The sequence below is a fragment of the Symphodus melops genome, assembly GCF_947650265.1.
Source record: "Symphodus melops genome assembly, chromosome: 1".
Classification (NCBI taxonomy): Eukaryota; Metazoa; Chordata; class Actinopteri; order Labriformes; family Labridae; genus Symphodus; species Symphodus melops.
The window spans coordinates 29,028,779-29,171,316 of record NC_136691.1 but is presented as its reverse complement, the minus strand read 5'-3'; the positions used below and the strand labels follow the sequence as shown (position 1 = coordinate 29,171,316).

The 142,538-nt window shown below is 46.1% G+C and overlaps 3 protein-coding genes across 6 annotated transcripts in view; 2 read left to right on the top strand and 1 right to left on the bottom strand.

Moving 5' to 3' along the window:
• cux2b (cut-like homeobox 2b) overlaps positions 1-67,115 on the top strand; it is an 84,967-nt gene extending 17,852 nt beyond the window's left edge. Inside the window, exons 2-22 of the mRNA XM_079361072.1 lie at positions 13,603-13,713; positions 17,164-17,211; positions 39,678-39,756; positions 50,647-50,787; positions 51,050-51,212; positions 54,169-54,245; positions 55,281-55,347; positions 57,514-57,562; positions 58,227-58,331; positions 59,043-59,234; positions 59,704-59,762; positions 59,858-59,906; positions 60,062-60,161; positions 60,612-61,238; positions 61,852-61,953; positions 62,127-62,965; positions 64,326-64,491; positions 64,605-64,910; positions 64,997-65,185; positions 65,275-65,551; positions 65,644-67,115. Of these exons, the coding sequence (XP_079217198.1) occupies positions 13,603-13,713; positions 17,164-17,211; positions 39,678-39,756; positions 50,647-50,787; positions 51,050-51,212; positions 54,169-54,245; positions 55,281-55,347; positions 57,514-57,562; positions 58,227-58,331; positions 59,043-59,234; positions 59,704-59,762; positions 59,858-59,906; positions 60,062-60,161; positions 60,612-61,238; positions 61,852-61,953; positions 62,127-62,965; positions 64,326-64,491; positions 64,605-64,910; positions 64,997-65,185; positions 65,275-65,551; positions 65,644-66,433 (4,536 nt within the window). The 3' untranslated portion in view covers positions 66,434-67,115. The remainder of the gene's footprint in view (positions 1-13,602; positions 13,714-17,163; positions 17,212-39,677; positions 39,757-50,646; positions 50,788-51,049; positions 51,213-54,168; positions 54,246-55,280; positions 55,348-57,513; positions 57,563-58,226; positions 58,332-59,042; positions 59,235-59,703; positions 59,763-59,857; positions 59,907-60,061; positions 60,162-60,611; positions 61,239-61,851; positions 61,954-62,126; positions 62,966-64,325; positions 64,492-64,604; positions 64,911-64,996; positions 65,186-65,274; positions 65,552-65,643) is intronic.
• A 3,038-nt stretch (positions 67,116-70,153) lies between these two features.
• mtmr3 (myotubularin related protein 3) lies at positions 70,154-93,575 on the top strand. Of its 4 annotated transcripts, none has more exons than XM_079361002.1 (21): positions 70,154-70,340; positions 72,296-72,367; positions 73,258-73,314; positions 74,223-74,312; positions 75,257-75,373; positions 76,691-76,773; positions 77,570-77,736; positions 77,830-77,926; positions 78,144-78,257; positions 80,152-80,345; positions 80,506-80,637; positions 80,745-80,856; positions 82,083-82,278; positions 82,361-82,546; positions 82,788-82,958; positions 84,004-84,149; positions 84,658-86,173; positions 86,262-86,372; positions 86,489-86,577; positions 87,344-87,370; positions 89,531-93,575. In XM_079361002.1, exons 3-21 carry the CDS (start codon positions 73,312-73,314, stop codon positions 89,700-89,702), a joined length of 3,723 nt encoding a protein of 1,240 aa, XP_079217128.1. In that variant the 5' UTR covers positions 70,154-70,340; positions 72,296-72,367; positions 73,258-73,311; the 3' UTR covers positions 89,703-93,575. The 4 variants fall into 4 exon arrangements, with proteins under 4 accessions (XP_079217128.1, XP_079217126.1, XP_079217129.1 ...); XM_079361000.1 differs by having other exon boundaries at positions 86,438-86,577; XM_079361003.1 differs by lacking the exon at positions 87,344-87,370.
• citb (citron rho-interacting serine/threonine kinase b) lies at positions 93,378-142,264 on the bottom strand. The gene is made up of 41 exons (XM_079361060.1): positions 141,903-142,264; positions 136,813-136,937; positions 133,156-133,299; positions 132,828-132,947; positions 126,422-126,592; positions 125,685-125,738; positions 125,525-125,578; positions 124,667-124,807; positions 122,282-122,407; positions 120,625-120,720; positions 120,283-120,399; positions 119,989-120,098; positions 119,088-119,262; positions 117,551-117,748; positions 117,405-117,458; positions 115,032-115,229; positions 112,443-112,636; positions 111,796-111,931; positions 111,601-111,705; positions 111,297-111,437; positions 110,872-110,979; positions 108,471-108,696; positions 108,181-108,339; positions 107,981-108,004; positions 104,823-104,993; positions 104,251-104,431; positions 103,712-103,800; positions 103,495-103,599; positions 103,217-103,386; positions 102,810-102,854; positions 100,443-100,523; positions 100,216-100,351; positions 99,112-99,251; positions 98,930-99,022; positions 98,668-98,776; positions 97,892-98,020; positions 97,645-97,725; positions 97,482-97,560; positions 97,223-97,396; positions 96,688-96,976; positions 93,378-96,159 (listed from the first exon to the last, which is right to left on the bottom strand). Exons 1-41 carry the CDS (start codon positions 141,967-141,969, stop codon positions 96,136-96,138), a joined length of 5,139 nt encoding a protein of 1,712 aa, XP_079217186.1. The 5' UTR covers positions 141,970-142,264; the 3' UTR covers positions 93,378-96,135.
• Between the last annotated feature and the right edge of the window lie 274 nt (positions 142,265-142,538).

The window sequence follows — 142,538 nt, the reverse complement described above, 5'->3', positions numbered from 1 at the left end:
TTTACCCCGGCATGACCCACATCGGCCTCCGTGCCCGGAAGCATCCCTCTCACACCGCCATCCATCTCTGAGCGTGTCTTTAACGACCACAACAAGAAGAAACCACCAGGTTTCACCAGGTCTGGGTTTTAATTGGAGGACTCATCTGGCTTCCGGTTCCCAGAGTACTCATCGAGAGCAGACGACACGTGTTATTCAGATCCTTACGTCTTATTGGTCCGATGACTCGATGGAGATGATGGTCTCCTTGTTGTGAGTTTAGTTCAGAACCTTAAAAGAGATCAAAGTCAACTTTCGTCTCGGGTTAACGGCCTCTAACACACTCCCATCATAGTCAGGTTAAACTTGTGACTGCTCGGCTGGAGCACCACTCCGCACATGGCGGTGCTAGCGCGGCTAACGTTAGCCATACTTAGCAAGCTAATTTGACATACTCTTGTGTTTAAATGTGTTAAATTTTCTTTAAATTAATAAAATATGCAATCAATCAATCAATCAAACTTCCTCTTCATACGAGCATGTCTTTGGACTGTGGGAGGAAGCCACACATGCACACAGCTACAGTGTCAGTAACAATGCTCACAGTGAGCATCTGCGTAATTGCATCGTCACATTTTGAATATCAGGATTTGCTTTAAAAACTGAACAGGGTCATGATTCGGGGAATCCGGAGCCCCCTGCCCTCAGGTGATGTGAATGACAGCTGGAGAGAAAATCACAGTAAACACACAGATTTCTCCAACATGAAACACAGGCCTTCCTCTTCAATTCTTCCGACTGTTCTGCAGATTTTGACAGCTCCCCGGAGAAAAGGCCCTTTAAATGATCAAGTGAAGCTGTAGTTGGTTTCCTTGTTGTTCTCATCTCTTATGTGTGTGTGTGTGTGTGGGGGGGGGGGGGGGCAGGGCAGGCTTTGGGGAGGAATTGGTATGTTAAATTAGCTATGGGAGGTCTGCTGAGTTTTTTTTTTATAGAAAGGGGGGAGTTCAGTCAGACGAGAATTGCTGCGTTGGGCGTTTGAGGCAGCTGTGTGAAGTCATTTTCCGGGAGTGCAAGCGGGAGAGAGGTGCGGATTAGGCAGCGCCTCTGAGCCGGAACAAGTCTGTCTGGGAAGGGATGAAGGCTACAAACCATAGATCTAATTCCCGCTCACACTGCTCGACAGCAGAGACACTCGCACACAGCCAGTGCGAATTAGGCCCATTTGCTCGCCTCAGTCTGCAGCGAGCGAACACAGAAGCAGACGGGGAGAAGTTGACACACTCCTCACATCCTGCCCTCTCCACTGACTCCCCGTGTTGTTTCCAACACACCTCCAGAAGCTGTCTCCAGCTCAGGCGTGCTCTCTTTATTGTTTCTCGTGCTGCAGGTCTTTATTATCGCTGACATTAACATGAACACTGTGCAAAAACAGGATTCCACTGTAATCCTTGGAGGGGTGAGAAAAAAAGGGGCCATTCCACTGGCAGTGCAGAAAGTGTTTGCACCTGTGGCCCCATTGATTGCGTGTGTGTGAAACACCAACGCTCTGAACTTCATGTCTTTTTAATGTGTGTAATGCTTCGCCTCAGGTCATGCGATTGCCCCGAGGTGAAGGAAGGTTCACGAGGCCCGTTTGCAGACGTGGATTAGCTGAGTCTCCTGATTTCTTTCCCCATCACATCTCCCCCCCCCCTCTACGCCTCAACATGCACCAAAACAAACCTGCCGCTGCCCGGTCGGCAAACAAAAACCTGACCCCAGCACAGTGAATGCTTCAGATCAATGTGGCTGACCCAGATTCACTGTTCCCCCGCCTCTTTGTGATTGGTCGCAGTTTGTTGTGGGTCAGCCGGGGTTTTGGAGAGGCACGAGGAGAAGTTTCTGCACGCTGGATCCACCACGTTACAGTAAGGCCTGCAGGCTCGGTGGCACTTTTCTCTGCGGTGTGAAAAGAATTTCTGGTTTTCTCCTCCATTCCAGCAGTCATGAAACTTATTTCAGAGAACCTCAGAAAATCAATCCCTCTTTTTTAGAAAGATTGCTTTAGTTATGAGAGCTGGTTTTAGAGCTCTGTTCGTTGTGAGGAAAGATGGAGATGTTGGTGCAGCGGCCCCCCTGTTCTCTCTCCCTGTTGTGCTTGTCTCTCCCATCACAGTGCCCCTGCACCCTGCGTGCCCTGTAATGAGTTGTATTACATGCTCTGTGGTGGGCACGTCTTGTGTTAGGAGGCTGTATTCAATCTTTGTTCTCTGAATGGAGGGGAAGGCTCTTTGTGTGTCTTTGAGAGGCACTGAATTGAAACGGTGTGCACCGAGTGAAGCTGATGAGAAGAGAGCGAGTCCTGAGAGGAACATGTGGATACCTCGCAGGCAGTCAAACACTGCGTGCCGTGTGTGTGTGTGTGTGTGTGTGTGTGTGTGTGTACACTTGTGTGCGTCTGGAAGCCGTCTTTATGCGTTCGCTTTGAAAAGGCGCATTTCAAGGAAACCAACATAACTGAGGATGTACCGGTAGGTTGAATAAGCTGAAGTTCTTGGTTTACCTCATTTCCAACGGCCTGCCAAGAGGTAGTGTAAATAATATGAATGAAAATCTACTCCAGTCTGCTCGTTAATCACACCGCGCCGCTCCTTGTGACCCCTTTATGAGGACTGCAGGGGTCTCGCTATGGGCTAAGTGATTTTATGAAGCAGCATCATCGGGCTCAGGTCTCATTCCTTTTTGTTGTTGGGATGTATTTTCTTCTTAGATGGCAACAAAGTGTATTTGCACTTAAAACATATTCTGTAATCTTCTGTTATTTTACATACAAATTGCATCCTGGGCGATGCATTCATCATTGCTCATATCCAGCCCACTCTCTTAAATGAAAAATGTATCTGAGATGAATAATGGATCCTTCCATAGTATAATTTTGTGTTTCTTGAATATAGTCGAGTTCCTCCTCAGCCTTCTGCTCTACATTTTCTCCCCTGTTGGCTGAATGAAGTTTTAGAGGAGAGAAATATGAAGAAAAATTACTTATTTCCTGTGGTTATTATTTACCTGAGAATATTTACAAAGATATGGAATTGGTAAAGAAAAACAAAAGATGTAGCGCTGTTGTTGTGAATCTGACTCAGTCATGATTGTTGACTAAACACAGAGACTGTATGAAACATGGACGCAGTCTATGTGACATCATCCATCTGTTTATGAAGCAGTTGGTGGCAGCCATGAAAACGAAAAGGCTACATGTCTTTATTTATGTCTGAAATTCAAATAACGTCTGACACATTTAACCCTTTGTTGTCAGAGGTTCTCCCTCCCCTCACAGGTTTACTGTTCAGCTTGTTTGGGGACGATAGCAGCGCTCCTAACAATTGATGCGTTATGGTGGCAGCCATGTTGAAACCTTGTTTCAGGCTTAACTTTAGGATGACCCCCCCCCAGGCTGTTCATGATGTCATAACGGGTGTATTTATTATTATTTTGGGTGTTAATGGGACAAGCGGGTCCCATTACATGAACTGCAGATTTTTGGCGTCCTGCATTAGCTTAATTTTGCGGTACGACAATTAGCCGCTTGTTTTTAGCTTGCTGGCGTTGTAGCCATCCAGCTCACACAGGTGCCGGTGACAAGTCAGTGTTGAGGAGTCCCTCGGGGGGGGGGGGCTCAGGGTGGGCAGCTGTGTGTGAAGCTGGGAGAATTGAGGTTGAGTATCTGAGCCCTCTGTCTTTATCTCTAATTACATGGTGAGGCTTTGGGAGATTGGGGAGAACTGTAAACCCCCCCCCCCCGCATATAACTCCTGCGCCCCCCCCTGCTTGTATCACAGCAGGGTCTTGGGGTGTGAAGCAGAACCAGGTCTGGTGGGGTTTTAATCCCACCACAGACTTCTTGCTCCCTGGGGAGCTGCTGGTTTTCTCTCCTCTCCGTAGCAGCTCCACAGTCTGCCACATTCCACGCCGCCGCTGGGGGAGAAGCACGCCGTGGCTGCGGCAGCCCACTCTGTCGTGCTCTACTTGCTCCTGTCGGTTTTTTCTCCTCCCCAAAGTTTCCCAGCCAGTCCTCTGAGACACCCTGACACCGAGTTGCAGATGGGAGGCATTGGACCGAGGCAGCTGGTGTCACAATGTGGATTGGAATTCACAGTTGGGATGAAATATGAAACAAATATGTCATTATACATATGTTTTCCACAGTTTGTTCATCCAGCTGTTTCCTTTCTGCCCCCCCCCCCCCCCCCCCCCCCCCCCCCCTGCTCCCCCTCGATTTGGCAAGTAAACCCGGGTAGGTTTGACTGAGAAGAATCTCTTTTTCTCAGCGCAGGTCCAATCACTGTTCAGCGTTTTCTTCTGTAGTCGTCGGCTCACTCGGCTGGATCACTCGCAAGAGCTCCGTTTTCTTGATTTGAATATTTACACTGTTGTTTTGAAGATATGAGGCAACGCTATCAAAGCAGAGTGCAGAACATACTTTGCTACAAATGAGAGAGGCAGAATTATTCACAGTCAGTTAAGTGTCCTTTGATTCCTTTGCAAGTTTAATCTGCAGAAATCGATAAAAGGATGCATGTTGGGCTTGGGAGTCAACAGCAGCCGTGTTTGATGGGTAAACGGACAACCGAATGGATGATGTGGGGGAGCATTCATCTTTCTTTAGGCAAATTGGGATGCGAGGTCCTGACTAATTGATTGATCGCATGACTTGCTGATACAATCAAAGCCTGGCCTGATTTATGGCGATAAATCGATTGATTAATAAGGCTTTCTGTGCTGCCTCTGCTCCGTGACGCTCGTGAGAAGTAGGGGGGAAGACACCTCCAAGTCACACATCCGTCTTGCAGCCGTCAGCCTTGTTGGTTTAGTGTGGTAATAAGAAAGGCCTGGATCTCCCAGCTGACATTTACAAAGAGCCGGCCGGCTGTGACCCGCTCCCTAGATTAACCTCCACTTGTTCTCATAAGCACCGCTGATATTAAAAGATGGCGAGCCGCAGTCGGGTTGGGAAAAAAAATGAAGTGTGACTTTTTCAGTTCACCGTTTGCATACATCATTAAAGAGAACAACAAAAATCAATTGCACATTCCAGAATAAATAAAAACAAATATCTTGTGCAGCGTAGTGCCGGAGCCTCTTGTTGACTCTTTCCAGATTACATTTAGCTGGGTGTTTAAATGCTGATTTACAGCAAGATGGAGTCCATTCCCTGCACTCGCCTGCCTGTCTGCCTGCATGTTCAGAATATGAAATGGAAGTTAAACACTGTGAATCTCCAGTGTGGGGAGGAGGGCTTGGACGTGTGGGCAGTGTAGCATCAAATAGATTGTGTTTCCTCCCGTGTAAACGCCTAATGTGTGCCGAGCGCTCTGACACAGATGAATGTAAGGAATTTGCTGTAAAGACTTTACGGCCCTTTTGAGAGACATGGCTGGGAACTGGTAGTGTGGAACCTGCTCCACGCCCCCCTGCACACACACACACACGCACACACACGTTTGCACAAGTGCTTACACATGCACACATGTCAAGGCACACAGCCCTCGGAGGAGAGCAGCTACATCAAACTGCTCAGGCTGCTGCGGACATCGGGGATTCTTTTTATTTGCTTTGGGTCCGAAGTGGCGGCCCTGATGATGTGGTGAGAATCATCTCGCAGCCCCTCCGCTACGGCAGAATATAATCCCGGCGATTCTCTTGACCAGCTTCGTCATTTAATATACGAGCGCTCCTTTGTGCTGCAGGAGCAGGAAAACTACGGAGTGATTCATGTATAAACTGCCCTTTCAAGTGGCTGCTCCCATTCTGCGGCAACTGAACTCGTGTGGCAGATCTGGGAGCCTTTGTGACGGCGCTCAAAGCTCTCGGCTGCTTGTTGTCTGCACTGGTTTTATTCCCACTCTCACCGCTCTATTTAGATTCATTTATTTTTGGTTCAAATGCTGTAAAATGAAAGTGTGATAGAGAGAAGGCGGGCGAGGAGTGCTCCCTCTCTCTAAGACAGGTGGCCCTGGTTTATGTCGCCAGGCCCCCAGGGGCCCCGCTAACTGAGTCTGAGCGAGAGGAGGGACGCGTCTCTCAGTTCTACACAGGTGGTGTGAAACGCAAACCCTCTCTCCACACCTGAAATATTCAGATTCTTCCAGCGGCGTCGCTTTGATCTCGCAGCAATCGACGAGGGAAAACGGAGCGAGTAGGGGGGAGAAAACAACAAAAACAAGAGGAAGAGCAGCACACCTGAGAGGGAACAGATTGACATTTCTTAAGAGAGAATAAACAATCGCAGGTTAGCTGTGTTGCATGGCTCCGGCTCATCGTTGCAGGTGAAAGTGGGCCATCGTGGAGATTGCTGCTTCTTTGGAGAAGCCGACTGACCTCAATGGTGGAGCTTCAGAGACCCTCGGCGCGCTCCTCTCCCTGAAAGACACAACAAAAACAAACCCTGTCCCCAATTGTTCCTGTTCATCTCGGCTCACTTTTCAAATAACCATCCAAGGTATTGTGTAAAACCTGCCTGTCAAACTCCCGTCTCCGTGCGAGCTGATCATTTGGCCGACTGAGGTTATCGTGTCTTCTCGCAGCTTTGAACCCACCAGTCTGCTAATGAATCATGGGACTGTGTAATTAGTCACCCTGCGTGGAGCGCACGATGACAATAGACACCCTGATTGTAAGCACAGAGTTTGAAAAGAGCAGAACAATGGCCGGCCGTAATGATGATAAATAAGGTGTTGTAATTGGTCCTAGTTTGAAGCATTCAGTCATAGATGGTAATTTGAATTTTCTAATTGGAGAACATTTAATGTGATTCACTGGATTGAGAGCGGATAGGTGGCTGACAGTTTGAAAGGGCTTTATTAAGATGTTTGCACCGCGCTTCTTGTTACTATTTAAAAAAAAAAAAAAAAGAATTGAAAGAGATTCTCCCTCCTCCTGCCAACACGTGGAAGCGGCACATCGGTGAAAAGTAAGGAACATGTATGCGTGTGTCCAAGTGAGCGTGTTGGAATTAAAGAGGGAGAAGTGTTGACAAGTAGGCTGTGCTCTGGTGCATCAGGCGCCAAAAACTCTCTAAATGAGGCAGGGTATGACGAATAATGGCTGACAACACCAGTCACACCTTTTTCTGATGGTGCTCACGCTTCTCCTTCCTTTCCCTTTGTAAGGTTTAGCATGCTGCTTGGAGACGCTCTGACTGACTGGGGATTAATTATTTGGGATGATTTATCAGCGAGTCCAGAGTTTAGAGAGGTGTCAAATTTAAATGTGATTTTCCCCCCCTGGCAAGTCCTCAAGATCTTCGCTCTATGTTCCTGCGCTGCTTGGTCAGTGTCGGTGGGCTGGACATGATGTGCCCATGATCTGTAGAGGAACAGGAAGTGGATAGACTTCAGCTTGTTTATTTCTTCTCGTCTAGTCTTCTGATGACTCAGGTGTAGGTCACACCTACACATTCACACACTGATGGTAGAGGTCGCTGTGGAAACACGCTGACGTGATGAACGCCGACGTCACAGCAGCAGGAGCGGTTTGGGATAAAATGTCGACCAACCACAGCGCTCAGACTTCCTCATGAGCTGAGACAGAAGTAGAAAGAACAGCAGCTCCTTCATCGTCTGTTTGAGTATCAACCAAGTAACAACCATTACGACCTCAGCTCACCTGAGAAATCCCTTCTTTAAAGGTCTTCTCCTGTCTCGGCCGCCATAACAGACGCCACATGTTTATCGTCGCTGTGGAAACACCAGCTGTTCAAAGATCAGGGGAGTGGCAGCGAGAATCACTCCCATGATTCCCCGCAGGACGTTTGTTTTGACTGACACTGCGTCTGTCCGTATTCTTCCACCTCCTGACTGATATTTTAATAAGGACTCTGTTGTTTTTCATGACTTTATTTAAAGATGATTCTTTTGGGCCTTTTGTCTTAATTCATTGGACCGCTGCAGAGAAACAGGAAGTGTTGGCAGAAGACGGTTAGCTGTCTAAGCAGAAGGAGTAGACACTCAGGGAAACAACAAGTCTGTTTCCAGCTGGCTTACAAAGTTACACATTATATTTTAATTACTTAACACAAAAAAATAAGAATAGAAATGGCAGCTTTTGGTGTAAAGGGGTTTAAGTGCTCAGGTTCACCATGCTGAGCTTCATGCTGTCTGTAGCATCTGCCTGTGAGGTATACGTGTCATTCTTTAAATCTGACTCTGGGCAAGAAAAGCAAAGGTTAGTGCCGGGTTCTGGATTACCTTAGGAAGAGTATGGACGCCATGTTTAACCATCGTTTGAATACCTGCGATGAGAGGTCGTTCAGTGACTCCCTCACCAAACTCGGAGGTGTTTGCGTTGAACACAGAAGGTGTGATGGTTGTGTGAATCTGAGCGGCTCACGTGAGGCTGAGGGAGAGTAGAAGTGATGGAGGTAAACAGATGGAGGGAGATGCCAGGTGAGAGCAGCCCCCCCCCCCCGGCGCTTCACCGTCAACAGCCGCATGCTCAGTTCATGTTCCTGCCGCCAGGTCAGAAGCTCCTCCTGCCCTGATTTCCGTCTGGCCAAAACACGCACACACACACACACACACACACACACACACACACGCACGCACACACACACACACACACACACACAGTCTGTCTTGTGCCCTTAGCTGATATTCAGCCCGAGAAGGCCAGATAAGAGTTCATGTTGGATCTTTCATATGGACAGGCGCCAAAGTGCTCTCTTCCCCTGCTCCCCATCCAAACGGCTCCCTCCTCCCTGATTGGCTGAAGGGATTGCCAGTAATAATGTTGAAGCCAGACTAGACTGCAGTGATTGGGGCCATTGATTGTGGTGATTTGATTTATTGATCAGTCCCCCCTTCTCAAATGTGGCGTCTGAGAAGCGGGGCTAATCTGAGGCAGCTCTGGACAGTCTTGCGCGGCGCGCAGAATGAGAGGCGACAAGGAATGTATGAAAGGAAACTACACTTATCTTAATCACACTGGTTTTGCCTTTCTGCCGCCGGCATGTGTGGATTTAGACGCACGTGTGTATCTACGTGCACGCGTGTGCCCGAGCGCACTCCTGTGTGAGACCTTGCGTGTGTTTTTGTGTTGGTGTGCGTATAGGATGGGGGTTGTGAGGCAGTACAGTCACCAGGCAGAACAGAGTGGATCTATAAATTGATGGAATTCAAAGCCTCCAGCATCGATTACCATTATAACAAACAGCAGCACACAGAATGTCTGATTATTTTTAGACAAAGATTCTGTGCTCTCAGCAGCAATTCTGCTGATGCTGTCACACTTTCAGACATCTGCCTATGATTGCAATTAGATGGGATACAAAAAGAAAAATAATACCCCATCTGCATTTTCCCCTCTCTCCTCCTCCTCCCTATTTTCTCCTCTTTAATTTGTGCTGTCCAAGCCCACTGCACACAATAGTGATTTTGACTCTACCTCATTGCAGTACCTTGGTCGTTTTTTTTTTTTTTTTTTTTCCCAGTTGTCAACATTTTCCACCACGGGTTGTCTTTGTGAGAGGCCAGAAAATAGCTTACCACTACAGATGTAATCAAGACGAAGCGGGTTTTAATGAATCAATGTCAGAATCTTCTCCGACACAAAACATAAGTGAGCTCTGCGTCGGAGCTGAAACATCGGCTCATGGACTGATTGGTACAAAACGCTCCGCTGCTTTGATTTTAGTCCAGAGCTGTTTTTGTTGCTTTGATTGTTCGACTTTCTTTCCGCTGCTGATGCTTCGGTGGACGTCACTTGCTTCCCATCATTCAAACACAAAAACCAGTGGACGGCTGTCTTTAATCTTTATATGTATTCATATTTCTACTGCTACACAGCCGTCGCCCTCCACTTTTCTTACCTTGAATGATCTGAAGAGAACCCCCCCCCCCCCTCCTGGCTGCAGCGTGGCTGAGTGTCAGATCATGTGAGGGCGTTCACGTTGGGTCAGTGGCGGAGCGTACATGTGAGTCACGGTGTAACTGCCGCTCTGTGCCTTTTAAATCCATCAAACTTCCTGCTCAGTTTTGTTTTATGTTGTAGTCACAAGTCACCATGTTGGCTCACATCAAGCCTCGAGCACACCAGGAATGTTGCCGTGCGCTAAAGTTCCTCTCTTGTTTTTTTTTCTTGCCCCGGTGACAGGTCCAACCTCCTCCGGGGAAACTCATCAATTATGACTGGATGTTTGACTGGCAGAGGCTTAATGGCAGGAGCTGTGTATTGATCCTGCTGCCACACTCTGAAAATTCAGTTCCAATAATCTTTTTAAAAACTGTCGAATGATCCCCCTCCCCCCCTCCCTCCCTCTGTCTCTGCACATTTCGAGGAGTGGTCATGCACACGACAAACATCTTCATGCTTGTTAAAATGATTTCATGAAGAATTAGAATCAAAGCATCGGACACAAATAACTGATTTCCTTCCGAGTCGGAAGCAAAAGAAGAAATCTTCTGTTGTGTCTTCAGTCTCCTGAGAAACTCCATGTTGTGGAGTTCCTCCCATCATCCATCTGAGCAAGACAAGCAAAGTAACAAACAGGCTGTTCTGCTTCGCTTCCTTCCAGGAAGACAGAGAGTAGGTTTCATTTGATGGGCTGTTGCCCAGGCTCCCCTCCTCTTTAATGGTCTGACAAACTGTAGGGGTGCTTTCAAAATAACTGTGCCATTATGATAGCACTGTTTGACTTGCATACAGGCAGGAGTATTCACCACTCTCATCAGAGGAGCTGCAATAAAAAGTGAACACCAAGGCAGACTGTTATATCTTAAGTACTTATAAAATCCACTCAAAGTCACTTCTCCAGGAATTTTCTCTCTGCAAGATTAGCCGGTCTGAGGCCATTTGAATGTGCGAGAGGTTGGCCGGCTTCTGAAAGCACACGCTCTAATCTGTGGGAAGGCTCATCCCAGATGGACCGTGAGGGCTAACAGGAATTTATCAAGTTCTGCCGTCTTATCCTTTACAGCCGAAGCCTTTTTCAGTGACACAACGATTAACCGGGAAGGAAATATTCCCCCGACCAACACCATGTTTTATAACGTTTATAAAAACACAGAATAGTTTTCAGTTAGGATTGAAAGGAGAAAGAAATCCGTCTCGAACCTTTGAGCAGTTTTTTAGAAAAGAGGGACGACTCTTTCCTCAGTAAACGACGTGCTTCACCTGCTGACGAGTCACTGACGGGGGAAGTTGTCAGAAGGAAACAACGTGCTTTTACAGGTCATGTCTTCGTCTGGGAGTGTTGGCTCAGCGGTAGAGTCGGTCATCAGTCAGTCCGGGAAGGTCAGGGGTTTGATTCCCAGCTTTGTGTCCTTGTCCTCGTCTGCGGCCTGTGATGGATTAGTTTAAACTACTCGACTCCTCAGGCCTCGTGTCCAACTAGCATTTTTTTGGGGGGGGGCAGAAAAGCGCTGGCTGTGCGCTCTGTAGCGCTCGCATGAAGCATTTCTCCTCTGAGAAGAAAAGTGCTGCACGTCTATTTATTTCATCGTGTTTGTTTCAGACATGGAGCGAGGAGAATGATCTGTGCAGAATGTCATACTGCACATTTGGGAAAGATCGCAGGCTGCTCTCTGCTGCACGCGCTCACTCCGTCACTGTGTGCATGCGTCGGTGTGAAAGAGCTCGGAGAGGTCAGAAGACGAGAGAAGAAGTAAAGAAACTCAGGTCCCATCATCGTGCCGCACTGTGTGCAGGGATCGCTCTCAGTGTGCCTGGAGGCCTCTCTGCCCAGCAGCTGTTTAAACCCAGCTGTAACAGGAGACTCGCGTTTGCTTTCTGTGTGAGAGCAGAACTTAAAAACATGTTCTCATTTAAATCAGGCCGTTTTAAAGACGACAAGCTTGAACGTTTAGCTCCATGAATTTAAACTCTTGTCATGTATCTGGGAGGTTTTAGGCGCTAAGACAAACTCGACGAGAAAAAACAACACATAAGAGAAAGTAAGTTAGAAACGTTTAACGTCCTGTGTTTGACCTGTCGGCTTCCCACACCTCGAGTTTAAAACAGTGAGCTCACGTTATCATTTCACAGCTCGCTGATTGATCCTTTAAAATCAGGAAGTGCTTTAAATATTAGTCAACTTGAAGTTCCTTTCATCGAAGTTTGTGAGGATTTATTTAACTTACTTATAAAGGGACCATGTAGAATATTAAACATGTTTTATATTACAATATTAAACATACATGTTGCCATTTGATGTATTGCACCAGAGTTAGCTTAGCGCTAGCTTACATCCCTCATGATTAGGAGTGTTAAAGAAATGCTACCACTGTCGTTTATGAAATACACGCCCAGCTCTCTACCACATAGACTGTACTTTAAGTGCTACTTTAGTGAATCCTCATGAAAAAACTTGAACCGGCAGCCCTTCAATTAACAGCCGACTTCTCTGACCGACATGCTGCCACCTTCCCACGAGGCTGTCACTGTGAAAGTTTCACCCCTCCGATTTCTCTCTCTCTTTTTTTTCCTTCTTCCTCCTGCGATGATTTATTAAATTGCCTTTAAGTAAGACTGCAGATTAATTAAAACACAGTCAATTTAATTTCCCGGCGTCATATATAAATTCGCAGTGGTAATTGAATCCCCTACTCCACTTTTTTTTATTGTAAGCCAGCAGTTACAAAAGAAGAAGCTCATCAATTACTGAGAGCGGCAGTCAAAGCGAAGACGAGGTGAACGTCCAGTTGTCTGTTCCAGCTCCGCTCAGTGCAGGAGAGGACTGTTTGAATCTGTTTTCCTTTTTTCCTCCCTGTTTGCTGAAAGAGCCGGGAATTGGATGACTGATCGATAATATTGGATTTGCGGATGGCATGTGGTGCAGCTGAGTCCAGCATGAATGCATGGTTCTGATGAAGGGCCTGCTGCACAGACAGCTTTGAATAGTGGATCAGACATGTTGCAGGGGTGGAGCTCTCGTTGCAGATCACATAGACACGTAAAGACGCGGCGTGCAGAGACATTAATGGAGCAGCCATCAGGGATGTTGTTTTAGCAGGAAGGGTAATTTGGTTAAAGCTGTGGCGGCTGCTGTCCGTGTATTGAAAATCTGTGCAGGATCGGCATAAAGATTGGTGCAGGCGATGGGAGAGAGATTGAAAAGAGGCTGAAAATAGATCTGACCTGCGGTAATTACGACAGCAAGCGGAGCGTTTGTACGTTTGAATCAGGTCTCGGCCGGGCTTAAAAATCCGCCTTTCATTTCAGGAAGAAGCTCTATTTGTTTGCAAGGGTGTTTGTCAGGTTATTGGGTCTTTACACGTGACTCACACACACACACACACACACACACTCTCTCTCTCTCTCACCCCTTCTATCTCGCCCTTACTCCCCCACTGGTGCTCTATAGCCGTTGCAAGCATATTGATTATTTCAAATACTGATTATCTAAAAGGCCTTCTGCTACTGTAGCCATTGGATTTATTTTGGCTTAATTATTTATGGGCCAGGGCTAGCTGTAAGTATTGCTGCTGTGAGATCATGAAGGATTACATTGTTAATATTCAGCAGTGTATTTTTATTTATGTACACTCTTAAGCTTTACTGGATGAGCGTTGGCAGGCTCGCTAAAGTGCCGTCTCTCTGTGCTCTTCCTCCTCTCATCGTCTCTCTCTCTCTCTCTCGTGTTTGTAGAGGGAGCTAAACTCTGTGGCGTCTGAGCTGGCTGGTCGACAAGAGGAGAGCGAACATTCCCACAAGCATCTGGTTGAGCTGAGCAGGGAGTTCAAGAGAAATGTCCCCGAGGTGAGTCTAGCTCCAACGCCACCACCCTCCTTTTTTTCACGACTCTGTCGTGATCTTCATCTCCACTTCAGCCTGTTTCTCTGCCCCTGCTTGAGCCCCCCCTCCCCCTCCCCCTCCCTCCCCCTCCCCCTCCCATACCTTTTTGTCAGATCTGCATTAGCTCATATAAACAGTGCATCAAACTAGTGAGAAGTCAGGGGGAGCCCCCCTCCTCTTCCTGTGGCTCAGTTAATATTGAAATGCTGAGGCCTTGCAGTAACGTTAGCCTCTGGCTGAGAGTGATGAGAGGCCAGGGGGCTCATTTACAAAAGGTAAGCACAACTTTGCTGCTTACTTTCAGCTGCATCACTGAAGCGCCAGCTCATGAAAAACCTATCCTGCTGTCAAAAATTGGCATCTGATATCGACTTCCTGCACATTTCTGGGATAAAACAGGAAAGGTGTCTCTCCAAACATGTGCGAAACACAACTCTGATGCTCAGTTTTAATGAAGAGTTGCCTCCACTCCACCGACCTTCCAACACGACTTTTACAAACATGCTTTGTGAGCTGCTACTGCTAAACATTTTATTGATGGAAAAAATTAGATCTTTTAACATTTCAAAAGAAAGCTAAGCTTTCCTTTGCTGGGATGCGGCGCAGCCTGTAAAGCTACCAGTTGTGATTTTATTCAAGTGAAATCCAACTTTAGTCTTCAGATACAACATCGCCACTGCATCAAAATAGCAACAAAAACTTTAAAGGCACAATGTCATTTCAGCCACCAGGGGGCTCTAAATCAAAACAGGTGACGTAAAGGCTGGCGGCGAATCATGGGAGTGATTCTTTCTGTCTTTTAACTACGTATACGTGAACGCACGACATCAGCCTCGCATATCCTGCGTGGGTTCTGCATGTCTAAAGAAAATCTGCATTAACAATGTGAGTACTCGGGTCAGTGTGGAGTCGCGTGGTGAAATGTTAACGTCAACAATGGCAGGAAGTATTGAAGAGGAGTTAGCAGATGAAGTCAGCAACTACTCACACTACGATGTGTCCTCGCCAACAAACATGCGTGCCAAGATCATCTCTACTTCGGTGTTTTACGCCGATCCTCCAGTCACGGTCGGGTGGTGGAAAAACAGGGAGGAGGACCCAAGTGCAGATAAACCAAAATTTATCAAACAAAAGGCAAAAACTTACTCGAAAAACAAAAATCTAAAAACCACAAGGAGAAAAACAAAGTAAATCCAGTGAACGCACAAACATCCATCTAGGAGCACAGACCAAGAGACAATGATCCGACAACATGAGGGACAGAGAGTAAATTGACATGAGGTCATCAGACGCAGGTGAGACTAAGGAGACAGGTGAGGACAATCAGGGTCATCAGACAGGAGGGAAACACAAGTACAAAGTAAAACTCAACACTGACAACACAACCAAAACCAGACATACAAAATAAAACGACTTAAAGGGATACTTCACCCATTTACGAGAAAAATGTGTTTTTCTTTGCTTGAAAGTTTTCTTCATGTGATGCAGTATGATGCTTTTTGCATCACATGAAGAAAACTTTCAAGAAAAGAAAAACATATTTTTCTCGTCTCAGGGCAAAATGAGGGCTGGATTCACGACCATTCAACACTACTACCATGTTTCTAATGATACACAGCTTCATGCAAATGGGTGAAGTATCCCTTTAAAACAGGAAATAAACTAACAGGCAACATAGGAGGACACAGGGAAACACACTAAAGACTATGAAACATTAAAACACACAAGCTAAACAATCAACACGAGGACACAAACAGAACACTGAGGACAGAATGAAAACTAAAACAAGATGAAACAGAAGCGAACCATGACAGGAAACACGCATTGAAGGCAAGGATGTGAACTTTGAGCAGCCATTGTGAATCAAAGAGCGCTCACGAATGTTTGTAAAGTCTGTCCTTACCGGAGAACACACATCGGTGAAGCCTCTTTAAAAGTTTGCATGTATTAAGATGGAATGTGTGAGGAAGGTAAGAGTCCTGACACAGACTGAGTGATGGAGGACGCACAGACCAAACTGTGCACATGGTGAAGAGCGGTCTTTGTTACTTACTGCAGTTTGAATAAAAAGTCCTGGATTTATCTTATCCCTTACAAAAATGACAGATTGTGATAAAATAAGTAGACGTGCAAACGGTGCGACTTACAGCATTATCTCTTTGTCCTCCTTTTTCCTGAGCACTCAAAGTTTCCACTCAACTCCACAAAGAACTACTTGTACTTGTACTGGGAACAATGACACTTCCTTTTGGATTTCATTTTTTTTTGCGGATCGAGCTGGAAATCAGGGAGAGAGAGAGAGAGAGAGAGAGAGAGAGAGAGAGACAGAGGGCTATGGCAGGTGGGAAAAGATGGATTTGAACCCAGGTCTTGGAGGACTTTAGCCTCCGTACGTGGGGCGTGCACACTAACTACGTCGTTACGAGCGTGTGTTACAAACTTTTTGGCACTTTTGACATCCATGCACACCTTGCCCTGTTCATAAAGAGCTCCTTCCATCATGACTCCAGCAGCCATCATACTTTAAAGAGAAAGAGACGTGCAGGTGAGGTGAGGTAAAACATCAGGCACGCTCGTCACTCTTGTGTTCTTCACTTCCTGTTTACAAAGTGCCAGGAGGACTTTTTCCACCTTTCTTCTGTTTTGCACAAACGTCCCTGAAGGTAGATTGAATAATCTGTAAATGATGCAGACGTGATTTTATCATCCTGTTTTAAACCATCGTCATCCATTGACATGTAAGCTTGAAGTCAGAGAGAATATAGAGTTAATAAATGAGCCCTGAGGCTATTTGCTGTGGCTGTGCTGCCTGCCTGTCTGGGCCTCAGTATGGAGTGTAGTGCTGTAATCTTGTCAGTATAATACAGGCGTTTAAGACAGGATCAGGCTGTCACCACTGGCAGCACAATCCCCTTACCTGAGGCTGTGGGAGCTCACGCAGTCTGCAGCTCCGAGCTTTAATGCAAGCTACTGGAAAGCCCCACTTTTCAAACATGCCTACTCAAACCCTTCAGGTTTAACCGCTAATACCCACAGCCACAAACACAACACCTTACACACACACACAGACAGTGTAAGAGTTGCTATGGAGACAATTACCAACATTGTACTTCCTGCCATCATACACATAAATCCACTTGACTTAATATACTGACATTAGAGATTTTCCCTCTCTCGACATGAAGGTTGTGGGTTCGATCCCCAGCTCCTGCAGCCACATGTCCGCTGTGGATTAGTGAGAACTGATGGACTCTTCCATCAGTGTGTTAATGTGTAGCTGTGACCTGCTTGTGCAGTCAGAGGAGTAGAAAAGCAGTTCACCATTGTTTCCATGGAGCCTCAGCTGGGCCAGCGTCTAAACAGGTGGAGATCTAAATAGCTGAGGCTGACTTTCCTTGTGTTGTCTGTACACAGGAAGTCCGGGAGATGGTGGCACCTGTTCTCAAGAGTTTCCAGGCCCAGGTGAGTCCCTTTTCTTTCTCTTTTTCTTTTTCCAGACGCATGCACACAGAGTGCATGCGGACTGCATCAAACCAAGCCAAGTAGCTGCATCCGTGTGATTGATGATTTCCTACACGCTTTTCTCAAACGCATGAAAATTCAGTGGAGACATGAGACACTCGAGCTGGATATTCCTCGAGCATTGACCGCTGCAGATCCCTGTTCCTGCAGAATGAATGATTAGATAGATAGGGCGAGAAATCCATGGCGTTCTTTTTCTCTTACTGCTCATCTGCTGCTTATTGACTGATGCCTTTTCTGTCAAAGTGAAGTAGCATCCATCTGCCATTAGATGATCAGATATCTGGCTTCTCATATTTTCTCGGCTGAGACAAGCCCTCATTTCCTGTTGTGATGGTGCATTCACCATGCCCCCCTCTGACGTCGCCATATTGAAAAAGTCATCTGATACCTAGCAAGACTCTGCTCCAGCCATTAAACCAAGGTCATAAATCACATTTGTGAGCCGCGTTATGGTCCGCAAAGCCCAGCCTTATGGAAATGATACCACAAATATGTTTTCAGTCTCTCTCTCTCGCCTGCAAAGTCCCGCTCAGCCCTAACCTGAGAGCCCCATCATTGGTAAACATGAGAACACTCAGCATGGATTGTTCAGTTCTCTTGGAAGTGATTATTGGCAGATTCTTTTTAATGCTTTATAATTGACTATGCCCAAGCAGCCGTGTTCCCTGGCAGGAGCTATCACATTCTTCAATACTGAACCAGGCAATGCTCATGGTTGATTTGTGTGCTAATTCAATTACTGCGCTGTAAAGTCGCACAAATATCAAAAGCACCCTTCCACATCTTTATTGTGCAAACAGGAACCCACAGGATTAATTTAAGAAGCATTGATGTCTGCCATCTGGGAGTCTAGAGATGTTTCATAGTAGATAAAATAGATGGCTGATAATGAGCGATGATTTTTTTTTTTTCCTCTTCTTGTTAGCTGCAGGCCTCTCTGGGTACCTCTCGGTCTCTCATGTGTAACTTCCACGGGCTTCATGTTCTGCACATCCAGAAGTAAGCCAGCTCGCGTTGGGAAAAAAAAAAAAGTCTCGGCTATTTTTTGATGTGGAGGTGCAGCGAGTGACTCCGCACACCATCATAATATAATCCTCTGGTGTTTTCTGATACACTTTGACCTTATTGGGAATGTCAAACAGCTTGCGGAGGCTTGTGAACTTTACCCAGCGGTAGTCTTCACGACCTCGGCGTAAAGCTGTGGGACCTCGACCTGCTGCTGCAGGGGGAGGCTGTGAGAGGAAGGTGGAGTTGGATGTGCTTGTTTGGCTGTGTGGTTTGGGAGAGAGTTAAGCTCCCCTGCAGCTGCACTGTACAGGTGGTGAAATATAGAAACGTCCTGGTGTCTGCGCATGTGTGTGTGTGTGTGTGTGTGTGTGTGTGTTGCATATATATGAGAAAGAACTGGGTCCTTTCTTCCAGCCCCCCCCTCCACCCTCTTCCACCAGATTCAGAGGCCCAGAGGAGTGCCTCCTGGTATTTGGACCCTCATCATGCCACTTCTAAAGGAGAAGTCGGCTCCTTTGAAGTGTTTGCGACATGACAGGTTCTCTTTCTTTTCTTTTTCATTTCAATGTTCCCCACCCACTTTCTCTCTCTTCTCCCGTCCAATCTCGCCTTCTAATTATCGCTAACCAGGCGACTGATTAGAAACACGTTGCCGACCTAGTTTTTTTCCGAGGAGCTGGAGGAGGAGAAAGGGTTAATCCCAGAGCTGGTGGCTGTCATTGGTCGCTTCCCTCCTTCTTCTCCTCTTTTTCGTTCTGCTCTCCTCTTTCTTTCCCTGGAAGTTTGCTAATGAGGTCCCGTCAGAGCTGAGGAGAGGTGTTAATTTGGCCTTGTGAAGTAGGAAGGAGATTAAGGACAGTGAGGAGCTGAGTTTACGGCTTAAAATACACCGCTGTCCTTATTAATCCACAGGGCCCTGGGAGACCGGCGTTTTTGGTTTTATAATGAACACTGTCTTATAATGAAGGTAATTTTAATAAAAATTTACGGTGGAGAAAAGGAGACGGTACATGTCTCCGTGGTCTCAGGCACACCTTTGGGGGGCTGAGGGATATGACAGTTATTTCTCAAATAACCGATCGCAGGAGAGGCGGCCTCTTGGACCACACTGTTCACACACAACTCCGACAGCTCTCGCCGTCTTCTCTCAACGCTCAGAAAACATCGTTCACCAACTCTCACCAAGACTATGTGGGCTTCTCAACGCAATTTACACCTGTCTCTCACTTCCAGAGTGTAGACTCCCCCCAGGAAACGCCTTTCTGAGGTGCAATAAAAATAAAAAAACCCACAAAGTACATCTTGAATGTTTGTTTTCTTCTTCTTCTTCTTCTTCTTCTTTATGGGAGGAAGATTCCTCGCTGCTCTCTCAGAATGTGAGCCCTAAATTAACCCGTCCTTCTCCCTCTCTCTCTCCTCCCCTCTTCGTGTCATTCGGTGCACTCAGAAAAAGAAAACAGCAGTATGGGTCCCTAATTACTGAAACTTGCTTTACAATGATAATCCGTAGAGTAATTTAGCGTGCACAATGAGAGTTGCGGTGCTTTCGCAGATGGAGATTCTGATAAATAGTTTGTAACGTGTAATTAGCAGCTCTGCCGGTTACATACCATTAACCCCTCAAGCGCAGGAATCATTATCGGCCCTCATTATCAAGCAGCAAGGTACGATCGAGCTGACTAGACATCAAAAACATCAAACAGCTATTAAAGCGCTGCAAACTGGGGGCCGGTGGACACCTGTTTATGAGTCTAAGTGTGCCATTTCTTCCCCCGAGGTTGGGAAGGGATGATGAGGGGGAGGACAATGTTTTTATGTATGTTGTTGTTGCTGCTTGTTTTCTATGAAAGCACAGGAGGAATCTGGACTAAACAGCAGCTTTTCAACTCTGTAATACTGAGTCAAGACTTCAAAGACTTTAACGTGGCTGCTGATAATTTCTCAAAAAAAAAAAAAAAAAAAAAAGCAAAGTGTGTGAGCCCATTCTTTTCTCAGGGTATTCATTCCCCTTTTTAAAGAGAGCTGCGGCCCCTCCTCCCAGCTCAGGCCAAAGTGATGGTTCACAGTTTACACTAAACCCTACTTTAAAACATGGAGAGATTGAGGTCTTGGATACACGTATGATTGACGTATGATGATGATCTGAACTTGGATGTCTGAACTAGCCTACATTTTGTTGAAGAAATGACGATTTCACTCAATGGAGTGAATCAGTGAAAAGCACTTTTTCAAAAATGTATTTTGGGGCTTTTTTATGGCTTCATTTTAGAGAGAGGAGAAATCAGAGAGATTGGGGAACAACGTTCAGGAAAGAAGGAGGAATATGATGCACAGGTCTGCCTTTCGGGCCTTCTGGTTTTTAAATACAGCTGAAAATAACTGACATTAATCCAGGGCAACAAAAAGTGTGAAATGTGACAAAGCAATCTGATCAGGTGATAATCCTACACCCTTCACCGACAGAGCCAGTTTAAAATAACACCAGTGACAGCACACAGTAATATTACTGCTTGTAGATACCTGGTTCTATTGAATCACCAAGTAATGTCACATATTCTCCTCCTTGTCAGTGTAAAGAAGTGTCAGAGCTCCTCTTCATCATGTGTGTGAAGTGTGTTGTTGTAAATCCACTCTGATCCTGTATTTGATCATGTCTATAAACTCTATTTCAGCCCTGCTCACAACAGGCTGTTTCTGACTCGCAGCTCAAAGCATCCTGGGATGCTTAGCCATGCTAACGGAGCTAGCAGAGCCACTTGTTAACATATCTGTGCAGTGTTGGTTTGTTAAAATAGAAACATAAATAAACAAAGTGACCAGCGGAGGTTTAGCGGAACAATTCTTGCCCAACACTTTTATGCAAACAGATTAGCTCAGTTTAGCTTGAAAGCTAGTTAGCTAGCTAACACTAAATGTGCTAATAACCTTGTCATGCTGCAGTGTAGTTTATATATTCAACAATGCACAGGACAGTACATCACTTGTAATAACAGAATAAAGAGGATAGCAACGACTAAAGTTACGTTTAAGAAGCAGAGGGATCATTTGCAATGGATTGTGGGATGTGTAGTTCCTTGACTCTGGGTGAAAAACTGTGCTTACATTCTCGTACCTTTTGCCTGTCTTGTTTGATGTGTTTTATTTTACTGCGCCGCCGCAGCAAATCAGCTGTTTTAAAAAATTATGAGATTAGATGGTTGTCATGGTTACAGGCTATAATCAAATAATGCTATGTGGATTTTGTAGAATGTCTGTGGAGGAAATTTCAATTCAAAACCAGGTTTGAAATGTATTGCAGACCAAATGTCAGCGCTGACCCCGCCAACTTCACTCCCCACGTCTGACAATGTTCAAGATCTTTAAATGACGAAATCTAAAAGATTGTTGTAACATAACTTCTGATCATTTGAGAGCGTTGATTTGAACATGAGATAATAATAAAAAGCTCTCAGCTGTTTGGGGTCTCCAGGAGCTTTAAATGTTAGTAGCGAGTAATCTCCATCCTGAAGTAGAAACAACGAACTAGACTACGTTTGAGCTACAGCCCATCGCTGATTGATCCATAACTCACTGTTGATGATAAACCGTGTAAACCCACTCGTAGGAGAGAAATAATATACAGACGTTGTTGTGGTTGTTCGGTTTGTCACATCTGCTTACCTCTCGTGTATCAGACACATCTGCGTTGTCTTCCGAGGCGTGTGAAGCGTCTCACATGTGATTTGACCAGAGTAACGTGGAGCGGAGAGTTTCAGGGTTTTCACAGCGCTTGCCCTCAGCCTTGAGCTCGCCCGCCATGCAGCGAGGTAGACAAACACCGTCTTTGATCATCCATCGAGAGACGACCAGCTCTTCCTCCTTTTGATTAATTCCTGAAGGAAATGATAATTTCTCTTGAATGTATGAATATGTTATGAATAGTGGAATGAATCAAAGAGTAAAGGATAATAATTAATTACAGCGCTATGATAAAAGGCTGTGGGTGTTATGACGCAAGCTTCCTCCGTGTCATTATGAGAGGCTCCGTAATTACCTTTCTGCACGAGCCAGCGCTCCTGGCGGTGCTGGCGGTGAGAGTGGCGCTCACTGAGTGAGTCTAACGGTCATAAAGCTTTTCCCTGCCTAATTGTCTGAGGGGCTCTATGGCACTTTCATAGATGAGGGACCGCGCCGTTAGGAGAAATGCTCGGCGACGGTACAGCTTTTCCAGCTCAATGAAGACAGATCTTCATCATGGGCTAAACCTTGTGGTTATTAGGTACAGATTGCTTGAATGGATGGCTAACTTGGGAAGGTGAGGTTAGAGCAGGCGAGCAGCAGAGTCGCACGCTTTGAGGCGAAAGCTGCTTACAGGCTTCGTGCAATTTGCCAATCGAGAGAGTGCTGATTTCTGTGTGTATGCTACATTACAGGCCTCACAGTTACCTCTGAATCTGCCCTTTGTGTTATTATTCATGTCCTACCTTACGTAAGATGCATTTACGATACCCTCCTACTCCTCTCACTCCCACTCTTGCATCCTCCCCCTGGCTACGACCAGACTGCTCCACAGTGGGCTGACGAGGTACTCTAATGCCTGTCTCCTGCTCGCCTGTCTCAGGCTCATTGAGCAGCAGGCCGGGCCCAGGATCTCCAGGCCATTACCTATTCACAGCACGTGCAGGCCTCCAGCCTATTGTTGGGAACATAATGGGCTCCAGGGCCATGTAAACCAGCGGCTCTCTGCTCCTGGTTTATCACTTGTGTCGTCTTCATACTAAAGCGAGGGCAGTATGGTGGATGGGGGAGGCAGGAGGGTGAGACGGAGCAGGGGGTCCGGTAACTCGGCGTTATCCCTTCCTGGCGTCTTTCGCGTCCTCTGCACCTCCAGAGGATGCTGGTCCTCGCCTGTTCTCTACCTCGCAGCTTTAACCTGAATCCGGTGACGATTTCACTCTTTATTACTTTAAAGTTTACCGTATTGATTAGTGAGCGTCACAGACAGACAAGCTCAGATGTGGATAAACTACCGTTAGCGGTCCATGTTAGCCTCGTCTTATCTAAAGCCAGCTTCCTCACGTTGACGTTTGAATTTATGGAACACTTTTCAAGTCTTACTTTGAAGCAACTCTGCTTCTTTATAAACGCTCAAACAACATCCCAGATACGTTTAACATCTCTGAATGATTCAGCAGGCCGTTAAAAATCTGCTCTAAAAACGGCTCAGATAAATATAGTTGTTGTGCTCAGTCTGAAAACAGTCCAACAGGTCGGAGTCATTATAGGTCCGCTCCATTATGGCAGAAATCATGATGATGATTATTTGACAGGATTCCTCTTTGATTTCTGCATCACGTGTTTATCAAACGTGAGAAGACAAAAACCTAACTAGAAATTCAAACTCAGTTAATTTCCCAGCCCTTTAATCATCTGCTACGACAAATTCCAATTTAAAGGAGCAGTATGTAACTGTGACACCTAGTGTTTGAAATGGGTACTGCAGTCCTAATTCAAACATTACAGAGAGCTGTTGCCCCCCTGAGCTGAAGTCGGCCTCAAACAAAGTGAAGTAGGCTTGAAGAAATGTTGTCTCTTTGTATGATTGTTCTTCAGATGTGCTAAATATGTGACGCAGGCATCCTCGTCTGTGTCGCCTCCGTCAGCTGGTCTGGAGGTCGAACTTCCTGACGCTTCCTGTGGCTACAACACTTACGCCATACGTCTGGATTCATTCAGTAACTGGCTGCATATAAAGTCCCAGTAGTTGCATGGCAGTGTTTCAGCTGCTCTGAGCCATATCTCAGCTCCAGATCGAGCCTTCTGAAGAAGTTTAATATATGTGACTGCCCTTGTTTGTTTCCTGTGTGCTGACGGATGGTTGTGATCCTGCTTCGTGTTTTTATGCTGAGATGCCTCAACCTTTCCATCAGCCTTCCCCGTGTCACTCTCATCCCTCCTCTGCTCTGCTGTGATCTGATGGTGTGTGTGTGCGTGCACGCGTGTGTGTGTGTGTGTGCATGTGTGTGTGGCGTGTTTGTTTTCCTGTCCTGACTGATGCCCTGTCGGAGCGTCCCAGTTGGGTGTATTCATCATTATGGATGCGTGTTTAGAGCCAGGGATGCACACCAGGTAAAGAAGGGGGGCTGGGGGTGGGGTGGGGGGGTTCGGGGGGGGGGGGGGGGCCGGGGTGTTATAAATAGGCACTTGGCTCTCTAGCCATGTGGAATTGATGAGTTTCAGCACATTCGGCTCTGCAGTGCCAGGTTTAATTTCTACCGTCCTGACAGCACAAACCTCAGAGCCCGGAGACGTCACGCCTGACTGCCGCTGCTGTGCAAATGTTAGCCATGTTTGAGGATGGACGCACGCACAGTGCCGACTGCACCGCTCCTATTGGGTGTCTGCCTGGGTGTACAACCACTCCTCTAAGCCCCTGTCACCTTAAGAGACAGGCAATCACATTCCCCTCCTGACCCCTCGCCAAACACACACTCACCAGCAGCAGACAGTAACTAATCTCAGAGGCCGTCTTGAAGACCTAGCTCTGCTCGCTCTAACATGGTCAACTACTTGTTATGAGACAGGTGAGAGGCTCCCTCCCTCCTCCGCTCCCTCCAGGCTCTCTAAGTCAGAGAGCAGCATCACTAGCTGTAGCAGCAGTGCTGTCTCTGAGACGCTCTGACTCCTGGCTCCCTCTCAGCTGCTGGCAAGAGCACAGTCAAATTAGCCAATAAAAATGTGTGAAATCGGTGGCTCAGTGCCGGCGAAGACACGCCAGGAGGAATAAACATCAGCGCTTGTACAACCAGGAAAAGCTCATGCAAGGAAGGAAAAAGGCGTAACGGGACAACTGCTCCGCCAATTCTACGGCGCGATTCTCTGATTTCAGGCGCCGAATGGGAGCCGCACAGACGCAGAGTCGCAGAGCAAAGTTGTCTCCTCGCTCCGTTGAACGTGAAGAGCCGGCCTCAGATCAAGCCGGTGGCAGCACAAGTCGAAAGAACACGAGCTTCTGTCAGAGGATACATGTGCTGAAGTGATCTAATCCCCTCTGTTCGGCGCTGGTGTTTCCCCCCTGCTGAAGCCTGGGAATACCAGTCTGCAGCTCGCATGACGCTCCACTGTGAAGTTTAATTTCAGCAGAATCTAAACACGCTAATTAAATATCATAACTTTCAGAAGAAGCTCTGGTAAAGGCACCTGAAATTTTAATTTAGACTTCAAAAGAGCGACGGCTTTAAAGCAAATCTATTGTTTTTCATTTAGACTTGCAATTTTCTTTTCTCTGCTGTGCTGCAGTACGTAGTTATGATTGATCTGCTAATTAAAATATGCAGAGAAGGAAAAATATTAACCGCTCCTTTTTCACTCTTTTTTTTTTTTTGTTTTTTGTTTTTAGAAAACAGCCGACACATTTTCCTTCTCTTTCCAGCTCAGATAATTAAATTTTGCACATTGATGTTCTTTACACAGTATTCATCGGCCTCATTATTTTTCCATTTTCATCTTTTTGTAGGGAGATCGATAGATTGATAAAATGATGGAGCCTATCTTAAATAATGCAAGCAGAGAGAAGTAACTCTCACTTTGCTGCTGGCTAAGTGTTTGAACTTTTCTCTCACATTGGAATAAATATCCCATGAAGGTAGATCTCCAACTAGTGCATGCTTTTGTACACCAATTTTTTTTTTTTTGCTGTCCCTCTGCAGAAAAACATGTCTCCACTCCTCGTCGGCCCGTGGTATCTGGAGTGATACTCGTCATCGCTAACACCCCGAATGATAAAGAAACGGGCAATCCAGGAAAGACAGCGTAAAGTAGGCCAATTACCTTGGGAACATTTTTGCTGGGAGAGATAGCAGCTCCAAATGTCACACGCAGGAACATTAGGACCGATTGTTTATAATATGACCTGACAGTTTGGGTCTCTGTAATATGGGATTAACTACAATGCTAATTAACATGTGGCTCTATTAAAGCGAGCGGCTGCAAGCGAAGCAACTCTCTCACCACGGAGAGCAGCGTGTGTATCACAGAGTCCACTTTAAAGTGTGTTTCTTTAAATCACTGCCCTTAAACATCCAAGCCCACAGATCAGAGTGTTCTTTGTCACAAACAGATATATGTTTTAAAGTCCCACTGCAAGGCTCCGTGTTTTATCCCCGACATAAAGTGGCCACGGTGGCCTCAGGAAAGTGTTAAATGTATCCGCAATTAAAGCAAAGTTACTTTGCATCTACTTGTGATTTGTCCTACAGTCCCTGTAATTGGGTCTCTGTGGATTTAGTGGGAGAGCTGCAGCTCTTTGTGCTGGCGTGAAGTGCCCGGCCTGAAGTCGAGAAAGAAAGAAGAAACTGCTGGGTGTGGTACAGACCAGAGATGCTAGCATCCCCCAGGATCCGTCCTCATGAAGAGGCCCATCCATGTCGGAGACTTCCACGCCGTTACAGTCACTACGATTCATTTTTGTAGTTTGTATCATTTCTGGTCAACGTCTTCCGAGCACCTCATTTCTCATTTGGTACAAGATTTCACGTTTAGGAGATTTTAGCTCTGTATTCAGCTCGTTTGGCATGTTGTGGATCTGTTAGCTAACTAACGCCACCCGCTCTGAAATGAAGCCATGCTATCGCTAGCTTCAGGTGCTAGCATGTTACTCGCAGTAGTCTGGCACTTTTTGTCGGACCTCTGCTCATGTTCTAAGGTCCTTTTTGTGTTTTAGTCGACTGGCAGAGTTCATCTGGTTGGCTCATAGGAGCGTCCGAGCTACCCCCCCCCCCCCCCCCCCCCCCCCCCCCTTCAAGTCGGCCCCCTTAAAACAGCTGACGACGTCTCATTATTATGTCTGGTCACAGTGAGGAGAGAGGCTTCCAGGACTCCTCACTTTGTGAAGCGCTGGTTTAAACGAGCTGCACCTTTGTGCTCTATAATAATAGAAGCATGTCTTTAATGTCATTATGTGATTGTACAACGAAATCAAAACCAACATGATGAAAAATAATGAATAAAAAAATGCGTCTTTCACCATCAGGCATCAGAACTTTATTTTAACATGTAACTGCAGACGGAAATTATTCAGACCACAAATGAAACATTTTTGGAACATCGTAAATACTGTCGTCTTGAGCTTGGATGAATTCATCCTGACACAGTCTAAAGGATTTGTCCATAAATATAAAATCAGTCTGCAGGTTCATTTCATTTTCGGGCTCTTTGTAGATATTGTTAGTGATTGATATAAATATTTCAATTTGTCTCATGGCTTCTTTCAAAATAGCCAACCTTGGAGGACTACTTTGGACGTGTGTGTGTGTGTGGGTGTGTGTGTGTGTGTGTGTGTGTGTGGGCATGGTTACTTGTGTGTGTTTGTGTGCATGCGTCTTCTTCTGCTGAGACGTATGAAGGACAGCCGAAGGTGCGGTGAGATCCGGTGATGGGCTTGTTTTATTACATCTCATATTGAGACCAATCTCTGTCCATTCACCTGAAGGACAGCCTGCTATTCCCTAACTAAATTAGCCAGCCGCTGTGGTGTGAGAGGGGCCGACACACACACACACACACACACACACACACACACACACACACACACACACACACACACACACACACAGACACACACACAGACACACACACACACACACACACACACACACAGAGACACACACAGACGCACCACACACAGACAAACACACACACACACACACACACACACACACACACACACACACACAGGCAAACACACACACACACACGCACACATACACACACACAGATACACACACACACACACACACACACACACACACAGAGACACACACAGACGCACCACACACAGACAAACACACACACACACACACACCTACACACACACACACACACACAGGCAAACACACACACACACACACACACACACAGAGACACACAGATACACACACAGAGACACACACACACACAGATACACACACACACACACACACACACACACACACACACACACACACACAGAGACACACACACACAGATACACACACACACACACAGACACACACACACACACACACAGGTCCACACAGTCACGCAATAATGTTTAAATGTTGATTTTTTTCCTCTCCTAGCTCTCATGCTAGAAATCACACTTAACATGCATAATCGCACATACAGACACACACAGACACACCACACACACAGACACACACACAGACACACACAGACACACACACAGAGCCATCTCACACACAGACACACACACACACACTTTTTCTTTTTGTTGGCTGCAGATGTGGGGATGTTGTGTGTTTGTGCCCCTGTCAGGATGGCCTGCAGACCCCGTTGTCGTGCGATCATGTCACACACTTCACAACATGTGTGTGCGTGCTTCTTCACGATGCGTCCACTGTTAATGCAGCGATGTGTGTGTGTGTGTGTGTTTTAGGCCAGAATCCACCGTGTGCACGTTCGCTTCATGCTCTCTTCTCCCTAATGAAACGTCTTTTGTACAGTCTGTTTTTCTTTTTGTTCACTCATGGCGGATGTTCTAATGAGGCAGAGCCTGAAATAGCAGTGGGGCTAGCGCTGCAGAACTATGACATCCCATGTGAAAACCTGCCCAAATCACAGTGGCTGCAGCCGTGCGTCAGGTTTCTTTATTTATAACCCGCATGGAATTGTCCTACACTTGGAGCATATGGAGCGTTATATAACGCTCACTATCCAATAGATAACCACTAAAGTCAGCTCCTACATACATACATACATATATACATATATATATATATATATAAAGCTGAAGAGCTGCTTAGATTGATTGAGTTAGTGCACTCCTCAATGTCTGCTACACGAAAATAAAACACAAGAAACACTTGTTTTGGATGACAAAAAACCTTTCCTGGAATTCTGTCGTAAAAATCGAGGTCATTCAAGTACAAAATAAAACACTCGACACCGATGCCAACGTGTTTTATTGGCTCAGGTTTTGAAATATGTCATGTAAATGCAGCATGTGGCAACAGTAAGAGGGGCTTATTATTTAAGGGTACACAACTTCATTTTATGTACAAATATATGTTTTTATGTTGTGCAACTTTGCAGCTCATGTCAGGAGTTTTTACCGAGTTATGAAACAGCCTCATTATGACCTTTGAAAGCATAGGGACCGACAGTTTTTGTATATTTATGTGAGAAACAGGAACGGGCAGTTTTATTGCATGTTGAATACATATGAAATGAAACATAAAAAATAAAATCAGGAGGTTTCACTTTGTTCACAGGGGGCGCCGAAATCAACATAAACTGAAAGTTCCTCAAGCAGCTTTAATTGACGGTCCAATCAGTGAGCTGTGTTGAAGCTTCTCTGACAACAATGCAGCAGCCAGTATGTCCTCCTTCTAACTTTAGATTCTGCTCCTGAATGCTCTGGATCTGATTGGACCAGAAAAGGTAGGCGGGGCTTTGAAGGCCGTTTTGGACGCCCCTGGGTTTGCCAGATATGAGAGCAGTTATCAGGTCAACAGGTGTTTATAATTTGCACTGCAGTACACATTTTAAACACTAGGGGTCAGAGTTACATATTGCTCCTTTAAACTAAAGCTGCATTGTATCAATAAGGACAAAATAAACATGTGTAAAGAAATTCAAATGTGGCTTTGAGTGTTATTTTGCTGGATTATGGACAAACAGTCAAATGTTGTTTGGTATTTAAAAATCATTGGCTCTGTCTGTCGTGGGGATCTCATCTGATTAGCCCTCATCCAATCACATTGAAATGCCAGCTCGCGCCTGTCACACTGTGCATGAGTGCTCCGGCAGGAAAGCGAGCCATTACAATCATGACATCAAAATGCCTGGCAGCAGAGGTCAATCAGTATACATTAACCAAACAGATCTCATTTGTTTTACAGCTTTTAGTGGCATGTTGGCTCGGGCCTACACACGCTTTAGGCTGGCATCCAGCGGGCACGGAGGGCCTCCCGGCAGAGCGGGAGCAAGACGGGGGCTTGGCCAGCTCTCTAACAGAGGGATATAAAGGAGACAGAGAGCGTGGTGTTAATGTGTCCCCCTTACCCCTCGCTTTAACCCCCTCCTCCTGCTTTCCTCTGACAAATGAAGATACTGACAAGATGTGAAAAGGAAGGCTCAGATTGCTGCATGAAAGATTTTTTTTTTGAAGGTAAACTCCTGCTGTCTCGTCTCCTTTTCCCTCTTTTTCCTCTTCTTTTTTTTTTTTACGGCCGGTTCACTGATGATATTTTGTCACACTAACACACACACACACACACACACACACACACAGAGACACACACACACACAGTCCAAAGATCACTCTCAGCCTTCACCTGCTCCTAATTATAGCAGAAAAAAGGCACATTTGGATGGCACTCTGCGGTGATCTGTCATCAACAGGCCGTCTGCAGACCGGCTGGGAGTGATATCTCTCTGTAAAATATGTATGACATCAAAAAGCCTTAAAGGTTATTACAAATTAATAATGACTAGTGGGCTGAGAGCAGTAAAAAATAGCCTTCCCTTGGTGTCCTGTTTAAATGTTTAATTTAACACGCTCCGATATATAAATGTGGACTGCCTCCCAGCAGTATGTGCGAGGCCCCCGGGCCTCGGCAGACTGTCAGCGGTCTGGAACATACAAACTGTATCAAGATCGACATTCAGATTAGACTGATTCATGCAGATGTGAGCGATCATCCGTCTGCTGCTGTCAACTATTATCTGGAGGAGGCGCTACACTTCTCTCTGTGCGTCTCCGACAACATACAGAATAATAAAAAATAAAAAAAACACTAAAGACAGCAGTTTTACTCGGATCAAGCGCAAATTCTCGGTAGACTGCGAGACACAGAAAAGCTCTTTGTGAGCGTCTCTGTGAAGCAAGTCGAATCATTGGCCCTGAACCCCCCTCACAGTAATGTCTGAAGACACTGTACAAAATTGCCTTATTTATGCCTGTAATGTAAGCTGTCTGTTCTGGTGTCGCTCCTTCTCTGTGGAACCGACGACTGTGGCAGCCGAGTCTGAAGTGAATTTGCCGGGCGACTACCTGGGAAACATCAACAGTCATTAATTATGTAAAACTCTTCTCACAGTGGGAGCAGGGAAAGCTGCACACAACGGCAGCGCCCGCTCCTATTAGACTCAATGTACTCCGCAATGAGCCCCCACTGCCTGAGGGCGTGGAGGGATTATCAGCCTGCCGCCACGACCCCCCATCGAAAGACACACGCTGCACGGGGCGCACACACATTTACACACACACACACTCAATGTGACGTTCTATTAAGTTGTGCACCAATCTACGCTTAGAGCAGAGGAGCAGAAAAACAGGAATCTCTGCGCTGTCTCTCCTCTCTAGTCACCCCATCATTCACTTCTCTCCGTCAACGCTGCTCTTCGCTCTTTTTTATCTTTCCCTGACAATTGTCTGCTTTCCTGCTTTTTCACTGCAATGAATGAAATCGGCACATCTGACAGGACAAATGATATGCCGTGTTTGTCAGGAGTGCCGGTGAGAGGGGCCATTTTCACTGTTGATGGTGCTGCCACCAAGGCTGCCTATAGTCTCTGCTGCTTTGGAAGCAGAGCTGTCCCGTCCTGCCCGATCCTCCTTCAAGCTCTGCAACAGATTCATCAAACAAATGACGGAGCTAATTTGAGCACCGTGTGTTTCCAATTCATCTCCTGTTAGCGGCCCGACGCAGGATTGTTTGGCAGACTTCAAGTCAACTCTGCGGCGTTCAGGTCCTCCGTCAGCTGCGCTCCTCTAGCTGCGGTTCAAGGCTCGTTCATCAGCGCTGCTCTTCTTAGCGGATGCGGCTCTGGCATGATGTTCCTCCATGCTGAAACAAAGGCAGCGCTGACACCTGTAATTAATTAGGCTATTATGCATTCCGCAATGATAATTGCCTCACTGGAAAGTCACCAGCCTTCTAAGAGGGAGAGAGAGGAGAGGTGGAAGGAGAGCACGATCCATCATCGTGGAGCGCTCTCTCTCTCTCTCTCTCTCTCCCCCCTCGTGTCACGCTGCCTCACCTTGACTGGTGTAGGAAGGGCCGGAGAAACACCGTCAACATGTGTCTGAGGGCCAGATATGCAGCTGTGCTTCCCCCTTGCCAGGGCTACTCCTCCAGCGCCCGGCCTGCCTGCCAGGGTCCATCTACTCCGGGGCTTCGGCTCACATTGGCACAGTTCCCCGTGACACCCCATCTGTTGTAGCTTTGTTCACTAGGGCCGTACAGCACCAGGATAATGGGGGCACTTTGTTTTTATAATTAGCCCTTACCTGCACTTCTCTTCTCTCCTCTTAGCACTTCTCTCAGCTCTGAAATCTAGTCCAGGTGCACTCATTACTACTTTACACAGCCCTCCCTTCTGCACATCTACCGGTGCCTTCATCTTAGCCTCGCACGCCCCCACTCCCTCCCATCACGCCGTGATAAATACACTTTCAGCAGACACATTCTACTCAAGGTTTAGGTCATTTGCTGCATCAAACATTTGAAAGCACAGGCTCAAAGAAGATGACAACTCCTGTCTTTTGATCTACAAAGACATTCAGAAGAGATTTGTTTTCTTCCCTCCGTTTGTCTCTCACCGCCTCTTGACTTCGACTTTGCCGTGACTTTGAGATGTAAGTGCAGAGGCTGTTGCTTTTGAGTTTTCGTGGAGAGGGCGGGTAGCACAGGCGTTCTGCCGCCTGTTGATGGCGAGGGGCGCCCAGAAGGCCCCTGCTGCGTGCTGGAGACAGAAGGCCCTTTGATCTGGGTTTAATGTTGTGCCATGTTCTTCCTCTCGTGCTGCTTCGTGTGCTGCGTCCACAGGGATTACGTCAGCTCCACCTTGATCTATAGAAATCTTCACTCCTCGCAGCATGGATCATTATTGATATCATCCCACACGGGATACCTCCGAGCTCTCGCTTCATATTCACCTGTAGCATGTTACATCATGTCCTCTTTTTGGTTCAATCAGTGGCGTGGTCTGTTCATCAGTCACAGGTCATCTGGAGGATGAATTAAAGTCACAGCTTCACCTGTGACCAGGATGAAAGAAGCAGTCTTCTTGAACAACTTCTGAACATCTTTACATGACGTTGATGACCCTGATGATGCCCAAGACAACAAACAAAGGGTCTTAAAATCCTGTTAGTTGAAAAGTCTTGCAGGTGTGCACGCTTCTTTGAGGTTGAATGTTTGTAGTTTTGTTGATCCTGTCGTCTGCTTGACACTGTGCAACAAGAGCTCAGAACTGATCCTACCCGGGTTCAAATCCCCACATGTCAATCCCAACTCTCTTTCTCTCACTGATGTCCGTGAGTGTCCACTTATCCTATTCCTCCAATAAAGGCACAAAAAGCCCAAAAATAAATCTTGAAAAAAAAACAAAAAAACAACAACAACTTGAGACTTGTTAGTTGAGAGTAAATCACAACAATAGCGGTTCCTTTTTCAGATTCACATTTCTGAACATAGTTTGTGGTTTTTATTTAAATTGAATGACTTCTGGATACATTTTTAACAAGTAAAAAAATGGCATTTTAAATGTCCCATTTTCGGCCCTTTTTGGGGTTCATATATACATTTATAACGTACGTTAACAATCGCTAATGTTAGTTTTCATGTACTGCAACATCTCCAGCCTGTGTTTGCCACGCTCTGAATCGCCCACAATCAGGGTTCCAACGTGGGGATCGTCTGATGTGATTGGTTGGCAGTTCTGCTGTGTTGTAATTGGTCAGTTGCTCAGCACGCACGTCACATGGGCGTGCAGCGTGCACCGTGTGCTTGGATCAGCGATATCACGCCGAGCGCTACATGAAGCTACTGCTAGCATAATGTAGCAGTAGCATGTAGGAGAAGCCGTGTTTCCGCTCATAGATGTGTCTAATCGTGCACGAGACTCCTCTGAAGAGCGTTTAAAAGCAGAATATGGGACCTTTAAATGGACATTTTTTGTTTGTGTTTTTGGAAAGCGAGCCCCGTCTCATCGTCTCGAGCCCCCCACAGGTGGACCAGATTTGTAGTTAAACAGAAACTCTCCTGAACCAGACGAATGGCTGCTTCTCCCACTGAACTCTTCTTCACTCATAATAATTAAAACGAGTTTATTTTGTTAAGTTCAGCAGAGAAGGACGAGCTTCCTTTAAGATGGATTGCTCCTGCTTCGTGTCTTTAACTACTGACATTCACCGAAGGCCGGGCATGTCCAATAAGGCTTCCATGAGACAAATGGTCCCCCCACTGCGTTTGTGCTTTTGGCAGGATGTAGTCACCCGAGCAGCAGATACAGGATGCAAGAAGAATATCGGTCAGCTTTGGTGATTTGTTTGGCTGAGACAGCAGCTCTGCAGCGGCAGAGTGGCAGTGGCGTCAGTCCGTTGTAAGCGCCGCGTGTTGACTGACAGGCACCACTGATTGGAATTGACGTGGCGACGAGATGTGTGTCAGTGCTCTGACTGCTCATCTCGCCGGGCATCCAGAGACGGCCATGGCCACCGGCGTGCTGCTACCACCGCTCTGAGACGGGTGTCACCGTGATTAAATCTGCCCTCAAACACAGTCAGAGTGTTGTCTGCGTCGGTGTGAGTGCAAGTTGACGTGTGTTTGTGCATGCTCCCCAAGTTCAAGTGTGTGTGTGTGTAGGCGTGTGTGTGTGTGTGTGTGTGTGTGTACACGGTTCTTTCCAGACTGTATTGCAAAAGTGTTTACCTCTGCCCCTCTCCTCCACCCACTCATCAGTCACTCCACACCAACTCATCTCACTCGTCCCGCCTGTCCCTCTGAACCTACACTCAACACAAAACAAACGCCAGCAGTGACAGCTGCAAAAGTGCTGGGTGGCACCTCTTCCCCCTCCTGTGGAAAGGACATTTTGTTTTGTTTTACATTCACCTTTTGGAGCATACGAATCCCAAACAAAGGAAACTACTCTGAGATAAATGTTGGAATGCAGCCGTCCTCCTGGGAGTGATTTTAAAATAGTGAAACAACATCAGGTGTGCAGATTCATCTTTAAATAAAAAAAATCATATCAGACAAGTTTGGATTCAGTCACAACTATGGTGCTTTCACACTTTGTAGGAGGAGCTGCATGTGTGAGTGCAAACAGCCACAGTTTGTATTATTGTTCGCAGCGTGTCTGAGTGATGTGAGAACGCTGCAGGATATTCTCTGGAGAATTCACCTGGAGCCAACAGGAGCGGGCGCTGAGGTTTATTCCCTGTGCTCCGTCTACACGCCAGCACGCCGCGCTCTAATGAACCTGCTGCATGCTGTTTCCTGCTCTCTTCTTCTTTAGTCCAGACATTCTCTCCAACTACACGGAGCATCGATAGAAAGACTAGAGACATATTCTCATGATAGTATCGAGTCGCTTAATCTGCTTATTCTGTGTTGTTACCTCAGGTGACCCCCCCCCTCCCCCCCCGACAGGGACAGTCTCCTGCTGTGAGGTCAGGAGAGTATCTGCAGCAGTCCTCCTGAAATCATCCAGATGTTGCCAGGAGTGCAGATGTGAAAACAGCTTTAGGTGACCTACATGCAGAACTAAAGATTTGATCAAACAAAAAGGGGGAAAAAAGAATAAGAAGAATATCTCTACAAAATAAGACGGGAACAAGAACGGAAAAATACACACCAAACACAACAAACTGAAACAGGAAACCATAAAGAAACAAGCAGCATGTCATGACCTGTTCTTGTTCAGTTTATATTTAATTTCACTGTTAAGATCATATTTTGTCTTTTATTTTGTATTTCTCCCCCATGTTGCTTTAATCTCTGTTACAGTTTTGTTTCCTGTTTTATTTTGTAGTGTTTCCTGTCGTCCTGTGTGTGTGCTTGCTGTTGCGCTCTGGAGTGTGTCTTCAGTGTTTCCTGTTTTATTCAGTAGTCCTTTTCTTGTCATACTTCCTGTCTGGGTCGAACTCGTTTAAAAGCAGCTCATTAAAACTCATCAGGAAGTATCGCCTTATTTTGAAAGCTTTAAGTACAACTTCACAGGATGTTCTAAGTTTATTTTATGCTGATATAACTAGAGACTTAAATAACGACATAAATCACGTAAATGTACGACTTCGTTCTCTTAAAATTTTCTGGAACGTGTTTTTCTTTTTTCTCTTACGACTTTAATCTCGTGAATTTGCGATGTTCTTGTAAATGTACGATTTTATTCTCGTACGTATTTTACTCATCTCTTGAAATCTCTGGTTTTTCTCCCCTAATATTCCTTCAGAGAAATGTGAACTATACGTTTATATTTGATAAAGGAGCGTGGACGGCCGCGCCTCACTGTCACAGAGGACTGAGCGTTTGTCAGGACGCCGGTGAATTTTCCAGGAAGGTGTTGTGACAAGGAGTGTTGTGGTGTTGGGCTTCCCACTGTTTTGTTCTAATAAGCATGGAGCGGGATCGGGGTTGTTGTGACATCCTGTCAGCCTGTGGGCTGGACCGGCGCTCAGTAAGCAGCGCAGTAGGACGGACTCCCTATGATTGTGCACTGACCTTTGCATCATGGGGAAGATGACAGGTAATTTAGAGGCCTCAGGGACTGTGGAACCATACATTTGCTGTCCCCAAACCACCCACACCACCAGCCACATTCACCTTGAGATCCACACACACACACACACATATGCAAAATACAGAGAGTGAAGTCTGTGTGTGTGTGTACACACAGGCACAGATGCAGTCACACCGTGTCACGCGAACAGTGCAAGATCTGCTTTCACACACGCCCAACATCTCCCTCCTCATCATCGCACACTCTAATCACCTGCATCATCACATCCCTTCCCCAAACAACCAAATCACAGGGGGTGGCAAACTGGTAAGGCAGTGGGGGAAAACCATGATTTAGAGTGATAATTACATAATCACCAGTTGTGATAATTGTAATTGATGACTGCATAATTGCTAATTGCACTTTTTATGGGAACCTCTCTTTTCCGTTGTCTCCTCGTCTCTCTCTCTCTCTGTGTGTGTGTGTGTGTGTGTGTGTCGCTCAGAAGCCCTTCACTCAGCTCCGCCTCCTTCCTTCTCCACGTGTTCTCTCCTCCTTCATTTATGTCTCTCTGCCCGTCGTATGTTCGCTCCTCGTCTCACACACAAACACAGAAACGCAGTGGGTACTGTAAGAAGTCTCAAAGGCTTCTCAGTAAGTATTTCCCAGCAGCCGTGTCCCAGAGGCCGTGTGCTGCCCACTCTGTGGCTGCATGAAGAGTTATGGAGGAGCGCTAACAGGTTTCCTTTGTCTCTCCCTCTCTCTGGCTTCTCTGCCCCAGGCTTTACTCCAGCTTGTAAAATCAACCTGTGGCCAAGCCCATTCCCATGGTAGCCATATCCTTTATCACAAAACGGGCGAAAACAAAGAATGCTGTGAGTCCAAGTCAGGGGCTGGAGCCTGTTCTTGAATCCAAAAGAAGGGAAAAGATCTGCCGGCTGTATTTCTTCCTCGAGCCGTTCTCACCTTCCCTATATCCTCACATCTTTCAGTATGAGACTTGCAGCTTTGAAACCCAGTGCTTGGCTGGAGGTAGATTAGCATGGAGATGAAGACGACTCCCTGATCGGCTCCATATTATGCACGACACCTCAAAGTGCTTTGATAGCATGGGTGGGTTGTGGGGGGTATCTATACGGAGAGTGGGCACTGACGTGAAAAGGCATCAGGCAGGCGTGTGATTGATGTCTCTCCTAGCGTGTGCAGGCAGGTTAATGGTGTGATTGTGGAGGTAATCTCAGTGTTCTCTCGTTAAAGGATGATGGAGGGTCTAGAGACCCCCAGAGTCCCTGGAACAAATAGCCTGAGCTGCTGCCTTCCCAGGATCCCTGGCTTTTTACACATGCAGAGGGCAGCCTCACTTCATGTTTATGTTTGGGAAGAAGCCCCGCCCCCCCGCCGCTGTAGGGGCCATGTAGTTTAAATGTAAGCTCAGGTTGATGAGAGTTGGTCTGGATGTCACTCTGCTTTAGGAGCTTTGCTTGATCTTAAGCCTGAGAGCTCAGGTTTGTTATTGGCTCGCGGTGAAACTCGGGTTCATGACATAGCTTGAGTTCGTCGTGACACACACACACACACACACACACACACACACACACACACACGTGCAACAGTGTGTGTGACGCAAAGCGCATCTGAACCGACACTATTTATGATCTCGTAAAAAAAAAAAAAGGTGTCCATCGTGCTTCACACATTTTCACTGTTTGTGAATGAGCGTTAACATCAGGCCGCAAAGGAGGGGCGAGGGGAGGCTGGTTTAAACAGAGGTTAGTGTGTGTTTGTTGGGGGAGGTGGGGGGGGGGGGGTGAATTGGGGTAGAGCTGAGAGAGACAACAGCATAGTGTAGCAGGGAGCAGGCGGAGAGCTGCAGACTATTGGATCTGTATTGATTGCGCTCCAGCCTTTTCCATTTCCATGAACTCCTCTGAGCTGCTCTGAGTGGGAGTGATGGGGGGATTTGCTTGATCTTTATGATATTTCTTTAAACATGATGCTGTCGTTATGCCTCCCGAGGGAGGAGGCCAGCCATTTCCAGTATATCAAAGGCCCTCCGTTCCTCGCTGTTTGCACACACCTTATTTATAACCCTACTAAACAGCCCCAGCACACAACCACCACCATATTCGAGTGTTTCCACCCGGATGTTTCCCTTCAAGTACGGCCGGACCAATAGGAGCAGCCTTGACCCCCAGCACACTGAGCCCATCCAACAGAGGCTGTTATCAACAGTGACAGAAACGACACAGACAATAGATGACAATAATTTGGATTCCGTCTGCTCTCTGAGCGGGGGATCATCAGGAGGAGCCTGATCTGATTTACTGTTGCAGAGCAGAGGACGTGGACAGGCAGCTTCAGCATGTCCTCTGACTGCTGCAAACAGACCCGTGGTCCAGAGTAACCCACATACCCACTCGGGCAGGTGCCCTCGCCATGGGGCCAGGTGGTGGCTAATTCGCTTTCTTTGTCCCTCCTAATGAATCGTTAATTGGTTTGCATCACCCGCAGAGCCGAGGCTAGCAGGTGCTGCGTGCTGCTGGTGATGGAGGCCGCTGTCACAGGCGTGCCTTCACACAAACACCCTCACCTACATTTAACGGGCCAAATGTCACCTCGCAACATTCGGGGAGGATATCTGCACAGTGGATGACATTTTGTCCTGGCAGTCACAGCTTCAGCTACCCAAGAGCGCACGTGTGAGTTATTGGAGGGATGTTTTGAGGCTGACCTCTGCTCTGCTTTCTATTGATTCTCTGCAAGTCGTTGAAGATTCTCAGCTTTTCCTGCTCTCTGTTAAACCAGTTAATGGGCGATATGTAAATGTGCCGTGCTGTGTGTGGACACGCGTGACAGGCTCATATCAGTGGATGTTTACCTTCATGTCGTCCTCTTCTTCCCCGCAGGTGGTTGCTCTGAACAAGCGCAGTAAGGAGGCCGAGTCTGCATTCCTGGGAATCTACAAACAGCTTATCGAGGCCCCAGGTGAGTCTCCCACTAACACCAGAGACGTGTCTCACAGACAGAGCAGCAGCGCAGGCACATTACGTCTTCATGGCGTCCCTCCCCTGAGACAGCTTCTCCGTCAAACCTCGATCCCTGGACCATCACTTTACACATACACCCAGACATCAGGCATGCACATGAAGCAGCATTCACCGCCGTAGAGTCATTTCTTTGCCGTGGAGAGATATGGAGCAACAGCACATGGATGCAATATGCATAAAACCCTATACCCTGTGGCTCTTATCTATTTTTCAAAGTCTGCGCTCTCAGAGTGGTTTCCAAAACTCTGCGTGAGGCCACTTCAAAATCCAGTATTGGTCCTTGAGTGTAGCCTGGCTGAGGAGAGAACACATCCTTGAGGAGCTCAGCTGTTGATTGTGGAGAGCCAATTAAAATCCCAACTGAAGTCTGGCTTCGTGTGGAACGCAGGCCTGATGAGGCCAATGGGGGGAGAGAGAGAGAGAGAGAGAGAGAGAGAGAGAGAGGGTCGAGAGAGGGGGGGGGGGGGGGGAGATGAGAGCAAGTTAGAGGAAAGACACGTTGTGACTTTATTCAGTTGTTATTTCAATGTCAGGGCACATGTACTGTATTGCTCTTTGTTGCAGGAGACGGCAGCAAAATGCAGCCCAATCTCAGCGTAGATCAGAAGAACACTTGTGGCAGGAGGAGAGAATGCTGTTTACAGATTCAATGAATACGAGATAAAAGTCTGAGTCAGAGAAAAAGCGATGGCAGCAACTGACTTTTAAAGGTCTCTATTTTCCCTTGAAGTCCTCTGCTTGATATTGTAGCACTACACACACACACATCGACACACACACTCACACATGCACACACACACTTTGATTGGAGCTACTTTCTTGATAAGAAATATTATTCTTTGAAGATGTATTCAGTTAGATTTTCTGACCTATACCTTTTAAACCGAGGCCTCAGGCACGTCTCCTGGGATTCTTTCTGTTATGAAACTCACTGAAGAAGAGAACAGACTCTGAATGTTTGAGATGTAAAAAACGAAGCCTGTGTCCCAACATCAACTGGAAACCAGTCTTCATCTAGATCATGAGACAATACATGTTTGTTTTTCCATGACGAAGGCGAGACACTGCCGACTGAGACGAGCCATTTTTCATATTTAAGATCACTACATCACAAGGCAATCGCTAATTAGTCGCTAATTAATATGTCTGCATATATTTCCGGATGTTGTGCATCCCTTCAAACGAACAGAATGAGTGAAAACTACTGTTTCATTCATAATATAGCAATTTAAAAAAAGAGGTCTCGTGGCTCAAATTACCCATACGAGGCGCCCCCCCCTCCCCCCACCTTCTCCCTGCCCGTCACTTCTTCACATCCATGTGGATTGTTCTTTATTAAAACACAATTCAACAAGTACAATCACTTTTTATTATGATTATTATTCATATTATTGCTAAACAGCTGTTTTGTTAAAATAAATAAATAAGATGAGAAAGCCTTAAAGTGCTCATGGAAGAGAACATTAACATGACAGAAATCCTTGGTCCAGAGTTTCTTCATGTCCTTGCTGGCAGTAACGTCAGTCAGTAATGATTCCATCCATCCATCTCACACCTCCACTCTGACTCTATGTTGCACCTGTGGAGGTTGCAGGGGAGCACAGACTGCTGGGACCTCCTCGCTGTGCCACCAGCTCTGTACTTCTCATCATCTTCATCTTTCTCTTTGAGAGTAGATGTTTTGGTCTACAAGGCTCACTTTACCCCAGAGCTACCGTTTAGATTTGATCAGTCTTCACAGCTAAAATGGCGTCCTTTTATGCTAGGTTTCTGACCTCATGTTGTAGCTCATAGAAGCCACAATATATAGTATAAAATAAACTTAGATTCTCACGAAACTTATGATAGACTAAATTCACTTTCAAGAGTGAAAAATATATTTTGGACCACTTTACCCACGTGGTTCTTACCTTCATAGACTCCATGAAATGATGCCTTCCTCCTAAATATTGGATCACATGATCTTTTTGTTTTTGCCGTTTCCTAGCAACATGGGGGGGCTCAACTTACCCTTTGGCTCAACTTACCCCAGTCTCCCCTACGTTATTTTACTACAATATTAGTGGTGACTGTGAGACTTTATCATCAACGTCCATTTGCCGCCATTGTGCGTCTAATCCGTCTGTCAGAATTCACGGGAATGATTCTCTCTGAAATCCGTCGTTCATATTCGCCGTTTTGAATCACGTCCAATCACTGAATGGTATCCACTCCTGAACTCCCCTGTGCGTTGTCATTGGCTGGAGGAAGCACACCAGCTCCGCCCACAAATGTCCCGAGTCAACCAAAACAAAGCAGAAGAGAGTCCATGTAGGTGAGAGTCCGTCTCATTGGATCAGGTCAGAGCGGCCCGCACAGCGGTTGGATCAGTTACTCAATGACTCATTAATGACTCGTTTGAATGGAAAATGAACGAACACTGTGTAGTCAATAGATAAGTGATGCTTTATTTTTTGTCACGATAAAAAATAAATCGAGGTTTCTTAAAAAAGAAGAAGAAACTGAGATTTGGTGGAAGGAAAAGAAGCTTCCTGTTTCCGACGCTGTCGCTTGTCCTGAACAGGAGAGACTCCTTCTGGAGTATCTCGTTACCGTTTGATGATTTCCTGATGCTGCGATGATGCAGCACGTGGAAGGTGTCTTGATCTTCTTCTGGCTTAGACAAGCCTCCGCACCTGTCGCCATGTGCCTTGCTGCCTCACCCCCAAAAGAGTCCCGGATCCCGGATCTCTTCGGGTACTTTCACCCCTGGAGCTTTGAGAGAAGTAGTTCTGAAACAGGAGGCGTTTACCTCCATGGACAGACAACATGCACGGCCTGCTCCGACCTCCACCTCAGTGGCGAGGAAAAACAGGAACGCCACTTTTAACCCTGACCGTCGTTAGTTCACAACAAGACGCACAATGAGCTGCTTTTTAAAGCATTGATCTCAAACAGAACTCTGGTGCCAAAAAATGATAAACTAAGTGTCACACACACACACACACACACACGGACGTAAACACACACACACACACACACACACGGACGTAAACACACACACACACAGTCTTGAAATCTAATGGTTAATAGTCGACTGACAATGTTACAAGTCAGAACACAAACAAAAACAGGGTTCTGTCTTTGCAGTTTCTTTGCAGGTGTTTGTAATGGGTTTATGGCACTAACCCCCCCCCCCCCCCCCCACACACACACACACACACACACAGACACACACACACACACACACGCACACACACACTCAAACTTACACACAGTAGACTGATTTCATCTGAAGTGAGGACGGTCCACATCTCTGATGTTTGTCATGCTGGATCAGAAATGTTTCCTTTTCCCCCAAATTTCAGCCAAATCACATAAATGTTTGTGTCTTTTTTGGATAATATGAATATGACATAAGACGTATATACATTTTGGACTCAATGGTTGGATTGATGGTTGTATGACGGTGATCGATCCCCCCTCTCACACACACACACACACACACACACACATTCTCTCGCAGCAGAAGTAAACAGAAGCCGGAGCAAGGACAGTGTGTTTGTGTGTGGAGCCCTTGCAGTATCTGCCATCTGTGACGAGGGGCCCACAGTATCTCGGGCCTGTTTGTCACTGTACATGTTGCTGCGAGTGTCCAAGGTCACAACTTCCCCCTTTCCAGCACCTCCCCATGCCTGAATGGATGACTCCAGGTACACTGGAGGACAGTCATTTGGCCGTGGCCCCACTTCATTTCTCTCTGCCCCTCAAACACAGCAGTGAGCGTCCCCACCATTCCCCCAACAAATGCTACAGCTCATGTATTTTTAATCTTCTGACAGATGCAATTATTCTTTACACACCGTGCTCGTTAATCTTAATGCAGTTATTACTATTCATTGCAGGACTTTTTTTTTTTTTTTTGCTCTCTCTCTCTCTCTCTCTCTCTCTCTCTCTCGCCTATTATTTCATCATAGAGTACCTTTCCCTCGATGTGTGTGTGTATGGGCTAATTTGTGTGGCCAACACCATGGCCTCTGGTCCAATCAGACGAGGCCAACAGTAGAGTTAATGAATGCACAGGATGAACAAGGCAAAGAGGGGGAGGGGCACACGGCAGCAACAGCAGCAGCAGCAGCTCAATATGTGACCTGTTGTATCCTGCAATCATTAACATCTGGTCACATATCAGTTATCCCCCGCATGAGCTTGTTAGAATACAAATAACATATCTGTTAAGGAGTCCAGCATGTTAATGTGAAAGCTGTGTTCGTTCAGAGACAACGCTGTAACCTGACTGAACACAAACAACTTCTTCACGCAGCTCATTGAAGTATTTTTCTCTCTCTTCGCTTGTCTTTGGTGAAGCCCCTGAGCCAAAATGTCAATCCACTGGAGTCTTTCATTAGTGCTCTATATTTTGATTTGCTTGTGACATCTCCCCATGCTGTGCACTGTAACTCCTACCCAGTCAGAAGCTTGAAAGAGGCCCGTTAATAGTGTTTCCCTAACAATGTTTATATCACCTCCGCATGGTTTTGATCAGCGCACATAAACACGTCCTGATCACTGAAATCTGAAAAAACTCTGGCAGCTTCAACCCAAATGTATTGGTTTCCCAGAGATGCACCTTCACGTGTGCTCTCATTTTCTTCTCCTCCTCACCGTCTCGTTCTGCTCGTCTCTCCTACTGTGTGTGTGTGTGTGTGTGTGTGTGAGTGTGGCGTTTGAAAGTTGGCGTTTGTTGCCACCTCTGTGAGAGCAGCGAGGCCCTGTCGCCAGGGGCGTAGCCCTGAGACTGACGCTCCAGGTGTTTGCTCTTCCTTGCCTCCTCTCAGTACACACACTTATCCCTCAGGATCCACCCCGCTCCCCCTCTCTTTTAGAACACAGCTCCTTTTATCTGAGCGGGGAGCTCACTGAGAGTTTGTGAAGATACTGATCTGAATACACCCCTAAGTGTGTGTGTGTGTGTGTGTGTGTGTGTGTGTGTGTGTGTGTGTGCGCTTTGCCTACGGCATGTCTGAGGTGTGTGTTTGTCTCGCTGTATTTTTGTGTGCATGGTTGTGGTAATGTTTTGACAACAGTGCTAGCTAGTGGTGAGAAACGGTAGTGCAGGGCAGAGCACCCAGCTTTTTGTGACACATGAAGTCGCGTGTCTTTCTTTGTTACGAGCTGGTTTATAAGTGCCTTCACATCAGATCCCTCCCAGGGCTACGGCATGATCAGAACAGAGAGCAGCGACCTTCGTAATTCAAACGCATAAAGGATAGTTGTCCTTCTCCAACCCTTCATATACACAAACAAGCAGAAGCCAGAGAGGCCTGCCAGGCACAGCAGGCCGGCTTCATTGTCATTTTGCAGCTGAGTACCTACAGTCAGGACGAGAGCGGAGAAGGAGAGGCGCGCGCGTGTGTGTTTGTGGCAGTCTCCTGGAAAATAACGACATATGAAAGCTGATGGAAAATGAAAGCTCTCTGGGCGGGACGAAATTATGCACAAGTGATTAATAAGAGCAGTAATAAACAAAGGCCCAGGAGATGTTTGAGGTGCTTAATAATGCATTATGTTCATAAAAGAGCTGGGCCTCTCCAACTGATCCCTGTGGAGTACGAGACCCCAGAGGGAGCAGGCGAGAGTGTGCTCTTAAAAGACTGTGTGTGTGTGTGTGTGTGTGTGTGTGTGTGTGTGTGTGTGTGTGTGTGTGTGTGTGTGTGTGTGTGTGTGTGTGTGTGTGTGTGTGTGTGTGTGTGTGTGTGTGTGTGTGTGTGTGTGTGTGTGTGTGTGTGTGTGTGTGCAGGAATGTCTGCGTGTGTGTAGGTGCCTGAGAGCAGATTAGAGATGTAACCATGGGATTTAAAAATAGTAAGACAATAGACTGGGCCGTGTGACGAGGTTAATTCGATGTGATTTGTTTTACATGTCTCATAAATAAAACAGTTTTTGTGTCACTTGATATAAAGTTTGGTTTGCACGTCATTGCCGCTTGTTTTCTCTCTGCAGCTTCTCCTGTTAATTTAAATGCCATCTCGCCGTGGCTTCGCTCTTTGTTCTGAGCTTTAAAATCTGTTGGTATTGATGTCGTTCCTCCTCCGTCCTTCTGTCTGTCAGACAAAGACGTGGAACAGCAATGAAAACGAACAGGTTAAGAAGTTTCTCTTTCAGCTTTGTTTTCTTCACACACAAAAAAGCCGCTGCTTCCCGCAATCTTTTTTTTTTTTTTCTTCTTCATTCCACCTATCTCTTTATTTTAGTGTTTTCTCATTCCTTCTCCACATCAAGGTGAAGTGAGACTTCGGTTTGCTGTCTGAATATCAAATGCTCGTTGGTTTAAAACGCTCTACAAACACAAACGTCATGTTTGTGAACATGTTGCAAACACTCCTGGTTTTTTTTCTCAATCCTTCACAGGTAGACGTATAGAGGCAGCAGTTTATCCTACATAGCGTATGCCACTTTACATTGTGAAGTGAAGGTGAAAGTAAAGACTAAGTGTTCTCTCAACCTAGTTTGGGTGCTTGACAACAATATTACAGCAGTGTTACTGTTTGTTGCAGCAGCGGCGGCAGAGCGTGTTTATGGACCTTGAAGTCCACTCAGAGGAAAAAAAACAAGACTGTTTTGAATGAAAAGAAAAAACCTTGGAGCACAGCCTTGTAAATTAATTTGTTCGTGTTGTATGATGGGAACACAGCTGGCCTCATTAACATGCACACAACAAATAATTATAGCGTTTTTTTTTCTTTTTTCTCTCTCTTCAGCCAGCCAATGCTTGGCTAATGGGCTTGCTGGGTTAATTATGTCAGAGCGTAATTACACAGAGCCCAGGGAGACATAATGGTGCGCCCTGCTGCGCCCACACCGCCTAATGATGGTGTATCGCTGACAGGGCCAAGACGGACCGCCCCGACACACCTGCTTGTCTTGGCGCACACCATCCCCGTCCACCCCCCACCCACCTAAACACACATCCTGAACCTGTGCACCGTCCTCCCCGGTGCCACCTGCAGTCCGCTGAGCTGTCCGCTCTCTGACAGGCTCTGGCTCCGGGAGTGAAGCCTCACGCAGATTCACAAACGGCCTCCCGCCTTGAGATGTGCAATCGCACAGAAACCACTTCACATGACCATGAGGAAGAGGCTACAGGGTGGCACCCTCATTACTGCTCAACCAAAGTGATGAAACACGAGATCAATGCAGCTGAGAATGAAAACAATTCTTCACAACTTTTTACAACTTTCTTTTGGGCTGCACGAATGTCAGTGTTTACTATAAGTCGGATGAATGAATCGTATGTGGAGCACTTAAACGTGCTCCAAAACTCACCAAAATGTTCTCAAAATTCAAGCAGCAGTGAACTTTACAGGTGATCGTATTTTGTAGCGTTAGCGTCTTAAACTGGCTCCACAGCGCCGCCTACAACCAGCCCCGACACTGCGTTTAATCTGCAGGCATGAAAATTGGTGGGCAGAAAAACATACAGGAAGTCCACCATTTTTATTTGATTTTCAAAATAAGGCAATATTTTAACAAAATCAGATTTTTTGCCAACTTTGGGCCGAGTGTTGTCGACACCTCAAAGATGAACATTTTACAACCTGTTGTGGAGATTCAAAAGGTGTGTGCGTGGCAAGGTAGCAAACATCAACGTGGTTTCTCACCATAAAAATCATAACGCCGCTGTAGGCGATCACATGAACTACCTCTTCCTTTGTCATATTATTGCTCTTCAAACTCAGAGGAGACATTTGGACCATCGTGAGTGAACCTTCATTTTGAAACTTTTTAAAAAAATAAAAAGTCAAACTTTTTTTTTTTTGTCCGCCATTTGTCTGAATTCAGGGATTCAGTCAGACAACTATATTTTGATCTTTAAATTACTGAGAAAAAAAAAGAAGTCAAAACACACTCTCACACACACACACACACACACACACACACACACACACACACACACACACACACAGTTAAGAGGAAACGTTCCCCGCCCACCTGATTCTATTGAACGGCTGTTCAGGAGGAACGAGGGGATCCGAGTCGCACTGAGGAACTGATAGAGAGAGAGAGAGAGAGAGAGGTCGAGGGCGAGCTACAGAGGAAATGTAGCTAGGGACCTTTTTTTTGTTTTTTTGTTTGTTTTTTTTACAAAAAACAAATGAGCCGTGGAATCAGAGAAATAAGATCTGCAGGTTACAAATGAGCAGTTTCCTGTTTTGCACAGAGCCAGACTTCATCTCTTCCATATTTTTACTTCCTTTTATTCTTGTATTTATTGTTCATATTTTCCCTCCACTGCTCCAAACTATTTTAACAATTTAATACTAAACTCCTATTTTAAAGCAAATACATAGAAAGCATTTTTTTTTTTAAACTTATAAAGTAATTTTGTGTTGTGCAAAAAAATAATCCTTTTCTCCTTGTAAGTGTTTGAGTTTCAGCCAAGACGAGGAGGCGAACTAAATCCATTTGAGATTATTGTCATGGTGTGAACCCCCCAGCCCCCCCCCCCCCCCCCCCCCCCCCCCACTCCTCCGGTATTCCCTCCTAAAAACACATTTCAAAGACTGGAAAAGGACGAAGGAGCCCCACGATCCGGCTCACTGGTCCACACTGTCAGTTGAAGAGGTCGTTGGTGTCTCATTTAATTTTGTCCCTCTGTGTTTGCTGTAGCAGATTGTAATATTAGTTATAAACTGAAGACTTGTGTCAGTGTTGTCAGTCTGAATAACACTGTCTGGTTTTTACAACCGACTCTCGGTTTTTTGAGGCTTCAGATCTGCCTGTACAGAAAGAAGAGCACACCGCTGTAATGAGGCATAACGATCCTTTAATGACAGACCGCTTCTTCTTCTTCAGGGTGAAGTGAGACGCTCACGATCACTCGCCCTCGACGTCGTCCCTCTCTCCTCGGCGAGAGCTGGACCTCTGTGCTGTGAAACACAGGATCCCATTTTTTCCACGTCCACTGATTGCTCAGTTTCAACGAAGCAGCTGACCCCTGATGGACGACCTCAGAGCATCAACTACGACGACGATAGTGAGCGTGATGTGACTCACCTGATTCACATCAAGGTTCCTTATCGTGTCATACAGTCTTCTTGATGCGTTCAACCGCTCCAGGTTTTAGTGGGTGGATCAGAGCGCCTCTGAGAACGCCGTGAGTTGCTCCTGTTAGCTGCGTCAGTGAATGTTCTAAAGTGATCAGCAGTCTTTGTGGACGCTCCTGCAGTAACCGTAGATCCCCGGCCCTCTGAGAGAACCCCTGCTGCTCTACTTTGACGGGGGTTAATTTTGTATACAGACTTAAGTTCTATCCCTTCGCTTTAAATTTGACTTTACTTGACTCCCCTGCCACTGATTGATAATCCCGGCTTGTCCATGTGTGAGAGATGCCTTACTATAAGCTGTGTCCTTTGATCATTAAAAGTTGAAAGGATATATGGGAAAGAGGCTGATAAAGTGATTTCTGTGACAGTGGGTCGATGAAATAGCAGTGCTTTAAGTCATCCTGTTTGTCTTAGAAGAGCTGTGCTCCTAATAGTGATGTCCCTTGTGACTGATGCAATATCTCCACTGTTGCTGTAACAATGAATGCAGACAATGTTTGACTGTAAACGGTCCTGGGAAAAATAGCTCAATCAATTAAATGGCCCAAAATGTTTGTCTGATGAAAATGCAGATATGGCGAGCTGCAATGTGCGGCCAGGATTTCAACAAATTGCACATTGCAGAAGTTTTGGCTCTCTGAAGATCATTTGTTTTTGTGACCTGCTGGCTCGGAGTTTGCACTCTCTCGGTGGCATGTGGCAAAGTTTAAACGTCTGTGGCTCAAACTTCTTATGAAAAGTCACTTCAGTCGGCACCCGTACTGAAGAAGGGATCCAATTGGGTTCCTCACAGAAGTCTAAGATGAGTGGATGAAAGCTGTGGGAGAAAAGTTTGTGCAGCAAAGCAGCGATTTTCCTCCTCTTTTGGAGTTTTGAAGCGCCGCGATGTGTGTGTAAGGGCGTGTGTGTGTGTGTGTGTGTGTGTGCACGTGGCTCTACATCTTGCCTCCCCCCCTTGTCAAGGAGCTCCCCTGAGCTTCCCTCTCTGTGCTTTGGCACTAGAAGTCACCTCCTTTGGTGTTCGGCAGGCAGGTACACAACAGGAGCAGCTCTCTCTCTCTGAGCTGTTGAACTTTTCGGGAGGGGAAGAAAGGGAAGGGGAAGATTAAAAACAGCCCTGTGATGTGGAGTGCCGAGCTGCCTCCTGAGAATTCCTGGCATAATAATTTAAATGATCAAATGATACAGAGGAGACTTGTTAGCTGAGAAACAGCCTCCTAGTTGGCCCCATGGGCCCGGTGCTGCCGCGCATGCATTGCAAAACAGCTTCTCTGTTGTGCTAAAGAATCCCGCTTTTTTTTTTTTTTTTTTTACCCCCTTTTCAGGAGGAGACTTTTTCTACACTTTGCCTAGGTGTATACTTAGAACCTAAGACTTTGTCATATATTTATGGCAATCTTCTGGTCTTCTTTGTCATTCATCAGCACGTGAGAACACTCATTAGACATGATATCTGAACATGTGAAGGGTCGGAACAGCACTTGTGTCATTAGGGTCCAGCCTGTGAAATGTTCAAAGGCGTCTGAGTGGGGAAAGTCTCAGAGTCACTCTTTGGAAAGGAGTCTCAGTGGAATAGTGTTCCTCTGTTGAAACTGCGATGCAGAACTCTCTGTAATGTGCCGTACCGGCAGCACACTCAGTAAAACAGCTATTTTGCTTTTTTTGAAAACGAGCAGCGTATGGATGTCACATGAATATAAAGAGTTCTCTCTACCCAGACGTGTTTGTTTCTGTTCTCACAGATCCAGCTCCTGTGCTGGAGGCCTCACACACCCTGGAGGGACGGCTGCAGCAGCTTCAGAGTTCGGCCCCAGACAGCGAGACCCTGGTACGAGAGATTAGTGGGCACTGGAAGAAACACCTGGAGTGCCTAGAAAAGACAGGTGTGGCCAAACTCCTCGACATCCTGATCTCTCTTGAATAAGAATCCTGAAATGACGCTTCTGCTGTGCTGGTCTGAAAGTGCAACCAACTCGATAAAGACGTGAAACACAGTCCCCCTGATTTCAGTCTTTTAACAGGAAGTTCATAGCTGTATTTACCAGTGTTTATAATGTGTATAATGTGTCTGATGATGTTGGAGATCATGCCAGCCTTTTTCTTTCTGGAGGATTTATCATTTACAACTACCTGCCTTGTTTCCAGAGTCCTCAGAGGACGGTCCAGCAGGCTCAGGGGTAACAGACCAGACCCAAGAGTCGAGCCCTCCAGCCTCCCTGATGAGTCCCAACACCACACCGGCTTCTGGGGCCTCAGGCTCCCCAGGCTCACCGCAACAGAACTACCAGAACCGAGCTGATGGCCGAGGGTGAGAATCAGAGTTACAGTTGTTACAGATGTACTTTATTTTGAAAAAACCCCCAACGCTCCACTTTTTTTTTTTTTTTCAGTTACTCCTCCTCACCTTCAAGGCCTTACACTCCCTTGCACCCCCCAACCTATCTGACCTCCTTATCCCCCACCGGCCCTCTTGTGTCCTGCGATCATCCTCCCCCCTCACGCTGCCCCCATGACGTTTAAAAACCTTTGGGGACCGGGCTTTCTCCCGTACAGCTCCCCGTATTTGGAACTCCCTACCCCAGCCTATCCGTGACCTACCCTCCCTACCTGTTTGCCCAAGCCTACAACCTCCCCTACCCCTAACTCCTCTACCCCCTCCCCTCCCGGTGCTTTTCTGTAGTTTTCTCTGTTTCTCGTTCATTACTTGTTTATTTTATTTATTTTTTTCATCTTACTTTTGTTCTCTCTGTTAAGTGCTTTGAGCCTCTAAAAGCGCTATATAAATATAAAGTACTATTATTTATTATTATTATAATTTTAGATTTACAACCAAAGAGAGCATGCCTTCAAAGACTGTGACCGTTAGATGATCCAAACCTCCACATTATGTGATCTTGACATGTCAGTATATCAAGGTATGAAATTCACTGGTAATTATTCAAATAAGTTTATTTCAACAAAACAGTTACCAATAACAAATCAATTGTGAATATTGCCTTATTTATAAATGATTTAACTAATTTATTTCTGACAGCCTTTGGTCGAGGGGGACCCAGGCCGTCTCTCTGTACACACCTCTGCATCGTTAGCTCAGCGTCCATAGCAACAGTTAACTTCTTAAAATGAGCTGATTTAGCACTTTCTACTAGAGATGCACCCATCCCACTTTTTTGCAAATGTACTTCAAGTACTTACTTACATTTGGGTACTCACCGACACCAAGTACCATTATGAGTACTTATTAATGCCACTGAAATGGCAAGGTCATGACAGGCAGGCAGACAGACATACAGAAATAAACATAGGTACTTTCCCTGGGATCGAGTACAGGGGCAAACATGGTGTCTGTGATGTGATGACGGCTGGGAACCTCTAACTTTGGCTCCAAAACAACACACGCTTAGACAACTGACAAGATCTGGTGATCAAGAGCAATGAACTGGGTCAGAGCTTCTGTTATTTTTATAGCACGCGTGTTGACCATAGACTGTGTTGACTCGTGACATTTTCTCTCGTTTCTCCAGTGCTAGCTTCAGAGTTGGCTGTAGCTGTCTCACGCTGCTAGCTTTAACAAACTGTGAACTGAAATATCTCCACACCACTGAGGTCTCGCTTCTCACTGTCTACCTGCTCAACTTAATCGGGGCGCATGCCCGCCGTAAAGTGGTATCAGTGCCATTGTATCAGCGTAGTTTTACGACAATGAGTCCTGGTATCCGTATCGGATCATCCTTAGTTTCTACTCAAAACGTTCAGTTGATGGTTAAGTGAGACACGGGGAACAGGGCCCTGTTACTGCCCGAGTCCTCCTCTCTGCCCGAGTCTGCGTTACAGCCCAAGTCCTGTTACTGCTTGAGTCCTTGTTACTGCTCGAGTACAATATATACTGTATGTTAATAATACATCCATATGCATACAAGCAGGGATGTGTAGTTACATTGATGTTCATGAGATTGTAGGAAGACAGTTCAACATGTTTTATACATCTAAAATCGGACAGCCACAGAGAACAAATCAACAAAAACTAAACACAAAGCATGATATAAACACATTATAACTGTACTCAGGGGTGAGGTGCCAACATCAACACTAAAAAAAACAGTTATTAATTAATTTGAATTAAGTGAATTAAGATCAAGACAAACGTGCATATGAAACCATGTTTACAATCTTTGTGTTAATTTTTCCATCTGTAAACGAAGTGAGAAGGTCATTCTCTTCCAGATTAGACTCTTTCCATGGCTGATATTGACTCCTTCCTCTCTTGTTGTCATGGTGAACAGAACAGACTGACGTTTACTAAACGTCTCCCTGTGGCTTGATATGATTACAGTGAGTCTATGATCAGAGCAGCATCGCCTAGCAACGGTCTGTTCCACATGGCAACAGTGTTCTACCTAGGATTAGCAGACCGTTGCTATGGGTGAAGTAATTAATGTAACACTTGTGTTTAAAAGGACCAACACGTGAATGTCTTGCTTGTTTTAAAGTTAAGTTTAACTTTTAAAAATGGCGCCGGTGGTTCCTACGAAAATTCGCTCATGGGACTTTTGAATTGGATTTTGGATCATTGCAGAAAATAATCTCTGTGTCAAACACACGTTTCTGATGCGTAGCTGTTTTGTTCAGTGGGATAATCTTTACAGATGAACATCATTTATATGAAGTTTGAAGAGTTAATGCAGCCCAGAGAAGTAAAAAGCTAACGTTATGCGCTCGAGAACTACACCGCGGTCGGTTTGTAATGACGTCACGACCGTTATGCTTCATCGATCTAATCAGCGGATTTGACAAGCTAGCGAAACCGTAGCTTAATACGTTGTTTATTTACCTAATATTTACAAGAACACTGGAAAAACATGAGTAGAGGCTGTAAGGAGGATTAGGGAGAGAGTTCCCGGTGTGATGACGTTTAATGTTTGCGACAACCACTGTAGTTTCAGTTAGCTACTCGTTAGCAACCGCCGTTTAAAGTTTGCGTAAAAACTTTACAATTCACAAGTGGGGTCTTCGCTAACGTAGTTTATGTCGTCTAATAAAATGTCAACATCTCTTCAGCTTGTGTTAACCACAGACCTTATTTCAGGCGTCTAACCACAAACACATTCAAAATCCCCATTGACGCTTAGAGTTAGGAACCCATGGAGCGAACATGCTAACTCACTTCCTAGTTCTAGGACTCGAAACCAGCGCCATATAGTGAGACTATATGGTACTCAAAACTATACCAGTCTATAGTTTAATGTGGGGTTTCTTTTTTTCAGAGAGGAGGAGAGCGCCGGTGTAAATTCAGCCGACAGGCTGACAGAGGCTGAAGAGAAGATCAAGGTCCTGCATTCATGTAAGTTCATGAACGGTTCTTTTATTTAATTATCTATGTACCCTTACCAAAAGTCATTACAGCGTATTTTTAAAGGAGTAATATGTAACTCTGGCAGCTAGTGGTTAAAATCGGTAATGCAGTCTGAATTCAAACATTGCAGAAAACTGGCACCCCCTCCTTTCTAAACTGGATGCTCACACAGGTTACCATGTGGTGGACACTGTAGCTTCAGTGTTTAGCCAGCTCTGCATGTGGTGGCCACTGTAGCTTCAGTGTTTAGCCAGCTCTGCATGTGGTGGACACTGTAGCTTCAGTGTTTAGCCAGCTCTGCATGTGGTGGACACTGTAGCTTCAGTGTTTAGCCAGCTCTGCATGGGTCTGTAAAGCTTTCTGCGTTATAACCTCTCTCCATGTTTCATCTCCAACATTGATCCTAGTTTGAGCAGCTTTCTGCTGCTGGAGCTTATTAGAAACATGCAGAGGCTTTTTAGCTCGGGTACAATCACTTCTATCTGAAGCAGTTCCACTGCCCGCTTCCATCGCTGCAACACCTGTTGACCTGATAACTGCTCTCATATCTGGCAAACCCAGGGGCGTCCAAAACGGCCTTCAAAGCCCCGCCTCCAGAGCATTCAGGAGCAGAATCTAAAGTTAGAAGGAGGACATACTGGCTGCTGCATTGTTGTCAGAGAAGCTTCAACACAGCAGGTTTCCTTCATGATCACAGAGGGAGAGAGCGTCAGCAGCTCACTGATTGGACCTTTAATGCCTTATTTTTGGCATGTGTGACAGTAAAACATTGTTTTTTGTCATTTTTTCAACAATGAGCCTTCATTTATATTTTGTGAAATAAACGTTTGCCTCTAAAACATTTTATCAACAATGTTGATGATGTTCGGTGTGGAGCTGTAAGGTAAGAATTACTGTATATTTTTAAAGTTGATTTCTCAGTCTTCTTTTAGAAAGGATTCGGGGGGGGGGGGGCATACGGCACATCATATGAATATAATTCTTTATGTTAATATCGCATCTTTCCTGTCTGCCTCTCAACAGCTTTGAACACTGCACAGACAGAGCTGCTGGACCTGCGGTGTAAATACAACCAGGAGATTGCCAACAAGTAAGACTCCACCCTCTTTTGAACTTATTTAAGAGTTCCCCTTCTTTAGTCGTGTTGCTTACACGCCGCTGTCTTTGTGGCCTTCCTCACTGGTCCTCGTTGTGACGTGCAGAAGCTGCTCTTTATTATTTTACCTACATAAACTAATGTCCAGTGTGGAGCGGAGGAATGCCATTGCATAGGCTCAGAGTGAGAGTGACTCAGCCACTAATGCAGGTCGATGAGCGAGGTCTGTGTTTGCCTTCTCTGGCAGCTGGGCCTTGACAGCCCTCAAGAAGAATTGCTCCATTTAAAGATTGCTTCAGAAAACACTCTACCTTGTCCTGGTCTTTGAGCGCAATGTATCCACGGCACGCCTGAAATGAATCTGAGCCTGTATGAGGGATGTCGATAGACATTCAAAGTAAACACTCCTTTGTTTGGGTTGTGCTCCAGAGCACAGTCAGCCGCTGCTAATGGATTTCTCTCCCAGGCTTAATCCATGCCACAATTGAACTGATGTTTCCAGACCCACTGCCTTCCAGTTTGTTGGTCTGGACACATTTTCCGCTTTAGCCGTACCTTTCACGTGAAGTACAAGCACGAAAGACCATCTCTGTTATTGCTTTGTCGTACTGTCAGTGTGTTATCCTGTTCACATTCCTCTGGGCTTCCAGTTGAACCACTGACCCCAGATCTCCAGCTGCAGTTATCCCTCCATGACCCAGAGCCTGCGAACACCAGGACATCCTCTATTACTCTCACTGACTGTTTCCTCAGTGTTGATAAGAAAGACAATTTGTCTGCTTCAGCTGGAGTAGCTGAAGAAGGTAATCAATACAAAACATTTTCCGTACTGCACAAGTTCATTAAGCGTGGAGCTGACACCTGTTAGTGTTTGCTGTCAGCAGGGTGACATCTATCCTGGCCTTATTGATAGTACCAGGCCCCCTCTGAAACCAGCCCGGCACCACATGCACTGCTGATCATTCATGTTAATAATATGTGAAGCCCAAAACCGTCCCAATATAAAAGTTATTTGCCTCACTTTAGACATAACAGGAAGTGCTTTAAAACTTTGCATAACTCAATGATTCTATTGATCACAGCATATTTATCTACCTCTGCAGCCTGGTGGGACAATATAGTATTACTGGGTGCACTGTGCACACATCAGAAAATGAAGATTTGAAAAGGGTTTTCTCTTCGGTGAAAAAAGAAGTTCTGTGTCCCATAAACGTGATAAATCTATGAGCGAATTCAAATCAATCACGGCATCCTTGTTGCCTTTTGAAAATCAGGTCTCATGTGTGAAAAAAAACTAAGCATCAAACAAACTGCTGAGCTGGTGTTTAAATTAGACTCCTCTGATTGTTAGATGTATGGAGGCAAGTTTGAGTTCAGAGATAAGGAGTTGCAAATAAAGTGAATCCCTTCGCCACAGACTTAGTGCCGGACTACGACTACAAGGGACGAAAAAAAACATGTCATTAACGACATGAAGGAATGTTGTTTTAATTAAGATCTGACATTAATGCATACATTTTTTTTAAAATCACCATTAATCTAATGCTATTTTGTCCCTTTAGGCGCACCACAGATAGTCTTCCTCAGTGTCTCCCTGTAGTGACAGAAATGAAGGACTCTGTTCTGGGGAGCTCTGAGACTTCATCAGTTAAATGTGTGTGAAGTGTGTTGTTGTAAATCCACTCTGATCCTGTATTTGATCATGTCTATAAACCCCTCTATTTCAGCCCTGCTCAGAACAGGCTGTTTCTGTGTGTCTGTAGCTTTAAATATGTAAATGAGCTGTGTCTGACCACGCCCCCTCTCTGGAAGGGCTCGGGTGTACTCGCTGCTTTCTGGCTCCATGTCCTATTGTTTACGGTGAGAAGGCAGACTCAGAGGGCAGAACAAACACCTAGCTGTGGGAGTGTCACCCACCTGGGGGAGGGGCTACTGCCCTTTGTGATGTCATGAAGGGAACATCTCCAAACTGCCTGTTTGAGCACAGATTTTCTGAACAGTGGAGCAGGCAGAGAGACAGAGACTTCTGTCATAATTGGGGGGTTTGTGGACAGACCAGAGACATATTAGTGTTGCGAATAAGCAAACGTGTTTAAAACTGAAGTTGGTCTTTACGTTGGGTTCTATGGAAGAGCTAATCTGGTGGTTTTCTGTTTGCAGGGCAGAGGAGGTCAACGCCATCATGACAGATCTCGAGAAAGCAAACCAGGTGAGTTCTGTGTTCCTCTGCACTCCTCTGATGAGCTGCTCCTTCGTTAAGGTAATGATTCCTGTAATCAAGCCTCGACTTTAATTAGACACCCTCCGTCCTGTCCCCCCCACACCTTCCACTTCTACCTCACCTCCCCTGAGTGTGTGATTAGCGTGTGTAAACCTGAGCCCCCGTCGGTGGGCGCGCTATGGCAGCACGGCTCCACTCAGCAGAGAACAAGAGACTGCCGAGCCCTACCGATGTGCGAGCACTGAATGTGGGGGTCTTAGTTATCTCACTGCCTTGATTGCTTCCTATCCCGGTGATTCCTCTTTTCTTGTGCTCCTTTCTTCTCTCCTCTGCTTTCCTCTCTCCTGCTCTTTTTCTTATATCACTCTGCTGCTCTCTTGCAGCAGCTCCTGGATAAATGTTCTGAAAATGAATCATTAATTAGCAGGCCGGGTGTGACAGAGCAGGTAAACAGTTTGGGGAATAAAATGGGCTGATTTAACAGCCCCCTCAGCAGAATAATGCGGAGGCTGCACTCGCTCGCATGGGCCCCTTCTCAGGTTTTCACTTGGCTGTAATATTTCAGAGCAACTATGATTTATGTATATGCTCTCACCTTGATCATCTCATTAGCCGATTGATTGTAATGTTGTTATACCATGTGTGTGCGCAGAGAGCCGAGATAGCCCAGAGGGAAGTGGAGCGGCTAAAGGAGCAGTTAGCCGGTGGCCAGAGTCCCAACACGGGGAAATGCCGTCCAGCTGAGGGCGCTAGCAGGGTGAGAATAATGTGACATGGTTTCAGATGTGTGGCCACGTCAGACATTTTCTTGGATGGTTTCTGTTTCAAAATGTGATGACCTGGTTAAAGTAACCTGCCATGAAGTGTGTTAACTTTCTTATACTGAGCAGCCATGCATCTGTCTTTACTGCTAAAAAAAGATCAAACTTTCTCTGAAGCTTGATTTGACCTTTTATGGATCACTGCAGATACTAAAATATTAGCATGTGAATTCTCTGAAAGTATCTCATCACTCTTAATATTAGGGGCAGCTGTGTGTCTCTCAGCCTGAAGGTTGGGTGTTCGATCCCCAGCTGCTGCTGTCTAGAAAAGCGCTATATAAGCACAGGTCCATTTACCATAAGCGTTAGGATGCCTGAGCTCCTGCAACCACATGTCCGATGTTTCCTTGGACAAGAGACTTACCCCTCGCTGCTTAGTCTGTGGGGTGGAAATGTCTATAAATGCATCAGTTGCTTGTGATGGTTTCTTTACTGAGCAGCCTCTACCACCAGTGTGTGGATGTGTAGGTGTGACCTGCGGAGTGAAAGTGCTATGAATTGTCAGAATATAATATACAAGCTCAAGTCCAATCCCCGTAGATGGATGGATACATATCAACCAGACTTTTGGCTCCTTCAGAGTGTTAACTGCAGAAACACATGAGAGGGATTTGAACATGTTCTTCCTTCCTCCCTCGTCTTCCCAGGAGAGCGGCGAGAAGGGTGAGTTGTTACCCTCCAAGTTGGAAACGGCATTGCTGGCTAAAGACCGCGAAATCCTCCGTCTGCTTGAAAACATTCAGCGGCTGCAGTTCACACTACAGGAAGTTCAAGAGACCTCAGCCAATCAGATTCTAGAGCTGGAACGTCAGCTGGCATATAAAACTGAAGCTATTGAGGTGAGTGGCTGGTACATAAAAGAAATCCTCCTGAGACAGGGTTGTGTATAATGCCCCTCTTGAAAGCTCATTGGCTACCCCAAAATCCTTGACTATGATTGGCTATTTGCCCTGTCAGAGCTCATTGTTTCAGTGTGCAGATGTTTGTTTTAAATGACTTTGGACGTCCATATTTGTTTTGAGTCCTTGAAGAATGAAACCAAGAAGATGTTTCTGTTTCTGTTATCTTTTGATACCTAACAGTTGACGTGAACGATGCAGACAGAAGAGTGAAATAAATGCTGACCGATCATATGTGCATGTACAAACTTCAGGCCACCCCTGCACAAATCACTGCCCCCCCCCCCCCCCCCTCCCTCCGCCCCCAGTCCAAAAAGTCTGGACCCAGCCCTGTCTTCAGAGATCCTCATTAGTCATAATAGTCTTATTCAGATGAGGTAAACATGCTGCGCTCTCTTCTGCTCCCCAGAGATTAGAAACAAAGCTGCAATCCCAGATGGACTATGAAGAGATTAAAACTGAACTCAGGTGATTTTTTTTATTATTCTGATCTAAATGTGCGGTTTACTTAAATACAACTCAAATCCTAAAATGTAACTTACCTGTGTTGTTTCTGTATGCAGCATCCTGAAGGTAATGAAGCAGGCTTCAGCCAATGGCAGCTCCTCCCAGGTATTTATACTCCTGCGCCATCTTCTGAAACTCAAACTACACATGTGGTTCCTGTATCAGGCTAAAAAAAACCTCTGCACCTGTAACTGATTTAAATGAAAATCAACAGCGTAATGTGTGTGTATGTGTGTGTGTGTGTGTGTGTGTGTTCAAAGGATTCTGCAAAGGCTGCAGAGGCTCTTCTGCTGGATAAAGACGCCTTCCTGCCGTCTCACAAATACCTGGTGGACAAATCGCACCTTTTGCACAGCATCGGTGAGTTCAGTAGTTTTAAGGTCTTCTGAAAACTCTGATTCATAGTCGAGGACTCGGAGCTCATCGGTCAGGCATGAAGGTAGCCTTGAAGGTGGGCAAATGAGTTCATTCAAGAGATTTCAGACATCAGCCCTTCAATAAACGATTGGTTTGATTATTTAATGGATCAATAATTTGATCAATAAGTCGATCAAGCCATAAACCAATCAATCTAAACATCCAACAAATCGATCCTCCAACAAATCAATCATCCAGCAAATCGATCATCCAGCAAATCAATCATCCAACAAATCAATCATCCAGCAAATCGATCATCCAACAAATCGATCATCCAACAAATCAATCATCCAGCAAATCGATCATCCAACAAATCGATCATCCTACAAATCCATTATTCAACAAATTGATCGATACGCTCCCCGTCAGTGAGAATGTATTTTCTTCCATCAGATGATGACAAGTCTGAGGAGGCAGGTCGGGAGCGAGGCCGGCCACCAGGCTCCCATTCGTCCTCGTCTCAGGCAGATGGCCGTGCCTCTCCCAGCCCCGGCCCGACTCTGGATGGCTCCTGCTCCAACCACGATCTGCCCCGGCCCTTCTCCGTGTCCCCGTGCTCCGGGGAGCGGCTTTCAGGAGACCACGTCCTTCACAAGCAGCTGCTCTCACCACATTTTAAAAAGGAAGGCTTCATGGCCTTCCCCACTGCCCTCTATGCAGCCAAAGTTGCCCTCATGTCAGCCACCCAAGGGTCTGTGGGCACGTGCAGCATCGACGCCGGCTTGCCAAGTGACCAGTCAGAGAGCGGCAGCTCAACGGCGGGAGACGAGGACCAGCTCGACACTGCAGAGATCGCTTTCCAGGTGAAAGAGCAGCTGCTGAAGCATAACATTGGCCAGCGTGTGTTTGGCCACTACGTGCTGGGCCTCTCTCAGGGCTCCGTCAGCGAGATCCTGGCCAGACCCAAACCCTGGAGGAAGCTGACTGTGAAAGGCAAAGAGCCCTTTAATAAGATGAAACAGTTCCTCTCTGATGAGCAGAATATCTTGGCTCTGAGGACCATCCAGGTCCGCCAGAGAGGTGAGTGGATTCAGACACTTTAAACAAACACTAGAACATTTCAGGTGCTGCTGTGTCTCCTTGGTTTACAATCACTGCATAGTTAAAAAAAAAAAAAGAAGATGCATACCTGTGACCTCATTTCTCAGACTGCAGTTATTAACAGAACAGAGTTCAGCATCTTCAGCCCTTTCTCTTTGAAAATGGAAGATTTAGATGTACAGTTTAAAGGGGGGTTCGATTTGCCCAATCAGGAGCGAGGGTGTTTGAAAAAGCGTGTTAAGGGATTCGGGTGTACCGATCACTGTGATCATGCCGTCCTGTTTTGGTGGCTTTACTTCGGGACCTGTGTACATTTTAAACCTTCTAATCTACTTGGACCCCATCCTTGACTTCTTCGCGGCTTCCTTTGCGATGTTTGTAGTGTTACTTTTAAACTTTGTTTTCTCCCCAGATTCACAGCTTTTGAAAGTTGAGCTTCCCGTATACTGCAACCTCAGACAGCACGCGCTCAAAGGCAGCCATTGATCTACCAGTCAAAAGCAAAGCCTTGGAACTGCTCTCTGATCAACCATCCCACTCACTCCCTCCTCTCTGCTCTCTCTCTATCTCTCTCTGTTACCCTCTGTGGCAGGGAGCATCACTCCGCGCATCCGAACTCCTGAAACTGGGTCAGACGACGCCATTAGGAATATCCTTGAGCAGGCCAAGAAGGAGATCCAGTCCCAGAAGGGAGGTAAGGATGGATCAGCGAGTCATATCTAAAAGCCTTTTTGATAGATGTTCTTTGAATTCAATTTGAAATGTTGATAACTGCTTTTATTTCAATTTTGATCCGTTATTTTGCTTCTAAATGGGAAAGTGTTGTTTTTTTTTTACTGCATCTTTCTGTGGGTCTTTCTTGTTTAGGGGATGTCAAGTCGTCTCTGAACAGCTCGTCAGGCAGAAGCAGTAACGGAGCAGGCAGCAGCTCTGACGATACCATAAAGAGCATCCTCGAACAGGCCAGGAGGGAGATGGAGGCCCAACATCATGCCCTGATGGAGATGGAGGCCTGCGGGAGGCCTTCCACTGCCAACTCAGGAGCTCAGGTAGAGCATCTGGGCACCCCTGAGCGTTCTCGAGGCCTGCCTTTACCCATCTCCATCAAACAGGAGGAAGGAGGCTGCGTCACCGTCTGCATGGCCAACCCCATCAGCAGCCCCCAGACACCCCTAAGTGTCCTGTCCCCAGCCGCCTTCGTCCAGAACATCATACGCAAAGTCAAATCTGAGATCGGTGAAGCGGGCACTTACTTTGACCAGCACTGGTCTCAGGAGCGAGGCTCGATGGTGCACGGCATTGTAGGCAGCTTAAGGCCCTTTAATTCGGTCTCTCCCTCCTTGTCTTCCTCCTCTTCTGGGCCCTCTGCCTTGCCCCGGCCCTGGCCGCGCCTGGAGAACGGTGAATGTCTCCCCAACAGTGAGGAGGCCTCGGCAGCGGACGACGAGCTGGGGCTGGGCCGACCCGTCGAGGTGAAAGTGGAGTCAGACACGTCCGTGAGCGGGGAGTCTCCTGGCCCTGGTTCTGGACGGCTTTCATACTATCCAGCGTACATCCCCCGTGCCCTTAAACCCACTGTGCCACCACTGACTCCAGAGCAGTATGAGATGTACATGTACAGAGAGGTGGACACCATCGAGCTGACCCGGCAGGTGAAGGAGAAGCTGGCCAAGAATGGCATCTGTCAAAGGATCTTTGGGGAAAAGGTCAGATGTTGCTCTGTTTTACTGATAACACACACACGCTGTACATGTACATTTATTACTCTGAAGTTTCACATCCTCAGACAACATGTATCATTGACATGTGTGACATGACTAGACAAACTCTCTGCTCCTCCCTCTGATGTGAGGGCGCTGCAGTAGAAGCCTTATTTTCCTTCTCTAACTGTGAAACCTTCAAAACATCAGCTGTCGTCTTACTTTCCCGCTCTAATGAGACACTTGCTCCAAGCCGGACCCGTGTCCCCGTGTCCCTGTGTCCTCCATATTAAATGCTCTGACTGGGGTTGCCAGGTCTGTGACAAAACAAGCACAATGGCAGAAATCAAAAGAAGCCGAGGAAGCATCTGTCAAGAGTGTGTGTCTGTGTGTGTGTGTGTATGTGTGTGTGTGTCGGTATCTGTGTTTGTTTGTGTGTGTGTGTGTATGAGTCGGTGTGTGTGTGTGTGAGTTGGTGTGTGTGTATGTGAGTGTGTGTCGGTATCTGTGTTTGTTTGTGTGTGTGTGTATGAGTCGGTGTGTGTGTGTGTGAGTTGGTGTGTGTGTGTGTCTCGGTGTGTGTGTGTGTGTGTGTGTGTGTCTGTGCGCGCTTGGCTGTGGGACGTATTCCATGTGTACCTGTTTGAGGATTTGGTTCGATTTTTGGCATTAAAAAAGCAGTTAATTTATTTGATTGATATTTTTTATTAATTTACATCAAAAATGTAGAAAAAAAAAAAAAAGTCCATTCAACAAAAAACGACCTAACAGCACCTAAAGAGTCGCCCAATTCTCCGTGAAAACATCAAACCTGGCAACCCTGGTGGCTGTTAGCGTCTTTCCAGGCTGAATAATTAGTAGATAATGGGTGTGAAGGTGTTAATTTATAATTAAGATTTATTTCTTGAATGAAAAAAGATCTCTTTAAAAAAGTCAAGTACATGTCATTAAAAATACAAATTAATCCCAGCAACAACTTTGATTGAGGTTCCATCATGTGCTGACATGTTCGGACTGTCCTTGAGCTGAGTTCTGTCAGCGAGTTTTAAATAAACCTAACTTGAGGTGAAGTCGACTTCTGAAAAAGCTGAATAAACAGTAATCCTTTATTTTTCATCCCACGGATTATGTCCCCTCAGATTGTAGTAAACACATTCATGATTATCCTCGGATGCAACGTGATGCACATGGAGTCTGATAACGAGCTGCAGAAGCATCACATTTACATTTGTGATGTTTTGCTGCCCTCTAGTGGTGGTTAGCTGGAATTGGTCACTCCAGCCATATCTATGCAAACAGACACATGCTTGTGTGTTAGAGAGTGCAGGGGCTGTCACATGTTATTAACCTGTGTCTTACTGCACAGGTGCTCGGGCTTTCTCAGGGCAGCGTGAGCGACATGCTGTCTCGACCCAAACCATGGAGCAAGCTGACCCAGAAAGGCAGGGAGCCCTTCATCCGCATGCAGCTGTGGTTACTGGACCAGCTCGGCCAGAGTCTCAGTCAGCCCCCGAACCAGGTCCACGCTCAGGGTGAGACTGCAAACAACACACATAGTGACATTTTCTACATTCTAATCACAGTTTGTCTCTGCCCACATGTAAACACATGGTTTAATGATTATCTGATGCCTCCTCCCTTTCAGAAAAAAGCCCAGTGACGGCCCAGTCCTCACCCTCCCCACCTCCGAGCCCAGCCGAAAGCCACCCAAGTCCACTGGTTGAGCCCGTCAGCCTGTCCCTGGAGAGCAGCAAGGAGAACCAGCAGCCTGAGAGCCTCAGCCTGGGGTTACCTCCCCACCCAGAAGGAGGGAAATCCACGACCAGCCTCATGTCTCTGCATCAGCCCACAAACCCTCTGGGTATCCAGGAGCTGGTGGCCATGTCTTCAGAGCTGGACACATATGCCATCACCAAGAAGGTCAAGGAGGTGCTAACAGACAACAACCTAGGTGGGTTTGAGATCCTTCTTTGGGGTTATTGTTTCAGAAACACAGACAACACGAGCCCTTCATCACTGTGTGTTTGTGTCCTGCAGGCCAGCGTCTTTTCGGGGAGACCATCCTGGGTTTGACCCAAGGCTCCGTGTCCGACCTGCTCTCAAGGCCCAAACCTTGGCACAAACTCAGCCTTAAAGGCAGGGAGCCATTTGTTCGCATGCAGCTGTGGCTCAATGATCCTCATAATGTGGACAAGCTGAGGGCCATGAAAAAGATGGAGAAGAAAGGTGAGGCCATCAAAACCCATCAGATCTCCTTCCTTGAGAATATGTGTGTGCCGTCACCTTATGCTGGATCTCACTCTTATTTTTCCAAGCCTATCTGAAGAGGCGCTACGGGCTGCTGAGCACCGGCTCGGATAGCGACTCACCCAGCAACCGCTCAGAGTGCGTGAGTCCGGCCTTAGGCATGCTGGACTTGTGTCCCTACAGCCAGGTGAAGAAGCCTCGTGTGGTGCTGGGAGCTGAGGAGAAAGAAGCCCTGAGAAAGGCCTACCTCATGGAGCCCTACCCCTCCCAGAACACCATTGAGATATTAGCATCCCAGCTCAAACTCAAAACCAACACTGTCATCAACTGGTTCCACAACTACAGGCCAGTACAGCGCACATCTCTAACCTTTGCTCTTCTTTATTCCTCTAGGCTTGACCCTTGAAGTGATTTTCTAACTGAAGTGTTGTGTGCAGGTCCAGGATGCGACGGGAGGTGCTGATGGAGGGTCTGCCAGACAACGACACAGATGCTGAGCACCACAGCTACTCCCCGTCTATGACACGGAGCCCCAACTCTGATGGAGAGGAACGGAGGCCGCAGCATCCCTCAGGACACATCCACTTCAGCCTTCCTCTTAACGCCAACACTCCCCAGCCACATGTTAAACTGGAGGTGGCAGACAGGGAGGAGGAAGGGGAGGAGGCGAGGGAGGGCTCTGTAAAACAATCACGAGTTCAGTGTTTTTCCACGTCTTCACAGTTCCCCCAATTGAAAAGTGAGCATGAGGACAGTTTGGCTGTCCAAAACCTGAGGCCGGAGGAGGGGATGAGTGGCCAGACTAACGGGCTCTACCATGTGGCAGTCTCCATAGACGGTCCGCAGAAATCCAACCAGTCCAGGCATGACGGGGAAGACACCAGGAAGTCACCTGTTGACCCGGTCAGTTTCAAGGCTTCATCCGAGCCCTGTCGCAGCAGCCTGGAGGTTTCCCTCAACTCGCCCTCTGCTGCGTCCTCACCCGGCCTCATGATGTCAGTCTCCCCTGTCCCCTCCTCTTCTGCTCCCATCTCCCCCACTTTGCCCAACCGGCCATCAACGAGCACCAATCATAGCCTGGACCCAAATCCGCTTCCTGCTTTCCAAAGCCCGAAACTCAACAGAAGCTCTCAGAGACGCAATGAGAAAATGGCGAACCTCAATAACATCATCCACAGGCTTGAGAGGGCAGCCAATCGTGAAGAAACTCTGGAGTGGGAGTTTTAAGTCCCCCTTTTACTTGTATCTAGTCACGGCACACAGAAGAATCTCAAAAGGAAGCTTCCTGAAGACTTGGATCAGAGCCTGGCTTTTGAAGGCCTGACCTCTAAGAGAGCAGAGTCGTGGGAGATGGAAATGCAGAGCTAAACATGGGAAGAACTCCCTACAAGAACTAAGAGTAGAAAAAAGTTTATTAAAAAAAACAAAAAACTCCTAATCGATTTTTCTTTTGATAACGCATACTACTTTTAAATATAAAAATGTGTGGCAGCACTAGCTGTCGTTTTACCTTTTGGACTTGACGTAAGACTTTTGCAGCTATGGTGTCATCAAATGTACACTACAGTTCTGTAGATTGCCACTGGGTGAGATTATAAAAAGACCCCTGTCTTAAGCCATTAAAAGCACTATAACTATTTGAAAAGAGACATTGACCAAATTTGCTACTTTTTGAATAGCATTTTTTCAGATTTTGTCTGTAAGACTGGACAGTTGAAGTTGAGTAACATGAAATCCTATTACTGACTGAGGGATAGTCCTTTAAGACTCTAAATATTTAACATCTCGTCTGTACTTAGTTTCTTGGTGATATGTTTTGAAATATTTGTAACTCACACGTATAAAATGTGGTTGTACATGTTGTAGAAATGTCTGCAATAGCCTTCTCTAAACCTGATGTAGCATGGTACTCACCTGACCCTGTTATCCTCCGTAGTTAGTCACCTGTGATTTACTTGAGTGAAAACAAGAGAAAAAAAAAAGAAGAAGCTGAAAAGCGTTCAAAAAACCAGAAAAAAAAAAGGACATGTCAAATTGAATGAATAGAGTACTCTGAGTATTTTTGTTTCTTTGAATAATTCTTGAGGTTTACAGTTTAGGGCCCTTGTGCTTTTTGTAGTACGTGAAAGCTTCACTACACACGAGCACAGTTTACATGCTTTGTTTCGGACTTACCTCTCTGACCCTCTAAGGCACTGGTTCTCAGACTGTGACAGGCCACGACGCAGGACACCTGCTTTACCTCACCTTATGTTGATGCACATCATGCTTTGACCATTCGATCCATCCCGAGACATAAACATGACCCGCACTTATTTAAATTACCGAAGGGGAAGTGTGCTGCATCCTCGCCGACCACGAGAGAGCGATCATTCATGAACTGTCATTTACAAAGAATATGCTGCTGTTAAAACAGAAAGGGAGCTAATAATTTCTTTCTATTAGCGTGTTGTGATCCTCCTCAGATTGAGTGCACTTCCCCACCTGGGTCTCTTACTGTAAATAGAATAATGTGTACTTGATCAAACACGTTGACGATCTGCGGTCGAGCTGGGCAAATTGACTTCTGAATGTTGCTACGCTGCAGCGCTGTGTTTGGATCTCCCATGGGGCTAAAAGCTCACAACGTGTGAAAGCATGACAGTATGACCTGACATCAACACAAAAACATCCCTTCTGTAAGTATGCTACACTCAAGGATGCAAAAGGTTACAGGTATCCCCCTCATATTATCTTGACCACTTGTGTATTGTGTCCGTAGAAGTTTTTTTTGTCATGCTTGCAAAATGTTCTTTATGTGTTTTGCCTCTATTTTATACTCAAAACAATTGACTTAGATATTCGATACCTCGTGTATGAACTACTTACAGCACTTAGATTTTGATAATTGTGAGGACTCAAAAAATTTCAAGTATCAACATTATCCTAACTTAGTGTCCACAAGTCTTTGCCTTTACTGTATCGTTGAAGTTGGTAGTAAACACTTGCACATGTCTACATAGTTCAGAGGACTTGGATTGTATTATGTAGAGATATATATTACACAATTACTAAAAATAAAAAAAAGATATCTTACATTCTTGGAACAAAATGTGCTGATTATATTGACATAGAGTGTACAGATTTAATAAACCAAACCCGTCCAAGCCAGTGCTCTTCTGGCAAGCTTGCCCACGTTTTCGACCTTCTCTCAGGGTAGTCTTGCTTTCTAAAGCTTTACTGAAACAGTTGGTCTCATCCATCGTGGTGACTTTGATAAACAGAGTGTGGAGTCGAGAACGACTCCATGATAGATTCAATGGAGCTGTGGAAGTTGTGATTATATGGGAAGTACACTCTCCACAGATAGAGGTGGTTTGTTGGAGGGCAGGAGCTGTTTTGTAATTATTTACACAGATTGGTCCAAACACAAAGCGTCCATACGAACAGCCAGGATGAAGCTAATGGGTTGTGCATATTTCGAGATCAGTAGACTTTGTTCTCTAAAATACTTTTTTTTTTTTTTTTCTATCTTGGAGCCACAGAAGATTTTTCTCTGGTTTGGTCCCACCATTTTTGTGCATAATATACTGTAAGATTTGAAGTGGCATTTCTTATGTGGAAATTTCATTCTCTTTCATGGTAACATATGACTAATGAAGATGTGTATTTACCAACGCCATTATCTCCCCATGTCAAACCCATCTCATTGTTTTGCATGCAAATCCAATTTAGTCTTATGACAAGGGATAGACTGTGTTTTTTGTGTTGTTCTTGCACAGAGATATTGAATTAGCACTTAAAATCATTTTGAATTAGTGCATGGTGCAGCTGATCAATTTGGCTCTCACAAAGTCATGATGACTCCTGTCAAATCAGAACCTATAAGGACCCACTAAACGTGACTTTCAGGTAAAATTTTAATTACTTTGTGCCATATCATTATCCTCACAGAACAAATGCATTGTGGAAAAGTGTGTTTTTGATGGGTGTAGGGCTTTTCGTAACACAGTTCAGATAAAAAAGCAAAGCTTTTTATACTAGAATACCTACACATCCGAGGGTTTTATTTTATAATTGACATGTGTCACTAAATCATGAGGTAATTGGTTGGCAAAGCTAATGTTTGCTTGTGTTCAGAGTTGGAAATAGTCAGGAGAAATATCTCTGACTCAAAGGGTTTGTCACAAGGACAGCTTTTAATTTGAAAGTCAGCTAAGAGCCAATCAGGAGACTTTTCCTGCAATCTTATATTCCCAATGTCCGCCTCTTTAATGTCAAAGAATGAAAAAAGGTATGCCAAGCGTCTTGGAATTGAGTTTGCATATGTAAGCCATCATTCAATACATAATTGATTAAGATCCTATCGTGTTGTGTTTTTATTTCTTCATGGTGCATGTGGAAAATCACAGTTCAGATTCACGCACACAAACTCATTTAGTTAGTTTAGTTTATTATTTTAGTTGTCAGGGACCATGTACAAAAATAACAATATTCTCACATAGAAAAGATGCTTCGTACCAGATTATAGCAGTTTGCTAATTTCCATCTGCATGAGCACCAAATCACAAATGTACATCTTTAAAATCACACTATTAATTCAATTAATCGTACATTACAAGAACCAGTGTTCAATCACTGCAATGAAATGTGACACCATCTCATCCGTTAAAACAAAAAAAATAAAAATCCTCGGTTATAGGCTCAAATGTCTCTAATCCTTCTCTATTAGTGCTCATGATGGATTAATGTAACATGTTAGTACAAAGGAGTAAGTTATTTTAACCATCCCTTTTGTTAAGTATTGTCGCTATATTTATATAAAAAAGACTGATCTAATTGAGACATTTATCCATGTTCACTCATGTAAAATGATGAATTTCTATCTGGAAGCCCAGTGTTGACATGGTAGTACCACATGGTGCGCCTTGGCCCCTCCCCCCGCGCGGATCATTACTCTGACGTGATGACGTAACACACACGTAGCTTGTTGGGTTGGAGAAGTCGCGACGATGGCGACGACGACTCGCTGCTGGAAAGGGACGCAGTGAAGCTGGCCTCGGCTCGGATATGACTCATGTTTGTTTGGGCCAGGTTTATTTGCTGCTTGATAATTGCACCGGCTTCGGATGACTCTCCGTCTCTTCCTTGACTGGTGAGTCCGCCGGTCGCGGTCGTTGCTTGGGGTGTTTTGACGGAGGCCTCCGCTCTCCGGGTTCCGCCCTCCATCTCACAACAACAACAACAGAAGCTGCGCTAGCTCCATAAGCTAACCTGAGGTTAGCATACGAACTGCTCTGTGTCACAGCTACAAACTGCAAACTACTACTACGACTTTCCTGCAGCACAACAAACCTGTTATTAGCTTCTGAAGTCGGCTACGTACACCACAAAGAGCCCCTTTGGACGAGCTAAGCGTTAGCATGCTAGCATTACTTTACGGACGTTTTCTGCTAGCAGAGCTAATAAGCTGCTGAACATCGAGCTTATGTTATCGTTACGGCTTCCCAAAGAAATAGATCAAATACTGTCACCATTGTGACAAGCTAAAGAGTAACTTTCAACATCTGAAGTAGGGTCTCTGGTTAGCTCCTGCTAGCCCCTGTGTTGCTAGCAGAGGATTTTTGAGTTGTCGTATAATAAGTTATAAACTGGTTATCATTTCTGCACTCCAGATGCTTTTAAACTCAACTCACACATTTTTAACAGCCTACTTTTCATGTACACTTCTACTTTAGAACAATCTGTGATATGTAGTTTTTCTGAAGGCTTTAAAGATTGTTTTTTCTTTCAGCTGACCTTTAAGGCTTTTCTGTTAGTTAATCCTTTTTTCGCCGTCGCTTTTATTATCTCCAGCCGGAAGTCAACTTGTGCGACTTTACTGCTCTAATGCATCCCTCCGGTCACAGTTTATGGGTCAAACTTGTAAACAGTACGGTAAAAGATGTGACCTCTTTGCAGGCTGAAGTGCACGCTGGCCGGTCACGGGACAGCAGTAACGTTAAGGCTCTAAGGGGCTTAACCTGCCCAGTGTAGCTCAGACTGAGCCGTGAGCACAGGTCAGGAGTCCGCGGCTGCAAATAGAGCCGTGTGTGTGTGTGTGGGGCAGATAAACTTTATCGGGTCGCACCAGCCATGAGAGCTGGACCCCTCAGTGAGTGACGTAATAACCTTACCCTGGCTGCCAGTCCCACCCACCCACCCACCCGTGTTTTGTTGTTGACCTGAAGCATCTTAAGTATGAAGTAGATGAGTTGTGTTTTGGTCTGCTCGGACTCTCCCCAGGACACTTTCACACATACCTGAGAGTTTTGATTGAGCCATAATGTGATGCAGTCTGTGGGGAGTACAATTTCAGTCTGAGTGATATAACAATAAATCAATAAGAGAAAATGTTTTAAAACGGTTTGCAGCCTGTATGTTAGAGGATATATCTTCATAAGGGTCTGTTCGTCTCTCATCTTCTAAACTCCATTGTTTTGGTTATTGTGACTCGAGACTTGGTAGACAAGGAATGCAAGTCATATCTGCCATATCTGCCGGCTTGCCCAGCAGCCAGGAGGGAAGGTGATCAACCAGAGTTGCATTAAACACAAGTGTGACGCTTCTTCTTAAAAATACGTCCTTTAACTTCTAACGAGCTGAAGACTGTGAGTCAGTAAGAATCAAGTGTTTATTTGAAAAGGTAAACGTAAGATAAGCAGTTCACATGATCGACCTCTGAGTGTGTTCTGGCCTTAACATGTCCACCGAGCCTTTTTATTTGCTACTCTGGCTCAGGGGTAGAGTTGGTCATCTCTTAACCTGTGAAGGTTAGCGGTTCAATTCCCCGCTCCTGCAGCTGCTTCATCATCAGCAGCGATGAGTTAATACTGACGGCCTCCTTACACAGCATCAGTGTGTGAACGTGTGGGCGTGTCCGAGTAGTCCGAAGAGCATTTTACATACACGAGCCACTGTGACCAACAGCTGAGCTTTATTTGATCAGGAATCAAAAGAGCCTGTGTAGCATAAATGTCTCTGCTCTCAGCTCTGGGAACAAGTCTGCTGTTTGCAGAGTAGAGACAAGTCAAGGAGGGAAGAAACTCATGTTTGTCCCACTCTCCACAGATTTCCATGACTTACTCGTGAGAGTTTACAAACCGGATCATCAGGACTGCTCGTCGTTACCGATTGGCTGCGGTGAGTCTAAAATCTGATGTGTCAACTTTCTGTTTTTGGTTGAAATGTTTCGGACGTGTCTGTTTCTACGGCTGCTGCTTTCAGCTTGTGTCTCTTTTTTTTCATTTTAATGCAACAGGTTCAATTTTTGTTCTTTTCAACTTGTGGTGACGTGAGTCTTAAACACGCCTCCCTTGGACTCTGATTGGCTACGAAGCTATCACACCGACACAAAATGAAACAAGAGCAAAAATGATGTAACGATAACGTGATCAATTCAACACAGAAAACCCCGAAACACAAGAAATACCTGATTTATAAAGAGAGAGAGAGCAAGAGGGGCGAGAGAGAGACGGAGAAAGCAGTCGTAACGTAGGCCGCTTGATGACGATCTTGATCACGGTTATTGAACACCAATACTGGTCGATTTGACCTCGTCGGCATCGTCGCATCAATCCATCGAACACTTTGAAAAACAAGCGACAAACGGATACGTGGAAATAATGCACGTTAACAAAGACATGCAGCGTGTTTTTGAGTTCCTGGTGATGAAATGTTTGTCGTCAAAATACAACGACAGACACTTGGAAGCGTTTCGTGGTCGTGTCGTCTCGATGACCGGGGGAAGACATGGTTCATGAGATGTGATGAGTTGTCCAGCCCTGCGAGATGGAAACACTTTTCTGGGATGATCGTCTTTTTTTAAAATTGAACTGAAGCTTGTTTGTAATTATCGACCATTGCACTGTTTTTTTGTGATATTTTTTCGGAGGCTGTTTCTGATAGCTGTCGTGCACTGTGATGTCATAGTATCTCATTATAAAGAGCATTCTGTCGTTATTCTTTCAAAGACCAGGACTTGTTGAAGTCTTCCACCAAACTAACCAGCTTGTGTGTCTCTGCGTTCACAGACCGGTGGGAGGCGGAGCTCCTTGTTAGGTGACCCACACTCCTTCACAGGGGCCATGGTAAGAAGCTGCTGTGTGCTGCTGGCTGAACAATCTGAAATCCTCCATTGATTCCCTTTTTAATCAGCTCTGTTTATCAGGAAGCAGACACTTCCATCAGCCCACAGTGTGCGTTCAGTTTTCACTGCAGAAAATGGATGTGTCTCCCCCCCCCCCATGACAGACAGAGCCACTGAGCCGCATGTGCTGTGCTCGCTGTGGGCTCGCTGTCCCCTGGTTGGCCTCTGTACGCTGGCCCTGCAGCCATGACAACCGTGTGTGTGTGTGTGTGTGTGTGTGCGCGTCTCGTGCTGAGCCAGCATCCAACAGGCTGTGCAGTGCTGTCTATTATCTGCCGTCTCTTCGCCCCCACCTTAATCTTTCTTTGAATACAGTCCAGACTAAACCCTGATCCTGACCAAACACTCCCTTTCAGGCTCTGTCAGTCGAAGGCTGGACCTCTTTTTGTTTTTTTGTTTTTTTTTGAGTAAAAGTCCCTGACTCTGCTCGAACATCCATTCCTCACATTCCCCACTGATCGGCGTCCTCTGAGAGATGTGTTCATCTGGCAGAAGACTTTGACCTCAAACAGAAAGCGCTGACTGCTCCTGAACTCGTCTTAAAAAAGAAACCGTCATTAACATGTTCCATCTGAAACTTTTAATTCATCAGCGTCATCATTTATTTTGAGGCTCTTGTGTAAATCCACCGCTGTGACGTTTCTGCCGTCTGTTCCACCACAGCCTGTTGTGACACAGTGATTACAATAAAAGCCACTCACAGCTGCATTATTATATCTTTATAAACACTGGCCGTGATCAGGAGGGCGATGGAGTCAGTCCACGCGGAGCAGCTCGTGTGTCGAATGTGTGGAGGGAAGTCGTGTTTGTTAAATCCGCCTGCGGCTCACTATCGTGTCTCACTGGCAGGAGGAGGAGGGGCAGCAGGGCGTGGAGTGTATCCAGGCCAATCACAACTTCCCCAAGAAGTCGCCCGTCCTGGAGGAGGAAAACATGCAGGTGAGGAAGCACGCTGGCATCCTCTCACTTTTTCATTCTGTCTGTCATCAGTTACATAACCACACAAGTTCAGTCACATGTCACGCTAAGCTTCCTTTCATGACGCGCCTCAGAAGCGAATTCTTCAGTGATCATCTTAAAAAAGACAAACAGACTTCATCAGCAAAAACAAACGTTTGGTTTCGTCTGCAGCTCTGAGGAGAGAAAACGCCTGAAGCCCGACTTTATCGCAACATTTCTAAAGGAGTAAAATGATGAATTGATAAAACCATGACTGTGTCGATAACGGCACCACAAACAGCATCAATGACATATTAACTAACTTAACATGTACCTACTGTATGATCATCTTATATACTGGTGCAACCAACGTAGCAGTATGTAGTGCTGACACGCCCGCCGTCATTACTGCAGGAGCAGCACACACACACACACACACACTGCACGCGAGGTGCTGCTGTGCTGGGACACACAGCGACACAGACCAGTGAGCTCTCCCTCGTGCCTTCCAAACAAACAGCTTATTGTTCAGTAATTACAGCGTGCACAGCGCTCTCTTGATCGTAAGGCTCCTATTTTTAAGCTAACGAGTCGGCAGCGTGATGGAGACTCTCAGGCTGTCGGTGCGTCACATCTTTCCTCGACCGGCTCGTAGGAGGACAGACTCCACCGAGCGGAAAGAGGCGGGACTAAAAGAGCGACACGGTGTCAAACTGTCTCTCTGAGGACAGACTGTTCCTTATATTGTAGAATCATTTATTGGTTGAGGAGGTGGGGAGGGTTCACTCCCAGTCCCAGTTAACCCAGTCAGCTTGTTGTTTATGGGAAAGGTTGTTTTATAAAAAGGGGAATGCTTAGTTTATTTGTAACTCCTCACATGGACCACATGCTGAGCGTATGTTTCCTCCTGTTTGTTTGATGTGTCTCATCTTGGCGGTCGCTAGGTGCCCTTTCCTGAGCTGCACGGGGAGTTCACGGAGTATGTGGGGAGAGCAGAGGACGCCATCATCGCAACTTCCAACTACCGTCTACACATCAAGTTCAAAGAGTCTGTTGTCAATGTGAGTATTCCTGCGAGCCCACAGATGACCCGCTGGGTCTCTACCACAGAACACAGGGTGATACTCTCCTTTCAGACCACATGGAGCACGGAGGGAATGCCAAAGATGATCGGCCCTGCCGCATCGAGGACCTTAAAGTGAAATATGAAGAATTCACTTGACAAAATCTCCGAATGAATTAAAAATGGACGGAAGCTTCGATCAATATGTTTTTTTGTTGGGTTCCTATTTTACCTCAAATATGTCCAACAGTTGTCAAAGCCAGAGAAATCCTTCAATCTACAGTTGTAATAGGACGGGTCATGGGCCCGCCACGCCGAGTCATGTTTAGTGTTTCCGTGGAAACAGAGGATGTTACTTCAAGGGTCACTGCATATAAAGACGTGAATGTTCAGGGTGGCTCCGCGCGTCGCTCGCCGCTCGCCACTCATCACGTGTTGCTGGGGAAAGTGAGAGCTCAAAGAGAGCCTCCGGGTCTCGGCTCACACGGCTTCCCGAGCCAACATTCTCCTCACACACATATTTGGAGTTGATGAGGCGTCTGCATCACATGGCTGTGCTGTCAAAGCTCACAAATCAGGAGTGGGAGGTGCTGCGAGGGAGTGATAGTCTGCTAACAAACAGCGCAGGAATTTCAATGGCGGCACGGGCGAGATGAGGGATGTAGATTAGAGGGCAGCAGGATGTGTGAACGAGGGGAATGTGCTGCCATATCAGACACTGACAGAGACAGAGTGCGTCCCTTTGACTCTCCTTCTCTCTGTTTTCTCTGGATAGGCTTGTTGTTGTGAGGTGTCAGTAAGTACTGCATGGAGTGGAGTGGTGGACTCGCGACTGTCGTTGTTGTTGTTGTTGTTAGTGTGTGCCTGTCTGAAGTGAGGAGCACAGCCAGTCTTCAGATTTAACTTCTAACCCACCTACATCTCTGTCAGGCAGTGACCCTATGCATGATGCTGGATGCTGATGGAAGCTCATTAACAGTCTATGCAGTGTATGAAGTCAGCTCTGAAGCTGTAAGCATGTGACAGGTCTGAACTTTGGATGTCATTTGCCTTTAAAAGATAAGACGTTATTTCTGCATCAGCGAGCGCGTCCACTCTGCTCAAAGCTGATAAACAGCCCAGACAGTTTTAGCTCAATTTATACAACATCACACTCTAATGACGCTGCGGCTCAGGTGGTGGTTCTTACTGCCATGTTAACCTCCACTAATTCGCCCAATGAATGACGAGTATGGTGTGCGTGCATGAGTCTCCCACACGTCTTGTGCTGACTGCACGTCAAAGTTTGACTGGACGATCGCTCTCTCCTTCACAGGTTCCTCTTCAGCTCATCGAGTGTGCAGAGTGTCGCGACATGTTCCAGCTGCACGTCACCTGTAAGGACTGCAAAGTCATCAGGTAAGGCCGGGGGAATGGCGCTGCTTTCTTAAAGGTACAGGACACCTTGATTTGAGTTTTTCAGTCAGAGGAGGAGAGATTGAGGAAAGACGGATTCGTTGTGTCGATGTCTCGGATGGATAACACAATAACAAAAGGCTAGGAAGTGTTTGATCAGGTGGTCGGCTCGTGTTCAGGATGACTCCGATGAAGGACACGAGCCGGAACGCGTCGGCCTTGTTTGTTAATAAAGTCGATCTTCATGCGGTTTGTTGCTGGTCGCTCGTGAACTCTGCAGAACAGAAGGCCGTCATGATAGAGGGACGTCTGTGCGCTGTGGCGTACTCTGTACTGTAAATGATTGACAGGTGTGATGGCACAGACACGCCCCCTTGGTTTGCAAATCATTTGACTTAAATGACACGACGCTCGTGTTTCCGACTTTAGAGATGCTGAGCAGGCAATCCTCTAAGATCTCTTTTAATTGATATTGTTCTATAAAATAGATTTACGAGAATAACACAATGCTAACTGTGTTAGCCCGTTAAGGGCAATTTCCATAATGTGTTAGCATGGAGCTAACACCCAAAGATCTCCCTCAATCTGCTTTTTGTAAATAAACAACTTTCCACATATTTGAAAGTCCCGACCCATCTCTCATAGCTTCCTCTAAGAGTTCCTACAACGGTAATAATTTGTATCAAAGTTTAATGATCAGGCATTTCTTCTTCTTTTGCTCCCCTGTGTTTATCATTCCAGTGTGATAATAACTATCATTTGCAGCGTGTTTGTGGTGTAATGCTGACTTCTCTGCCAGGTGTCAGTTCTCCACCTTCGAGCAGTGTCAGGAGTGGCTGAAACGCTTGAACACAGTGGTGCGCCCCCCGACTCGTCTGGAGGACCTCTTCTCTTTTGCATTCCACGCCTGGTGCATGAACGTGTACGCCGGCGAGAAGGAACAGCACGGCGAGTTGTGCAGACCAGGTACCCGACTGTCTCTCACATGCTCACCTGAGCCGAGCGGGACATCGGCTTATCAGACATCTGTGCTCTGTGTGTGTGTGTGTGTGTGTGCAGGGGAACACGTGACCTCGTGGTTCAAGAACGAGGTGGAGAGGATGGGCTTCGACACTCAAAACGCCTGGAGGATATCTGACATCAACAGCAAGTTCAGGTAATAATGGCTTTCATTCAAGGTGTGGGTTTCTGTCACTCACGACTCGAAGGTCAGTGTGTCCTGCCGCGTGGCTTCATTAAAGGCCTATGTGTGTGTGTGTGTGTGTGTGTGTGTTGTGTCCTCTGCTGGTGCTGTAAAGAGACGTTTGTGTAACCATGTCAGATAACCTTCCCCCTCCTCTCGCCTGTGTTCCCGCTCCCTGCCCCTCTGCCAGGCTCTGCCCCAGCTATCCTCAGCAGCTCCTGGTGCCCGCCTGGATCACGGACAAGGAGCTGGAAAATGTGGCTGCCTTCCGCTCCTGGAAGAGGTTTCCTTCTGTGGTTTATAGGTGAGCTTGTTTCTCTGCAGATATTTAAACCTGCCCGTTACTACCCTCTCAAGAGCTTCTAAAGCCCCGTTTCCACCCAGCAGTCTGGTACAGATCGGTACGGTTTGGTTCGATTAAGTCCGATCCCGTTTGTGTTTCCACCGCCACCCGTGACCTATTTGGTAGGCGGTGTGTAAGCTGGATGATGATAGCCGCTATGTAAATAGCGTCATATGATAGCAGCTAACCGCTAACAGCTAACCGCTAACTTATAAATTCAACAAAGGAGAAAAACGCTACACAAACAAAACCAACGAAGAAGACATCCAGCAGTTCATCTCCTCTGTCACTGTCATGTGACTCTTTATTACAAGAACTCAATCCAGCTTTGTTTCAGAGAAGGCTGTGTAAGTAAGTAAGTAAAGTAAGTAAAGTAAAATTTATTTATATAGCACTTTTCGCAGGCAGGGGCCACAAAGTGCTTCACAAACAGGGTTAAAACATCACAAGCAATATACAGACAGCACAAAGATCATAGCAGCCCTAAAAGAGACTAATTAAAAGCCTGGACAAATAAAAACGTCTTCAGTTGACTCTTGAAAGTGTCAACTGAATCAATTGAGCGCAAAGAAGACGGAAGTTCATTCCAGAGGCTCGGAGCAACGACCTGGAAAGACCGGTCACCTCTAGTGCGAAAATGAGCTCGAGGGACCTTCATCAGGTTCTGATCCATAGACCTCAGCGCTCGCATAGGGGCGTAAGGCTGGATCAGCTCACTAAGGTAAGAGGGAGCCTGACCATGTAGGGCTCTGAAGGCCAGAACCAGGATTTTAAACCTGAACCTAAAGGACACTGGCAGCCAGTGAAGGTCTTTCAGAACAGGGGATATGTGGGACCTCCTATTTGTGCGGGTCAGAATTCTTGCTGCAGAAATTTGAACTAATTGCAGTCTAGAGAGCTCTTTCTTGTTAAGACAAGAAAACAAACTGTTGCAATAGTCTAAACGTGAAGACACAAAGGCATGGATAATGAGCTCCAAATCATTCTGCGAAACCATGTTTCTAAGGAGGACAAATACACACGTAAACAATCAGCTGTGTTACAGTCAATGGTTTAAACACAGCGGAGTTTTATTAGCCGACGTAACACAGGAAGTGACGATTCTTTCAACCAATCAGTGGACTGTATTGTTTAGCTCCATCTTTTCGGGTCGGCTCCACATTCTTTGCACCCCAACGGAAGGGTCCCAAAAAGTGGGACCGTACGGATCGGTTATTTGGGAATCTTACCGGGATTAGTCGATGGAAACGCCGCAAAATGCGCGCCGTACCGAGACGAACCGAGCCGGACCGCTCAGTGGAAACGGGGCTTTAATGGCTGATTGCCCTTTCTGGGACACCGACGAGGCAGGCTGTAAGTGTCTTCAGCGACCGTCGTGAACCGAACAGAAATCATCACACAGGATCGCTGTATATGCGCCTTATATTCTGCTTCATTCAGCACAACGTTGATTCCATGACGAGCACGCCTGACTCGACCATGTGCAAACACTCGGCCCCTTAATGAGTCAGATGTTCTGATGTCGATGTGCTTTTGACCCGTCAGAGGAAAAATGTGAGGTGAAATAATGAATCCATCAGTCGATGAATAAAGCGCTCTCTGCTCGGACCGAGTTCTTGAACCAAAGCGGGCCACAGGAAGCCGTTCAGGGACCTCTTTGACATTTCATCTTTTTTAATGTTTAATCCATTAATCAAAGGAGACCCTTCTAGATTGATCAATAAAATAATTTATTAGTGTAAAAGTAAGAGGAGTCCACATTTAGACATAAAAGAGAAGATAGAACATGTAGTGAAGGACGCTGAGGTGAAGTAAAGAGAACGCCTGGTTCCATCTGACGCTCTGCCTCCTTCAGACACCAGACGACTGGGGCTGTGATCGCCCGCTGTGGTCAGCCAGAGGTCAGCTGGTGGGGCTGGAGGAACGCTGACGACGAGCACCTGGTCCAGTCCATCGCCAAAGCCTGCGCCGTCGACAGCAGCTCGCGCAAGCACCTTTCCAATGGCGGCGGGTACACTAACGGCTCGGACCTGTCTGACACGGACTTTGGTAAGAAATCACTGTGGGTGAGTAACACTCGCTCACCGGCATGCACTGTACACACACACACACACACACTCAGAGCACAGGAGCGTCTCATTCGGCTCACTGAGTGAAATGAGCAGCTTGAGTCGAAGTGAGAGATGATGGTGTGTTGTGTCCGTGTCAGAATCCTCCATGACCAACAGCTCCGAGGTGGAGACTTTGGCCATCCAGCCCCACAAGTTACTGATCCTGGACGCCCGCTCCTACGCCGCTGCTGTGGCTAACAGAGCCAAGGGGGGAGGCTGTGAGTGCCCAGGTGGGTCTTCTTCGCTCACTCCCAGGTTTTTCGTCAGACTTCAGTCAGTGTGTGCCGGAGATCAGTAAACTGCCACCAATCCTTTCTCTCTTCTCCTCTCGTTCCAGAGTATTATCCCAACTGTGAGGTGGTGTTTATGGGCATGGCCAACATCCACTCCATTCGCAAGAGTTTCCAGTCTCTGCGGTTCCTCTGTACTCAGATGCCTGACCCAGCTAAGTAGGTTTTTGTTTTTTTTCTTTCTTTTGTAATACCTCGAGCAATGCTCTAATTGTAAAAGCTCCTCAGACAACAACCAAATCCAAATCGCTCTCGCTGGAATCAATAAACACATCTGTGCCCGATTTAGAAATCCAAGCTGAGGATTTCTTTCCTTCTGGACTCCTCGACTTGATGCAACAATGAATGACGTCTCATTAAGTCACGCTGGCTTCGGGGCATGTTGTAGAAAAACGGTTTGAATTTCAAATCAGGAGAGAATTCACAAATGTAGCTCCCAGTTTAGCATGTTCAATCGGATCTTACAGGTGACACCCGAGAGCTTCAGAACTTCAGGATTCTTTATAGGATCATTTTAAAAGGACTGCCCAAACGCTGCATACGTACACGGTGCCACATCTGACCGCTGTACACACGACCATCAACAACAAGAGGGCGCTCTCACACGAGGCCCGGGCACGCTTCACGTGGACAGCCTTCATTATGAAGAAAGCCCGGAGTGTTCCGTGTGTCTCTGAGAGTGAAGTATCTGCTCTCTGTGTGTGCAGACGCGTCGCTTCTTCAAATGTATTTTTAAGTCCATCTGTCTTGTAAACTAAGCGTACTTAATAATCGTCTAAAGCCGTGTTGTTGTGTTACACTGTAATGTACACACGCTGTCTCAGGCCCGGTGAGTACTGAGTCTGAAAGAATGACTGAGCACATTAATGTTGAAACCTGGTGTATCAGTGAAACTAAAGCCACACAGCGCTCAGAACAGTGACAGGTGAGGGAGGTGAACAGTGACTCCTAACTGAAGGAAGGAAAGGTGTGTGTACATCCAGCCTCCCTCATGGTCCTTAAAGGGACCTCAGCTGGTTTATTTCTTTTTCTAGTCTTCTGACTCCTCAGAGCTCTTTGACACTGCAGCTCACAGCGACACATTCACACACTGATGGTAGAGGCTGCTGCAGAGGGAAGAGTCACACACACTCCCTCCCCGACCTTTGTGTTGACAGACGACTGACTCTGCCAAGCGTCGGTCTGTAGCTCCTGCAATCACATGTCAAAGTGTTCTTGGACAAATGAGGACCTGCAGCAGGATGTGAAATATATGTAATACTGATAAACACTTTACATGAATCTGACCTGCGGTGTGAAGAAAACGGGCTTATGTCCATGAACTAATAATGTGTGTCTGAGTCACGGCGTCCTCTGATGTTTCTGTTCTGTTGCTTGGCCTGCAGCTGGCTTTCTGCGCTGGAGAGCACCAAGTGGCTGCAGCATCTTTCCCTGCTGTTGAAGGCAGCGCTGCTGGTGGTCAACGCCGTGGACAGAGACCACAGGCCGGTCCTGGTGCACTGCTCCGATGGCTGGGACCGGACGCCTCAGATCGTGGCTCTATCCAAGCTGCTGCTGGACCCTTACTACCGCACCATTGAGGTGCAGATGAATCCGCTCACTCCATCGCTGCCTGATATTGAACACATGAACGCTCTTGTGACCAGGATTTGTGTTGCTACAGGGCTTCCAGGTTTTGGTGGAGACGGAGTGGCTGGACTTTGGCCACAAGTTTGCGGATCGCTGCGGTCATGGAGAGAACTCTGAGGACCTGAACGAGCGCTGTCCCGTCTTCCTTCAGTGGCTCGACTGCGTTCACCAGCTGCAGCGACAGTTCCCATGCTCCTTTGAGTTTAATGAGGCCTTCCTGGTGAGTACAGCTCTGCTGGTGAAAATCTTCGCTCAAAATATTATTATCACATCTTTCTATTTGTAATGAAATCACAGTCAACCTCCATCATTATCTCAAGTTATTAGAGTTTCAGAGATCACGTTAGTTCTTGTGTTGAGTAAATCAGCGCTGCCAGGATTTTGAGATCAGACGCCTCCGATGCCATCTCCACTGTTCCATCATAGCTGACACGTTGGATCTTCTTTTGTTTGTTTGTCAGGTGAAACTCGTTCAGCACACCTACTCCTGTCTGTTCGGCACCTTCCTGTGTAACAGCGGCAAGGAGAGGGAGGACCGCCAAGTCCAGGAGCGGACCTGCTCTGTGTGGTCGCTGCTCAGACCGGCCAACCGCACCCTGAAGAACATGCTGTACTCCTCCCACTCCGAGATCGTACGTCCACTGATCCACTGCTTATCTTCATATTCTTAACCCAAAGATTTGAAGCGTGTAGAAAAAGCTCTTTCTCTCGTTTGGTACATTTGAAATCAAATACCATAAATTCCGTACTATTGAGCGCACCTGGATATAAGCCGCACCGGCTAAAAATAAGTAAATAAATGTATTTGTACATATATAAGCCTCAGGTGTCCACGTTGTAACAGAGCGACTTACACAGAAAGACGTGACACAAAAACATTGTTTTAACTTTTAATTAAATACGTAGGCTAACGGTAACATCCGCAAATATGAAGCCTACTGTAAATCCTTTATCGAACATGTCTGTAACGGCTGATGAAAAAGATGACCGTAATATATTTCACAAGAAAAAGTCCATCCATTCACTGCCTCAGAATGACTTCATTACTCACTTCCTCAGTCTCTGTTGTCGCTGTCAGTGTCATCTTAACGTGCAGCAGCTCTGTTAGCTTCTTTGACAGCCGGGTCGATCGCCTTTAACTTGAAAGCTGCATCATATGCATTTCTCCGAGTGTTCTCCATCATGAGGGTGCGTGCATGAAGCGCAAAATGACTGATATTAAGATCCGACGTGACGAAGTCAAATGTTTTTGCGGCAGAAGCTCATTGTCCCCCATAAAAAATCCATAAATAAGCCGCATCATTGTAAAAGTGTTCAAAACGTGACAAAAAAGTAGCGGCTTATAGTCCGGCATTGACGGTATCTAGCGCCCCCTATCTTACACAAAGCATGCGGGCAGACATGAGTTCACAGATCAAACTAAAGCAGCAGGCAAAAGAGGAAAACTATGAAAACAAGGAAGATAAACATCAACATGATTACAAAAAATGCTCATCACAGCAAAGGCAAGTAAAACACATCTAAAAGGTGATCCTATCATGATTTGGACACGTCATCAAAGGTCTTCCTCGACAAGCTGTGTTGACTGAAACGAAGTGTCCGTGTGTCCTCCTCAGGACCATCGAAGCCTTCAGCTGCAGTCTTTGATTCAACACGTGTTGGTGTCTGTTTGTTCAGGTGCTGCACCCTGTGTGTCACGTTCGTAACCTGATGCTGTGGACCGCAGTCTACCTGCCCAGCTCCTCTCCAACCACCCCCTCAGATGACTCCTGCGCCCCCTACCCCGTGCCTGGTTGCAACCCGGAGGACACGCCCCTGGCCAGGTGAGCCTGGCATGCTGGCACTCGACCTCCCCCTCCCTGTCTGCGTCAGTCATGTAAGATGAGCTCCCACAGCCAGAGAGGGGCTTCAGCTCGTCTCTGCTCTGCTCCTCACAGATACACCTCCTGGCCACGGGACGAAAGATAAGCAGACTCTGCTTATCTTTCGTCTCGTGACATCATGGAGTAGTTTGCATGCTCTCAGTTAAAGAGACAGACACAGTTGATTCTTCTTCATTTGTCCTTTAGAAACATGATAGTAACGGTATGCTGCTGCGTCTCCACTGTGACTTTGCTAGATGATGGATTCATGTAGGATCTCTATAAATAAGAGTACGGACTAGACCTGCTCGTAATGTGAGGTGTATTGATGCAACCTGAATTATAGTTTTACAAAGACGGATTGATTGATAACACGTTGTATGCTGAACATGTATTTCTGATTAAGTGTGCAGCTACAGGTTGAATCGTCTGTTTTCAGTGCATAATTCTTCCCTCTTGTTCTCCTCAGGCGCACAAAGACGCGCTCCTTTGACAACTTGCCAAGTGCATGTGAGCTGGGAAACTCTGTAGCTCCGAACCGCCGCTCCAGTGATCCGAGCCTCAATGAGAAATGGCAGGACCACCGTCGCTCTCTGGAGCTCAACATGGCCGTGGGGCCTGAGGGAGGGGGGAACCAGGATCAGGAGGTGCGGCCTAATGGAGTGGGGCCTTACCTCGAGGGAGGGGACTTGGAGCTGGATGACAGCCCTCAGCCCAGAGTCGCACATGCTGAGCTTGGACACGGAGCCTCCGGCAGCCCGGCAGAAACAGTAGAGGAAGCAGAGGAGGCGGAGCTCTCTGTAGCTGTGGGTGTGGCCGAGGGCCAGATGGAGAACATCCTCCAGGAAGCTACTAAGGAGGAGGCATTAGCAGAAGTTCAGACGGTGGAAAGTACTGTTGTCCCGTATGTCATTAACACTGTCGAGACAGAGGTGGGGAAGGAAGCACACGCTGAGGAAGATGTAACATGCACTGAGATCCAGACAGAGACCTGTGCAAATGGTAAGCATGGAGAGAATGATGTGGAGGAGGCCGAGAGAGATGAATGTCCCCCTCTTCCTGCACAGGAATCGGAGGAATCGGATGAACAGGCTGCTGAGGTTCCTCAGACAGCAGATGATCTGCTGAAGCAGGATTCAGAGAACTCTTCTGTTCAAGAGGAGCTCACACCTGGACCCTGTGAGTCCTGCTCAGGTAACCCAGACCAGCCGCTGGCCCAGAGAACTTTAACAAACGGCTATGTGGACGGGTCACCGGAAGAGCGAGATGTGGATGAGGAGCCCTGCCCTCACTCTGAGTCTGATGGTGGTGCTGACTTGGAGCAGGTGGAGAAGAGAGCATCCCTGATGGAAAGCTCCACAGAGACTCTAACTGAAGAGGCCTGCACCAGGTCGGAGCTGCCGGCACATCTGCCTGTTTGCCCGAGTCGTCAGCCCTGCAGTGAGGGCAGGAGCCATCCTCCCTGCCCCAGGAAAGAGAAAGGACTTGAGACAGGCGAGCAGGGGTTTTTCAGAACTTTAAACGGGGGCAACAAGCGTCCGTCTGTTAGTGCCTTTCAGTCCGTCAGCGGAGACCCCATCAGGGATGGGCTTTGTAACGGCGACAACTCAGAGGGAGAACCCTGCGGAGGACCTCACTTGGCCAAAGGTAATGGGGAGAAGGCCCCACTCAGTCGACAGGTGTCTGTGGCGAGCTGCAACTCCCTGATCCTCCATCCTCGGGGCAGCTGCTCCCAGCATCGCTGGTGCCACGCCATGCTGGGTCGAGCTGCAATCAGCCCGGAGCAGCCGTCCCGCAGCCATCTGGACGATGATGGGCTAACGCTGCACACAGATGCCATCCAGCAGAGACTGAGGCAGATCGAGGCGGGACACCAGATGGAGGTGGAGACTCTAAAGAAACAGGTGCAGGAGCTGTGGAGCCGCCTGGAGAATCAGCAGCACTGTGGCTCCCACAGGATCAACGGAGACATGGGAGATGAAATGGTGAGAAACTAAACAACAAACTAAGAATCAGACGGAGCAATGTCACTTCTTACAATGCGTCTTCTGTTTTGTGTTTTCTTTAATGCAGACCTCAATGACAGACTCGGAGTACAACCTGGACCCCAACTGTTTGTCACGCTGTAGCACCGAGTTCTTCTCTGAAGCCAGCTGGGAGCAGGTGGACAAACAGGACACTGAGGTGAGGCCAGTTAAAGATTGTTTTTAAAGATCTCTGTGGAAATGACGGTGGATAACGTTTGATAGGTTCGCTGCTCAGATCAAAGCTGTGCACTGAGACCAGGCTGTGCTTTCCAGGTGACTCGTTGGTACCCAGACCATTTGGCAGCCCAGTGTTACGGCTGTGAGAGCAGGTTCTGGCTCGCCGCGAGGAAGCACCACTGCAGGTAATTACTGAGGGATATGTGCCTGCAAAGCTTCGGCCTTCAGTCATTCCCCCGCCATCGACCACCCCTGAAAGTGATGTATCCACTAAGTTCACACATCTTCTGTCCAGATGGAGATTCTAGTGTCCAGATACATCCTGACTCTTTGTGAAAGTAGCCACAGCATCTGTCACTTCACATTTAGCGTCTTTAACTCGTGACCAATTCTGATGGGACTCTACTTCCTCTCCACATACTGCACATGTTTCTACAGAGCACTGATGTATTAAAATGCAAATGCTGGTATAAATATTTCCAGTTTTTGTTTAAAAAAAAGAAACGTCTGCAACTTTGACACCTTTCAATCATCTAACATCAAGGATCAGTTTGTAGTTAATGTGTTTTTACCACAGGCCTGTTCTGTGTTACTCTTAAAGTTCAGGGACATCCTCGTCACAATCAGCAGCTATGATGAGTACATGAGCCTCGCTGGTGTTTCCTCCACTGTCATCATGACCTCATTCTGCTGTTGACCCCCTCTCTCTTTATTGCTGGATTATTGAAGTTAGCTGCTTGAAATTAGTGGATTCATTATGCTCCTGACATGTAGTCTGCACTGTAGATACAATATGCCATTCTTACCCATGGATTCAAAGCCTAAAGTTAAAGGTACTATCGTAGTATGTAGTAGTTGTTTCATAGTTGATAGATGAGTAGTGGGAAGCATGTTGAGTGTCCTCTACTGCTAAGGAAGTGTTCATCCATTGTCTGCCCCTCTCCTCTACAGTGGCAGGGAGCCTGTCCAGGAGGTTTGGTGAGATCCGGCTCCCCTGTCCTCCCTCCCACCCTCAACCCTTCCCCCACACATTGCTGCACCTTTCTCCTCAGTGTCCTTACTTACATAGCCCCTTCTCCCCCCCCCCCCCCCCCCCCCCCCTTATCACAGACTGCATCTGTGTTCCCTCATTCTGTTGTGGTTGTCAGTGATTTCTCAGGGACTTGAATGTTCCTCCTGCAGCATCGGTGTGGCTTTCCAGCACTTTATGATTGGCTGTGAGCATGGTGCCGTTAATGGCAGAGGTGGGATTGGTCGAGGGCTGATTGTTATTTCATCCACAAAAAGGACAACCTCAAAAAGGACAACCTTTAAGAACACTCCTCCTCCTAACATAGCAACTCATCCGCACCCTCCCACCGCCCTGCAGCATGCTTACCTACACCAGCGCTCTGCATCTCACCTGCCAGCAGCACAGCATGGTACTGAGGGAACATAGTGCACCTCATAGTGTTAAAAGACATCAGCTCAAGGTGGGTGCAGGTTACAGGTTTTAAAGGGTAGCTCTGTATGTAAATGTGAGCATGGCCTGACATCGAGTCCGTGTCTGCACATGGGAGAACAACACAGAGAACATGACAGCTACGTGGTGACAGTCATATTAGTCAAATACAGTCATAAAATTCTGGATCTCCTCATAATGAAGGCGGTCAGCATCGTGTACCCGCGTGCTTGTGCATGAAGTGTACCAAGAGCACAATGTGCTAAAGGTGACAGCAAAGGTGACAGCGTTGCACAGTAACCTCTGCTGGTCATTATATTATTATAATGTTATTATTATTATTATCAGTGGGTGAGACTTTAACGTGTTAATTACGATTAAATAATTATAATAAAATAACACATTAATTTTTTTTCAGCATTTCATCACAGTTTGCTTCATAAATGGCGCGCAACTGTTTGTCATTGCTACGCGCTAGCTTTGCGATAGCTACGTGCTAGCTTTGCGCTAGCTTAGTGCTAGCTTATTGCTCGCTTTGCGCTAGCTTTACGCTAGATTTGCGCTAGCTCCGCCACAAGTACAAACAGGAACCGTTTGCAGCCTAAACTCGACCAAATGACTGGCTTCAGGACAAAAATTAGTAATTCAACTGATAAACTTACAAATTTACTCTCAAAATTGATCGCTCTGGACTGTAGACCACTATTAGTGGTAGAAGATAAGGGGTTAGAAAATGTGCTAAAGGTAGCAACGTGTGATCCAACTTTCCAGCTGCTGTGCAGAAAAACTATTTCAAACAAGATCCAACAGCTTTATGAAACTGAGAAGCAAGTAAAATATGATGCACTGTATTCATTCATCCACCAAAATCCATTTAGATTGAGAAGTGTTGCTTTTTAGGGCAAATATTGTGATGCACTTATTAATTTTGATTAATTAATTAGGAAGCCCTGAGTTAATTAGTTACAATGTTTTAATCAAGTCCCACCCCTGATTATTATTATTTTTCAAAGCTTTTGCTGCCAGCGTCGCTGTGTTTCCCAGCACAGCGTGCGTCATGTTGCGTGCAGTGTTTGACTCGTTTTTGAAATGTACCTTTCAATGGCGTCCGAGAGTGTTCGAGAGATGGATAGACTCTCAAATAGCTGTTTTCAGATTCTCATGTGTTAACACGGAGGCGGAACAACAAATCAGAAGACGTGTCCGCTTAGATTACCTCGTCTTAGCTTCTCCAGCTGCTTCCTTCCTGCACTGACGAAGGTTTGATTCCTCCCTCTCTTCACCTTCCCTTGTGTCTGATACATGGTGATCACTCCAATCATTACAAGACAAATCCTCATTCACGTCTTCAAGAATCCCTCAAACCCTTTTTCAGCTTTATGTTGTTTTTTTTTTTTTTTTTTTTTTTTCAATCATTAGTTTGTTCTTCTCCATCACTATGATCCAAATTTATTTCCCAAAGTGTTTCAGGTTTCATCCAGTGATGGACTCTCCTCATTAACATAAAGGAGCCTGTACTCGTGCATGTTTGTTATCAACAGCTTTAGAAAGAAACCAAATGTCAACAACAATCCAGCTGTGGATTAGAAACAGCTGCCTGATGAAGATAAAGAGGATGTGAAGGAGATGCCCGGTATCTTCAGATGTTCGCCTTCTACCCGAGGCTCCGTCATCGACCTGTCTGTGTCTCTCTGCAGGAACTGTGGTAACGTGTTCTGTGCCAGCTGTTGTGACCAGAAGATCCCCGTGCCAAGCCAGCAGCTGTTTGAGCCCACCCGCGTCTGTAAGACCTGCTACGGGAGCCTTCAGCTGGGCCCCGCTCCCCTGGACCTGGAGCTGGAGAAACCCATCGCAGCCAGCTCCAATTGAGTTTCAGGACTGGGAGAGGAGAGGAAACCTAACCACCAGCTGCTGACACACGGGGGGCGCACTGCTGGAAAAAGAGCACAGGAGCTCCACAGAATGTCCCATGTACTCAGTGTGTGTGTGTGTGTGTGTGTGTGTGCTGCAGATGTGGACTTTAATGTGTACATACAGAGGATGGCGGAATAGTTTAATGGCGTGATGAAGAGAGAGTGGGCGTGTGTGTATAGGGGAGGAATGTGTGAGATTGTGTGAATCACACAGTCTAACACTAAAGGGTTTTGGGTTTTTTTGGCAGTGACTGGTCTGCACTCAAAGACTAGAGGAGTGAGAGTGGACTTCCTGGTGCCGACAGGACCAGGCGGGCGGAGAAGGTGGTCTCACCGTGGGCTTGGGCACATTTGGCCCAGCTCATCCACTTCTTTGTATCATCATCTTCCTGCGTGGACTCCTTTTCTGCGGAGGATTAGGCTGAGAAACGACATGACATCCTCCCACACTGTGTTGTTGTTCAGGGATGGCAGTTCACCTCACACCCTCACTCCCCTCTTAGTGACGTACAGAGCGTCACACTCAACACACTAATCAATCCATTCAAAACGCTTCTCTGAAACGTCACAGAATACGGAGCTGTTTCCACAATCTGAGTGTGCACGCTGTTAGAAACTCGTAGTATGAACATCAGCTTTATTAATGCTTTAAGACGACCCTAATGGACGCCACCCGCCGCACGTGTTTGCGCCATCACGTTAATAAAGTTGATCTTTTTACCGCGAGTGTTGCTGCGACGTTGTGACCTCTTCAAGCCTTTCACTCTCCGTGCACGCCAACCCAAACAGACAGAAGGTTCCAGCATGTTCGTGTTGACAGGAGGCTGAAGCGTGAAACACACTGACTGTAATTCAGCTGTTTGTTTATGAAAGGTCGTTGATTGAAGACAAGTTAAGACAATAATAATCCCAATGATTGCAGCAGAGGGGGGCGTGTCTTGTTGTAGTCACGACGACACAGACCAAGACACACTCGAGACCAGAGAGCTCCAAGACCATCTCGTGTTTGGTGGGCGTGTCGCTCATTTAGAGTGTAACAGCGTGAATAACCGGGGGACAGAAATCCGACTGCACGTGAAGTGATTCCTTCTTTTATAAAGACGAGCGTTCCTTCTTATCGCAGACGTTAGATTCTGAGACCTTCAGGGATTTGTCCCGGGACTACAGCACTTGTTGATCCTACATTCAGTTGATTTAACGTGTGAAACGCCGCGTGCTGCGTTTACTCAGACTTGAGTTTGATGTGGGTGAACTGATCCTTTAACATGCCTGGGCTGAGTCTGAACTGAGCACACCTCTCTGCTTGGATCTTGTGATAAACGTGGATGTACGTGTTTAAACGCCACGCAGCACGCAGCCGTTCGGATGTGGCGACAGCATGGCGTGGAGAGCAGTCATCACGTGACGCTGGAGGTTGTTTCCCGTCTTTCCCTTCAACACTTCTCTTCACAACAAGACGAGGCTCATCGCCCCCGTGAGTGACTGCGTCCTTCTCGGCGAGCGGTCGGTGATGGATAGGTGGTCTTTGACATGATGTCGGCTCGGCTGCAGCGAGGGTGTATGCGTGTGCGCGTGTGCGTGTGTGTGTGTCACAGTCTGAATGACTGAAAGGCCGTCATCTCTCCTGTTACACACACCTTCATGCCCTTCACTCTCAACAGCCACTTGTTAGGATAATTACCCAGCAGGCACTGGGAGCTGGACGTTCTCTTTAATCTTCAGTCCCGTGGACGTCATGATGAGACACTTTCAAAGATCCAGGTTCAAGTTCTGAGGAACAATCTCTCTTTTTTTAATTTTTTTTTTTTTAACCTGATTCTTCTTGGAGGTGACCGCTGCCTTCACATGTGATCTCCACAGTGATTGGCTGAGACGTGGAGGAAACGTGTGAGGAGCGCTTCAGTGAGACGCCCGCTCTGCCTGGAAGCCGTTCAAGGACCTCCGAGCACACAGAAACACTTTTGTAACATAAATGAATGAAATAATATATTCAGATACCTATATAGCAGTTACAAATGTTTAGAGTATTTCAATAGTGGCTCACTTAATTAGTCACCAAGAACAGTTTTTCCACTCTTTGTTTTCGCGTCTATTTTACGACCTGTCAGAGAGAACAGGCGTGTCGTGGTTTTTTTAATGAGCGAAGCAGGGTTTCCTGTTTTCATGCTGCAGTGGATTTTTCCCCATTATTTTATTTATTTGATTCTACTGTTGTGTCCCATTTGCTGTTTCAACTTCCAGACAATTCAATTAGCGCAGGATAATCAGTGTTTCCGTGACGACGGACCGTCGCTCATCATTTCCCCTCTTTAGTACCAGCTGATCACTGCGAGGTCCAACTCCGAGCAGCCTGAACCGGCTCCATCAACACAAAGCATCCTCCTCTCAAACCCACCCAGCACTACCTCTCCTTTGCACACCAGCCCGCCAACGTGCCCGCCTTCGTTTCCCCTCAGCGTCAGCAGGAGTTTTAAAGTGACGGCAGATGTTTTATTCCTCGTCCTTCGCCACGTTGTCGTGAGATCAGAAGGCACACATGAAGCCGACATGTAAAGCTCCCAGTCTCTGATTCACCCAGAGAGTCAAACTGGAAGTTTATGTCTGACCTGGTGTTCCCCACATGTTGTGTTGGATTCAGTGTAGCGCTGGAATCAGCAGGTGATGGTGTTGCCCCGTGGAGTGTTTATCTCTCTCTCCCTCCTGTGAGAGCGCTGAACTCTCACTGAACACAGGACTCGTTCGCTCCCCGTGCACAAGGATTAGCTTTACGTCGCCACTCTGCAGGAAGAGCGGCGTTCACGGCCCAAACATTCTTTCCGTTCAGCAGCTGCTCTCTACGATCCACACTGCTGTTATTCATTTTGCAAACACTCATATTAGACTGATGATCAACTTAAATCAACACTCCTACACAAACGATTCGTCCACTTGATTTTTTTTTGACAACACTTCAGGTTTTTTCTTCGACATTCTGATGAAAACCAAGTCCAGGAAAAAAAGTCACTAAAGATCCCTGTACGAGATGTGTGAGGTCAAAGTTCAGTCACTCTCTCTGCAGAAGCATGAACTGTTTTCACAAAGAATCCATGAATGTGAATTGTCTTAAAAAATAAAACAAAAAAAAACTACAGGCTATTTTTTGCACATGACATGAAGTAGACACTGCCTCCGAGTGCATCGAAATCAAAGTGAAAGTGCCGTTCTGTTCAGTATTGCAATGAGCATGACGGCTGCTGGTTGGATGTGTGTGTGACGGTGGGTTTGACATGTTGATCCCTTACTTTGCTTTCATCCCCCCCCCCCCCCAAAAAAGTTTTTCTTGATGTGCGTTTTTTTTCTTCCCTTTTCACTCATGATGATGTGCTCGATCGGAAGTGTCTCTGCAGCGGCCCAGAAATCAATTGACGTGTGTGTGTGTGTGTGTGTGTGTGTGTGTGTGTGTGTGTGTGTGTGTGTGTGTGTGTGTGTGTGTGTGTGTGTGTGTGTGTGTGTGTGTGTGTGTGTGTGTGTGTGTGTGTGTGTGTGTGTGTGTGTGTGTGTGTGTGTGTGTCTCTCTTGCTGGAGACTGGTGCCAAGCAGATTGATTACGGGTCTCTCACAAAGGGATCACTCATGCTTTTGTTTGATTTCCTCTTTTTTTTTTTTTTTTCTCCTGTCTGTTTGATAAGCACTTTGAACCCTCTCATGTCTGTCACCACAGTGTGTAGATGTACATAGCAATCTCCTGTAACAAGTGCTCCTTGTTCAGTCTGAATATTTTTTGTTGGATTTACTTTAAAGAGCATTACATTGTTGTAGAATTCAAAGAGAAATAAACTAGCTAATCCTACTGTGTCGTCTGCTAGCTGCACCTGATACCTGCTGTCACACGTCCTTCTCCACCTTTCTCTAACATGTCTCCTCTTCTGCCTGCTCCACTTTTCACAAAATGTGTGCTCAAACAGGCCGTTTGGAGATGTTCCCTTCATGACATCACAAAGGGCAGTAGCCCCTCCCCCAGGTGGGTGACACTCCCACAGCTAGGTGTTTGTTCTGCCCTCTGAGTCTGCCTTCTCACCGTAAACAATAGGACATGGAGCCAGAAAGCAGCGAGTACACCCGAGCCCTTCCAGAGAGGGGGCGTGGTCAGACACAGCTCATTTACATATTTAAAGCTACAGACACAGAAACAGCCTGTTCTGAGCAGGGCTGAAATAGAGGGGTTTATAGACATGATCAAATACAGGATCAGAGTGAAGAGAAGAACGTGACCTTGAAGTGAAGAATGTACACTTCATTTGATCCAGTCGATGTCCTTCAGCACCAGCATGAAACCAAAACTACTTGGGCTCCAGTGTTGCACTAGCTGGCCAAATTTACACTGCACGTAAATTTAAACGAAATGACAAGGATCCAAAAACGCTGACGTGACAGAGATAATCAATATGTTATTCTTCTTTTTTTCGAGTCTTCCATTTAAACAACTTTCATACTCAGGAGGATGAGCCGTCCTGTCCGTGTAAACATGATGTAGACGCGTCTCTGACATCATCACAGCGAGCTGTGCTTCTCACTTAGTGTAGACAGTCAACACTCACAGAGTCAGAGGATAGACTGAATTACTGAAATGTTTATGAGTAAAATGTTGCACATTCAGCCTTTAAAGGAGACATAATATGGAAAACGTACTTGTACATTGTTTTTGAACATTAATTTGGGTAACTTGAGTGTCTACAGATCCACAAAATGTCCAATAAACATCCAGTGTGCATAAGTCTTACAACAAGGAGAAAAGGCTCCGTTTCAAATGTGCTCTCCTTGTGATGTCACAATGGGATTCTATTAATATAAATCCTATCCCCTCCCCTGCTTGGTAGGTAGATACTTTATTGATCCCGAGGGAAATTCAAGTATCTCCACCTCCAGCCTCGAGCAAAACTTTAGCACAGGTCCACCATTTTTATTCTCACTCGGGAAGGAGTGACGTCTACTGGGAAACTCTACTGGGGCGGGTCATAGCATTTAAAGAGACACACACACCATCATGGAGCGCTGTGAGACAGCACGGTACAGAAAGTTTCATTGTCCTCTTTAACGCCAACGCTCGGTGGAATATCTGAAGCACAAATCACACAGAAGGAAACGGACACTTCAACCATGTTTAATGCATGTACTGTTTTACAGCTCTAAAAATCAAGAAAGTCGTAAATCACTGTCTTACATCAATGTCTACTTATTGTATGCAAAGTCAAGTGAACACATGACATAAAAGAACAACCAATAGAGAGAATCAAGATCGAAAAGCGAAGAGTGCTGCTTTAAGTTAGTCATGCTCACTGAAGTGACGAAGGGGCGTGCTCGTAAGGAAACGATACTAGTAAGTAACAACCCCTGACAAATTACTAGACTTCATATTCACTGCACAGACACGGGACATCTGTACCATAATGAGCAGCAGCAGCAGACTCGGAGCAAACTGAAGCGGCGTCAGGCAGCCTGGCCGCACGACGTCCAGCATTAAGAGGCAGAGCTGCGAGTTTTTTAGATCTTAGGTTTGCTTCAAACAACACAAGGAACACTTGGAGCTAAACATTGCTTAATAATTGTTTTGCAAACTATGGCTGGCCGACGACTGTCAATAAAGCAAATATACGCAGCTATATATTAAAAGGCTTTATAGTCGAGAGGAACGCAGGCTTGAGCCGAAGCGAAGACGACTGGTCATAAAACAAGATGGTGGTTCTAAGTCCTGTTCAAGTCCACCCTGGTGTGCAAAGTGGTGCCTCCTCCTCCTCCGACCTTCTTTCTCTTCATTATTAGGACAAACTACATGTTGGTTTGATTTTCTGCACAGAAAGGAAACCAAACACGATTCGATCCGACTAATGAAATGTTGATTCTTAATTTCCTAACCAACGTCATCGTGAATCTCCCTGCGTCATCTTTACAAACTCGTTTTTAAAAAATATAGACGTGGCTTCCCCAGCCGACTGTTCCCATTTTCTATAAAAACTCACACTGCAATATATACAACTTTTTTTTTTTAAATATCTTATAAAGTAGATTCTATTTCTCTGTAGATCAGCGAAGTTTCCCTGCCACCGAATCGACCGCGGGATCTCGCCATGAAAGCACAAGTCAGAAAAGAGGATTGTCGCAGGAGACGTCTCCCAGTGCAGGTTTATGTGTCGTAGGACGAGGAACTAACTGCACTATGTACAGGCAATGTGACTGACAGCCTGAGTCGTGTGTGTGTGTGTGTGTGTGTGTGTGTGTGTGTGTGTGTGTGTGTGATTGAGATAATGTGTGTGTGTGTGTGTGTGTGTGTGTGTGTGTGTGTGCTTGCACTCAGAGTGGATCAATGATCTCTCAAAGGTTTCTCTTCAACTCCAATCCTGAGCGAGCTGGACTCACACCGATGACTGATCCCACACCTGCAGGAGCACAGAAAGAGACACAAAGAGTCACTTAAGAATAATAATAATAATAATAATAATAATACATTTTATTTATAAAGCACTTTATATTTTTAAAAGTGCTACAGAAAAAGGATAAAAGGGTAGTTAAAAACACATAAAACATAAAAATCAAAACACTTCTGTTTCGGGTTTAAACAGAGTTTGAGAGCAGTTATCAGGTCAACAGGTGTTGCAGCGATGGAAGCGGGCAGTGGAACTGCTTCAGAGAGAAGTGATTGTACCCGAGCTAAAAAGCCTCTGCATGTTTCTAATAAACTCCAGCAGGGGGCGACAGAGTTACGTTTTGCTCCTTTAAATATTCTCTCCAGAGTTCTTCATCAATAGAAACATTTTCACATCTGATTTCCATCAACGTTGAAGCCTTTTTGTTGTTTTATTTTCAGAAGAAAATATTTTGGTTCTGTTCTGTAAGTGGCTGTTTATTTCCGTTTGACCCATGGCATTCATCCAAAGCACCAAGCTGTGAGGACACGCCCACCGTACCTTGTTAACAGGTGCGAGTTGTGTTCGGACCGACCCGGCATGGAGTCGGGAACTGTCTCCAAATCTCCCCGGAGACCGCTCCCTGCGACTGTCCAGCACCCTTCCTGGAGACTTCTCCCTGTCCAGTGGTCGGGCAGGAGACTTGTCCCGTCTGAATTCAGTGCGGCCCTCACGGTAACGGTGCGGCGTGCTGGGCTCCCGGTGCAGGCCGTCATGGCTGCCGGGGCCGGAGGTTAAACGCTTGGTGATGTGCTCTGTGTATGTAGGCGGGCCTCGCTTACTGGGACTTCTGTGAAATGTTATAAGAAGAGACGAGCTTTTAAAAAAAAACAGATATATATATATTGACAGCAGATGGCGCTGTTGACCTTTTTTAATCACAACAATCTCTTCATATTGTTTTCTCGTTGCAGATTTGAACTTACAGGTCTAAATAAAAACGTAGGTGTTCAAGTGTTTTTAATCCACCTCCACATGACAACATGAACGCTCTACATGCACGCTTCTTTTTTCTGAACTTATGAAGGCAGCTGACCCTCTGCTGGAGCCGGTCCTCTGCAGATCTCCAGACTCCCTGATCAGACTCCCCTTGCAGCAGATGACCCGCAGCTTGTTCTGGTAGGAGGAGGCCAGGTAGATGGCTCCAGAGGAGATGGCTGGGCCCAGGTAGCGCGGGTTGGGGATGTCCAGGTGGGCCAGCACTGTAGGACTGGAAGCACGGGACAGTGATGCAGACACGATGGACGATCACAGACAATTAAAATGTTCACATTTTGGAAACCAGCGAGTCTCACCAGAGTGACGCGTGTCCCTGCACCTCGATGACATCCAGCGAGTTGAAGTAGGTGACGAACAGGTAGGGCTCTCTGTAGGCTGGAGCAGAGGACGATCGACGGGTTACAATGTGAAGTTGTTTCAATCTGGCACAAAGCAAACGAGTCAAGAAGGGATTCTTACCGAAGGACAGAGGCAGGCGGCTCCATTTGATGTCGTCTGTGCGGCTTCTTCGTCCATACATGTCCACAAACACCCCAAACTCTGCAACACAAGAAACACTTAGAGCACACTCCTCTGTTTGTCTCTTCACACGTCCAGTACATGAATTCATCAGGAGCAACATTTAGAAACAGACTCATGAGGAGCAGGCGTCTGCTGAAACTGTGCTGGGCTCGTAAAGTGGGAGGAGCCATCAGTTCAAACACACCGTGAAAGCACAGCAGGTATTCCTCCTTCTGCAAGTTGCTGGTCACCTGCATGATGGCGATGGGGAAGCTGTGGGACGAGACTGCAAACACTGCTGAGGTAAGGGACAGGTCGTTCTTGTCCAGGAACTCTGCAAGATGGAAACATCAGAGGATCAGTGTTTCTGAAAGCATGTCTTGATTTAATCAGCGTGGCCTGTCTGAGCTGACTGAGCGTGAGCCCCCACTGTAACATGTAGGCAGGTGAATCTTTAAATACTGTCCTCAAACCAACAGTGTCATGATGTCGGCTCTCATTTCTCATTTTCAAACCCTATTTTAGTTCTTGAGGATCAATGGGTGCCTTCTGCTTCTCATCCACTAGAGGCAGGCTGCAGCAGCAGCACAGGAAGTCACATACACACCCATTCAAAAACAAGTCTGTTTCTACAGCAGACATGAACATGTTTAAAATAACAAACAGGTTCTCCATCCACACACACTGTACGGGGGGGGGGATGTTTTGATGACTCAGCAGTTTTGATTGGATGAAGAGTTATTCACAATAAGGTAAAGGTAAAGATAGCAACTTAGCATGCTAATGGAAAGTCAATGATGATTCAAGTCTGCTGGCTAATGTGAGCTAAGCTACAACAGAACTGACGAAGAAGAGCTGACATGATTGACAGGTGTCAGGAGGTTTCAAACCCGCCTCAGCTCTCAGCTCTCAGCCCGTCCTGAGGTTGACTGCGAGTGAGGTCCCTGAGAGCACAGTTCCTGTGTTTTCTCTGGCCCTCACCTTCAAGCACAAACTGCTTCATCTCAATCTCATAGAACTTGTTGGTGCCGATGATGATGCTGTAGCTGGTCAGGTGGATGCAGCTGCAAGGCTCCAGAGTTTCGATCTCCTGCAGGGTGAATAAAGGAAACCGAATGCATATAAATCAATCAGTTCAAAGAAAATAAATCAACCAGTCCTACGTAGGTTCATCTGTGGTCGTTTCCTATCTAACCTGATGACATCATGTTTCACATGGTGCTGTCTCGTGTCTTCCACCTACCTTACGGATGCAGTATTTGTTGAGATTATCATTGTAGCGCAGAATAGTGATCTTGTTGGGCATTGCAGCACATATACACGGCCCGTTGTCGATCTGTAGAGAGCACACATGACCTGTTTCAGTGCACAGGCCGTCACCTGGTGACTGACAGAGAAGAGAACATGAAGAGAAAGAAGACCTACTCTCCCAGCAGAGAACAGATGGCAGCCCTTCACCGTCTCAAAGATGTACGGGGCCAGCTCAGACTGGCTGGGCAAGTGGGACTGGGCCAGAGACTGCTTTACCCTCTTAATCTCCACCAGACACAGAGCCCTCTCGTCCCCTGCAGCACACACACACACACACACACACACACGTCGGGTCAGGTGGCACAAATGGACGAGCAAAGAAAATGAGAATTGATGTGATTGTGCCCAAATTAGGACCCATCCCTTCCAGGATTATAAAACACCATACACCTGTACCAAACATTCACTTTCTGTCGATGACATCACACTTCACAGCAGGTTAACACAGGTTTCAGGTTTTTTGATAGAGGAGCACAAACATGTTTTTCATTCCTGTAGCAGCTCTTAGTCAAACATTTTTAATTTTGTTTGAAGTAGTATCTCCTGTGACATTTAGCTCGATGTGTGTCTGATAAACATCCCTGAGCAGAACATGTATTCCCTGTGTCTGTATTTTGGAGGAGCTCCAACATCTGAAAATAAATAAATCCCATGCACCTTTCACAGTCACGTCCCATCGCTGGGAATTTTATCCGTCTGGTCCATAAAGCCGACATGCAACCTTTCCACCTGACTCCACCCATCACTGCTCTGCTCTGTACCATGTTCCTCACACCTTTACCTGAGAGCCCCCGATAGTCCTGCCGTGTCGTCCACGACCGGACAAACACAGCTATGGATCCGTTTGGAGGACGTCGAAAATCACAGATTTCCCAGCTGCCCAGTTTTGTGCTTTTACGCCTCCATGTGCCCTAACAGCAGATTCAGCCAGTACATGTGTTCCCTGCTGGTGATTCATGCTCATCCAAAATAAAACCAAGATATTTATCATCTCCAACATATTCCAACTCGTGTTCCCAAAAATGAGACTGAAAAGAGCTCCTTTTATCCCGGTTTTTTCTAAAGTGCATGATCGTTAACTTGAAGGCTCATATTTTTACACCATCTCTCCGTACATTGGAACAAGATAATCCTTTCTATTTGAACATGTCGCCGCAAAGCTTGACTGCTTTTTAACCGTGTTAAGAAAAGAAAAGTCTCGCTCACATGAGACGTTTCAAAGGATCATCAGCAGCTTCTCCTGCTCTTTGATGACGTGGATCTGAAACACCGACCCCAGTCCGGGGATGTGAGTCAGAGAGTTCTTGATCACGTTCAGGGCGTAGAGACCCTCTTCAGAGCCCACCAGGACGATCTGCAGCGCCACACGAAAGCAAAACAGAATTCAAACAACGTTATGAAGCGCTCGTCTAAATGTTCACATCAGTAAATTAGAATGTGTGTACCTGATCTGTGAGCGGGAGGGTGCAGTTAATATCCAGCCTATCGTCCCCCTCCAGCTTCAGGAGAGAGTTTCCCAGCAGCTTCTGTAACAGCAGAGAGAGATCGAGGGGTCAGCAGGGGTCACGACCTCAGTTTGACCTCAGGGGCAGGAAGCAGGAAGAGAAGGATCGAGGGGGTAGGAAGCTACGGGACTCTGGTGAAAGAGTCGGTCTGGAGATTGTTTTTAACACTCGTTAAATAAAACACAAACCTGGAACTTTCTTATTTGGACTCTTTACTACTTGTGTCCACAGACAGCTCGCAGTAGTGTTGTAGACAAGACCACACTAACCGAGACTGAGACGTCCCCGAGACCAAGTCAAGACCAAGAGCATAAATATCACTGACAGATGCAGCGGGCGTGTCACCCACTCAGAAGGTTAAAAATCAAAGTACAGAAGAGTTGAAGTTCGGCCTATTCGAGCCGTCACACCCTGAGCCCCCTCACACCCTGAGCCCCTCACACCCTGAGCCCCCTCACACCCTGAGCCCCTCACACCCTGAGCCCCCTCACACCCTGAGCCCCTCACACCCTGAGCCCCCTCACACCCTGAGCCCCTCACACCCTGAGCCCCCTCACACCCTGAGCCCCTCACACCCTGAGCCCCCTCACACCCTGAGCCCCCTCACACCCTGAGCCCCTCACACCCTAAGCCCCCTCACACCCTGAGCCCCTCACACCCTGAGCCCCCTCACACCCTGAGCCCCCTCACACCCTGAGCCCCCTCACACCCTGAGCCCCTCACACCCTAAGCCCCCTCACACCCTGAGCCCCCTCACACCCTGAGCCCCTCACACCCTGAGCCCCCTCACACCCTGAGCCCCTCACACCCTGAGCCCCCTCACACCCTGAGCCCCTCACACCCTGAGCCCCCTCACACCCTGAGCCCCTCACACCCTGAGCCCCTCACACCCTGAGCCCCTCACACCCTGAGCCCCTCACACCCTGAGCCCCCTCACACCCTGAGCCCCTCACACCCTAAGCCCCCTCACACCCTGAGCCCCTCACACCCTGAGCCCCCTCACACCCTGAGCCCCCTCACACCCTGAGCCCCTCACACCCTGAGCCCCCTCACACCCTGAGCCCCTCACACTCTGAGCCCCCTCACACCCTGAGCCCCTCACACCCTGAGCCCCCTCACACCCTGAGCCCCTCACACCCTGAGCCCCCTCACACCCTGAGCTCCCTCACACCCTGAGCCCCCTCACACCCTGAGCCCCTCACACCCTGAGCCCCCTCACACCCTGAGCCCCTCACACCCTGAGCCCCCTCACACCCTGAGCCCCTCACACCCTGAGCCCCCTCACACCCTGAGCCCCTCACACCCTGAGCCCCCTCACACCCTGAGCCCCTCACACCCTAAGCCCCCTCACACCCTGAGCCCCTCACACATGTCACCCCTCACACCCTGAGCCCCTCACACCCTGAGCCCCTCACACCCTGAGCCCCCTCACACCCTGAGCCCCTCACACCCTAAGCCCCCTCACACCCTGAGCCCCTCACACATGTCACCCCTCACACCCTGAGCCCCTCACACCCTGAGCCCCCTCACACCCTGAGCCCCCTCACACCCTGAGCCCCTCACACCCTGAGCCCCCTCACACCCTGAGCCCCCTCACACCCTGAGCCCCCTCACACCCTGACTGAGTCCCTCACACCCTGACTGAGCCCCTCACACCCTGAGCCCCCTCACACCCTGAGCCCCCTCACACCCTGAGCCCCCTCCCGTCAGTCCTTCGTCTCTGGACTCTGAGGGGTCTCAAAGTGCGGGTGGAAACAGAGCTTTACTCACCCTACATTGAATCCTCGTCCCCTTCCTTCAGCCCTGCTCCCTTACTTCTTACTCCCTACCTTCATCCTCTTCATACACCCTCAATATTCAGATTATCCTTCCTCATCTCCATGCTGCATTTTTTTATTGAACTATTTAAGTCAGTATCTTTCTTGTTGTGATCTTGGTCTGTAAAGTGAATCAGCTGTTTGAGCTCGAGAAGGTTACAATGTGAAAGTGAAGACAAGTTTGGGTTGCTCGTTTGTGACTTTCTGACTCTCTTTCAGACGAGATGCTTCAAAGATAATCACACATCTGTGTGCGTCTGTGGTTAAAAACAGGACACCGAGGGGGGGGGGGGGGGGGAGGAAACATCCAAACTCACAGCGACACAGATGTGGTGAGGCATGTGACGTGACTGAAGGTGAAAGCAGAGGGGAGGATGAGCAAACAGCACAGTGACAGACACATGCACCACAGCGTGCCTCAGAGGATGTGCAGGCGTACTCAGAGATAACATGAAGGCTCTTTGACTGTATCTGTGCTCACGTTGTTTACCTGAACCAGAGGAGACAGAACCATTTGTCTTTTGGACACAGCAGCCTATGTGTGCAGTGAAACCCAGTGGAGTGGGCAGAATAAGGGCAAGTCAACAAAACATGCCCATTTACCGGACATATAATGTGACATGATGAAAAAGCAACAAACAGCAGTGAGAAAGACAAAGAGGGAGGAGGAGAAGAGGAGAAGAAGAAAGAAGAAGAAGGGGACAATTAATGACACATATATACGTGAACCGGGAGTTATCCAAAATGAAATCTGAAATATATCAGCTGCTCGTGAATAGCCCCCAAACAGAGACGAATCACAGCCAGAGAGAGGCGTGTTAGCAGTGACTGTGCTCATCACAGAGTATGATTTAAAGAAAGAATCAAAAGACCAAATCTCGCCTCAGGAATACTCACTGCGTCCGCCTCTGCCTTCTCCCGTGAGGCTCGCCCGGCGGCAACGACAGACTCCATGACAGCCACCCAGCGCTGCTTGTCTGGGAAGCTGGGCGCCATGAAGTAAACAGCCTGTCCAGGCCAACAGGGGGTGTGACAACGTGACTCCAGCTTCAGGACATAGGGAACATCTGAAACACACAGAGAACAGATCCTCTCTGTCAATGACTCCATAGCTCCGATAAAAACACGCCATGAGTGGAATATTCTAGATTCAATCTGATATCTTGATACAGTACCTGACTTGGCGGTGTTGGGCAGCTCAGAGGCGCCTACGGCTCCATGAACAACCACCTCTCCATCCGACAGACACAAGTCAAACTCCTCCAGCGGCTTCACTGAGTCTGAGGAGCACACAGAGAGAAACAGACCTGAAACCAAAGGCTGAAGGGAAGGACGTCTGCTCAGGTGAAACCATGAGCTGTTGCTCTATGTTGTTGTGTAAACGCAGACAACCTTCTCTCGGCTCGATCTCGTAGACGGACACTTTAGTTCCATCCAGGACCACATACTTCCTCTCCCAGCCCTGGCCTCGCTTCCCATTCCTTTACAAAACAAAAACAAGGACATGGAGTTACCGCGGTAACGCACAGGCGATGACACGGATCCAAACTGTTTGCGCAGCAGTAACTGTGACTCGTGGTTTGAAAAGGCATCATGCGGCGTGCACGTTAACAGACCTTCACAGTGCCAGAGCGAGCAGCCCAGTCAACAACTTAACTGAAGTGTCTTGCCCAGGGATCGAACCCCAGACCTTACAGTTGAGAGACAGTCACTCTTCCACTGAACCACAGCTGTACACATGCTACACCTACTACTTACTTTAGTAACATGCTTAAGAATATGATGTTTTCACTCGGGATCAGCCATGCAAACAAACATGCTCATGTACACAACGTCTGGACCCAATAAAACTCAGTTCTGCAAATGTTTGTAAATTAAACGGCTGAAAACAAGGACAATGACACAGTGGTGTGAGCGTGAGCCTCGCTGACCTAGGCTGTTTCATCCAGCCCTCCAGGTGCATGTGCCCACCGGCCTCTTTCAGCTGCTGGGCCGAGGAGCTGCCTTTGTCTCGGCACAGGCCATCAGACAGATGCAGGGAGCAGTCGCTGGACATGCCACACGTGGCTGGAAGGCAGGGCGAGCATTTTGGGTGGCACAGAGCGTGACATTCTGACGAGGAAGAAACAAACAGTGTTCAGAAGAGAGCCATGCAGGCTAAAGGTAACAAGCTTCTGTGCCAGCGAGGACGAGAAATACATGACAATAATGTGAAGGTTCGAGATGTTAGACGCATTCATATCAGAAGAGTTACAGACCAACAAACAAGTCTGCGTTTAGTTTTCTTTTTTACAGTTCGACGTCTGAAAAAACAATCATACAGTGAATGGAGAGAATGTTTTAGTCTGTTACGAGTTTCTGTCTTTAATGTCTTTAAACATAGGTTTCCGGTTTTACACATTATACTCCTCCTACGTATTCACAACATTCACATGTATCCATTATTCAGTTAGCATAGAGCTAATGATGGTTAAGGTCCCTTTCCAGCACATCTGTAACTCACCGAGACAGGTAGCAGCTTGGCGACCAAAGTGCACAGTATCCAGGCACACAGTACACTTGGCAGCTCTCATGTTGAGTCCGACTGTGAAGCGGTGAGCAGTGTTGTGGTGCACCACCCTCTCTCTCTCCCTCTCTCTGTCTCTCTGACTGTCCTTCAAACGACGGCTATACTCTGAATACAGTCAGGGAACACAGTGAGGGCCAAGCAGCTCCGGTATGCCTTACTGTGTCAGGTGCATCCATCACTTCAAAACCTCAATGCACCATGCCATACCCGCTATGAAATCAGTTCAACAAAAAAGGTTTCCAAAAGAACTGTAAGATGTTAAGCAAAATGCATAAGCAAGTAAAAACTGAAGACAGAATGCTTGAAAACTGATCCGATCGATCCTGTTGCTTGTGCCCACACACTGAAGCATTTTAAGGCTTCATCCAGTCAGCATTCAGTTTCACATTTGTGTTTCCATAAAACAAGGGCTTGGAGATGTCGTTATGAAGTATGTTGGTGATATGTGTTTTATATTTACAGTACAGTGTGGTACTCTTTATCTTTTCTATCTTTATTCTTTCTTCTTCTGTCACAATCACTACATTAATAATCCAAACAAAGCTAAAGACAGATGTTGTTGTAAGCTGTTGGATAAGATGACTGGATAGCACCTTTTTCAGAGAGTGGGTTCAAACAATGTTTCAGAGTTTATCAAACAGTACAGGTTGGTTAGTGTATGATGGGAAGTCAAGGTGGGACTTGAGTACCTGTAGGCGCATATGCTCGAAAACAGCTGAAAGGATGATCATTTAGAAAAATATGCAGCATATTCAGAAATGCAACGCTTTTCAAATGCAACAAATGTGCTGCGAAAGAAACGTGCTGTAAAATTGACAAACACACTGCAAAAAACAAATGCAATGCAAAAGACACAAACACGCTGTAAAAGAAACAAACTGTAAAAGAAACAAACACTGTAAAAGAAACAAACACACTGTAAAAGAAACAAACGCACTGTAAAAGAAACAAACACTGTAAAAGAAACAAACTGTAAAAGAAACAAACAAACTGTAAAAGAAACAAACAAACTGTAAAAGAAACAAACAAACTGTAAAAGAAACAAACTGTAAAAGAAACAAACAAGCTGTAAAAGAAACAAACAAACTGTAAAAGAAACAAACTGTAAAAGAAACAAACAAGCTGTAAAAGAAACAAACAAACTGTAAAAGAAACAAACTGTAAAAGAAACAAACAAGCTGTAAAAGAAACAAACTAAAAGAAACAAACAAGCTGTAAAAGAAACAAACTGTAAAAGAAACAAACAAGCTGTAAAAGAAACAAACAAGCTGTAAAAGAAACAAACACTGTAAAAGAAACAAACAAGCTGTAAAAGAAACAAACAAGCTGTAAAAGAAACAAACAAGCTGTAAAAGAAACAAACAAGCTGTAAAAGAAACAAACTGTAAAAGAAACAAACAAGCTGTAAAAGAAACAAACAAGCTGTAAAAGAAACAAACTGTAAAAGAAACAAACAAGCTGTAAAAGAAACAAACAAGCTGTAAAAGAAACAAACAAGCTGTAAAAGAAACAAACTGTAAAAGAAACAAACAAGCTGTAAAAGAAACAAACAAGCTGTAAAAGAAACGAACAAGCTGTAAAAGAAACAAACTGTAAAAGAAACAAACAAGCTGTAAAAGAAACAAACACTGTAAAAGAAACAAACAAGCTGTAAAAGAAACAAACTGTAAAAGAAACAAACAAGCTGTAAAAGAAACAAACAAGCTGTAAAAGAAACAAACACTGTAAAAGAAACAAACAAGCTGTAAAAGAAACAAACTGTAAAAGAAACAAACAAGCTGTAAAAGAAACAAACAAGCTGTAAAAGAAACAAACTGTAAAAGAAACAAACAAACTGTAAAAGAAACAAACAAACTGTAAAATAAACAAACTGTAAAAGAAACAAACAAACTGTAAAAGAAACAAACAAGCTGTAAAAGAAACAAACAAGCTGTAAAAGAAACAAACAAGCTGTAAAAGAAACAAACACACTGTAAAATAAACAAACACTGTAAAAGAAACAAACACTGAAAAAGAAACAAACACTGTAAAAGAAACAAACGCACTGTAAAAGAAACAAACGCACTGTCAAAGAAACTGTAAAATCTAAAATTACGCTGTAAATTTAATAAACAAGCTTCAAATAATTAATAACATAGCCCATAAACACCCCGACATTCAGAAACAACTGTAAATAAATAATAAAGTTCATCCAGCAGCACATATTCCAGGCCCGTAGGGGCGTTCTGTGGGACACAGAAGAGAGTGAGGCGCGTAAAGTCAGGTTTAGACAGGAAAGCTGCATCATCGACCAATAGTGACGTGAATATTACAGCATCAAGGAAGTCCCGCCTTGATGTTGACAACAGGGATGAGACAGCGAGGTGTTTCGTGGCTGTACCTCTAGGATACCTGGAGCTAGTGTTAGCTGTGGGGCTAATGAGCTACTAAACCACTGTGCCTGACCCGATGTGCCTTTGTCATAGGTCCAGGTTAAACTCCCTGTGAATCTCATCTCTACAGATTAGCAATACTCCCTGTCACCACTTTCCCTCACAAGCTCTTCAGCCTTACAAGTTTTTAGTCCCGCGCTCACGCTTGGCACCATATCCAGTAGCACAGAAGCTAACTTAGCAGCTATCTTTTCAACAGACACCATTATCGTTATTGAGTTGAGTTTTGTTTCTTTTCCAGCATGTTTCTTTCTTTCAGCGTGTTTGTTTCTTTTACATCACATTTCCGTCTTTGCATTTGTTTTAGATGTTTGCATTTACTTGTGAAAGTTCATCATTTCTGAATATGCTGCAGGATTCTCTAAATGTACGTCAGTTCAGCTGTTGCAGAGCATATGCACTTACTGGCCACCATACTTCAGTGAGTTGAAGAGCAGAGGTTAAGCTTCAGCAACCAAGATAAAATGCTTCAGATTTCTAAAGCTGTGCACTGATGAGGGGAAGTTTTACCTTTTTTTTAGCCTACCTGACCAGCCTGGTGGGACCTGACTTTTTAAAGTGCAGAGCTTTTAAAATCTGGCCATAAAAGATGTGGATGAGGCAAAATAAGAAGAGAGATAATATACCAAACTGCAGTAAACATGAGTTTGGACAACTTACTTTCAAAAGTGACCCTCCTTCTCTCTGAAAGTTGTGTGAAAGGAAAAAGGATAGTGAGAGCTTCATAAATGACCCTTGTCCAGTGATATTATGTGTGTGTCAATGTGTGTGCAGGTAAGGGCCAATAGTGTCAAGTATCAAGCTACAGACCTCAATGTTACTCTGTTATAGAAAATAGTAAGCATCAACACCTCACTCACCCTCAGGTGTGGCAGTCTCCTTCCTTCGCCCAGAGTTGGAGGGTGCAAGGTTGGTGGGACCCTGCTGGTGTTCGGGAGACTTCACCATAGACGACATAACCATCTGCTGCCGCGCTGTGGCTGGGTTGGCCGAGTTCCCATGATCCTTATACTGAAGCGCTGGTGTGGAAACAACTGATTTACTAAACTGTCTTTCTATATTCATAAACTACAGTGTTTAAGAGGATAAATTAAAATGATTGATGTGCTTGAACAGATTGTGAATGAGCTGTATGCAGGAGCTGTCTAACCTTCCTCTCGTAATGATCGCAGCTCTGCTCTCATTTTCTGCAGAGCATCTTCCAGCTCAGTGCAGCGTGTGCGTTCTTTGTCCAGAGCTACCTTCATGTCACTGTACTGCAGAGGCACCGGCTGGATGGGGGGCACAGGAGAAACTGGGCCCTGACTCTGACTTTGAGCCTGGGCCTGAGCAGCCATGGCAGCCAACAGATCCTCTCGCCGTCGCCCAAACAGACCCTGAGGCACACGAGCAAACGTTATATTCACTTTTGATTTAAAACGCTATCAGTACTACTTCTCCAAATTAAATTGAGACAATGTCTAATTTAGGAAATAAAAACATTGGAGGTTTTCCCTTCATGACATCACAAAGGGCAGTAGCCCCTCCCCCAGGTGGGTGACACTCCCACAGCTAGGTGTTTGTTCTGCCCTCTGAGTCTGCCTTCTCACCGTAAACAATAGGACACGGAGCCAGAAAGCAGCGAGTACACCTGAGCCCTTCCAGAGAGGGGGCGTGGTCAGACACAGCTCATTTACATATTTAAAGCTACAGACACAGAAACAGCCTGTTCTGAGCAGGGCTGAAATAGAGGGGTTTATAGACATGATCAAATACAGGATCAGAGTGGATTTACAACAACACACTTCACACACATGAATAGAGAATATGTGACCTTTAAATAAAAACAGAAGACAACATATCCAGTGTTGAAACTGAGGACTGTGATTGTGTTTGGAAATGACATGCTCATTTTAAATATGATTCCATTAAAATATTTAAAAAGTGTTGGGACATGATCACATTTGAGTTTCTGTCATTATGGGATGTTTTCCGTGGATGTAGGATTTTAGGCATCATAATGCACCAATGGGAGACACGTCAGGACTACAGGAAGGCCAGTTTATCACTCGCACTATTTGATGATGGAGTCATGCTGCTGTAATACGTGCAGAATGATAAATCACTTCTGACTACTTGCTCTTCTACACCTCAGGTCACACCAACACATTCACACACTGATGGTAGAGCATGCTGAGTAAAGAGTCTATCAGAGGTAACTCATCCAGTCATACACCACAGATGAAGCAGCCGGAGCAATTCTGGGTCAAGTGTCTTGCCCAAGGACACATCGGACATGTTGCTCCAGCAGCTGGGGATTGAACCCATGACCTTCCACTTGAGAAATGGCAGACTCAACCAACTAAACCACAGAAAGTGGTTTTGCGATGTCTGACTGAAATAAGAACGATGTTGTCTACATGGCAGCATATCATATCAATGTGCATCAATGTGCAGGTTAACCACGTCATGTGCACTGACGCACGTCACGAACTTGAACTGATCTCCAATAACAAGCTTGATGGTCCCTCTCCTCTTTAGCCACGAGGATGTGGCGTCCATTATCTTCAAGCAGGAATTCAGATAGTGACTCATTACACTCAGTCAATCATGTATGGTCTTGGGAACAGAGAACGCAGCTGTGTATCCAGATACAGTTTCCTCTGTCCATCATCTTTATATTTTGTATGGCGCCAATTCATAACAAATGTTATTTTAAGACACTTTACAAAAGCTACATTACAAAGAGCCAACAGCGCTAATCCATCTGAGCACGAAGCCGCACTGAAAGTTACAGACGAGAGGAAAAACTTCCTTTAAGTGACCTGAAGATGAACTTCAACATCTGTCAAAGAAGATGGACAAAATGTTTGTCTGCATGCCGTGAAGTAGGAGGTCAAACTGCCTTCCAAAGAAATTATTTAATTGGTTTATTGATATCCTAATATTGTACAAAGTGTGTTAGTCTTCATGCTGTAATTTTACAGTTGTATCGTCTCGTCCATCTTTGCTGTGCTCGAGGTCTCGTATTGACGCCTGTCCCAAATAAAGGCCGGCTCATTTGACAGTCTGAAGTCAATAAGAAACGGGAGTTCTGAAACGTGTTTCACAGTGTGTCTGGTGTTAATCCATGCTCCGGTACTGGCTGATGGCCTTGTACTCTGTATACAGAGATTTCTTCACATGGCTTTAAATAGTTGGAAACCACTGTAGACGCTCACATTTCCTGGATTCTTAGCAATCTGTTGTAAAGAAACCACACTTCCAAAAGTGTTGCACTATTTTCCTGCACAGTCTCTCACAGAGCGGTGAAGCGCTCACCATCCTCTGCCTCTCTCGAACACTCCTTTTACATCCATCATGTCGCCATTTAACGTTTGAACTGTGAGGTGTCTCATTAGATGTTTTCTTTTCAGCATTGCAGATCTGTTGCCTCTGTCCCATCACTTTAGGAAAACGTGTCAGAATCAACTTCTGGTATTTTAACTTTGTTCTATTTTCAATCAGACATTGAGTTTTATTAATCACGTGTAGAAGAACAGAGCATTCTTCAGTCTGTAGTCCTCTCTTACCTTCTTCTTCTTGGATCCACCATGGGCCTGAGCCTGGAGGAAATCGATCAGCTTGGTCTGCTGGGTGATGGTCCCCTCCATTTTCACCTTCTCATGAGAGTACACAGCCTGCAGGTGGAGCTAAGTGAACATCACTACTGCCATGAATTTCTCCTCAAGTACTTCACTTCTCACACAGAGGGCGACAGAGAGACGGAGAGAGAGGGGGGAGGCACACTGAGGGCTAAAACAACGTTTGTGAGTGTCTGCCTGTTATCACTTTAAAACACAGTGACAGAACAAAAGGGGAGAAACAAAGACTGCATTTGACAAATATGATGTGTGGATTGTTTGTACTGTGTGCCGCACGTGACAGGACAGTGAACGGCATGAAAATCTCTCAGCGTGTGTGCTTTTAATGTGGATGTAAATGTGTGTAGCAGCACCTGGATGTTCTCCAGCTGGTACTCCAGGTCGGTCCTCTCAGTCTTCAGCAGGTCAGTCTGATCGAGAGCGTCTTGCAGCCCCTGGGTCAGACGGAAGATGTGTGTCTTCTGGGCATCCATCTGCTGCTGGAGCTTCTCTTGCTATGAAGGAAAAGAAAGCAGCTGTCACGTCAGCATCTGGATGACTTTGCCCCTCGACTCCTCCCTGGTTCGAGCTGTGTTACCACGCTGCCTTTACAAAGGGAATGTAAATTAAATGTTTCCCTATATAAACCTAACAGTAAGAGCATTTTGATAATGTTACCTCCTCCAGAAGCCTCTGCTTCAGATCCCTCTCACTCTCTAGCTTTTGTTGCAAACTACGGGCGTTCATCTCCAGCATGGCGTGCTTTTTCTCCAGATCATTTAACTGAGAAGAGAGAGCAGGAACACTTTGCAGGAACATCTGCTAACCAAAAACAGTGATATAACACTTATTCAACAGTGTGGAAAACCTTACGGTGTCAGCAAGGCTCTCTGCTTTGAGTTTTTGGTCTTTGAGAGCTTGCTGCAGAGCAAGGATCTCCGCTTTGTGCTCCTTCACCGCCTGCTCCACGGCCTGGCGGGACTCCGAGCAGCGTTGCTCTGAACGAAGCCTGAAGGACGCAAATAACTTCAGGTCAGTTGAGGTAAGGACTTGGTCATACCCACAGAAACATCGGACGGTAATCTGTGTTTGAATATGCTTTTTTTTTTGTGCTCAGTTTTCATCACCTGCCCCGCCCACACCAAAGGGGAAAAAAATCCTCTACTGTATATTTTCCAGAAAACCTATTGACAAGCCCCAGAGAATAATCTTAAAACTGTTGCATTCAGTGAGTGTAGGAGGAGGACGCTGCATCCAACACTGACAGCACGGCAACAGTCAGAGCAGAACAAGTCTGCAAAAAAGACTCTACAGTTCTTCTCCTCTGTGACGTCTCTTGTGTGGGAATAATGCAGCGGACGGTTGAAAACATGATGTGCAGAAAAATTTGATAATCGGAACTGCAGGTGCAAATTTCCTCCTGCTATAACAATGTCTATCGATGGGCAGTCACCCAGTCACAGGAGCATAGCAAGGCTAACTTTGCATGAAGTGAGGGCGTTACAGCGTGTGCAGCTCACCTGTTCTGTTTCTCTGTGTCCAGCAGTCTTTGGATCTCCCTGGTCCTCCTCTCAGCCTGGGTTTTCTCGTCCTCCAGTGTTGACCTCCACGCCTCCCACTGCCTCTCCTTCTCCAGTAGCTCATCGTTGAGGGTTTCCAGCTCCAGAACCTGCTCCTCCAGCATGGTGCACGTCGTCTTTAGGGTCTCCAGGTTCTGTTACAAAAAAAAAGGACTTCGATTAGGGATACCTCACAAAGTCAGGAAACGCGGCCAGTTTTCAGTAAATGTTATAAAGAAACTATTTTATAAGACAGCTGTGTAGATTAACAGCACCAAATATACATGAAGATTTAGGACTGCAGTTAGATATCATAATCAAGCCACATGTTGCACACAATAATAAACATTTACTTTGTTTTCTGTAAGTACAGAAACACACAGATGTTACCGGACATCTGGGTCAGCTGAGGTACGCACGACGGCATCAAAGACCCCAAATCTGTTCTAAAAGTGTCTGAGTGAGTTTATCTATCTTTAAAGATTGAAGACAGAACTAAAAACGATATCAGCCAATATATCTGTATCTGATTTTCCTCCCTTCACAATAGTGTTCTTGCTATCGGACTGAAAAATCCCATCTGTATCTCCCGAGACCACATACATAAATAAAACATGAGAACAGGAGGTGCCCAGTGTCCATAAACCTGTTTGAAATGATTACACATGTCACACACACATTATGCAACTACACGTCACCATGTTCCTCTAACGCTAACATGTCTCCTCTCTGTCTACAAACTCCCCAATGATGAGAAAAGTCCATCCTCTCCGTCTTCTGCCTGCTCCTCTTTTCAGAAAATGTGTGCTCAAACAGGCCGTTTGGAGATTTTCCCTTCATGACATCACAAAGGGCAGTAGCCCCTCCCCCAGGTGGGTGACACTCCCACAGCTACAGTAGGTGTTTGTTCTGTCCTCTGAGTCTGCCTTCTCACCGTAAACAATAGGACATGGAGCCAGAAAGCAGCGAGTACACCCGAGCCCTTCCAGAGAGGGGGCGTGGTCAGACACAGCTCATTTACATATTTAAAGCTACAGACACAGAAACAGCCTGTTCTGAGCAGGGCTGAAATAGAGGGGTTTATAGACATGATCAAATACAGGATCAGAGTGGATTTACAACAACACACTTCACACACGTGGTTTGATCTAAGGTTGATCTTTAATGTTGTAACTGGTCACCAAAAGGTGTCCAGTTACAATGTCCCCTCCTTCTTCTCACCACAACCTGTTGGCTGTGTTAAAGTAGCATCTTATTTAAATGTCCCATGTGGAAGATAATTAGCCATGAAATAACACCAATCCTAGAATAGATTACGATAACACACAGCCTCATGAGGAACAACCAATGGCATGTTTGCAACACTTTCCTGTGTTATTCTAAGGGCCTACACAAAGTGCTGTTTTTCCTGAGTCTTCTTTAGACAAAGCACTGGGAGACAAATATAGCCTTCGCTGGTGCTGCAGCAACACCCCGGCCCTCTGAAGTCCAACGCTTCCACAGCTGACACGACCTGGGAGTGATGGGGATGACACATCCCTCCCACACACCACCCCATCCCTCGTCTATGACTTCCATAGCTGGTTACACAACCACCAGGACCGAGAGCGCTACTGCACACCCACACACAAATCCTCCCACAGGGGCCGCGCACACAACACAGCCTCCTCTCTCTCTCTCTCTCTCTCTCTCTCTCACTGCATCTAGAATACACATAACAATACTGAAATATTCCCAGGGTTGATCCTGCCTGATTTACACTTAACACTGTCAGAGCTGGGAGAGATGTCTAGGTCACCTGTCAAAGGTAGTGAGGAGATATCACATAATGTGAGTAAGTGAAAACTCGATGTCTGACTGGCTGTTAGTGGGAGTTGGACAGGAGAAGGCAACTTGAACTAGAGGGAACAAAAACAGCAGCATAAGAAACCAATGTTGTTTTACACGAAGCTGACAGCTTAGCACAACTCATATTTTGTGAGAATTTGATACAGAAATGGACCCGGTGGATGGACCCTCCCAGGAAATGATTGAAATCATTGTATGCACATTCGATCAGTAGGCTACTGTTAGCGCTAGCGTGTTAGCTGCAATCATTAACTCTCACTGTGGCTTGTCACGAAAGAAAGAGGAAGAAGAGGGTCAGGTGTTTGACCCTCTTCTTCCTCTTTCTTTTGTGACATGATAACTCTGTGCAGGTCCTGGATAAACTACTGATTGTGGAGGTGGATTGGATCCTGGAGATTGGTTCAGCTGAACTTAGCGTAGTGACAGTTTGTCACCTTGCATTTAGCCTTTCAAGCTTTCGTACCTCTCCACCTTTGGTTAAGTACCCAATCAATTTTTTCTTCACTAACCTTTTACAGACCTTTTCTTTACTAACCTTTTAGCTAGCTAGATAGCTAGATAGCTAGATAGATAGATAGATAGATAGATAGATAGAATCAGCCTATTCTGTTAACCAATCAACACGTCATCCCATAACTAAGATTCTCGTGCTTAATAAACTTTACCTGAACAATGGCACAAGCAGCAGCAGGGTAAGCCCACCTGTTTCTGGTTGTTAAGGTGCATTTCACGGTCTGCCACCTCGCGACGCAGCCGGTCCACATCCTGGCTGAGATGCAGCCGGTCCTCTCTCTCATCTGACGCTTCATCCAGCTGCTTGGACAGGTAGAAGTTCTGACGGTTCAGCTCGGCATTCTCCTGAGTCAGCGTGGTCAGCTGCTCCTCAAGATCGGTGATCACCTGCAGGAGGCCGACAGTAACCACAGTGTTCAAGTTTAAGGAGAGGAATGCCGACAGAGGCTTCAGCCTGCACCACAAAAATACAAGCTACGGAACTAATAGAGCAAGTTTAGTTTAACCTTGAAGTCTAATTTCAAAAGGTGTCTGGAAGTCGGGTCATTGCTCAAACCACGCTGAACAAGCTCAGGTTATTTATCGTTGACTTTGTGAAAGGGTCAATATTCACAAACATGGGGAAATATCTCCTTATTACCGTCACACCACATAGAAAAGCAGTGTGTATATTATTGCTCACCCACAGGAGAACTTGGCCTGGCCCCCCACACAGTTTAAACTCTGCTGCAGCATTATTACATGATATAGATATCTGGGTTAGTGATATAATGCAGCAATCATTTTGTCGGTCTCTTTGCTACTTTTTAACCCCGGGGACATTCAGGGCAAGGAGCAGGCTAATCATTTCATGAGCAGACTGTAATCAGCCATGAGTACCTAAATGAGAGTGAGAGGCGACCTGTCACGAGCCCCTTGTTTCCAGCTCTCAGGAGATTTTGCACCACATAGAACTTTCAAGTGATACTGGATGGGGCAGAGTGGGGGGTGCTGGGCAAAGCTTTTAAGTACATAAATTAGCTGTCTGTTCTGTACTGACTCAGTGACTCTGCTTCCTCGAGGCAGCGGACTGACAGCAGAAACTAAACACTCAAGGCGAGGCAGGGAATCAACGCTGAAAAGGATCCAGTGGTGATCTGCCAAGCCCCCTATATTTACATGACTCATCTGTCATCCTAATGTATAGAACTCACAGACCCAAAGTAAATCACATCCGGGCTTTGCATCCTCAGTGCCGCTGAATGCTTTATGCGCGATAGTATTTGTGAAGGCTGTGGGTGTTTGTCCAAGGGAGGGGGCAGGCTTTGCTCTCCCCTGATTTGTTTGGATATTCTTGCCACTGATAGCCAGTGACAGTTGAGAGAACAATGGGCTGAGACGCAGCACAGTCAGGCTCGACCTCAGGCTGCTGTCGTGAGATTAGTTAGGAATAAGGAGAGAAGGGCGGGAAGAGGAAGGTGCTCTAGTCACTGAACAACCAAAGGACCCAGAGTTATAAGACGTTTAGTCTGGTTTATGGTGGTCTGGTCTTAATGGTTCAACAAACAAACTAATGGATGGACTAACAATGTATTCTTAGCAAGTCAAAAAATAGAGCCTTCCTGGCATTTCCAGCTTAGCTTGTTGCAGAGTGGAGCTGAACGTAGGCCAGCCACAGCTACTGCCAGTGTTTCTGAGCAGTTTGTGAGTGGGAGGATCTTCAAAGTAGGGCGATGGAAAGAAGGCAGACCATCATGTTTATGAAGGTTTATGAAATTGAAGGACTCAAATATCCGATGGAACGTCAATGCCTGAATGTCAGAGGAGCTCAGGGGCTCCACAGTGACGTCACAGTATAATCAAGAAGAAGACAAAGAGACGGTCCGCTGGAGGAAGTGAAGTGTTTGAACTCTGTGACCGAGCATCTGGAACTCAAACTCATGTTTGTATCACCTGTCAAATCTGATTGTTTCATGCTGTAACGTGAGCCCTTACTTTCTCTGCAGCGAGACAAATTCAACCTCTTATTGTCTACCTCCCCATAGATCCATAATGCATTGCACGACGGCCTCCCCGGCTCTTCATAGGAAATGAATAAAAGTCGTTCAAGTCGCTTTGTGTACAGCTAGCTCTCCAAAACACCGTTAACTAAGAAGCACAGACCTCTGTGTCTCAGCGCAGTGGTCACTAAATAAGAACTTCAACATGATTTGGTCAAGATATTTGGACTGGATGGTGCTGGCTTAGCTAACGTAACCACAGTTTTGTCAGGTAAAGTTTCAAACATCGGCGCCAGGAAACCTGGAGGACACCATGATGTCATATTTAGAGACGCTTCCACCCTTCGGCCATTTGGGATCTCAAACAAAAGCATCAAGACACAAAGCTGCTGGTCATCCTTTTACATTCAATGATGTGAGTTTAAGCAGCTCGGAGTGACCGAGGTACGCAGATGTAGAAAAAGAGATTTCAAATCAAGCGACTCAGAGTCATTAATTATTGCGTGTACTGTGAGGATGTTTTAGATGGCATGCAAGTGGACTGCTGAGTGGAGCGAGAAAAGAGAAAGAATGATTCGCTTACTGCACAGCTGTCTCTCAAGACATCAAACTTGCGTTGGATTTCGTCTCTGTGTGCCTAGCAGGGATGACAAAAAAGACAAATGAATGCATCGCCTGCATCATATGAAAGGGAAGCGGATCCACATGCACTCCTCTCCGTCCTCTCACTCTGAGCACACAGATCTCCTCTTCAGCTTCGGCGGTGGTGTCCTCCAGCTCCGTCTTGGCCTGCTGCAGTTGGCTCTCCAGAGCGTGGCGAGCTGACTGCATGTTGCTGATCTGTGATTCACGCTCCTGCAGCGAAAGGGTCAGCTCTGTCACCTGGCGCTTGATCTCCATCTTTTGTTCCTCGTGCTCCATCCCGATCTGCAGGGAGACAGAGAGGGGGGCCATCCATGTGATTAACAGAAGCCCGACACTTGACTTCGGTGCACTCAGCCCGCACTGAACACTCTTTTCTCTTTCATCTGTGTTTAAATCGGGGAGGTTTGAAAAGGTGGGTTTTCTTGCAAAGACGAAAATTAGAAAAACAATTATGTACAGGGTCAATAACGTTGTTACCCTTCCACATAGAGACCTTATTTAGCACGTCACCCAAAGAGTCGCTTCGATGGCGGTCACCGTGCAGGAAATGCTGTCTGATCCTGACTTTCAGTCAACCTAAAAACCGGCTGAGAGCTGGAGCTGAGATGGGTTTTAAGCCTCCTGACAAACCGTTACGCCATGCCTGCCTGTCAATCAGGTCAGCTACACGCCTTATTGTGAATAACTCTGATCCTTCATCCAATCAAAATGGATGCGTCGTCTTCAAACTCAGTGTGTGCTGATCGAGACAGGAGCTAATCAGACTTATGTGTTTTTTAAACCAGACTGTAAATATGCTGATGCCGGCTATAAAAACAGGCTTTTTGAATGGGTGTGTATGTGACTGTTCTTCTGCAGCCAGCCTCTAGTGGACACCCGAGGAACTGCAGGTTTTTGCACTCGGATTCACTTCTCAGCACCGGAGGTAGACCTGAAGGATTTAAACATTGTTAATCGTTTGCTCCATCTAAACATCTAATTCATAACGTATATTGCACTAAAGTGACATTCTGTCATTCATTTTGTTGGATATGTTTTGTTGTCAACTCTCTGTTTTTACTTTGTAATCTGGTGTTTTTGTGTCATATCTACTCTTACTGCTTTTGTTTCCCGCCTTTTTTCCCCCAACATACCTGTCTCTTATCTTTGGTTAGTCTTCCACCAGCCCTCTGCCTGAGTGTTATTGTCTTCTTGCTGTGTTTAGCTTTGAAGCCTCGTTTTCCTTGTTGCCTGGTTTTGAACTTCGTTTGGATTTAGTGTCATCAAACTTGTTGGTATTTTCTGCCCTTGCTGACTTCCTGCGTGTGAGTGTTTCAATTGTTACAGCTCATGGTTAAAAAAGGCAAAAAGTTGTCCAGCTCTGTGCAGTTTTCAGCAGTCGGTCTCGTCACGGACAATATTATGTTAGTTTTTAGACAACAGAGACAGACTGTCGAGGGAAACTTCCATTAACTCAGCAGGATGCATTTTCCCCTCTTGCACATGGCTATTAGCTGCATTTTTTTTGTGATTTACCCAATTTTTACAATCCAATTGATTTGCATAGAAATGGGACATTAATCCCTCTGTGAGTCAGGCTTTACTTTCTAACCTTCCTCCTTCCCCTCTCGTTTCTCCCCACCTCTCGGAGCCGTGTTTCCAGCTCCCCCACACGGCTCTTATTGCTTTGCTCCTGCTGACTCATTTTCTCTAGATGCTCTTCCAGTTTGGCATTCTGGGCCTCCAACTTCCCGGCCTGAGACTCCAAGTAGAACTTCTGCTGGCGAAGCTCTGAGATCATCTCCTCTTGGGCTTTCCTGCCGGTGAGACAGACACTTAAAGCAGAACATTGAAAAGGATACAATAGTAAACTGTAAATGGACTTGAACTTGTACATTTCTTTTCTAGTCTTCTGACTATTAAAAACTTTAACACTGCAGGTCACACCTTCACACACATGGAAGAGGCTGCTGAGTAAAGAGTCCTTCAGGAGGAACTCATCTCATCCACATCATCATACACATTCACGCTAGTCTTGTAGTACTTAACCTCGTCCTGGCATCGACAGCATTTTTACTCATAAAGGGTGGATGTCAAAAGTTAAATGCAGACCGGTCAAGACCACCACTGAAAAGCTTTCTATCCACGTCCAAGTCATCACTGTGACTAGAGAGGAAAATGGTTACGGTCTAAATGAGCGACAAGCACTCTGAAAACTAGATGAGGATTTGTCAGTGATATTTATGGTCCTGGTCTTGCCTTGGCCTCGGAGCACTCTGGTCTCTGGTATGTCTCGGGTTTCAGTTACTGTGGTCTTGACTTCAACACTAATTCAAATGCTGTCCCCGAAGCAGCAGGAAAAACTCGGGATTAAAAGTTTTTCACAAGGACACATCGACACGTAACTGGGGATTGAACCCCCGTCCTCCTGACTTTACCACTGAGCCACAGTCATCCCAAATGCAACCTGGTTTGTGTAACTGTTTTCAACAATCAGGAGACATAATAAAGGTTGTTTGTACAGTGTCTGTTTTGGTACTCACATGTTTTTCTGGGTGTAGATACTGCTGTTGGCTGCGAGCTTGTTGGCCTCAGACAGCTCAGAGATTCTTTGCTCCAGGCTGTTCATCTTTGAGTCCATCGCATTTATGGTCTGAACAGAAAAAAAAAGTTGAGCGTAGCTCTTACTTTGATTCAACTGTCAGACCTTCACATCACACGTTTAAATGGGACCAGATGGAGGCTAAGTTTTTGTTTTGCTCGAAGAATGTATGTCAGTGTGATAAATATTAAAATACTTCTGAAATAGTGTCACCGCCCAGCTGGTCATCCCTTACCGCCTTCTGTTCACTGATGATGCTGCATTTCTCCCGCACCTCCTCCTCGTACTTGCTCTGACTGGACTCCAGCATCTCCTTGTCAGCCATGTCTGCCTTCATCTGGGACTCCAACACCTGCTCAATGCCAGGCATCCCACAGAACCATAACCAGGGTATCACTTAACAGGATAGAGAATGTGAAAGTGACTGCAGATCTCACAAGCTTAGCCTAGCTCACATCACTTCCTATGAAATAATCAGGATGTACCTGCCTGTATTTGTATTTTTTTTTTTTAAATTTTAAATAGCACCAATGTGGCTAAATATAACAGAATATTTATGTGTTCCATTAAATTCAACCTTTATCTTGTCTTCGTAGAGTTTCTCCTTCTGCTTCAGATGAGTCTCCAATCGCTGGGCTGTGGTGTGGGTCTCTCTCAGGTTCTCCTCCAGCTCCTTCACATAAACACCCGTTATGCAGTGTGCATGTTAAATAATCTTTTCCTTAATCCTTCAACACATCAAAAGAATCACATATATGAGTCTATAGTGACAGGTATCAGTGATAGTTCCTGTCACCATGGAGACGCAGTTTCATCACTTGTCAATCATGTCAGCTACACGCCTTATTGTGAATAACTCTGATCCTTCATCCAATAAAATGGACGACTCATCAAAACATTCACCCCCATATAGCATATGTCAATCGAGACATGAGCTAAACCTGTTTTTTTTAACCAGGCTGTAAACATGTTCATGTCTGCTGTAAAAACAGGCTTTTTTTGAATGGGTGTGTATGTGACTTCCTGTGCTTCTGCAGGCAGCCTCTAGTGGACACTCGAGGAACTGCAGGATTGTACACTTTATCGGCTTCATTTAAAACACTTTATGTTGCTGCAAAACACTCAAGTCCTGGAACTGGCTACCTCAGTTGTTTCACTCTGACTGAAGTAAGCTGGGAAAACATATTAACATATTATCAGTAAATTTAAAGAAGCAAAACGTAACTTTGACACGTAGTGTTTAAAATGGGTATTGCAGTCACTCCCATGTGGTGGACACTGTAGCTTCAGTGTTTAGCCAGCTCTGCATGTAGAGACACTGTAGCTTCAGTGTTTAGCCAGCTCTGCATGTGGTGGACACTGTAGCTTCAGTGTTTAGCCAGCTCTGCATGTGATGGACACTGTAGCTTCAGTGTTTAGCCAGCTCTGCATGTGGTGAACACTGTAGCTTCAGTGTTTAGCCAGCTCTGCATGTGGTGGACACTGTAGCTTCAGTGTTTAGCCAGCTCTGCATGGGTCTGTAAAGCTTTCTGCGTTCTAACCTCTCTCCATGTTTCATCTCCAACATTGATCCTAGTTTGAGCAGCTTTCTGCTGCTGGAGCTTATTAGAAACAAGCAGAGGCTTTTTAGCTCGGGTACAATCACTTCTATCTGAAGCAGTTCCACTGCCCGCTTCCATCGCTGCAACACCTGTTGACCTGATAACTCCTCTCATATCTGGCAAACCCAGGGGCGTCCAAAACGGCCTTCAAAGCCCCGCCTCCAGAGCATTCAGGAGCAGAATCTAAAGTTAGAAGGAGGACATACTGGCTGCTGCATTGTTGTCAGAGAAGCTTCAACACAGCAGGTTTCCTTCATGATCACACAGGAAGAGAGCGTCACCATTTCTCTCTCTACACATCTCACTGATTGGACCTTTATTGAACTTAATAATAAAGTCAACATTTTGTTCCACACATACAGATTCAACTGAACTAAGTGAAGTGAGAGACATGTTGTCCAAAGTCCCACACCCACTCTAATTAGGTAAACTAATTGAGAGCACTTGTGTGGGTGTTTAATGGCTGTGTAGGAGATTGAAAAATGAGAAAATATTATGTAAACGTTTTTATTTTTCACGGCTACTTCATTCCTGTGGTATATACAAGTAACAACTTTAATTAAGATAAATGCTATTTATCTCACACCTCGTTGGATCATTTTAGCTCAACACGAGTCGGGACCGGTGCAATACCTGAATCTTATCGGACATCTGCTGAATCTGCTGGGCTTTGCTCTGGAGCTCGTCCTTCAGTTTGGTCTCCCGGCGCTCCACGATCTCGAGCCGTTTCACCTGGTTCTCAAGAGTTTTTCTTCCATCCTGCACACACGATAACACAGGAGTCCCATATAACATAAGTCCTCTTAAAGAACGGCGCTTTGAGTTTTAAAAAGACGACATTATGCTAAAGGATCTACAGTCCAGCATAGATGTTTCTACTATGTGAGCGTGGTAGCACATTTCTTCATGCATTCTCCAGGAATCTTGCTCCAAGTCTTTGGAGCTGTTTGAATTTGACCACTGTAACATGTGGCCTTGATGCTCTCCCTCTCTGATGCTCTGGTCTCCCTCTTTTCTCAGCCTGTTGCACACCTCAGAGCAATCTGTGCTCCGGGAGGAGAAGGGGGGTTTAGAGCAGCCAGGTGGGAGAGACACTCTCACGCACGCTCTGGGCAGTAAGGCTCTTCTCTTCTCTTCCCCCAATCATACTCATACATGTTTTTTTTTTTTTTTTACTTTCTTGTTTTCCGTAGGTTCCTTTTTTTCTTCTCTGGTAATTTTCTGGTTGCAAAAGTTTCCTTCACATATTTTGTTCTTGGGTCTTGTTCTGCTGTTTGCTTTTATTTTGACCCTTCTGGTAGATTGGAGGTTAGAACATCAAGTCGAGCACAGAAAAAGATCCCAAAGGGAGGTCAAAGGTCACAAAGGTCATTGTGTGATGTCATAAGGTGAACCCTAACAAAGGTCAATGTGTGATGTCATAAGGTGAACCGTAACAAGTTGTCTGAGTAAATGGAAGGGGGCGGGGCTTACCAATAGGTTAATTGATTGGGATATAAATAAGATACTTGATCATTTATTAAGACGAATAAACAAATGTAAAAAATAATAAAAATAATTAGAGAAGTCATTTTCTTATTGTCTGACAAATGTGAATAATAATCTTTACAACTGCTGACACAGACACAGCGAGCCCCAGGAAGTACTGAGCCACTTAAGAAAGGATTAGTTTAAGGTCACAAGAAGTGAATGACAACAGGAAAATCCTTCAGGACAACCGAGAGTCCTTACTCTAATGGTAATGTGTGAACATGAAAGAGTTTGATTCCCTCAAGGTCACAAAGTCCGTCTGATATGAGAACACCTCTGGTACTGACTGAATCAAAACAGTAAATAAAGATATGCAGATCTTATGTTTATCTTTATATTTTTAAACACATCTTCTGTTTGACTTTAGGGTTCATCATTTTCATCATCGCTTTTCCTCCGAGGTCACATTCGATTCCAGCTGTCATTGGACGAGAGGCGGGGTTACAACTGTCAATCACAGGGCTGACATCCAGACACACTCCACAGAGAGGAGGAAGTTCCTGTCAGACGGGAATTCAAACCAGGAACCTCCTTGCTGTGATGCTAACCACTGCACCACCGCACAGCCTTTATACAGCTTTATGTATTTCTAAAATGTATGAATTTGTGTAAACTATATGTGTTATGCCCTTCTCTAAATGTGAGAGTTTGTGTGGACTATGGAGCTTAATGATGTCGTTAATGTACATTTGTATATTTGCGTTGGGAAACAGGGTTGGTAAATTTTCTCCACTTTTTTAGATTTGGGTTGAAATGGTCTTTAGGTCCTGACAGAATTGAATAACTTGTGTGCTCTGAAAAAGGAACAAAGAACATCCGTCATCTGTAGCTTTGACAATGTCTGCCACAAGGTACCAATCTGATGAGCCAATCACACGCCTCCCTGCCCACCCCTTGTGTGCACGAGCCCACACTCAAAGCTCGTCACTGATGACTGATGAGTTGAATGAGACGTGAGCCGACGTAGTTTCCACACAATGTAAGCGATGAGCTGAGGTCCACTTCTGGGGCAATGACATTCAAGCATGAGTGAGGGGCGGGGCTTTTACTAAATGAATGCTTCTTTCAAAATCGTGATAGATTTCAAAAATAGCCAACCCTGCCTTTCATCGTTTTCAACGCGGACCCCAGGAAGCTAACAGGGATGCAACCAAATCAAACAAACAAACACAAGAATACGTTCTTGTTTTTTATTTACTTTGAGACCCAGAAAAAAATCTCCACACACCAGGAGATCCAGAAAACCCCACAAGAACACGTTTACATTCAAGCTATGTGACATGTGATCGAATCATCACAGCTCTTAAGAAGGTGTCAAAACATGTTGACGCGAGAACATACGGGCTCTGAGTGCTTCACAGACACCAGGCAGATTTATTGATGCTACACTCTGAACAAAGAGGTTTGTGATGTTGACATGGTACACAGAAGAATCTGGCAGGAGGCCAGAATACATGTGTTAAGCTGTGTGTGTGTGTGTGTGTGTACCTCAGTCTCTCGAAGGCGTCTCCGCAGGCTGTCGCTGGAGTCTTCCTTGTGTTGAAGCCTCTCAAAGTCTCGCTCTAAGCGCTCTTTGGTCAGCTTCAACGCCTGGAGGAGGTCGGTAGCTTCAGCGCTGGCCTTTAAAGACTGAAGGTTCAAAAAGGAGCAGCCATCAAAAACAGGCATTTAAACCCTCATCAATAAACCCTTCAGACGGGAGCTTCTCCGTGTGTGGGTCTCCTTTTGATTTACATATTGTTGCTTGTTGGATCATTTCACCCACTGAGGGACGAGCGTGACTTGTGATATTTTTCAAGATCAGCATATTGACGTCGTCTATAGAATAAAAATCTCATGCCCATTTTGTGCAAATAAAACTGCATCATGATTCATAAGTCAGGAGTCAAAATAACAATCACGCGAACACCAGAGTGATTATTCGCCTGCCGGTCTGTAATGTAAAAATATGCTGAGTATTTTTGCTGCTTCTCTCGCTGGCTGAGGAATGTGTGCTGGTCCTGCCTAAAGCTTTCCAGTGTAAGCGTGTGGAATGGCAGGAAGATCCTACAACAGAGCCAGCACCAAATATAAAAGGGGAAATAAAGTATTTTTCTTGACTAAGTGGTCCTGACTGAATGATGTGTACTAATGAGGCTGTGATTAAAGTGTGACCTGTGGGTCTAAAAGTCTACGTGTTTGTTCTCTGGCTGACGTTGAGATCACTGTAGATCACAGAGGTCAGAGAGGGGTCACGCAAAGGTTAGACAATCATCTGAAATTGTCTAAAGCTTGGTACATGGCCTGCATTTGGAGCACAGGCACGTATGATTTATTCATCAATCTTCCCAGTAAAAATAAACCAACCTTGGCGAGCTTCTCCTGAAGTTCTTGAATCTTGATCTGCTGCTCGGCACTCGTCTACAGGAGAGACATACAGCTGTCATCATACGGAAAGACAATCTGTTTTTTTTTGATCTGGACGTATTTCATGTGTCCTCGAGATGCAGAATATCAAACAAACTACCTTCTCCTGCTTGGCCAGCACTTCCTCGGCCTCGGCTTTGCCTTGCTCTTTGGCCTGTGACGAAAGAAGAAACCGTGACGCTCAACAGAATAAGCATCAACCTCCAGCTGTCACACGACGGTGTTTCACCCTCAGAAAGACTTTCTGCTCGAATGAAAGGGGAGGATCATTATTTGAGGGAACATGGTTGGCCTTTCTGAGGCACTTAGCCCCGCCCCTCCGGGACACCGTACATAAGGGGAGATATACTTTAGACTGGAATACGTCTAAAGTCTAAAGACGATTTCATGTTATTATATTTGGCATTGCCAGTCTCTCCTTTCGCTTTGATCTCTTTGTATACTGTTCTTCTACTGGTGGTTTTATTTAGGCATTTTAAATTTGAATTGATTGTCTCTGTTTTTATTTCATTTTCTTGTCTTCCACCCTGTTATTATCTTCTGTACTTTATTTTGTTCATTTTTTTCAAGGGCAGTCGTGAGCTACCAGACGTCATTTTGATTTGGATGGTGGTTTATTTTCCTGTTTGTGAGTACAGAGATTACTTGTTTTTTTTTTCATTTTTTGATAAAAATTATTAAGTATCCTGCAAGGTCAAAGGTCATAATGACTCTAGATGTAATTACAGTATTAAGTTAGACAGCGATAGTCTTAAACTAAATAAGTTCCACGTGTGTCATAGATCTTCCCTCATGATTTGCTCGCATCATTAACGCTGTTTTGAGAACAGTATAGACCTTCTGTATCCTGTGCTGGTATTCGGCAGCCTTCCTCTTCAGATCCTCGCTGGACTGACGAGAGTCTTTCAGCTCAGACTCATACAGGTCGCTACGGCGACGAGCAGCAGACAGGTCCTCCTCCAGTTGTCTGATGGAGACTCGCATCTCCTCCAGCTGGGCGTGATATTCCTGCACAAAGATCACAGTTTAGATGTTGACTAAAAAGATGTCATGAATGATCGAGACAAACATTATAGCCTCATGTAATCTTCATAACACAGAAAGGAGAGGAAACGAGATGGAGGGTAGAGGAGCGGAGGGAAGGGGAAAGGAGGGGAGGAGAGGAGAGGAAAGGAGAGGAGAGGAGAGGACAGGAGGGGAGGGGACAGGAGGGGAGGGGAGGAGGAGAGGAGAGGAAAGGAGAGGAGGGGAGGATAGAAGAGGGGAGGGAAGGAAAGGAGAGGAGGAGAGGAAAGAAGAGGGGAGGGGAGAGGAGGGGAGTAGATGGGAGAGGAGAGGAGAAGAGGAAAGGAGAGGGGAGGGGAGGAGAGGAGAGGAGGAAAGGAGAGGAGGAGAGGGGAGGAGGAGGGGAGGAAAGGAGAGGAGAGGAGAGGAGAGGAGGGGAGGGGAGGAGGGAGGAGAGGAAAGGAGAGGTGGGGAGGAGGGGCCGGGAGGGGAGGAGGAGGGGAGGAAAGGAGGAAAGGAGAGGAGGAGAGGAGAGGAGAGGAGAGGAGGATGGAAGAGAGGAAAGGAGAGGAAGAAAGGAGAGGAGAGGAGGGAGGAGAGGAAAGGAAAGGAGAGGAGGAAAGGAGAGGGGGGGAGGAGAGGAAAGGAGAGGAGAGGAGGAAAGGAGAGGGGGGGAGGAGAGGGGGAAAGGAGAGGGGGGAGGAGAGGAAAGGAGAGGAAAGGAGAGGGGGAAAGGAGAGGGGGGAGGAGAGGAGGGAGGAGAAGAAAGGAGATGGGGAAAGGAGAGATGAGGGGAGGGGAGTAGAGGAAAGAAGAGGGGAGGGGAGAGGAGGGGAGGAGAAAGGAGGAGAGTAGATGGGAGAGGAGAGGAGAAGAGGAAAGGAGAGGAGGGGAGGATAGAATAGGGGAGGGGAGGAAAAGAGAGGAGGAAAGGAGAGATGAGGGGAGGGGAGGAGAGGAAAGAAGAGGGGAGGGGAGAGGAGGGGAGGAGAAAGGAGGAGAGTAGATGGGAGAGAGGAGAGGAGAAGAGGAAAGGAGGAAAGGAGAGGGGAGGGGAGGAGAGGAGGAAAGGAGAGGAAAGGAGAGGAGGAGAGGGGAGGAGGAGGGGAGGAAAGGAGAGGAGAGGAGAGGAGGGGAGGGGAGGAGGGAGGAGAGGAAAGGAGAGGTGGGGAGGAGGGGCCGGGAGGGGAGGAGGGGAGAAAAGGAGGGGAGGAGAGGAGAGGAGAGGAGAGGAGGATGGAAGAGAGGAAAGGAGAGGAAGAAAGGAGAGGAGAGGAGGGAGGAGAGGAAAGGAGAGGAGGAAAGGAGAGGGGGGGAGGAGAGGGGGGAGGAGAGGAGGGAGGAGAGGAAAGGAGAGGGGGAAAGGAGAAGGGGAGGAGAGGAAAGGAGAGGGGGAAAGGAGAGGGGGGAGGAGAGGGGGAGGAGAGGAAAGGAGAGGGAGAAAGGAGAAGGGGAGGAGAGGAAAGGAAAGGAGAGGGGGAAAGGAGAGGGGGGGAGGAGAGGAGGGAGGAGAGGAAAGGAGAGGGAGAAAGGAGAGGGGGAGGAGAGGAAAGGAGAGGGGGAAAGGAGAGGGGGGGAGGAGAGGAGGGAGGAGAGGAAAGGAGAGGGGGGGAGGAGAGGAGGGAGGAGAGGAAAGGAGAGGGGTATTTCCAATGAGGCTTTAGGGAGAGCATTACATTTCTTGGAGCACATCAGCACAGTATGAAGAGTGACACAGAGTCTTCTGTGCTGCTTGTTACTGACTGAGCGATTAATCGTGCAATCCAGCGAGCAGCAGATTTGCATCAGTTTAAACGCTGTCTGACCTGAACCTGATTGCGAAATGTGCGATGTCACTGCATTATTTATAAGAATAATGATGCTTTCATAAGAGAGAAGCTCCTTCAAACTAAACACAGTGAAAGCAGGACGAATGAGAGGCTTGCATAAAGGACATAAAATAAACATTTTTGTAAGTAACGGGAGATCACAAGCATCCTTAAACTGTGCAAAGTATTTATATAAACACATGAGAAGCACAAAAATAAAAAGAACAGAGGTGAATAAAACGCTTATCAACCTCAGATCTGTTTTAATGATAATTAGTCACCGCCTCTCAGATCTCATTTCAAACAGCTCATCAGTGCACTGGGCCTGTCCGTCAGCCTAATCCAAGGTAGCACGCTTCTCTTTGGCTTAACCGACAACACGTCAGAACAAGAGGAAACACATTAACAACCCTTTATCACCGCGTGTGTGTGAGACTCTCTCAGAGGGCCAATCACAGGCAATGCTGGCCTTCTGTAAATCAGCTGACAGTGGGGTCGTTGAACTCATTCTAAGGATACGTGTGCTTCCTGCTACTTCTCACCGTAACACACAGGAACTCTATTTTCTTTTTTTTTTTTGAAGAAAAACTTTATTAATCCTGTGAGGGGAAATTCAATTTTACACTCTGCTGATGAACATGCTACACACACATAGGCTGTAGTACACACCCGTGCACTCTGCGCTCCTGAGGGGGGAGTGGGAGGGTGCAACACTTTGCTCAAGGGCACCCCGGCAGTGAATTGGGACATTACCCCCCTTTGATTCCCAACCCAAGTCCAACTGCCCCCTGCTGCTGCTTCTCCAGCCCGCCATGGAAGAAACTAAAGATAATCATCACAGCTTTCAGTAGGAAGTTGAAAAACTGAAGGAGCCATGATTCTAAAAGAGGGGACCATCAGTGAACATGTTTAGGTCACAGAAGTGTGGTTGACATGTTTAAATCGTGTCACTGACAGATCTTCGGGGTTTCCTTTTCTGTCCATATGAGAGCTGGCTGGCTGCAGTCTTAAAGCTGGCCGATGCCTCAGTGTTGATGTGTTTCATGGTGACGTATTCACCTGCTGATTGGTACGTTCTGATCAGCTGGTCAGCATGCAGGGGCAGCAGTAGTAGAGTGACGACTCACACACGTCAAAGAGAGACTGTGAACTTTCTTCTTAATGTGTGGATGGCTTCAGTGTAACAGCTGTGGGGACGATCGTTCAGTTGTTTAGCCTAGCCTCATGGGAGCTGAAGATTGTGTTCTTTGGACCACCGTAGAAGGACCACCGAGGTCCAGGTGGATGCTGTGACGCCATTTTTTTTCTGCAGGATTCTCCCTTTAAAACAAGTCAGCTGGAACATGAACTAAGCCATACACAGAGAGCAGTAAGTTGTAGAGCTGCAGATAAATTATTTTGGAGTTACTGAGCTGCGGCTGACAACATTTTCTTTTCCTCTGCATGTGTTCGCAGATGTCACCGGCTATGGCACAGATTGCTTTTCTGATATCTACTATCTCTGTAGTGTTGCAAGGCTTCTACATGGGAAAGATAAACACTGCAGTCATATGACGAGCGTGGGAGACAGATGCTTTTCAAGATGAAATGCTGAATTTAGCTGGTGTAAAAGCCCCGCTGAGAAGCACCACTGGGAACACAGAGCAAGAAAATATGCATGAGCAAGTCTCTACTCCTCGTGAATCTGCAGAAACAGACGACTCACCTTGGTTTCAATCCAATCCAATTATTTCCCTGGATGAGGGCTTCTTAAAAAGCTTTTTTGACACATTTAGTCAGCGGACATGACAGTGAGAATCCCCTTACTCACCAAATATGAGAATGCATGAAAAGATGTTGCCACCTTAGATATTAAAAGGCATGCAACCAAAAACCAGGACCACCACAAAGACCTCCTGAAAAACGGATTTCTTTGTGGAAGTACGAGCAGGAGACATCAGCTGACTGAGCTGAATGAACCAAACAGGCCGTCTTTTAGCACTAGCTAGTTTGCTAACTCTGTGAGGCTCTGAACTAAAGCAGCAGGCCTCATACATGCTGAAGTTCACTGTTGCAGGGGGAAGGATCTGGCAGCTCCTCGTGAGGTACAGAGTACAGTATGCTTCAAATGAAAGCATGCCAAATAAGAGCTGAACTTCATGTAAAGTGTGTGGAGATGGAAAACAGCAGCTACGTTCTTTCTTATGTTAGACCAAGAAAAAGACCCAAGTGCAAAAAGTCTCCGAGTACAAAAGTACAGTTTTTTATACAATGGGTAATCAAGGCTTACAGATGACAGCAGATCCTGATTTTTACGTCCATGATCTGATGGTCAGGAAAGGTGAGCGTTATCTGTCCGCTAACAGGAAACCACATGCAGGTCTGTTGTTGGAGCCCCCGCTTTAATCTCAAATGCATTAAGTCATTTTGTTCTACAACCAGACCGGTCAGAAATGTCCCCTCTGTCTCTCTCTCTCTTTTGTGGAGCTGCACACGAAGGACAGTAACAGAGAGAAGGAGAAGGAAACCAGTTGATGATCTGATCACAAAATTATTACTCCATCACCTTCAAAGATGCTCTTATCAGAGGAAACAAATTCTTTGATCCAAGATAGTGGCCGACACAGCTAGAAGACCAAGCCCCGCCCCCCCAATCATCAGAGGTAGTAACAGACGTTACAGAGGTGGGACAGCATCAGCTGAGCCGGTGGGGAGAAGGACACCGTGTGTCCCATCATTGATACACCGCTGACAGATCAGCAGGAGCAACTCAGGCTTCAGTGTCTTACCCAGGGAAAGAGCTGACATGTTGCTGCAGGACATCCAACCGCCGACCTTCCGGTTCAGAGACGACCGACTCGACCAACTGAGCCACAGCCGCCCCAATCTAAAAAAACCTCTCCATGCATTGTTGTTATTTCTCAATAGATGTTGTTTCTTCTCTGTTTTGGTTCCTGACTGCCAAACTACAAAAATAAACTGTTAGGCCTTCATCTCCTGTAAAATGAGCACCAGGTTTGTCTTTTCTATGCGACTGGAGGGTTTATAAGGATAACGTGTTGTATAACCACGTGTCTATTCAGAAGTGAGTGCAGACCTCTCAAACACACTTTCACTGACTTCAAGCTGTTGTAATGGTCAAAAACTGTGTGAGAGCAGCGTGAACCAAGGCCTCAGCACCTCATCACGACAGCCTGCCCACTGCATCCGCGCTCTCTCCACTCTTAGGTATATGGCTCGCGTCACCATAGCAACCATTGCACAATGTATTCAGTGCTTAGTAACCGGCACAAGTGTAGGCTGTGGAAAACAGGTTGCATTTCTATTACCTTTTTTTCTTTCTTTCGTTTGTTTTTTTTTGTTTTTTTTAAGATGGTGCATGAAGCCAGGAGGATGATTCTTCATGCTGTGGATGATTTTATTGTCCTCAGCTGTCAATCTTTGTAACAGCTTCATTCTCACTGTTGGCAACACTCATGCAGCGCTGCCACGCATGTAGACACACACACACACACACACACACACACACACACACACACACACACACACACACACACACATGCCACATAGTCATCACATTTCAGTAATGAAAGGCTGCATGTACAACAAAACTCCTTCTCTATTAATAGTGTCCTTGATTCTAAAGAGAGACTCACACCGAGTCGCCCCACAGATCCACAGATTATATAACCAACATGACTTTCATCACTTTGCTTACACATTTCAAAGATGAAATGGAATCAGAGGCATCGGAGTGAACTTTGGATGAGCTGCATTATTATATTCTATAGTGTTGTCTTAAAAACGATAAGGGTTTAAAAACAGCTGATTTAAACTTATTTAAACAATCCATAATCTATACTGCTTGTCCCCTTCAGGGTCCAGAGGGCTGGACGCCATCCCAGCTGTCATAGGGCAAGAGGCGGGGTTACACCCTGGCCTGGTGGCCTGTCAATCACAGGGCTGATAGAGACAGACAACCAGCCTCAACATATTCAAACACCACGCAGAGAGGCTAGTGTCAGACGGGATTCAAACCAGGAACTTTCTTGCTTTGTGGTAACAGAACAAACGTGCAGCTTACAGCTGAAAACAGTCATTTACAGATAGTGTAACGGGAGGCATGCTGTCGGTGTCTTAAAGTGACTGAAACCCTATAGAAACGTTCACATGCAGCTTCTTGACCTGCTCACTCTAACAGCCATTATAAAGAACTCCTGCCATGTTTTTATTCTGACAGGCGGGATTCGCTCCAGTAGCCATCAGTTCTAGATTTAATTTGTTCTTAGTCATCTCAAAGACTGTGCAATGATCTCGCATGAAACCGTATCGGTAGTGATGATCAGTCATTCGGCCTCCCGGGCTTCAGTTCTGAGCCCACAACATGAGGAGTACACAGCATGTATTTAATCCACTGACCCACTGAAATGAAACCCACAATGCAATCCTACCTGCTCTTTGATTTCTTGCAGCTTGTTGCTCTGCTCGCGGATGTCATGCAGGAGCTGTAGGGCCTTATCATCCTCCTGTGACACCTCCATTCGAGCCTGTTCCAAGCTGCGCTTTAGACTCTGAAACAAAGAAATGCAAATGGTTCATCAGCAAGTAGTGTGTTGGTCGCTTCCACCCAGCTTAAACTGTCGAATTTCTGTGTATGTCGACAGTTTTTCTTATAATGTGTCCAATTCAGTTACTGAGATAAATCTCCCGTAATCCTCCTCAACACAAAACAAAATAAACACGGTTGTTTTGCTGTTCCCAGTGTTGACTGCTACTCACACTACATTCAGTGATATAGGTTGCCAGGTCCTGTTCCAGGATGGTCCTTTGGGTCTCTGAGGCCTTTAACTCGATATCCTTCTGCTGCAACACTGACTCGAGGTCAGACATCTTCCTCTGGACGAGTGAGATTTCCTGCTCAACCTAGAAATCAGAACACACCGTGGACATAACTCTCTGACAATTAACTAATGTTCAAGAAATCTCTGGGGCCCGAGGGTGAAAGGGAGACGACAGGCGTGTGTGTTGACTAATATGAGCAGGGCTGCCTGTATTTAGTGGCACATGATATTTGTCATTACAGCATTAAAGGGCCTGGGGAGCATTGGAAAAGAGAGAAGCAGCATGTGCCAGTGACAGCGTTGAAAGTGTCAGCTAACAGAATGCAGACACATGTTCACAACAGTTCTGTGAACAATAACACAGTGAAGCAGCAGGTCAACCTGCCATCCAAACTAACTGCACGTTATCACTACACTCGTAATCTCCTGTTGGGTCCAGCCAGGATGGCAAAGTTCAGGCTGTGTATGTTTGGAGAACTACGACAAAAGACTCTTTATCCCAGCATGCCTTGCAGGTACTCCCAGAATGCCTTGCCACACCTAACACATAGGTGTGAAGTCTGGGAGGTATAAAGCCGGCCATGCCCCATTGTTCACCCTCTTTCAAACGTCGTCTGGCGACGTCCGAGGATACCCAACTCTGTTCCTGTTTCCAGCACGCTGCTCTTTGTTGAAAAGTTTTGGCGCGCAGCTGATCCAAGGCCTTGAAGCACACCGACGTCCGAAATTCCGAGCTTAGATCATCCACTTGAACGCATCTCCAAAGAAGCGCGTCTATTTCTCCCGTATTAAAACGGTATTGAGAGAGACTGTAAGGATTACGTCTCGTTCCGTCCTTTAAAGAAAGGACACCCACGGAGATCACCTCGCTCGACGGAGGACACCACGGCCCTGCTCAACCCCACTGGACACGCACCGCCATCACCTTACAACTGCAGAAAGGCCGCTCCAGAACCTCTTTTCTTCCTTTCATCAACCGTGGACGAAACGGTTTCAAGTGAGGCTTAGCTAGGTCTGGGCAGTTAGATATAGAGAGTGTGTTTAATAACTGAGTTATTATGGTGAAACGGTGATAATATTTGCTTGGTGTTTGACCACTGTGTCTTAGATTTTACCAGAGTAAAATCTCTTTTGTTCTCCTTATTTGTGCCGCTGTGTCCCATGTGTTTATCTGTGAGCTCCCGCGTCATAACCGGGTAATAGACTCACTATCAGAAAGACTAGTGTGAACGCCGTCTGATACAAATCCGGCCACTAGCTTCTGGTACGCGACGTAAACTGTGCTCTGAGTTGTGGTGAGCTCCAGTCCGAGATTGAGCTGTCGAGGTGCGTTGTTTTCTCTCGCTCTCTCGCCTTTACACACACACCTTTCGGTAAACGCACACACATAGAGACCTGTGGCTTTCCAGACGCTGCTGAAACGTAGATCACGTTCTGTGTCCGCCATCACGTGACCACGCGTGGTCGCCACCATTTTGTCTGTCTCTGTCTGTCTGTCCCCCCCCCCTTTCTCTCCCTCTCTCTCTCTCACACACACACACACACACACACACACACACACACACACACACACACACACATGTGCCACGCTTGTTTGATTGGGTTTCATTGATTTTCTTGATGTTGCTTTGTTTAATAAATTCTATTATATCTTAAAAAGTCGTTGTTTGTGATCACTGTGAATTTGCTTTGTGACTTAGGCTGGGTGAAAGGGCTTTGTGTTCGGATTTCACACCTTCAATTAAATACAGATTATTAATTATTAATGATATTGGTATTTAATTAAATAATTTGAGACTGATATTGGTAATATTTTGGTTGTTCCCTGTTTACAGGGTGGTGCCCCGAGGTTTATTAAACGCAGTTTAATAACAATTATTGATTTAGATTAATAATTAAATAAACTTAATTATTAATTTATTTTGACAATCAAATTTTACGTCATAAACCCCAACATAACCGTTGGTCAGGTATTCGCTCCTGAAAATTCCCAACACTCCAGACCCTCTCACTTTGAGTCTGCTGCTCCCTTTACTCTGAACAAATCACAGAAAGAGCTGAGACTTAACGAGCTGCTCTCATTGGACGATTTTTAATTGATGTTCATTCATTTGGAAGCAGTCACATCTGGCTGCAGATGTTCTCCTGCCTGATGTTGTTTGAGGATGATCTTGATTTGCGAATTTTAATGTCTAATAATGTGTCTTTATTGTATTTGTATGTGTGCTCATTTTTGCACAACTGTGGAATTTGTTTTTTGTTCTTCCGTGCGCTTTTTGTCCCTGTGCAGCTGTCGTGGCTCTCTCTCTCTCTCTCTCTCTCTCTCTCTCTGTGTGGCTTCCTGGACATGTTCCTCACACAAACACCCTGAAGGAAGTAGATGTCCTCCTTGAGCACCAGCACAAAACAAAATCAGTTGCATTAGTTAACGTTAACGATCTTCAGCTAGCTTGTAGCTAAACGCTGCATGCTAATTTACAGGAAATGACCATGATCTAAAAAAGTTTTTTATTATGAGGATAATAATATAGCTTCATGCTTTTCATTGCTTCTTAAAGTAAAACAATTATACGTCTTTTCAAATGGTAATTGTTTTTTGGAAGGTTTTGTCGATGTGGTTATGAGTCGACAAAGGTTGAGTATCAGTATCACAAGATTGTTTTTTCATTTCATTGAAATGCTGATTCGTGTTTTCTTTGACACATCACTTTCACTTTTAATTTCACCATGTGTTAAAGAGAGCCACAAGAGTTTGTTACTTAAGTGAAACAGAATTAAACCAGAAGGTCTGCAGCGCAATCCAAAGCATTTCATTTATAGGTGACACACACACATGCAGACGCACACACACAGACACACACACACACACGCTGACACACACACATGCAGACGCACACACACAGACACACACACACACACGCTGACACACACACATGCAGACGCACACACACAGACACACAGACACACACGCTGACACACACACATGCAGACACACACACACACACGCTGACACACAGACACACACGCTGACACACACACACACACGCTGACACACACACACGCAGACACACACACACGCTGACACACAGACACACACACACACGCTGACACACACACATGCAGACACACACACACGCTGACACACAGACACACACACACACGCTGACACACACACATGCAGACACACACACGCTGACACACAGACACACACACACACGCTGACACACACACATGCAGACACACACACACGCTGACACACAGACACACACACACGCTGACACACACATGCAGACACACACACACACAGACACACACACACACGCTGACACACACACATGCAGACACACACACACACAGACACACACACACACGCTGACACACACGCTGACACACACACATGCAGACACACACACACACGCTGACACACAGACACACACACACACACACACACAGACACACACACAGACACACACACATGCAGACACACACGCAGACACACACACAGACACACACACACACACACATGCAGACACACACACAGACGGCTGATTTCACTCGTTCTAAACACCAACTCTTACCATGTGAAGAGTAATACCTGTGACATGTGTCCGGCAAGTCTTGCTGTTTGGAGTTTGTGATGCAGATTTTTCCAGAGGAGATGATTTGATCCAGAGAGTGGACGGATGTGCTCACTATTTAGAAGAGAAGAGCCCAGACAAGCTGCGAGATGGGGAATAAAGAGAGAGACATGAGAGTAAATAGTCTTTAAAGCGGGGCTGACTCAATGCTCTTTACCTCCTTTAATCACATCTGGAGGCGTCTTGTTGGTTCATAATCCACCTTCCCTATGTGTGTGACACTTATCATAAGGGTTACAGCATGGTATAGTAATGTTTACATCGGAGACAAACCAACCAGGGATTTCACAGGAAAAACTCGATATGTATGAACATGTCTTTAGAGGCTTATGGAGCTAATTTGCCCGTATTAATGACATTTAAAAATGAGAATTATGGTTTTAATATGATAACAAACCTCAGCCTCACAACCTGTCACGTATCTTAAAGACGTAGCACAAACAGAGACACATGTTAAATACATTCAGATCAGACGCACAGTTTTATTTACAGTGGAGGTATTTTGAACTCCACCGGAGATCCGTATGGTGCGCTCAAATTCCAGCTCCACAGAGTCTATTTTTAGCCCGCTGCATTCACGCAACCGCCTCTTTTACCACCACTGGATATATTTGGCAGCTTTTGTGATCAAGCGGCAGGCAGAAGAATGAGCGACAGAGAGAGAGAATGTCTATTTAAAGCCGAGCTCCTCTCTTCCCACTCCTCCCTGCAGTAAGACGCTCAAAACAAGCTCAGCTCATATCTGGATTTCATCCTGATTTTTAACACTTCTTGATTATGTTTAAATCAACTCCCATTTATATTGTGTGTTGATATGTCGTCTCCTGATTCCACTGTGTAAAATGTGTGCGACAAGCAGGGAATAAAAATCACATTGCTGTCCAAGAGAAGATTTGCAGTAGCAAGTGAGTTAAAAAAAACAAAAAAAAAAAACGACAGTAAATATTCTGGTCACAGTGATTGTTCAAACACAAGATACTTGTGCCCTAAAGAAAAGATAAGTGCTCTGTGAAGACGCCCCTCATCCTATGATGCCCCTACATCCCACTGATAACTTACATAACCAACCCCATGGCCATTAGTTGCCACGGCAACCAGCACAGCATTACCACCTTCAGCAAACTCAGGCTGTGTCGATGCGAGCTCCAGGTAGTGACAACGCTGATGCCACCAAACCTCATGGCCACTCTCGGACCCCCACAACTCCAACAGGAAGTGAGAGCCTCCCAGTACACCACCACGGGAAGGCTGGACAGTCAACTCCAGCGTCCTGGAGCCACTCCCCTCAATTTAGCTCTCACCGCCCGCCATACCAACACGCACAGCTTCTATGTCTTACCCACTTTACCACATGGCCAGCACAGCCCCCTCGTAACGGATTCATCGACAACACATGATGCAGAAGCATTCGGCATGTGATGATGGTGACACGACAACAGGGTTAGCTGAGGTTAGCTTTGTCCTTCACATTTGTATCTTCAGCCTGGAGGGATATTGACACCACTGGCACACATTCCTGCTGCCATCTTTCAAAGACAAGTCAAACTGTCATGTTTATGTGTTGCTCTTAAACCAGCTGGAAATATTTCCCCACAAAGAATCTGAGTGACCCGAGTGTTTTGACTGTGAGACACAGACGCCTTACATGCTCCTGGGGGGAGCCTCATGATGGCTCCAAACCTGCAAAGGAAAACATCTCTATGTGCTGACACAATAACAGCACTGCGTAATTACGACATGTATACTCCCTAACGATGAGGAGAAAATCCCCTGCAGAACACCCTGTGGTGAAGTTGTTACAGGGTGCCATCCCATCATGAGGCACCAGATGGGACTCAGAACTGGCTCACTCCTCTTTGACCCCGGTGCTAGCTGACTGCCTACAATGAGCTGAGCTAACAGACTGTGCAGCTGGGCCGTAATTATGAGTTCCTTGAAAGCAATCATGAATAACTAGTCTCAAAAGCTCATTACAACTATAGGAAATACAGTTTAACCACTGAGATGGCCTCTCTGTTTCTGCTGAACAGTTCTGAATTCGTAATAAATAACATGTGAACGTTCCTGTCCAAAAAAGAACACCATAATGTAGCCTTCACTTTTTTTTACATGTAGCTACTGTTATAAATGTTCCACCCGTGTTTATTCGAGCTGCACAACAGTAACATTTAGTGAGGAACATTGTTGAGGACTCTTTCTCGTGGGTTGAATAATGAATAATGTGTGCTAAGCTATGAGTCAGAGTTGTTGAAGAGGAGGAGAGTGGAGAGAGGTTGCATCCCAGTCATGGTGTTGCTCTACATTCAGTCTGCAGGGTGACCATGGGCCAGGGCTGCTGTATAGGCTGTGGGCAGCTGTGAATCACAGACCTGTGCAGCACTGTCATGGCACAGAGCCAGCTCCCAAATCAAGCTTTCAGTCCTTACTACTCCCCTCTAAAGTTTCATCTTTCAGCCCATTGTTATGACAACAACAAATGATTGATACCACAGTCATGTAACAGAGATCGCTCCTGCCTTTGCAGCTGTTGCTCAATGTCGGCTCCAGCTGCAAAGTTTACAGATAAACACAATGAAGAACAGGGAGGGCAACCCTCCATAAATAATAATCGCATCCATAGAAAACTCACCTCATTCCACATATATTTATGTACGTGAAATGACTTATTAATCAGAACTCATGGATGAGAATACTTAAATGCAGTCGAGTACATTTCAAGTGATTAAAAAAGACTTGTATTAAAGGAGCTGTATGTAACTCTGCCCCTAGTGTTTAAAATGGGTACTGCAGTCTAAATTCAAGCATCACAGAGAGCTGTCTCCCTCCTCCTCTCACACAGCTCTGCATGTGGTGCACACTGTAGCTTCAGTGTTTAGCCAGCTCTGCATGTGGTGGCCACTGTAGCTTCAGTGTTTAGCCAGCTCTGCATGTGGTGGACACTGTAGCTTCAGTGTTTAGCCAGCTCAGCATGTGGTGGACACTGTAGCTTCAGTGTTTAGCCAGCTCAGCATGTGGTGGACACTGTAGCTTCAGTGTTTAGCCAGCTCTGCATGTGGTGGACACTGTAGTTTCAGTGTTTAGCCAGCTCTGCATGTGGTGGACACTGTAGCTTCAGTGTTTAGCCAGCTCTGCATGGGTCTGTAAAGCTTTCTGTGTTATAACCTCTCTCCATGTTTCATCTCCAACATTGATCCTAGTTTGAGCAGCTTTCTGCTGCTGGAGCTTATTAGAAACATGCAGAGGCTTTTTAGCTCGGGTACAATCACTTCTATCTGAAGCAGTTCCACTGCCCGCTTCCATCGCTGCAACACCTGTTCACCTGATAACTGCTCTCATATCTGGTAAACCCAGGGGCGTCCAAAACGGCCTTCAAAGCCCCGCCTACCTTCTCTGGTCCAATCAGATCCAGAGCATTCAGGAGCAGAATCTAAAGTTAGAAGGAGGACACACTGGCTGCTGCATTGTTGTCATAGAAGCTTCAACACAGCAGGTTTCCTTCATGATCACAGAGGGAGAGAGATTCATCGTTTCACTTACTACACATCTCACTGGTTGGACACATCGACGCAAAGTGGAGTAAATGATTGGTATCCTTATTTGCTTATAAACTCCTCTCTGAGTTTGCAGTCCCCAGGCAGCCAGTTGTGGGAAGATGTGTTGTCAAAATATTGTGGAAATATGTTAGAAGAGTGTAAAGCCGGTTTAGTCCAAAGCAACAATAATCCTTTAACAGCAAACTGAACGCCTGCTTTCATTTATCAACTCAGAAAACCCACAGCCTCGCTCAGTGAATGTCTTGCATGACAAGGTGTGTCACATGTGGCACTTAAACACTTCTTTCCACAGTGGCCACTCAAGTGACAGACTTGCACCTGTATGCTCTGGCATTACACGAGTGGTCGAGTTGTCAGAATATCACAATCTACCAAAGTATGCTTACCTCTTGGAAAAGCACTTCAGAAAATTCTGTCCATTATTACAGGACAAATCCAGATGACAAAACAGTCTGTGTGGGCTTCACAAGGAGGCTTGAGGATATGGAGCACTCTCTTCGGCTCTCATCACAATTCATGCTCACACTGAGAGCTCTGTTCTGTGGCATCTGAATACAAATAGGTATCTCTGATACATCTACCGCTGTTTGCTCTTCCTCCACAGAGAGGGAGGGAATTATGAATTCAAATAATCACCAACAGATGTGACTGCACTATCCTGCCGCCACACTTTAATCCAGTTCAATAATAAAGTCGATATGTCCATATGTTGGAATCGAATTATACGCTCGCTGTCGAGATCACTGCGTCTGTCCGACCATCCGAACACTCGTTCTTGGATCATATTAATGATTAGTTTTGCACTTTTATTTTTGTTCCAGAGACAGCAGCATGTTTCCTTCACCTCCACTCTACCCTTGGCAAAACCTGCTGTTACCATAGAGATATTTTCTTCCAACCACAGTTTTCATCTTGACATTTCAAGCTGAATTTGAAAATAAATTCTGCTTTCCCTCTGGACTCAATCTTAGTTGCGATTGTTAAAACACCTCAAATGAAGCTCTGGGGGAATCCTTCAGCATCCAGGTAAACTTTGAGTCAAACTTCAAGAGTCCTCCTTGAGATTGGACAGATTACTGCACAAGCATGCACCGTCTCATTATGTTCAAACAGAGCAGAGTTTGAACACCACCCCAGGGAGTGACAGCCATCTGTATGAGTGTATGCTACAGTAAGCAGAGCGATGAAGAGAGATGGGCAAACGAAGACACTGCATTTTAGTGTCGTGACCAAGAGTAGTGCTCACTCACATACAGAAACAGCTGCTGCATAATCCTGCTGCTACCAATGCTAACTCATCACTCTGAGAGAAATCCTTAGCTGGAGTGTCACTCAATCAGTCAGGGAACAGTTCCTGCTTTGTGGAAAGGATACACTGGAGCCCTTCAGACCTACAAAGCAAATATTTTGGTTGATGTTTTCCTTCCCGAGACATCACCCCCTTCCTTATCTTTGACAGAGGCAGCACTGTTAGTAACATGAGCAGCACCTACCCAAAGATTGGTGCAGCTGGTGAAGATCCTTAGACACGGCACCACCTTGTCCAGTAAGCCCGTTCATGTGGGGTCTCCCTCGGAAGCCACCAGCCAATATGAGAGCTTCGCTGGTTCATCAAATTCAGGGATATCATCCTCACTGGGGAGAGAGAGCGGAGCTGAGGGGAGAGAGATGTGTTGTGGCAGTGCAGAGAGCTGTGAGGCAGCACGAGCGCGTGTGGAGATTACTGCTTACAGAGAGCTAGATCGGAGGAGAGGAGAGAGGAAGGGAAAGACTACTGAGAAACGGCATTATTGAGTAATGCAGCAGACCAGAGATCACATACAGTAGTGGATGAGAGAAGCACTCTCTCTCTCTCTCTCTCTCTCTCTCTGTTCTCTGTAAACCAATCACCACTACCACCCTTCAAACGCTTCTTCCACTCCCCGTACTGCAGCAGCTGTCTGTAATCACACTAATGCTGCTCGACAAACTGCATTCATAGAGAGCTCCTAATGGTTGCAAACTCCTGATCATTACTGTCATTTAGTTTTACCAAAGATTCCAGCTCATTGGTGACTAAACGTAACATGACCTCAATGAGATCTTACAACCTGCAGACCAAGGCTGGTTTTTTTTTTTACACCTTTATA

Excerpts from the sequence above, each read along its gene's own strand:
- mtmr3 (XM_079361000.1), top strand. Across the intron at positions 75,374-76,690 it reads TCAAAGAGTCTGTTGTCAAT|GTTCCTCTTCAGCTCATCGA; the intron begins GTGAGTATTCCT and ends TCTCCTTCACAG. Across the intron at positions 82,279-82,360 it reads CTTACTACCGCACCATTGAG|GGCTTCCAGGTTTTGGTGGA; the intron begins GTGCAGATGAAT and ends GTGTTGCTACAG.
- citb (XM_079361060.1), bottom strand. The coding sequence starts at position 141,969 with ATGAACGGGCTTACTGGACAAGGTGGTGCCGTGTCTAAGGATCTTCAC. Across the intron at positions 122,408-124,666 it reads GACGCCTTCGAGAGACTGAG|GATGGAAGAAAAACTCTTGA; the intron begins GTACACACACAC and ends TCGTGTGTGCAG. Across the intron at positions 110,980-111,296 it reads ACCAGCTGGAGAACATCCAG|GCTGTGTACTCTCATGAGAA; the intron begins GTGCTGCTACAC and ends CTCCACCTGCAG.